Here is a 144,179-nt window from a genome sequence, read left to right on the forward strand (position 1 = left end):
CCACCATCTTGCTTGGTTAGTTGCAAAGAAAGCAATAAGGCAAAAGCCAACAAGACCTACTCAAAAGAAAGGGGGAAAAAGGAATTGGCAAAGGAAAGCAAGTCCAAGTCTTCCACTATCTTGCTTGCCAGTTGCCAAGAAAGGGATAAGGTAAAAGCCGACAAGACCCACTCAAAAGAAAAGTGGTTTAAAGATTCTAGCGATTGAAGGCAAGTCAAAGTCTTCCACTATTTTGCTTGGTTAGTTGCATTGGGAAACTAGAGATTATTATTTACCGTGAAAATATTGTATAAATTTAATTTATAAATGATGCGACGAAGAAAATCAATCACAATATAATATTTGTGCTAAAATTTGTATTTTACGATAATGCTTTGTATGGGGTTTGCACGGTTTCTCTTAAGTGTTTTAATAAAATCTAGATGTCCGACAATGCTACGTAAATACGCTATACATCAAACTCTTCAATTTGCCTATTGACTCCAAATAACTCATGCTGATCTAATAGCATACATGGTAATGTTATTGTTCTATAATTATACTCGTTTTCCTTTAAATTGACAAGAGTGAGCCCAAACAGATCACGGTCCATAAATGTAAATACATGAATATGGGATACATATAATTCTAAGCTAGTCCATCATCAAAATGTGAGTTGAAATTGATATGTGAAAGCTATCTGTAACTTAGCATAGCCAACATTAGCTACTTGATGAAGTTTGTCAAATTTTCATCTTTACTTGAATTCATAAAATCCATTTTCTTCTCCCCCTGCTTGCTCTGCTTATGTTGTTCATAAGTTTTTTTTTAGATTTAAATTAAATCCATCAGTTTTGTGGCTCCAGATTCAATTTAGCACATATATTTAATTTACGGAATAATTCCTCCATATTACGAGAGTGCTATTAAAAGGAGTAACATGTAAAACTAGTAAGATTTTGCCTTCTGTTGAGGATGAAACCTGTCATTTTCTGGCTTAACAAATTATGGATCCTTAGACTGATCTGGAAAAATCTGATTTAGCCGGTTTTTATTGGATAGAAACCATATGAATTAAAGGCAACTCGGTGCTCTTTAAGTGTACTCTAGAGCAATATTAAGATAAATGAAATAACATTGGATCTTTGACTCTTCCCTCTTTCGTTGTTGACTGAGATGGGACATCAACGACCCAAAATGGTAAAGAGCAAAAAGGAATAAATTCATTCACACCCATCATCTTAGTACTACCAAATTTAAGACTTCGAAACGAGGTTAAGAATCTTGGGTTCTACTGCGCAATGAACAAAAGCAAAGGATCAACGCATGAAGAGAATAATGAAGATTATATACCTTCACCAACTTGTTTACCTTCACCAGCCAAAAGATTGAAGGGTCGACAGCAAAATGCAAGAAAGAAATCCAGAAGAAAACCACACGAGACCATCTATAATTTACAGGCATATACTATCCAGGAAACAATATGTGTGCCATTACAGGAAGGGCTGAAAGATTGTCTTCAATGCGAAATAACTGTAGTCATATGTCATCTTTTTAACATCTAAAAACAACAATTTCATTTGGCAAAATTTGCCAACCCTGTCATGAAGAGCATGGTATCTGAAAAGCACGTCACTCTCAAATGTACTTTTCATGCACATGGCAAGATATCACATGTTGCTGTGCATCGCGACACTGAAAAATTGACTTGATCTCAACATGAAATTAGCAATTTTGGCAAGATGAACTCAATTGATAAATTGTCAAAAGGTTAAGGATTTAATTGGTAAAATTGAAAAATTTAACACTAAATTGGTAAATTGTCAAAAGGTTTAGGGTATTTTGGACAATTTTTCCGAGAAAGATAAGGTAGAAGAAGCTCCTTAAATTGGAGAGTTGCAAGCTGACAAGGACATTTAAGGGATCACATTACCTTCATCCACTAATCATATGTTAAAGACAGCCAAATGACATTAGAATCAGCGACAATTGTCTTATTAGGCAGTACTAACATTTCGGCCTTCTCATTGTTCACATGAAGGGCACGGAGAATAATAACGAAACAAGAGAAAGCAGTGTACAATGATATACTCTTTAGTCAGGCATCAGATGTGTCTAGCAAAACCATTTAAGGCTCCGTTGCCTCCAAAATCAGATCACCAAGTTTTGTATCTTCAAGCTAACTTTGAATGGTAGTTGCAGATCACTTCTTTTAGGAACACTATTGGTGAAATATAACATGTGAGCATCCAAAGGATCAAGCATTTCCTTGTGCTGATATATCTAGCAATCTGGTCATCCAATTTGGGCAAACTAGGCAATGTTGGAAAGCTCTTGCAATGCACAACCCAATTATGGCAATCAATCATAATCTTAGCAGGGGTTAACTTTTGATCAAAATCAAAGTCGAAACTCAGTGAAAAAAAAAAGTATCTTCAAGGTCAACAATCTTTAATGAAATAATACAATTGATTCACGTCCAATTTGTGTTTGGATTGAGGGAAGGGAAAGAAAATGGGGGGTAGTAATAATCTAGGGACTTTTCTTTAGAGGCGGAGCAACAAGGGATGAACTTGATTTTCTAATCCCCGAAATAGTCAAATGATTCTTGTCCGTCTAAGTTATATTGAAAAACTTCATTAAATGCAGGAGTATTCTTCAGACCAGTTGAAAAGTGCATGACATAGGGTTTCCTTCCATTAAACCAAGTATTGCAGTTTTTACTGAAAACGCAGAAATGGTAAAATTGCATACATAGGGTTTCCTTTCGATAAACCACGCAATGCAGTTTTTTTCATGAAAACACAGAAATGGTAGGAGTGACTTACCTTTGTTCTTTTGGTCATAGACTTACCTTGTTTAAACGCTAAATAATCCAAACAGGCCAATTAAATTTTTCCTTAGCTCCTGCACTTTCAGAATTAAGGGAAAATTAAATTACCTTATGGCATCTTATTCTATAAAATTGGATCAAGCGTTGAATGGATTTCCAAGTTGATTGTTATTTTGAACATTCATCGAAATTGTTTAGATGGGTGAATTATTTCTAACATATAGCATATTGGCATGTTAAATTATGATATATAGATACTGGATTAGCACTCATTGTATTGATATATGATATATGTTTACCGATGATTCTGATTTGGGGTTTAATCACAGTCGATGTGATTTATTAGGCTTTAACCACAGCCGATATAGTATTTGGGCCTTGTCACATGACGAAGCATGGTTAAGATTGGGTATTAAGGCATGCCAGGGACGACAACACTTGGGTATTGTTGGTCTGCGCCTAGTTTTAAAAAAAAAATCAATAAAAAATAATTTTTTCTTCAAATATTAGAAATAATGAGAGATTAATTGAGGGAAATTAATAAAAACACACATTCTGTTAAACCCAATTATGACACATTTTCAAATAATTTGAAAAAAAATTACACTTAGTGGTGCTCTAATTAATGGCTCCACTCAAATGTCCCTCACAATGATTCAAATAATATAGTGTCATTGTTGTTCTCGCGTCCATGTTGATTATATTCCTCCAGAGTTTTTTTTTTTTTGGTAGAATATATTTCTCCAGAGTTTTTTTGGTAAAGGTAAGATATATATTAAGAAAAGCCAAATGTACAAAAGAACTCGTCACCAGTAACTTGCACTCCAAATGTAGTACCAAAAGAAGTGGAAGGGTGACGAGATGCAAAAGCCGCAGAGGCGGCACAACAACAACAACAACAACAAGGCCAAACTAAGCACAGCTAGCTCCACCAGCTATCAAGCAAAGACAAAAAACAAAGAGGAGGCCATCGTCTGATCTAGGACCTAAGGGTCCCCATTGAAAATAATCGGGTCTAGACTCCAACTTCTCTGCAGCCTTTCGTTTCGAAATTGTCTTCGACGTTCTGAAGGTGATAGCCTTGTCGCGAACCACTTTAAAGATGTGGTTTTTAATGGCCGGAATAGAGAGAGGCTGGTCTCTAAAGATGATGGCATTCCTATTTTTCCAAATGATATGACACAACGCGCCAAATGAAAAACGGGCTATGCACTTATAGAAATCTTTCCCCATCAAATAGGTAGTTGCCCACCTGAAATTCTCCCCCAACCCTCGTTGCGCCGGGGGTAAATTGCATCCGGACGCCCAAAAGAAGGCAACGCTAGCCGTGACACGGCGGTCAAAAAACAAGTGGTCAAGAGAGTCGGGCACATTCTTGCAAAATGCACAGGTAGCATTTCCAATAATACCATAGGCCAAAAGGAGGTCTGGGTTGGAAGCCTACGTCGGCCATGAGCCAAAGATTAAGTTGATATCGAGGCACTATGGCGTTGTCCCATACAAAGGAGTACCAGTGGACCCGCGTCCTCTTCTTCCTGATGAAGTTCCACGCCGATGCCATAGTGAATTGGCCCGAAGAGCTTCCTCGCCAACAGCAACGATCCGGGTCATTCGTCAGGGTCGGAAGAGGTTGCCCCCACGATTGAAGCACCAATCTAAGAGCTTGGCCAGCATCTGAGAAGAGGTCAGCAACACAAGCTTGTCTAGAGAGCCCTGAACTATAGATAAGAGAGTCTCGAAAAGAACGAGTTCAAGGGCCCTCTAGGATGCCGGTTGTCAAACCCCGAGAGGTTGTTTGGCCATCACCAATTTTCCCACGAAGGCCATCCTGAAATTCCTTCTTAGGGTCAACAAGCTCTTCCGGCCCGGGAGCCGGAAGTTGGCTTCCTAGCAACCCAAAAATTCTTGTTTTTAAGAACGTGGAATGGACCCATCTACACCAAAGCGCTTCCTTGTCGGAGAACAAGATCCAAATATGCTTTAGCATGGAGGCTTTATTGCAATCTTGGAGCCTCCTAACACCTAGCCCTCCTTCATCCTTTGGAAGGCAAACGTCATCCCAGGCTACCTTCGTACCACCCCTACCTAGGTCCGGACCTTTCCATAGGAATTGTCTAAATATTTTCTCTATATGTTCTATCACAGCTGAAGGTAAGACAAAGACACTAGCCCAGTAGGCTTGTATAGCATGAAGAACTAACCTGATAAGCTGAAGCCGACCAGCAATAGAGAGGAAATGGTGAGTCCAAGACTGAACCCTTGCAATGATGCGATTGACCAGGGTACAACAGTCTGCTTTATTGATTCTCGAAGTGATAATGGGAACCCCCAAGTACCGAACTGGCAGGCTTCCTTCTCGAAAGCCCAACTCCAATAGAATATTATTCCTTAGGGAAGGATTGCCACCCGCCAAGAAGATTTCACTCTTGCACGAGTTAGGACGAAGGCCACTCCGAGGAGGAAAATATGTTTAGAGCTTCCTTAAGGAGAGTTACCGAAGGAAGGTGCGCCTCACAAAAAGGAAGACATCATCGCAAAGAAGAGATGTGAAAGACCCACTTGCCTTGCACCTCCAAAAGAATTTGAAATCGGGCCTCGAGGATTGCTTAAGAATGATCCCCGAGAGCACTTCCATGACCATAGTGAAAAGGTAAGGAGAGATGGGATCCCCTTGGCGAAGACCTCGACCGCTTGCAAAAAACCCGTGGAGCTCTCCATTCAAGGCAATTGAGAATTTCGAAGTGCGAACACACGTCATAATTAGGCTAGTGACAGAGTGAGGAAAGCCAAAGGCCAGCATGACATTCTCAAGGAAGCTCCAATCCACCGTATCATATGCTTTCCTGAAGTCCACCTTTATCGCACATTTAGGTAGATAAGGTGAAGGTGAAAGCTAGAGAATAGCTCTGGGCCGTAATATATTGTCCCTAATTCGTCTACCTTTTATAAAAGCGATCGAAAAGGGCCTATCATGTTCTTCAAAGCTAGGGCCACCCGATTAGCTAGCACCTTTGTAATACACTTGTAGATAGTGTTACAACAGGCGATAGGCCTATAATCCTCCACAGAAGTGGCGTTGAGCACTTTCGGAACCATTACCAAGATGGTATTGTTAACCTCCCTCAAGAGTTTTCCGGAATTGAAGAAGTCTAACACTGCAGTCGTTACTAAGGGACCTACCGTGTCCCGAGTTTTCTTTGAAAAACTCCATTGTGAAACCATCGGCCCGGGAGCTTTTTCTTGGGCAAAGAGAAGATAGTGTTCCGGATCTCTATCTCTCATGAATCGGTTGAGCAAGAAGAGCAGCTGATCAATCGAAAGTGGATGTTGGATAACCTCTCTCAAGTCCTCTAACGAAGGTCTAATAATCTCCCCTTGTGGCATCAAGAGGTCCTCAAAGAACTCTACAAACCTTCGTTGCACCAGGCGTGGCTCCGTCAGTATGTTCCCCGAAGAGTCGAGGACGGATAGGACTGTTCCTTAACTTGTCTTTTGTTAACATATTGATGGAAGAATTTGGTATTTCGGTCTCCCTCCTTGAGCCATCTAACCCTGGACTTTTGTCTAAAGAAGGACTCTTCCGAGGAGCGCAGCTCCGCAAAGATACATCTTTGGCTTTTCTCCACCTCGGCAAGGTCGGCGAAAAGGGATTTAGTTGTAATTCGCTTGGGTGGCCTCCATCATCTTCCGCGCATCAAGAGTTCTAGCAGATATATTAGAGAAGGAATCTCTGTTGAGTTGCTTAAGCCGACATTTGAGAGCCTTGAGTTTAGAGACAAGCTTGTACATAGGGACACCATTCCCCGGCGCATTCCACACTTGTGAGACAATTTCCTTGAACTCCGGGTGCTTCATCCAGAAGTCGAAGAACTTGAAGGGCTTCCTTGTATGAGTCGGATTAAGAATCTTCACCACCATAGGCGAGTGGTCCGAGATTCCGGAGCAAGGAAGGAGGCTTCGAGTAAGATAGATCCAAGCTCCACTTTGCATTCACTAGAACCCTGTCAATCTTTCTTGCTTTCCTAGTATGCCCTGAAGACGTAGTCCAAGTGTATCTAAACCCAACGAACCTCAAGTCTTCCAGCTCGGCTTGCTCCAAGCTTGTCCAAACTCATTGAAACAAGGGAGCCAATCTTGGAGCCACCGACCCGGTCCGATGGATCCTTAATAGCATTGAAGTCCCCCAAGACAAGCCAAGGAGTGTCTCGGAGATGGGTGCTTTTCATGATGATGTCTTCCCACGGCGGTCTCCTCGGCGAAAAGGAGTGATCTCCATAAACAAAGAAACACAGCAAGCCACCCCGAGTCTAGGCTCTCAAGGTTCCCATGAATTGCCCGCTTGAAAGAGAGAAGGTTTCAAATTTGACTCTCATGGGGTCCCATCCGACCCAAATTCTACCCCCGGGGAAGAAGTCATAGTTTGCGGTCAACACCAACCTCTCAATAGAGCTTTGGAAATGGAGTTAAAGCGATCTGTGGCACCTTAGTTTCCACCAAACCAACACAAGCACAAGTGGTTCGAAGTAATAAAATTACGAATCTCCGCTTGTCTAGTCGAATCAACCATACCTCTAATATTCCAAGCAACCTATATACATATGTACAAAAGAGGAAACGAGGAAGGGTTACCTCCTTTTCGGAGGCTTGCGACGGCTGCGGGTGGGAGCCGCTCGAGCGGCTGGAGGAGGTGGGTCGGGGAGGAAGCACGAGCGGCTTGTCACGGGTGTTCTCCTCCATGTTTTTCGTTGGAGGAGCCTTCGGCGATAGATGCGGGAGGGCCTTCGGCGATTGACAAGGCGAGAGAAGATCTTCATCGAGCTAAGGTGGTTGACGAGACTCATTCAATTCCGCTCCACTCCCTAAGCTTTTGCCTCACGGATGGCTAATGGGATCTTCCTCCATTGTCGAGGTGTGGTCATCCACACCGATTAGTGCTTGAAACCCACTCGAGCCCTCCGGGTGGAGGTTGATGGCAAGCTTTTAAGAGCTGCTTCGACCGCTTGAGAGGTGGTTCCTCTTCTCGAGCTTTTTGGATGGTCCAAATATGTCTCCTTGGGGGGGGAGATTTGTTCTTCTTTCCCTTGACTTGTTTCCATCCAAAATCAGCCTCATTCAGGTCTACCACCAGCATTGGTGAAGTCTCGAGAGGGCGGGCCTCCCCGGTGGGGGGGGGAATGGTCGAACTTGCTTCGGCCTTGCACCGCCTTCCGCCCATTCAAAGAGGTTGCACAATTGTGCCCAAATGAGCCACACTTCAAGCATTCTGCTGGCTTCCACTCATACTCAATGGCAATCGACCGAACAACTCCGTTTAGTCTTACCCTGGTCAAGTAGAACCTTGGCTTGTTTACTTGAATCTCCACACAAACTCTTGCAAAAGAGATCCTTTGAGATTGCTCCATGCGTTGATCAACAAATAACGGCTTGCCAATGGTGCTCGCGATGGCACTAATTGCGGGGCTGTCCATAGGTCAAGAGGAAGGTTTTCAAGCGAATCCACACTTGGCACCGTGGTTTGCTTCTCCCTCTTCAACTCTAGGAGCGGCTTCCATTGTTGCAAAACAAGTGCAACCCTTGCAAGCGTTATATGACCTTCTTCCAAAATCTTCCTTCGAACTCGGGGTCGGGGATGCGGAAGAAAAAGAAACCCTGGTCATCGGCAAAAACCTCAACAAGCTTCGGTCCCCAACATAGCTTGAGCGAGTTCTCTGTGAGCTGGAACGGCAAACTCTTTCCTACATAATATCCAACCAGACACTCATGCCATTTGGGATCCACCGCATCTAACACTTCTTCAGGAAGATCCACCACCGGGACATCATCCTCAAACGAGGGAGGAACAAAGGTAAGGTCATACCCTTTCGCATTTTTGCAAGTTTCGCAACATTCGCCCACGTCAGGACAGCCGGGCGTCTAGTTTCTTCGCTTGTTTTGCGAGGCTTGAGGCCGTTTGGAAGCCGACCTCGCTCTACTTCGTCCTCTCGGCGCCTATCCGCCTATAGCTTTGGGACCACGGTTTGAGGTCTCGCTAGTGCGGGAGCCTTGCCCGTGTGCATGGAGGCCGGGCCTCCTTGTCTCGATTGAGGAGGCTAGACGTCCTCTCCAATTCATCCCTCAATTGTGCCGTATTACTCGGCTCACCACCCCTGACCATTGGAGCAGCCATAACACTACCCAACCAGCTAAACCCGAGTCCTCTACACATCAGCCATCTAGAGAGTAAGAGACTAACCGTTCGGACGCCTCGCACCTCTCGGGTTGGCTGGACGCAGCAAGGACGGGGCAGGGAGGAGGACCAACAGACCGCTCAGGAGCAAGGCGGGCTCCAGCAACCGTTCAAGAGCGGGCGCGGCACAGCAAGGTCCGAACAGGGGAGCTCCAGCACCCGTTCAAGAATAGGCCGCAAAGCACAGCGTCGAGCACCAGCAGCAGTTCGGTGCAGGGCACGGCACAGCAGAGGAGCACCAGCAACCGTTCAATGAGCCGAGGGAGGCTTACCTAACGTTGTTGGGACGCCTGCGAAGCACAGACCCGAGCCGCACCAGCACCGCACCTCCAAGGGCCGAGCGGCGCAGCGAAGGCGATTTCGAAGCTCGGATCTCGCGCGCGGGGATGGAGAGAGTCTAATCCGTTCGGTGAGGAGCGAGGCCTTCCCGAGGAGCTGAACCCCAATTTTCACGCCAATCGGAGGTCCGGATCGGCCGGATTGAGCAGCTGACGCCGGCGAGCTACAGTTCAAAACCCCAGAGGAAGAGAGGCGATGAACAGTACCCGTGCGAGCATTTTGGCTTTTTTTTTTCCTTTATTTCTCCAGAGTTAATTCTTGTAAAAACTAATTAACCCCTACAGTAACCATTTCTAGATTTTACGCAAACAAGTTGGATCTATTTAACTTCCAAAAGTGGGCTTGTAGCGAACATAGATTTTGAAGGTATGTACGCCGGTGGAATGAGTGAGTCACAAGTCATAATAGAAACAATCGGAGAAGTGGTAGTTCACCTCTTCCGCCATTTCAGGTCCTCGAGGTCATTTTTGCCAATTCTATCGATATGCTTGGAGTAGTCTATTCCCAAGAACTACCCCAGCTCATTGGTAAACAATGAAGACGAAGACTTAGCGGGCAGTGGGGTGTTTTTCCCACTTATAAAACAAAGACAATATAGATTTGTGGGCACTACTCAAAGAGGCCGCGTTGTTTGTCCGTGGCATAGAACTTGTCGTATAATATTAACCGAAATATGCCACGTACATATTTGAGAGCCATCACATTGTTATCACCAATTTGTGTTCCACTTAGAACTCCTAACTAAGTCCCAAATGTTTGTAATATGAAACAAAAAGAGTTCCAAGCTCCTCCAACTTGAACTTTGGATCCAAGATAGTGGCTACCGAACAAAAGTGGGATGTTTTCGTAATATTTAGGGAATTTCACCTTTATGGCCAATTCAATTGACATTAGGTATAGAATTGGAAGGACTCGATTGCTTGACTGCTAATTTAAATCTTCGGATTTCAATTTTCAATAAATTCTTAGTTTTTCATGTGGTTTGCAAGTTCATACTCGCATTCCAAGGTCCAAGAGGAGTATCAATGGAACTAATCCACCTTGGTGTAAAACAATAGCTTGAATTATCATGTCAGAAAATCAGAATGTGATTATTTCAAGCATGATTTCGGCTATTAGTCAAATCTGACGCATAAAAAACTAGTCAAAGATTTCTAAACGACGACTAAATCCCCTAAGAAAATCACTAAATCTGGGCAGAATAAGAAAGCTTCTAGAGGAAGTAAGCGTTACACCTATACACTAGCACAAGAACATAGGCAACTAAATGGAAGATGAAAATCCCAAAACTAATCAGGTGAATCTGCAGATCTGTACAAAGCTGCGACAGACCATTTTGATTTAACAAATTCCTTCATACTCTTCGCAACTCAAAGCCGCCTAAGAGTTGGCAAGGATCAGTTTAATGATCAACGACGACCAAATCTAACAGGAAAATGGACCTAATCTCATCTAATTGATTGTGATTTTTTTTTGGTATCGGTCATTTTTCTTACTAAAAGTAATCTCCTAGTAACATATCATCTCATAACTTTTTGAAGACAACATAATTTCGTTTCTATAGCCGTAGGCTCCGTAGGTCCCATAGTTTGTAATATTCTATTAAAAATTGTAATCTACCTTATAGTCAATTTATTTTCTTATTATTAATAAATTATCTAATGGATCCTAACTTTCATTCGATGTAAGGGCGTGTTTGGTAACGATTACTGTTCCGGGAGCGATTCGACTAGAAATGATTATTTTGATTGTTCCCAGGAAGCGATTCGAAAAAAAACGTGTTTGGTAAGCTGTTCAAAATTTTTTTATTACGGAATAGAATTGCGTTTGGTATCGTATTAATTGATTCTGTTCCAAATTAATTTCTTTTGATTTTTAAATAAATTTTAAATAATTTCTTTACTTTTTCTTTTTTTTCTTTTTTCCTTTTTTTTTTTTTTTTTTCTTTTTTTCCCCTTTTTCCTATTCTTCTTCTTCTTCATTTGGCCGGTCGCGGACCGCGACCGGCCAGACGAGGGCCGGTGGACGCTCACCGAAGCGTCGCCGGCCCTCGGCGAGGCTCGCCGGCCACGGCGGGGCTCGCCCGGCCCGCCGGTGGCAGGTCGGCCTCGCCGTCTTTGGCCGGGCGAGGCCGGCCGGGCCTCGCCGGTGGGTGGGCTTGCCTCCGGCGAGCTCGCCGGACCTCGCCCGGCCTGGCGAGCCTCCGCGACCTCGCCGACCGGCGACCGGCGGCGGACCGGCGACCGGCGGCGGCGGCGGATGGCGGCCGGCGATGGCGAGCAAAGAACGAGATGTTGAAAGAGAAGAACAAGGTTTTACCGTTTTGATTCTTTTCGATTCTCGGACGTAGAATCAAATTTTTTTATTCTCAAATCTTGTCCAAAATCGTTCCGGGAACAAAAAGTTTACCAAACGCGATTCTCGTCCCAAACCGATTCTCTGGGAACAAAAAATCAGAATTTGGCTTTGTTTGGCAAGTTGCCAAACAGGCCCTAAATAATCATCCTCACTAATAGTAATTTATCTCTAAAATATCGTTTTGTAATTTTTCTTATGGAGGATGTAATTTTTGTTTGGAGGGCATAAATCTTTGGCAACTGTGCCTTGTAATATTTCATAAAAATAGTAATTTATTCAGTTAATGGTAAATTTCTTTTTTGTATGTTTAATGAAATATCTGAATTTAGTAACTTTCTTTTACATTTTGTAATGTTTTGAGACTTATACGTTGGTCATTTTTCTTACTCATCTTAATTTTTTTTAATCAAATGAAAGTTTGATCACCTTTGTATTCGTAACTTATCTTTAACGTCTGCGAATTCAAATTATGACCAAAAGTCAGTTTTGCAAAACAGATTTAAAGGACCAATTTTTCCCCTTCTTATCTAGCTGTCCACGTTGAATGCGGGACTGGTCTAATAAAAGGAGAGCTTCGACTTATGGAATTTCCATTGTGATCATGACGTTTCGGCCACAACATAATAGTAATTTTCTTTTTCGCCAAACAGTAAAGTTGTGTTGGAAACTTATTTTTCCAAATTATTTGAAGTTTGTTCTTTCGAAATATATATAAAGGTAAAATGTAAAAATGTAAATTAAGATAAGTATTACTTTATCAATTTTTCCTTTTGCTGATACACAGCAACAGATAAAAAAAAATTGAGAAAACTTCTCGTGGTCTTATGTATGCAAAGAAGCCTTTTCCCATATTCCTATCTGCCAAGTTCAAGAATGATTCCCAAGCCCAATAAAAGATTAACGTAAAAAAGAGCCATAGCTCTATTGAGTTTTGAGGGGGGCAAAAAATAGAATTTCGATAAACTTCAGGCGCGAAAACGGAATCGGCTCCAATCTCTCCCATTCTCCAGCAGTCCCGCCATAGCTGGCAAGGTTTTTCGAACGAGAGCACTTCGGGCGCGCGCGCTCTCGAGAAGGTTGAAATTCCATTCCTGACTCGTGCATCATCGATCGATCGATCGAATCGCTCCGAAGAGGTTGAGATTCCATGGAGGATCGGGGCTTGGAGGAGGTGGAGGAAGCTCGGTTGCTGAGCTTGGCTCTCGAGTTCGGCTTCGACGAGGAGTCCGCCAGCAAGTGCTTGGACCATCTCGTTTCCCTCTGCGGTACCTCGAATCATCATTACCTCGTCGCCCATTTTTTATGCTGATTAGCGTTTGCAGAGGTTGCGTTGGTCCTTCTCGTAGTCTGCTTTAGGTTTGAATAGATCGGAGTGGTTCAGCGAAGTAGTCTTGCTGACGAGCGAAATGTCTGGTGCTGTTCCAGTTTGATATGTTTAGGTTGCTTTTCTCGGTTATTCGCCGAATTTCATGGTATCTGGTGATTAGGGAATGGCGTAATTGATTGTGTTGCGGGGATGATTGGTGAATTGATCAATTGTGCATTCCTAAATGAGAAGATTTATTGCAGTTAGGTCGTCATTTTGACAATGGCCATGGAATAGTCTACCTTTTGGATTCAAATGGACCGGAGCTGGTTAGTCCTGTCCTTAGTTCTCTGTGGGTTTTGCGGTGTAGTCTTCTTGACTAGCGAAATGTCTGATTTATTTCTGAACCAACCGCAAGTTACATATTGTGTAGATTGTATTTATTTGATCTCTTCTTTTTGTCAAGGAACTTGCAAAATCATCTCTCTTCTTTTGGTTTTCTTAAGGTGACGCAGGTCGAGAGTTTATCACTGTGGAGCACTGTGGCGATGATTTTCTAGCAGAACTTGCTGAAACTATGCAAGACATTGAGGATTGGGATGATTTGGAAGCTGCAGAATCAGAAGCTTGTGGAGTTTTGACTGATTTGTTTGGCCAAGATACCCCAATGACGGTAAATGCAATGTTGTGACGATGTTAATATTATATAGGATTCTCCACAACCTAAAAAAAAATAAAATCAAACATAAAAAAATAAAGTCAAACATTTCTTGAGGTGGATTCCTCTGCTGAAAGTGAAGACGAAGATGATATATTATATTTGGCAGTACCCTGAGCAATTCGTCCACTCAACTTCTGGCCAGACGATCTCTAGAATCCATTGTATGCTTCTGAAAACTGTGAAGTTGTCTCACTCATTTCTGCCCCCACCAGTTTGAAGGGATTAAGAAAAAGAAAGAAAAGCATGGTGGCTTGGCATGTTTTTTCCCATGCGCAAAACTAATTTGGTTGATAGTTGTTAAGTTTGTGGCTTAAGTTTTTGATTCATGGACCTGGATTTGATTAGTCCTTCTCAGAAAACTATTGGGAAACACTTTCCACATGTCTCATTCATTTTTGACTGACTCTTGCAATTGAGGTTTTGGTTAGTGAGAAATTGATTTATTTCTTATTGTAATTCTCTCCGGGTCACTGTTAAACTACTCCTCCGGTTGATGTAGATGAAATTGCCCATCCCCTTAAATTAGCGTGTTACTGTTCTTTGCTCTTAAAATTATGTGTTTCTTTGATCATTTCCAGTTTGCTTGCAATTCTGCTCAGCAAAAAACCTTACGTAGTGTACCTGTATAAAAGCACTTAGTAAATTGCTTATGAGGGCTCTCATCCGATCAAATGCATGCTAGACACTCCTAACTTGCCAGTTACTTCCACAGTCTGTAAGATCTAAAATGACATATATCAATACTGTTTGGTCAATAAAAACGGTTCATTCTTGTTTTGGATATGTAACAATAGCTATATTTCTCAAATAATTTGAGAGTGTGGTACATCAGTGTTGAACTTAGCATCCAACGTCTTTGATAAGTGTGTTTTGCAAAATGGATGCTTGGGATTTCTTGGTGCACAATTTTCATTTTCCATCACCACGTGTCAGAAACTATTTATGGTGCTGAAGAGGCTTATTTGTGTTGAAGCACTGTAAGAGCACTGTCACTTATGGTTCGATATCATCAGCTTCAAATAAAAGATATCTCTCTCAGATTTCGACATGCAAACAAGGAACTCTGAGTTATGAGGAATTGCAAGCCTTGGATGACGTAGAATTGGCAATGTTGTAATATTTGGAAACAAGGCATTTCGACCAATGTAGCATCAGGCTTGCAAAGCTTCTGTAGCCAAGCAAGATTGCTTCATTCTCATGCCCACTGGAGGTGGTAAAAGTTTATGTTACCAGGTCAGCGAAAGTTAACATTATTTCATTTGTGTATTGATCGAATGTAGAAGTATGCATGGAGACAATGTTTAGAGCACAAGCCCTGTGCACTTTGGTGAATGGTTCTGCCAATTATATACTAGATGGGTAGACCTATTTATCGAAATTTAAGCTATAAAATGATCTTGCAATCTGCTTTGTTAGAACTGTTGAGAAGTTTGTGCTGAAAGACAGGATATTCCTGTTCTTCCTTCACCCATCTCTGTCCATTCCGTAATTTCTAGAACTTGAGGTTTGTGCTATGCTTCTAGGACCTTCTAATTACTTACTGGAAAATTTATCTTGTTTTTGCATGTAAGTGTTGTCATTAGTCATATTTCAGGTCCGATTCATAACGGTTATTAAGTCAAAGAGGAATAAGTTTTCAAAATACTTGCACCAAATACAGATTGTAGATGTCTATATATCCTATGTAGGTATGTGCTATGTCATCATCTCAACTAAAGGTAATCATTTCCATAATTGGTTTGAAATGGATGTCCTTTCATATAAGATGGATCTTGGAAGCATGCAAAATATCTGGTCCACTGAATCATGAAGGAAGATATTAACCTGAATTTATTAAGTTGAATTATCTTGAAATGTTTTCTGTTCAGTCTTGAAGTAGTTTATATATGTTTCTAGCTGAAGTAATTATAAGACAAATAGTGATGACTAGTGCCTTCTGATCAGCTGAAGGTGAACAAAAGAGTTATTCCCCCATCCCTTTTCATTTGCTCTTCTGGTGTTTTTACCCTTCATTTCAGCTGCCAACAACTCTTAAACCAGGTGTCACAGTTGTTATATCTCCCTTGCTATCTCTCATCCAGGATCAAATAATTACTCGAACCCTCAAGTACGGAATACCATCAACTTTCTTGAACTCTCAGCAAACCTCTGCCCAGGCAGCAGCTGTCCTCCAAGAACTAAGGCAAGGTTTAACTCTCTCTCTCTCTCTCTCTCTCTCTCTCTCTGAAGTATTCTCTCTCCGTTCCTACTGAAGTATATCCTACCATACAATCTTAGCCTTCCAAGAGAGGTACATTTTTATGTAGTTATTGAAAAGATGCATGCCTAAGATGTTTCCCTTAAAAAAATTTTAGCATCTTAGCCTTCCGAGAGAGGTATATCATACTATACAATCTTTGTCCTGCCATAAGATGTTGGGCTATGCTCCATATGTTGCAACAAGATTTCCATTGGACTTCCAAAACTTTTTTTTTTCTTTTTGGCTGAGTGTTGGGATTGTCAAGTCATTAATCTTCACTGCTTTACCTGCCTTTTCAGGAAAGATAAACCATCGCACAAGCTGTTGTATGTAACTCCTGAAATGATTGTGGGAAACTCATCATTTCTCAAGATATTGAAAGGCTTGCATAGAAAAGGACTACTTCTGATACCTTGTAACTTTTTCTGAAAGTTTCTTTTGAACTTTTTGATATGCGGCCATCACGCATTGCCGGCACAACTCACTGGTTTTGTTGTTGATGAGGCACATGGTGTGAGGTATGCTCTTTGGCATCCTTGTATTTGAAGCAAAGATCAAGCTAGAGTTACATTAAAAGGAATAAGTATTTATGATGTTCCCACTGCAAAAGTACTGTCCTTGTTTGAGATAGAAAAAAGCAAGTTAACTTTTATATATGCCGACTCAAACTCTTTTTTTTTTCTTTAGCATTTTTACATCTTCTGTGTTTCTGGCCTAATTACATTGTCGATGTCACGCTGAACCTTCTGAAACCCCTAAAACCCAGACCTTCTGTGGAGTTCTAGTATAACAGAATGCAATATTGAAATAACTAATTATGGAAATGGTCTAGTTCCTACTTTTGTGAAAAATCAGCGGCACATCATTTATCATAGTAAGCACAATGCAGACAACTAAATTTAGCTCCACGGAAATTACTTTCGGAAGTAATTGAAAGTGTCCATGTTTGGCACAATAGTCAGGTCTTTTATGTTGGTTCTTGTGTCCCTACTTATTCTCTTAACTTTTATACCATGTATTAACAACTTGAGATATAAGGCAAAAGTTTACGCATGTGATCATTGATTGTGTTTCTTATAAGGTCTTTATTGGACTTGCTCTGCCAGTGCGATTTTGTGAAAGGAACACCATTGCTGTTTTGAGCTTTTCTCAAAAATTTGAATGATTGTAAACGAGTAAAGTTTATCGATCACTACTTTCTTGATTGTCATTATTGCAGTCAATGGGGACATGATTTTCGTCCGGATTATAGGGGACTAGGATGTCTCAAGAAAAAATTTCCATAAGTCCCAGTGATGGCCTTAACTGCAACTGCCACTCAGCCAGTTTGTGAGGTACGAAACTTGCACATTATCCTCCAAATTATGTTGAAGAAATCATTTGGGTCTCATTGAAATGTACATCCATTGCAGGATATCCTAAAAGCTCTCAGGATCCCCCATAATCTTGTTCTCTAGACAAGCTTTGACAGACCAAACCTAAAATATGAGGTGATATTTAAGACCATGGAACCACTGAAGCAACTTGAAGAGCTGCTAAAGAAACATTTTGCTAATTTGTGTGGCATAGTGGATCGCCTCTCAAAGAGTGAATGCGTTGATATTGCTAAATACTTGAATGATAAGTGCGGTATAAAGACGGTGTACCATCATGCTGGATTAGCGGCCCATCAAAGAGTAGCTGTTTGAAAGAAATGGCATACTGGAGAAATCCGGGTTGTATGTGCAACCATTGCTTTTGGAATGAGAATAGACAAACCTGATGTTGTAAGTTAAAATGGACTCTAAGCCTTTGCCTATTTTTAGTTTTAGAGTCAAGCTGACATGCTGGCAAATACTCAACTAATTTACATTTTTTTTTTTTTTTTTTTTAAGTTTTAGTTTCACCGATTGGTTTATTAGTGTGCTTGGAAGTAAACTTTGCTGGTTCCATGGTCCAGTGGCCTGGTAAATTGTCATTCTTGGCTATTGATTGCAACTAGCGAATTATGTGTTTTTTTATCAAGTCAGATTCTTTCTTCCATGCATGGCCCTTCGTTGTGCTGAAATTAAGTTCAACTAGGATAAAGTTCTTTTCTTTACTGTAAAAGTGGCAAATGAATCTGATCTAATTTGTCTTCCTGTTATAATTTTTTTTATCAAATTTTAACTTTGATGGGTCAGTAAGTATATATTATTATTATTATTATTATATTATTATTATTATTATTATTATTATTATTATTATTATTATTTTTATTATTTTATGGCATGTGGTCAGCGTTTTGTCACCCACAACGCAATGTCCAAGTCAATCGAAAGCTATTACCAAGAATCAGGGAGGGCAGCAAGAGATAATCTACCAGCAGTGTCCATTGCTCTATATGCCAAAAAGGATTTCAGCCAGGTTGTGTGCATGTTAAGGTGTGGTCAAGGATGTAAAACCAAAATCTTTAAAAGTGCAATGGCTCAAGCTAGGAAAATGCAGCAATATTGTGAATTCAAGGTAATCCAATTTGTGTTCTCAACTTCAATTTGATGATCTCACCTAAGTGATGCTTCTTTTTTGCGTTTACACTCTCCACTTTGTTCTATTGATTGCTGTTAGTGTTCGTCTGGCATTACCCCGTCTGGATGCTGGATCATTAGATGGGTCTGTTGGCAACATATTCACATAATAATGGACCCTTTGGGCTAAACTCATATTCGGCACACCTAAATGGAGCAAAGTCTATTTGATAAACGGGTGTTTCCTCTCTAATTTGTGAATGTTTATGATGAGTGTCAGCGGCAAACCTTATGTGTGCTTGGCGAGTCTTTGAATCAGAAAGACTATAAATATGGTCCTAAAACTTGTGACAATTGTCTCAAAGCCTCTTCATAAAGGTAAACCTTTCAGGTGTCAACTCTCTTGAGGGCGAAAGGAGGTACCGACATATGCATGATCTTGAGCCGCACAGTTCTTCTAGTTCCATCATCCGCAATTATTGAAAGACCACATGGTAATGGAGGGGCAAAGGTCCTTAACTATGGACACAGAATTCTTCAGTTGTGATGGTCTTGTCATCTCATGTTTGTCTTTTCCTTTCATATGTTAGACATGTTTCTTGTCTAGAACTAATTATTTTCGTGAGGGGAACAAAATGCGGGTCGACATATAAACCAGAGAGGCATATGGGAACACATCCTCCAGTCTTGATTGATTGCAGAAGAAAAAGTTTCTTATTTCAGTTCAGCAAAAATTAACAATGAAATCAAATCATACAAGCGCATGTTGTCTTTCTTTCCCGTTTTCAATTAGTGATGAATGCGTATCATGACTGCATCTAAAGTTAGTTTACTTGCAGATTCAATTTTTCAAGTAGTATATCTTAAGATACAATTGATTGGTTCAAAACCTTTATTAGGGTATGATCATCAGTTAATCCAACTATTGAACACTGCCAGCTTTCTGGCCAGCAAGCATTGCATCGGTGGACTGGATTATTCAAGTCATTAGTGGACTAGGATCTTAGATCCCCATTATGCAATAGTTTTTCAGAGAGCACATGGCAATGCATCTATAATTCAATACCAAGGGATTTAACATGGTTTTATTATTCTTGGGTCCGGGACAACGTTAGATTCATTTTGACTTGGACGTGTCAACTGCCCAATAATGCTCTCACGGGGCACTTATCAGTTGTTTCTTTGTTGTATTTGCATAACAACTCACGGTGATGATTGCATATATATGTGTGTGTGCGTGTGTGCGCGAATTGCAGCCAACGCTTTGCACTCAGAAGAGTAGTTGGAATCCGCACGGTTTTGATGACGGCACAGCATCGCACAAGGCGAGGGAAATTGACAGTATTGGCCCAGAAGAAGATAATTCATTTATTGCCTTTGGAAGTGAGAACAAAATTGTTCCTCTGAACGTTAGTGCGTCATGAGTCATTTGAAAAGGGTTGTTTTCGAAATATATTGGACTGGGGGATTCTCTTCGGCCTAGGAAAAGAAGAAAATTTGGGCTATACCCATTGTCCTCTGAAGACCACAGAGGAGAGCCCGTACTGTAGTAAATCTTCACGTGAGGGCAAATAAACTTTGGAAGCTTGTAAGAGAGTAGTAACTGCAGCTCAGATTGCATGGGATTTTAGAGGAAGAACAGCTGTTACATGGATCGATATAGATAAATGAGCAATAAACAAATAATCCTATAGATTTCTGATATCAATTGACTGAAATCTCCTATATTATAGAAGTGGCAACTAGTTAATTATCATCAAGCTTAGTGACTCTATGATCACGTAAGTATCAAAATTACAAGTTTGAGTGGTGTGGTAACTGAAAGTGATTGATTTGTGCCCTTCAGTCCTACTAAATAATGAATTATTGGCATACCGTTTAGTTGTGGTGATGGATTTGCTATTATTGAAACTTATATTATAGGCGATACTTGATGATAATGACTTAAATCAAACATTCTGTAATGAATGGGAAAATTGTATGGTTACAATCAGAGATAAACGATACGAATTGACTATCTCTACCCTTTAATATTTATTAAAGGATTGGAAGGTGATTGTCCTTGTTTAGGAATTTGAGATGGTCCTCTTATCATTTTAAAGAGGACCCTAGTGGCTATAACACAAGCTAGTTTTTTGGTTGACTCTGAGCCATGGACTATGCCACATGTTTCTATGTGATACATGCACATGGTTGTACATCATAAGAGAGATCAAATTGGATAAAGTGATTTAAGTCCCCCAAAATAAAAGGAAAAAGACAAGTTAATGGTGACTTTGATGCACAAGAAACACTTGTTCGAATCAGACTGTCTGTCATGGGGTATTCTTCATTTGTACATTTTCTTGGCTTATACTCTATCTATTTAAGTATTCTTTATCCCAAATCTTATAGGGATTGTACTCAAATAGTCATATTGTTGACCATATATCATCATTGCATGTATGGAAATTTTAAAGAACCTTCAAAATTGGAACCTCTAAAAAGTTGTATTATTGACTATCGAGGAAGGTTTGTACGGTGACTCCATTTCAAAATTGGGACCGCAACAAAGTCATTTGGAATGTGCATGCAAATTTCAGAAAAAAGGGACATGGTCTTAGCAGATATGCTACCTAACGATCCTAAGTCGATTTCGATTAAATGCACGTTGTCTTGTTCTCACATTTGACTACCAAGACCGAAATTGGCTTTGTTTTTGGTCAACGGAGGGGGTCTACGTTTCATGCATGTCAAGTGGCAGTGTTTGTATGACCAAAAACAAAAAAAAATGGCAGTATTTGACCCTCAACCCAAGACTATTCTGTAGCATCGTGTAAGAGGTAAAATAGGTAAAAAAAGGAAATACATGAATTATGCTTGATGCCTTTGAGTACTGTAATTCATTTTTTTGGAGACGCACACTAAAACCAAACGATTTGTCTTTTCCGTTTCTTTCCCAGCAAGAGAAAAGATCGTTTAAGAGAAATTGATGTTAATAATCCATAAACTTTTATTCAACGTGTGATAATCATTTATTCAATATGATCCTTAAATTATTCTTTAAACTTGTCAAAAGAATCATAGACTTATTTCTTAATCCATATTTGATGTGATGAGCTATTATATAAATTGGCTATATTCCAAAAAATTGGTCATAAATGGTTTTAGGGTGGTAAAAACTAAAATAATATGTGTAAATGGATTCACCGCTTACTTAAACTCAATTTACCTCTATGACTCTCTTTTTCCTCTCTTGCCCTCATCCAATCTTGTGCTCACTTTACGTTCTCATCTTAATTTAAACATGAATTTTCCTAAATTAGGTCAAACATGAAAGTTTTCTAGTCATATGGTTAGATTTTGTATTAATTGGCTTGATTACAAGTCACTAAATTTGTATTGCGTTGAAATGTGTCAAAAATGAGTTAAATTAATCAATTTGAGTCGAACTATTTTCGACTTTACCCATCCATTTAACGAGTTTACTTTCTTTGATTAAATAAGGAAGAGAGTCATCACATTTCCTAATTTATTACCAAATGTGCAATCTAGTCACTTAATTTATTTTTGTCACTCTATCGAATTGAAATGTATCTTCTTGAAAAAAATTTCACGACAAGGTACATAAGTTATATGACTCATTTTTTTTTTTTAAAGTTGGAATACCATTTTGTGTAACTCGTTCTATAAAACATTATTAGTTACAACATGATATGCCAACAATTTTTTTAGCCCAAAAGAACATACTCTCTCCTAAATTGCAACCTACCAAGTATGCAAAGTAACAATAATAACGAAAAATTAATCCCATTTGATCTAGGAAGCAAGAATCCCCTTACCCTTTCTGACAGGACAACAAAAAGACACCAACCCGCAAAAAGGAAATAGTAACTCTTTCTCCAATTTCAACTGGCTTAACTCACAAGACTGACACGTGGCGGTCGGACACGGCACCCTGACTCTCTGAAAAAAACAAATAGAGAAAATAAATAAATAAATAAAAATAAAAATCCTTTTTTAATAGCAAAGATCGATGTCTCTTCCTCCTCAGATTTTAATGCTCAAAAACCAGTCAGTCTCTCTCTCTCTCCTGTAATTGGGGTCAAGTCCGCCGGGCAATCCCGGCGTTTGCCCGTTCCCCGGGCATCTCGCCGGCAATGCCGGCTCAGATCTACTGTCGTGAGCTTGATGCGTGACTCCGTGTGCTCTTTCTAATCCTCACACCAACATTCGGCGGACGGTAAGGGTCAATCTTGGGTTCGCGCGAAAAATTTATGATCTTTTGGTGTGGCGCTACTGTTCTGCTTATGTGTGAATCTCCAGTTTAGTTTAGAGTCTGGACTTAGCAGGGCGAGGTAGTGAGGTCGTGTTCTACAAGCAAAGGGGGCTTCAGGAGTTTGGGAAATGCTGGGTGAATGAATCGTGTTTCATTTGAGTTATGTGGGAATGCTTGGTGTTGGTTCGGATAATGCACCGAAAGTGGTTGTTGGGTCGATTCTTGGCAAACGTGGAATTAGAATTTATCCGAGCAGTGAGTCCTGAAATGCTTGCGGATAGGGATGGAGGGTTATTGAAATTTGGATATATAAACTGGGTCTCCATTGTTCATGCGTTCCCGCGTAGTTTTGTTTGAGAAATAGTTGAATGCACTTGTCGAAGTTGAAAATTTACTCTGGATGTGGTTGTTCTGGGTCTTCCTATCTCCTCTTTATGTATGTAATTTTGTATCTGTTCTTTTTAGATACCTGTAATTGAGAGATGGAGGTGGAGAAAAGACGGTCATAGGGAGGCTTCCTACAGTTTTTCGGCTGAAATAGCAAGTCCAGGAAGAAGCTGTTCTCAAACAGTCCTGGTATACCGGGTCCTGGTACGACCCACATTATTTTTTTTTATCAATTTTGTTAGTCACGGCCGCGCTTTGCTAGCATATGAAAGTTTTCTGGTGGAGATGGCTCATATAATGCTATTAGCATGCTTTGTTTCTTATTATAGATGGAGTTAAGCAAGGAACAGATGATGCAGATATTTTGGCGAAGTCAAGGTTTCAGATGGTGGGAGGTTTTTTGATACTACTGTTGTCCAAATCATTTTTAGTCGTGTATGAGTTCCATCTATTTGACTTGCATAATTTGTTGCCTTGTTGTAGAATGTTATTGATGATTAGCATTTGCAGAGGTTATGTAGGTATTTCTTGTCCACTCCACTGCGACGATGATGGCCTTGGAATAGTGTGCACTGGGTTTGAATAGACTGGAGTGGGTTTAGTGAAGTAGTAGTCCTACTGATGAGCAAAATGTCCGCCACCGGTGCAGCTTGATGTGCTTAGGTTACTTTGGATGGTGGTTTCTCTTGATTATTGGCCCAATATGTGTGATATCTGGTCAACAGGGAATGACATAATTGCTTGTGCGTGCGAATAATAAGTGAAATTGATTGATTGTGCATATTTCTAATTGAGGAGATTCATTGCGTTTAGTCTCCATCCTGATGATGGCTATGAATATGGAATCGTCTAGTTTGGATTTTACAAACCCATATCGCAATTTTGATTCCATTGCTTGTAATGCTTAACCAAAAACAGAATTAATTAACAATTAGATAAGATTCCATTTTCGTGTCACCATAGATTTTCAACTCCCATTTTCATTCAATTTAGATCACCATGCTTCTAAATAGGCATCTAATTTTCAAAGAAATTTCAAGGGTGCTCTTAGATGGTCTGCATTGATTGAACTAACTTAGATTTAATCGATCGAAAAACCCATCGCGTTATTTTCGGGCGATCTCCCTAACATTGCTAGGCCTCGTTAACGTCTTATTCTCATGGCCATCATGTTAGGACGGTAACCTTTTGTTGGCTTATGGAGTCTTGATTTATTCTTCCAGACATAGGACCTTTCATTTCGTTACCTGCGTGGCTACCTCAGCGATATGCTCTCCTAGAAAGATGAAATTGACATGTAACTTATTTTGTTTGGGTAACGTGGACCATTACATTGGCGATTTGGGCAAGTCGAGGTCAACACACGTAGAGTCACATTGACCAAATTGGTTAGATAGTAAGATGAGAAATTGCCGGTCGGGATCTTTTGGACTCGTGGCCTGGCTTCACGACCGTGCGTGGCTACTTCTGCAGCCACGACGTTTGCATTTTCAACTTGCAGGAAAACGGTATGACAGAAACTTGGCCTTCAAAGAATAGCTCGAGGAATCATTCTACCTCGCATTTATCAAATTTCAATCACGCACCGTACCCTCACGTACTCAGCGGCAGCCTCAACACGGACTCCACAGGCTCTCCGCACAAGTCACAAATGACTTAACCTGCAATATTATAAAACAAAACTTTCACCGATGCACAGCCCGTGTGTATTAACCTGAAAACATGGGCACCAGATGCAAAATGTCCTGATGATTGAATTTAGTTAATGAAGCTGATTAAAATTGTCTGATCCACTCATCTCTCCTCTTTTCAGTAAGCTCTTTTCCTAGTAAATTTGATGCTGATTGCAAAACCAGATGAATACTTAGTATTTGGTAGGATTGATGTTTCGATCTATTTTGGGGTGATTATGTTGGTAACGACTTTGTTTTAGCCAAATGTTGTTTACGCCTTGTTTCTGGGGTTCTTAACCCCACTAGTTTCTTCAATTCGTCTATTTTGATTCCTCTTCGTTGTATGATTCATCATATAGCAACATATACTTCCGAAGCTAGATATTCTAAAAACACCTTGCATCGGTGTTAAACAAACTGAAAGGCTTTTCATAGTTCCAGTTTGATTTGAGGACAGTTTTCATATATCTAGTATCGTCCCGTCAAGCTCGGATCTACAAAAATGAGGAAAATTGAGAAGCTTGAAACAAATCCTCTTAATCCTATCAAAACTTTTTTGACACAATAATTTCCTTTTTGTCATTGTAATTTTTGTAGGTCCCATAATTGTAATATTCTATTAAAAATAGTAATCTACCTAAGTTTATAGTAAATTTCTCCTAATGGATCTTAACTTTCCTTTAGGCATATGTAATCATCCTTACTAATAGTAATTTATTTGTAGAATATCCTTTAGTAATTTTTCTTAGGAGGATGTAATTTTTGTTGGGCGTAGATTCTTTGGAACCTATGATTCTTCATATACCATAAAAACAGTATTTATTCACTTACGGTAAATTTCTTCTTCTCTGTTTTTTTTTTTAAAACTTTAGTGAAATATTCAATTTGATAGTAACTTCCTTTTCACTTTGTAAGTTTTGAGACCTATATGTTGGTAAACTTCCTTACTCATCATGACTTTTTTTTAATGAAATATAAATTTGATTATTTTGTGTTTGTCACTTTCATATAACGTCCGCAAAGTTATGACTTAACAGATTTGATGGACTGACTTCCCCCCTTCTTATCCAGTGGTCCACATTGAATACGGGGCCAATTTTGTAAAAGAGAGTTTTGACTTGTGGAATTTTGGTCACGATCAAGAAGTTTTGAGCGCGACAAAGTAGTATTTTTTCTTTTGCCAAACGGTACAGTAGCGTTGAAACCCTTTTTTTACCAAATTATTGGAAGTTCGTTCTACTGAAATACTTGTCATAAATCTATAATTTAAGTACGATGCCGCAAGTCCTGTGTATGCAAAGAAGCCTTTCCCCATACTCCTATCTAACAAGTTCAAGAATGATTCAAGCCCAAGAAAAAAATAAAGCGAAAAGGGGAAGGGCCCCCACCAAACAGATCCAACTTCCAAGGGCATCGAATGAAGCCAGAAAAACTTATGAGAGGGGCAAAAATAGAAACTTCGACAAACTTCAAGGCACGAAAACGGAATTGTGCAACATCGATCGATCGAATCGACTCGAGCAAGTTGAGATTCCATGGAGGTATCGGGGCTCGGAGGAGGTGGAGAAAGCTCGGTTTGCTGAGCTTGGCTCTCGAGTTCGGCTTCGACAAGTAGTCCGCCAGCGAGTGCTTGGGACCGTCTCGTTTCCCTCTATGGTAACTCCAATCGTTACTTTGTTGCCCATCTTTATTTATGCTGATCAGCGTTTGCAGAGGTTGTGTAGGTATTTCTCGTCCACCATGATGATGACTGCTGTGGAATAATTTACTCTAGGTTTGGATAGATCGGAGCAGGTTTTGTGAACTAGTCTTACCGACTAGCAAAATGTCCGGCACTTTTCCAGTTTGATGTGTTCAGGTTGCTTTGGGCGGTGGTTTTTCTTGCTTACTGGCCAAATTGCGCGATATCTAGTCATTAGGGAATGACGTGGTTGCTCGTGTTGCATGGATAGTTTTGCAAATTGATTGATTTTGTGCATTGCTAATAAAGAGATTCATTGCAGTTAGTTGCTATTCTAATGATGGCCATAGAATAGTCTACTTTGGATTGGAATGGACCGGAGCTGGTTAAATTTAGTTCAATTGAGCGTTAATCTCATCCCTATTTATTTGTGGGTCTGGTAGAGTGGTCCTATTGACTAGTGAACTCATTTCAGATTACTTATGGTGTCTTGCATTAATATTAATTTCATGTCTCACTGAACTTAGTGCAAATTATATATTGTAGATTGTATTTATTTGCTCTCTTTTTTGCCATGGAACTTGCAATATCATCTCTTTCTCCTTTTGGTTTTCTTAAGGGAACAAAAGTTTGAGAGTTTATCAATGTGCAGGCTTACGGTGTTGACTCCCTAGTAGAACTTGCTAAAACCATGCAAGAACTCTAAGGACTGGGATGAATTGCAAGCTGCAGAATCAGAAGCTCATGGAGTTTTGAATGGTATGTTTGGCCAAGTTTGTGGAGTTTTGGCAGTGAATGCAGTGTTATACATGATGTCAATGTTATAGAAGATTCTCCACAACTTGAGAAAGGCCGAACTTTTCTTGAGGTGGATTCTTCTACTGATAGTGAAGACCAAGACAATATATTTGTCCACATACTATATTCCTAACCAAAGCAGTGCCCCGAGCAATACATGCACTCAACTCTAGGCTAGACGATCTTCAGAATCCATGGAATGTTTCTCCCATGGACATAGACATTATTGCCAAACCACTTAAGTCAGTGTGTCTCTTATAATTTATTCTCTCCTTGATCATTTCCAATTTTTTGTGATTCTACACACAACAAAGGACCTACACAATGTACATGTATAAAAGCATTTAGTAAATTGCTTATGGGGCATCTCATCCAATCAAATGTCCAATAGACACTCTAAGTTTTGTCAATTATTTCCACAATCTTCAAGATCCAAAATGACATATTGGAATTCTTTGGTCAATGAAGAAGTTGATTTCTGTTTTGGATGATGTACAAAATACATATTTTTCTCAAATACTTGGAGAGTATAGCAACTTATCGAAGTGTGGAACTTAGCAATCCAGCATCATTGAAAGGAATGTTTTGCGTAAATGAAGGCTTGTGATTTCCTTGTGTTTATTTTCCATTTTCCATGACAATTTAGTCAAAACCATGACAATCCATGTCAGAAACTATTATGGTGTTGATGAGGCTTATTTCTGTTGAAGGATTGTAAATAGCACTGTCACTCAAGGTTCATCAGTTTCAAATAAAAGACATTGCTCTTGAATTTCAACTTCCAAACAAGGAACTCTGAGTTATGAGGAAATGCAGGCCTTGGATGACATAGAATTGGCACATGTTATCATATTTGGAAACAAGGAATTTCAACCACTGCAGCATCAGCCTTGTAAAGCTTCTGTGGCCAAGTAAGATTGCCCTATTCTCATGCCCAGTGGAGGTGGCAAAAGTTTATGTTACAAGGTTAGTGAATGTTAACATTGTCTCAGCTGTGTGAGGATTGTATATAGAAGAAAGTGGAGATAGTGCTTAAAGTACAAGCCTTGTGCACTTCGCTCAATGGTTTCACCAACTAAATGTAAAAGGGTAACATGATCTTCTCATCTGCTTTGTTTAGCACTGCTGAGAAGGTTGTGAACTTACGTAAGAAAATGTTTTTAAAATGAAAATCAAGCGATAGGAAGTGATTCAGGTACACAACCATGGGTTCCAATGTATGGCATTAGACAAAATTAGAAAAGAAGGAAATATAGTACATTCTCATTTTGCCTTCGCACATCTCTCTCTGATCTGCAATTTCTAGAATTTAAAGTTTGTACTATGCTTCTAGGACCTTCTAATCACTTATTGGAAAATTCATCTTGTTTATGTATGTGAGTGTTGTTGTCAATCATAGTTTTGGTCCAATTCAAATGGGTTACTAAGTCGAAGAGCATCAGAGTAATATCACAATATGACATTTTCTATTGGAAAGCACAAGATAGACTACTTGTAAAAAAGTTACTAAAGTTTGCCACCCCTGCGAAAAATGACTTTCAATCAATGACCTCTCTCAAAAACGTCTCTTCTCTCCAGCGCCTTGCTCATGGAAGCAGCACACTCCATCCAGCATCTCCTACAGAACAGCCATGGGGATCATTGAAAGCCTTTAGCTCGCATTGACAAGGCCCTTGATACCTTTCTTTGATTCATTGAAAGTCTTTAGCTCGCATATCCAACCGTACTTCTGTTTTTTTATTTGCTTCATCTCTGCTGAACATTTCCATTTTCCTTCGTTAGTGAAAACACTTGAGTTCCAAGTTCTGATCTTTTACCAAACGTTGAAGAATTTGAAAGACAACGGTCCTGTGGTGTCCCATGACTGGATCAAGAACAGTGAGAAGAAAGAACAATTACATACGTTGCATCACCATGAAAGCGATTGGCATTCAAGAGCAAGGCCAAGAAGCGACAGGCTATTATTGTGCAGCCAGTTCGTCTGACTTTCAAGAGTTTAGTTTGGCATTTTCTAAGTAGTGCTGGTCAAACGCAGGTATATCGGAAAAGCATTTGGGAAACGAATGGCTTCAAATAACAGAAGTGATGAAGTTGAAGAAGCAGTCAGAAAATTGTAAACAGGCTCATCATCTTTGACTGCGCAAAGTCATGAGAAAATTATCAGTTAGCCAACTCATCTTCTGTACTTGAGTACTTCAAAAACTCAATGAGCATCATCTATATCGCCATGGCCAGTTCTGAAACTGATGTCCAAGTGCAATCCCCATTTGCAAATTATTATCGAATCAAGTTCTGCATATAAAAGTATGGTATGTTGGTACATTGGTAGCATGAAAAGGAATTTTATTTTATAGACAATCAATACAAAGCTACAGCGACATGGCTATTACACTGTAAGCAAATTGAAAATCTAAAATTTGTAGCGATGCCATTAATTGTTCAAGAAGGATTGTGCATCTCTTCCTTAGAAGAAAAATGTGAAGTTTACAGCTTGAAGTGTCTCAGAGGGGAAGTTCCATCAAGGCCATGTTCCTTGAAGTAGGCAAGATAGTCCTTCACTGTGGTCTCTCTGTAGATCTGAGGATTGTCCTCAGACAACAGTTCCTAATCGGCCCGAAAAGCTTCGACGACGGTTGGAAGCTTGTGCTGAAAAAAAGCAGGCCACCGAGATCCTCGCCCCACCGGGTTTGCTAACACTCTGTGCTCCACGCTTTTGAATTTGTCGTTCGTTATGAGCTGAAAGGAAGAAAATAAGAGGGACAGACATCATTAGCAGCCACCCCGTTACCAAAATGCTCGCCAAGAGCAAGAAATCCCTTGGCAAAGAGTATCTCCCAGGATCCCCGAGATATCGCCCATGCTGTTCACATAAATTTCAGGTGTTTTGATAATTGATCCAGTACTTTGTATTCGGCGATATCAGACCGTGTGCTAGCAATGCTTTGTCAATGCCCTTCGAAATTAACTTCCAGCGCTATTTTCCCTAAAGACAATTGACATGGTGATGTCGTTTTCATTGATCCGAGGAGTTGCTTGCAAGTAGTTAAATGTTACGTCTAATATTGCTAGATATAAAAATATGGTCGAATCAAATAAAACGGCAAGGGAAACTTGCCTGTAGGAGGTCACCAACATTGACCACCAGAGCTCCAGGGACCGGAGGGACATCGACCCAGCAGTTGTCATGAAGGATCTGGAGGCCTCCGATGTGGTCCTGCAGGAGCACCGTGAGGAAGTCGTTGTCGGAGTGCTTGCTCGTCCCCATCGTCAGCTCGGGCCTTGGGCACGCCGGGTAGTAGTGGCATATGACCACGAGGCCCTCCGCGCAGTCCATCTCTCGGAGGCGGTCCAATCTCAACCCAAGAGACTCGGACAAGAGCTCAAACAGCAACCCACCTAAGATCATCACTTGCTTGGAGTAGTCTATTAGTATGTCCCTACAATTTTAGTCATGAAAGTCAATTAGATTAGATCCACTTATAAAATTATAAAATAATTGTATTGGAAGGCATAAAATTTATTAAACACTTATTACAAAAGTGCAAAATACTATTAAGTCATAAAAGTTATCAAATTTGTTTAATTAAGTCATTTTGTTAATTTAGTACTTTCATGATAAATTTTAGAATTTGATATATTTGCACTTTTGTAATAAGTTTTGTAACTTGAATAGATTTTTTTGAAAATTTTAGAATTAAATTGCATTTTCGTGACAGATGTTAGGATTTTTAGTATCTTATTATATTGAATTTGAGATTTTTAGGTATTTCAGGAAATAAAATTAGTTTATAGAAAATATAAAATATAAAAACGAAAGTCATCCCACAGGTAGAAAGGCGACTTTGTGACTTTATGTCTCTCTGAAAAACGACATATTTTGTAACGTCGCAGATGAAAATGGCATCGGCGACTCCGGGACGAACGGCCACATACCTGCAAACCTCCGGCAGCTCCTCCGGCGACGGCGGGCTCGGCTCCATGTAGCAGAAGAAGGTGTCCCTCCAGTTCGCTACCGCCGCCGTGTAGAGGTCGAAATTGCTGTTGTACACCACCTTCCTCGTGACGTCCCGCGTGTAGAACGCCTTCTTCGCCTCGTCGTCTTGCTCGTAGAACCGCCTCACCCCTTCCTTCATCTCCTCCATCGCGGCCGCCGGGACCCCGTGGTTCACCACCTGGAAGAATCCCAGCGTCTCCGACGCCCGCCGCATCCCCTCGATCGCCTCCTTCCTCTTGGCCGGGTCGCGGTCGATCCCGCCGAGGTCGATGACCGGGACGGTGAGATTCTTGGAGCCGCCGCTGGATCCGGAGCTATCTTCGGATGTCTCGTCTGGTCGGATGAAGATTCTGGGGACTTCGGTGATCCCGGCGTCGACGAGGCCTTTGACGCCGGCTTTCGAGTCGTCGAACGCTTTCAGCTCGCTCGCTCTGTTGTAGCTCTGCTCGCCGAAGTCGGAGGCCAAATTGATGGTAGGCATTGTTTCTCTCTCTCTCTCTCTCTGTGCTGCAATTCAATTTCAATGTGAATGTGAATTTGTTGGATATGAGCTTGAATTATGAATTGAATGTTGGGGAGACATTGCAATGCATGATATGAGCAGCTCTTCTTTTATAGCTGAGAGATGGAGATAAGAGAAGAGTGAAATCACATTGGGAGGATCCATTTGACTTCAGAATAATGAGGTCCACAAAAATGGAAGGAGAAAGTCATAGCTCACGAGCTACCACTTGCTTAGAAAAATGACAATGCTGTTTAATAATGGCTGATTCTTTGTGGGACCGGGTAGCTAGTACACAAGTTTTGCAATTTATGGATAAGATATCTGTTAGGACAGAGTTGACCATTCATGGATAACAGGACAATTAATTGTCGTCTAAGCATACATAGATTTTTGCCTTGCGGTTGATTCTGGTCGTCGTTGAGCAAGTTGAAGGCTGGCAAGAATTCCACTTTTTATCCTTGCCGTCAATATACAAAGTGGAAGTTGAATCTGAAACCAAACATAAATGTTCCCAAAAGTGCAGATTTTTCTCGTGGTAGATTAGTGTTTTAACTGACATACGAGTATTCAACACGGGTTTATCTAAAGATAGCATCTTTCTTTCCATTTGAGAGGGGTATGTGTTAATCTACCTCTCCCCCTATTTTGTGTTCTTTTTCAGGTTCAGCTTTTGTTTGAAAAGGATCTTTGTTTTTGAGAGTTGCATAGGTGCTGTCAAATGAAACAATATAAGCATTAGTGACTCAGCAGTGAAGGAAGGCAATCCTGTTCTTTGGTAGTTTTACATAGATGAACATATGGATGGACTTTTATTTTCAAATACAAACATGAAGAAGACCACATAAAAAAGTTGCCTATCCACTAATAGAGCTAATGAAGAAAAATCCCACCTAATACCATGAATATCCTCTGCCTGTTATCTTCTCATCTTCCTGTTTACAGAGTCTACAGCTTGAAATCAGGAAGGGCAGAAGTTCCATATATGACCTTGGAAATGTAATGGGCAGTGTAGTTTGGAAGTGTAGTCTCCTTGTAGATTGGTGGGTTGTCTGCTGATGTTAATTCCTTGATGGGTCTATACAGCCTCGAAGATGGCTGGGGAGTGTGGCCAAAAAAGCATGCCACTGACACTCTCGGGCCTCTCTTGTTTGCCACAACTCGGTGCTTGACACTTTTGAACCGGTTGTTCGTTATGAGCTGCGAATGCAACAATTAGTGAACTGTTCTCAGTCAATTAGTTCTCAGGTCAGGAATGAATGGATGTAGTTTCTAGATACTGCAATCATTGCAATCTTCATGTTGATGAATATGCAAAACTGCAGAATTTCTAGGACCCACATAGAACGCTCCTGTGAAAAGTGCTCTGCACACATCCCTCTCATTTAGATAATTTTGAACCTGTCAATGTGAGGCTAGTATGATACAACTAAGTTAGAATAAAGTTTGGATTAGTCAAGTTCAGATTATGAAGACATTATGTTATTGCTACAGGGAAGATGCCATGGTAAATTCCTGGGCTCTTTAACTGGCTTAGAATATGAGAAAGTACAGAAGAAGGACGAGAAGAGGATTGCAGTGTGTCGACCAATCAAAACAAGGTTTCAGAGAAGCTCAGTGATGAACAATGATATCTGGCCAAATCTACTTACTTGCAATAGATCTCCGATGTTGATCACTAGTGCTCCAGGAATTTGAGGAACGTTGTTCCAATGGTTCTCATGAAGCACTTGAAGTCCTCCAATTTGATCTTGGAGGAGAATTGTAAAATATGGGTTTTGACCCAGTCAAAGAAAAAAAAAGGTAGATGCTACAGCAAAGAGAGAGGAATCGAGAGTCTTCGGGAGAGAAGGAAAAGAGAAGACAGAGAGAGAGAGAGAGGAAGAAAAATAAAGAAAACAAAAAGAAAAGGGAAGAGATAAAAAGGAAGAAAGCCCACGTTCGGGCACCAGAAAGAAAAGAAAGAAAAGAAGAAGAATAATAAGGAGAAGAGAAAAGGGAAGAAAGGAAAAGGGTTTTGGCACGTGCACGCCACGGATGCTTCGCCTAGCCGACTCTACTCCTTAACGCAGCACCCGGTAAGAGATTAGGCCCCTCGTTCATCCAATTGAAGTTATTTATGAGTTTGGGGCTCAAATTCGGAATTATTGGAAAATCAAGTGGCGAAGTCCGATTTTGGAGTCGTTGAGCCGTGTATTTTTGTGGGAATGATAGTTTAGGGTGTTGTGAAGCTGTGGGATTTTACGGATCGTAATTTGAGCTTGTGGTTTGTCCGAAACAAAATTTCAAAGTTTCCTGCGCGCAGTGAACATTACGCGTCCAGCAGCTTTGGGCCCGTATTTTGTCATTTTTCGGCTTGATTTTGGGACGGTGAAGCTAAGATTCTTGTAGTATGTGTCAAGGGCTCTCTATTGACTATAAATTCGTTTGTATCGGGGTTCGGAGGAGGAAGTTAAGGCGTGATCAAGTTTTGCGTTTAAACTCCGCGTTGCGAATCACTTAAACAATCGTTTTGGTTATGCGATTTGTTAGCGCGTAGAAATCCTTTTGTTAGAGTTAAGGCATAAATTAGTCATTTCGTAGTCAAGATAAGAGTTTTATTAGATTTTAACATCATTCATCGATTATTTGATAGGGCCTTGAGTTCGACGATACGAGTATCGTTCGTCGTTTGATTGTAGGTGACAAGGTGAGTGGTACTATATCTTCTTTGGTTTTGAAAAAATTCATGTCTTGAAGTATATATGTATATGCATTGAATTGAGAAGAGCATTTTTATACATAAAAGCCAGATCGAGCAATTGCTACTTTTTGGTTGATTTTGAATGTTTGAAAAGCGTGTTATACAAAGTAAGTGAAGAAATATATATATGAAATTGCTTTGTGATTGATTTATGGAAAGGTTTATAATGATTTGAGAAATTTATATGAAATGGATGATGGGTTATGCTGCAAATGTTATTTGTTTGGTTTAAGATATTGATTTCTGAATTGGATTTCTAGTATTGGATGATGGTTATTTATGCTCAATATGACTGAATCCAGTGAGGGGTTTTTGGGGTATACATACCAGGTTTAGGATATCCTTCTGGGCCCAACCATCGGCTTTGTAGGTGGAGACCTTGCCAAGGGGAAAAGCTTGGTCGCCTTGTCACAAGACGTTGTGTCGTGATCATAGTGGAATATTGAGCAATAGATTAATCAATGGATGAACTATTGATATGCAATATTTGATAGAGATTCTATATGTGATATTTGATGGAGAGATTATTCAATGGACTTGACCATTGATACTTGACTTTTAATGGTAATTTAAATGAGTTTTCCATATTAGTATAAAACTTTGATGATATCAAATAACTCTTATATGATTTAATATGTATTTTATATATTGAGTTGGCATTATAAAGTTTGGTATTGCTTTATATACATGCATAGTGGTTGTTCGATCTGCTTAGAAGATATGTACTACTCACTGAGCTGTTGTTGCTCATTCCACTCCTCCTTTAATCTTTTCAGATTCGTCAGTTAACAGCGAATAAAGCGAGTGCGCCGTCGGTGGAAAACTTTTTGGGGAGTTTTATTTTTGGGTATGGTCAAAGGAAATGGTGTACATATTCCTTGCTAGTGGTTGGATTGTCTGAGTTATAATTGTATATTTCTTTTTGGTGGATTATAGAAACTCTGATATTGCAACAAATCTGTGGTCTATCTGATATGTATATATGGTTTGATATATATATGTAAGTTGATATCAGGTTATTGATTGTGTTTGAGGCTGTGTCCTTCGTGTGGAAGGACGGCCGTGTCATCCCCATTCTTTGTGATTTTGGGGTGTGACAAGAATTGTGAGGAAGTCATTGTTTGAATGCTTTTTCACACCCAGGGTCAACTCAGGTTGGGGGCATTGTGGATAGTAGTGGCACATGATCAAGTGTCCTTTTCCACTCTGCATCTCCTTCAAGTGATTTAAGCTCAAACCGACAAGAGCCCAGTCTCATCACTTGCTTTGAGTACTCCATCAGCATTTCTCTGCCAGAGAATTTTGATGCATCAGAAAACTGATGCTGTAAAAGTATGGTCGGACAGATTCCCAGAGAACTCCAGGAAGTGTAATGGTGTGTATCAATTCAGGAGCAAAAGTTTGGTATTGCTAGCGCTAGAATGCAAATAAAGTCAACCACCAAGGAACATGCTATTTTCTGCCCAAAAAGAATGAAACAACCACCTCCGAGGTTCCCGCCAGTGAAAATGATCAATCATTGAGGATCATCTTACTGATCCATCTCATTGATTGGGACTTGACGCAAGCTTATATGCTATGACATGTGCAGTGGAACTCGGGTGGGAAATGTCATGCACATTCAGCGGTAGCAATTGGTCTAGCCAACTGAACGAAGGACCGGACACTTTCATTTCCTCAGTGTTCAACCCCTATTCCCACGGTTTTAATGGAAAGGTATGCAAATAACTCAAGTATCATCTACTTGCTAGTTTAGCCCTCGATTAAAGCAGTTGCCTTGCAAAGTATTGTGCAGTGAAGAGCAGTTGCCTTGCACCTGTATGAACTACTGCAATTTTTTCGCAAACTATCTTTGCTAATTTACTTTGCGAATTTGTTCATGAATTTTCCCTTTTCTGAAAGGTGAAAAACGCAAGCGAAGCCATTGGCTCACGTGCAAGCTTCGGGCAACTCCTCAGGCTGGGGAGGCTCTGGTCCCATTGTGCAAAATATACTGTCCCTCCAATCGGCAGCCACCGAATTATAAAGGGCCATGTTGCTTTTGTATATGACCTTCTTTGTTAAGTCAATGGTGTAGAATCCTTTCTTGGCCTCAAGACTCCTGCTCGAAGAACCTGCGCGACCCCTCCATCACCTCCTCCAAGAGGGTCTCAGGGACCCCATGGTTGATCACCTGGAAGAAACCCCATTTTTCCAGTGCTTGCCCGGTATTCCGCACCGTCTCATTGTGACAGGCGGGGCCCGCATTTGCGCATCCTACATTAATCACTGGGATGTCATGCGATTTTCACCGCAGGCCATGCTGTCAGGTGGCCGGACAAATATTTGGGGGACTTGGGTGATCCCGGCATCCACAAGGCCTTTGACTCCGGCCTTAGTCTCATTGAATGCTCTCAATTCGCTCACTCGGTCATGTTCGGTGTCTGCGGTGATCACCATTGTGTGCTCTGTCACGAGGCCTTACCTTATTTGAGCAAGTTGGGTCTTGATGAAGTTCACTTTACGTGGTTATATAATGGTGATATTTGATATCCACCATTTTTTGATTTAGAGAAGAAGCTAAACACAAGGGACATGAAGGTTGTCAAGAGTTGAGTTTTCTTTTAAATGAAATTTGGCCCAAGAAGATGTCAAACGCTAGGAGTCGGCAACTTAAGAATTCCTTGCTTCTTGACTAAGAAAGTGTTTGTCGTCACGTCCATAATAGCACATGTTAACGGTATCTTCAAGAAGATTAGGGAGGGAAAACGTTTTCCAATTGGGATTATTACATGGTTGGATAGATAGACTTTGATAGTTGCTTGTCCAAATCTTGTGCATTCTCCTCTTTATATATATATAAAACATGATTAATTGACCTGGGGGCTATGTAAAGAGCTCACAAATGTTTACTTAACTATTGAAACATTATTTTTAATAAAATGTAGAAATGAGGAGAAATAAGAAGAGATAAACTAATTACTTAAATATATCAATTGAAAATGATAAGTAATTAATTAATTTCCTAACAAGAGGAAATCCAATATTATTTCATTCATTCCTTACTTGAGAACAAGTAAGTTCTTTTTTCACATTTATGCATAAACATGATTGATGCAAACAATACGGAAGAGCTTGTAAATTTTTACTAAACTATTGAAACATTATATTTAATAAAATGAGCTATCGTGAAAAATAAAAGGAGATTAATTGATTATTAAACATATGAACTATAAGCCATAAGTAATTAATCGATTTCCTAGCAAATAAAATTTATTTTCATTCATTCCTTCTTTTTTCAAATATATGAGAGAACGTGATTGATGCAAACAATATCGGAAAGGCTTATGAATTAATGACTAATTATATGGTGACTGGTCACTATTTAAAACTCTAAACAAAGCCAAACATCGAAATAAAAAATTGCAAAAGATCAGGTAACACGTATGCTATTTTCCCCACATAAGTTACCCTTGACAAAAGAATTAGGGAAAATTCCAAAATGGGACTCGAAGTGCCATCTTTTTCTCAAATAAGGGTCCGAAGTGAACATTGTTTCAAATAGGGACCCGAAGTGCCATCACTTTCTCAAATAAGGACCTAAAGTGGATGTTATTTCAAATGAGGACTTAAAGTGGTTATGTTTGTTTTAAATAAGGACCTGACTTTTCGGCGATCAAGGGTATTTTTGTCTTTCCATTTTCCGTCTTTTTTTCTTTCCTTTTTTTTTTTTTTTTTTGTTCTTCTTCTTCCTCTTCGCCGGTGGCGGTGACCACTTGGTGATGCCCACAGAGGGCTAGGCGAGGCCGCCCACACCGATCCTTACTAGTAGCTAGCGAGGGCCAACCTCGTCGATGGCCCCTAGGTGAGGGTCGCCACACCCAAGCGACGCCATCCCTCACTTGTGGCTAGCATGGATGGCCCTCACCGCGAAGGCGACCCTCACCCGGCCCCTTTGTGGGCATCGCCGATGGCTAGCAGCCATCAACAATGAGGAAGAAGAAGAACCAGAAAAAACAAAAAAACAAAAAAAAAAAAAAAAAAAAAAGGGGGAATGCCAAATGATGAAAATACCATTGATTTGGTCAAAAAATTAGCTAGTCAGCAACCGGTGAGGTGGGGTCCATATTTTGAAACAACCAAAGCCACTTTAGGTTATTATTTGAAACAAAGTCACTTTGGGCTCTTATTTAAGAAAATAAGGGCACTTTCGGTCATTTTTGAAATTTTCCCAAAAAAAAAAAATAAAGAGGAAAGAAAAAGGCGGAAAATCACAAAAGACAAAAATACCCTTGATCACTTTGAAAAGTCAAGTCCTTATTCAAACAAACATAACCACTTTAGGTTCTCATTTGAAACAACATCCACTTCGAGTCCCTTATTTGAGAAAGTGATGGCATTTCGAATCCCTATTCAAACAATGTTCACCGGACCCTTATTTGAGAAAAGATGGTACTTCAGGTCCCATTTTGGAATTTTCCCAAAGAATTAGAAGCAAAATAATGTAATTAGTATCTAAATTTTGATACTCTTTGTCAGCGGCCCTATATTAGATATTATGACATAAAAACATATACAAAAATCCAATTAATGTACGACCGCAAAAAAAAAAAAAAAAATAATAATAATAATAATCACAATGTTGCAATACTATATATGTAGTGTACAAAAATGTCTCAAATTATAAGAATATGTACACTTTGGAAACTACTTAGAGATTCATTACTTAAAAATGAGCATTGTAATATTTTCACCTTTGTTGATGTCATAAATATAAAAGCTTCATTAAAATTAAATAATTTTACAAAATACCAACTAAATTACACCAAATATACTTCAACTGGTTCTAAAATATTGAGACTCAAAAAAAAAAATGGTACAATATAATATAGATAACGCCCCCAAAATTTGATAAAGACCTCGGCTTCTCTTTACCTATGGGTTGGGCTGGACTGACCCAAATAATCTTTTGTTTCCACCACCCTTCACCTCATCGCCATTTTCACGCCACCATCCATAACCCTACTCTCAAAGCCAACTCGGGCCCTCTCATTTGTCTCAGCAAGCTAATCCACAAAGTCGCCCATTCTTCGAAAGCAACAATTTAAGAAGAAAAAGTGCTAGGAATTGAAGACTAAATCGGATCTGGTCCGGGTTGAGTCTCGAGTCGGGTCGGGTATGTTTAAGGGCCTATGTTTAAGCCTCATTCGTCAGCAATTAAAGGGAAACGTCGTGGCCCGGGCATTAGCTTCGTCTCGTTGTCAGTTCTTTGAATGAGAGTAAGAGACGCTCGGGCGAAAAGAATTGTAATGTGTTTTCTTCCCATGGTTCTTTATTTTCTCCAATGGTTCATTGGCTCGTTTTACTTCATTTATCGTTAGGAAGAGGTTTCTTTTTTATCCTCTGTAATTGAGAGAGGCAGTATACCATTGTTGTAGCTAAAGATTACTCCAAGAAAGGACCTTTAAGGTCTTTAGTTAACGTAATATTTTTTAGGTTGACAAGAGGAAACCTAAATTTGCCGGGATTAATGTTTTTTTGGCGGACTCATTGAGCAATTGGTGGCCTTTTCTTAAGCTCTAAAACAGGGAAAAGAACCAAAAATGTTCTAAATCTATTGCATTAATACAAATTCAGTCATAAATTTTTCAATTTAACCAATTTAGTCCTAAACATTTTAACATTAGTACCAATTCAACCCATCCTGTCAATTTAGGCCGAAGTCACTGATGTCGATGCTGACCTCCTACTTGGCATGGTTGGCGCTAGATTTAGGACTAAATTGGTCTAATTAAAAGGTTTATGACTAAATTGGTACTAATGTAATAAGCTTATGACTTTTTTGATATTGTTCCTCTCTAAAGTTTGGATCAATAGTAAATATATTGGTCATTTTTGCTTCAGGAGTTTATTATAAGAGGTGTAGTTTGTACGTGGACTATAAAGAAATTTCAATTTATGCGGGGTGCTTGATAGGGTCATTAACTTCTCTGTTTACTTGTGATGGGCTTGAGGGTTAGAAGATCCTATAGTCAAGGTTAAAGAACTGCCAAAAAATGAGATGAGAGGCTGACATTGAACTTTGGATATGAGGTTGATCTGCACGTATCAAAATCATGTTGTCATCTTCTTCCCACCTAATTTTGGAAGTACTTTATATTCTTCAGTTGGCAGAGCATCAGAGTAATATTGCAATATGACATTTTCTATTGGAAAGAACAAGATAGATTACTTGTGAAAAAGTTATTAAAGGTCGCCACCCCTGCAAAAAATGATTTTCAATAAATGACCTCTCTCAAAAATTCAATGAGTTCTGAAGTAAACGCTGTGTTTTGCTCCTTCTATAAACATCTAACATTCTTTTCTTTAAATCAGCAATAATACTACTGGAGGAATGGAATCTTTCAATCTCTTCTTCTCCTTGCTTTTGCTAGCATGCATTCTTATCCATGCCCGGAGTTCATTTGAAACTTAAGGAATGATTGGAATCTTAAGAAGGACCTTAACTAGCTAGGATCTTTATATGGTCCCAATCCTAAGCTAAGAAAAATCATCAGATTGATGCGATCCTATTGATCCCATTGACCCAACTTTGACATACTTTGACCTTCAAATATGTATATTTGATATTCAAGTGACAAAAATACTAATATTTCTTGTACATGTGGTAAATAAACTATAAATTCACGCCATTTTGAAGTTTTAATGTCGTGCGACATTCATAATTAACAAACTTCCTAGGACTATCCAAGATATTTGTATCGTTGGTGTGATTTCTGGGATCTTACGGTCCACCATTTGATGTTACAATCCAATGCTTTAGACGCCTTCATTGATAATAAGTTGGATCTCGCTCCTAACAACCTTGTTCTTGACTGCAGAAAACTCAGCCAAGAAAGTACCAACAGTTAATGATTGTTCCTAACATCCTTGTGCCTAACAACCCTAGGGCAGACTGACAAAAGTGCCTAGGACCAGAATCAAAGCCGTTCAGCTTGTTACTGATTGTCAAAATGCTATTCCAAACAGCCTTCTTGTTCTAGGGAAAGAAAGCCACTCTTTGAGGTACTTCCTTTACTAGATTGCCTCCATGGAAAATTAGCCTTCTCACTCATATTTGTCTCGGAAATGACAGATCGAAACAATTGAAAATACCTATCAATAGACAAAGACCAAATGATGCTTATCTTCAGTGTGATCCACACTCTCAATATTGTAAAGAAAAATGAAGGAATACCACATTGTTCCCATTCCCAATCTTGGATTAGCTATCCTTTTTTAACAACTTCTACTCTAGGAGTGCTCCTGCTCACTTCCATCATCCACATTATGCAAGAATTTGTGTTTTCTTAGATAGTTAAACTTGTAGAATGTGGTTTAGCTTTAGTAGTTAAATAGTTCTGGGCTTATCCCATTTATTGAGCTGAAATTCTGTAGGCCTAGTCATGTTGCTGATGGAAGAGGTAATTATCTAGATTCTCGATGGATTCTTCATCCTTAGTTATGCTTTTCGAAAAATACTTCTATAGCATGAAATTGTGATTGCAACATCAATGGATGAAGGATGAGTTTCATTTTATTGAGGTTGTTTCACATCAATTATGGAAAAGGCTGGTGGTTGGTTTATAAATGTGAGAGAAAATCTCCCTGCTTTGAGCTAGTATATGAGGTGAGAGAGGCTCAAGACCAACCAACACTGGTATCAGAATCCAATTGCCAATAAATCTAGACTCAACAATCTCATGGGAGAGTTACGGGTTGTCCCTACTCCAATTCAAGATCTAATGTGTGAGGGGGAGATTGTTAAGACTGTTTCACATCAATTTATGTGCTCTAAATACATCTTTTGTCAGGTACAGCATAAAGGTCTTCTATGGCAACATTTCTGCAAACAGCTTCCCTTGTTTTCTTGTAAGTTGAGCTTTATTGCATTAATGCATGTGTCCAGAATCGACAATCAAATAAATAAATAAATAAATTGTGAACAAGTAAATAAGCTTGTGATTTTAAGCTAAGTCCATTCCGTGATATGATACCGTCTTCAATGGATGATTACTTTCAAAAAGCCATGTCCACTCAATTAATGGAGCAAAAAGTTGATATATTAAAGAATATACAGCCACCATCTTTTTTTAATCTAAGGCGTCGGCCTTTCCCTAAAACTAAATAATCATGTTACATGAATCAGATGCTCTTCGATCAACCCTTGATGAATAGGCCTAAATATTATAAGATGAAAATGCGTCATTAAGTTATGAGGTTAACTCCCTTTAGTTCCTTTTTTTAGTCATATGATGCTATTATTATTGGCATCAGAAATGTTGCCCAGAAATGTCATTTGGGGGCCTCCTTTCCTTTTGGTTCTATGCACTTTATATGAGGAATCCAATGTACCCTGAAATGCTCCATGCAATCATCTCAAGGATGGAACGCGCATGCTGTTTATGGTGAAAACGATAGGCAATCGAGACCACCATAAACCGGATTAGGATTTAATGGGCAAGACTCATTCAATTTCACGTTTGGTTCATGTTTAAATTAACCTTTCAGAAACATGCTACGTGCAATGTAAGATCATTAAATACCAAACAAAACTCTTTGAACAAGTTAAGATGCAAGTCCAAACAAGGATGATTGAACCAAACATGAGTTGGTCACCATTCATCTTGTGCTTGGAAGAGTTCGTCATAAAGGTTTAGATGTGCAAAATTCTTAAGCTATGACTTATAAACAGTGCATGTGAGATAGAGAATTCCATTAGGACTAAAATTTGTGCACTTCTGGATTGAGCAAAATGAGTTGTAGTTTTTTGTTAAACGCTGCATATGAACTATGTGCATGTCTTCAATGGGTTTTGCAATCAAGAACGCACCCTACTTTTGTGTCATGGAAAGGTGGAACAATAAGATAAGCATTGTATAACATTTTCTCACTTTTTATCTATAAGAAGATGAATTTTGTCTAAGATTTTATACATTTAGTGAGTTGAATATGACTCATTTCCTATGCCTAATGGAAAATTGAGAGCTGTTTGAGTGAGAAATTCTGTTGTTTTTTTTTATTAAACTATGCAAAACATATTCACCACCATCTCTTTTTATTGGTGAATTTTAATGTCAGTGAAAGCAGTTAGTAAAAGTAGACATTGCATTTTCAAAACGTATGTGCCTTTTTGAAAAATAGCATCTTAAAGAAACAGAAAAGCTTCTTCAAATGGAGACATACCATGTTTCCAACTTAATGCAAACTCTTCACATAGCGGTGATTCTATCCTTAAGTCAAACCTAGCCATGGTCTCTTAAATAGTGTATCGGAGCACTGGCTAATTTAAATTTTTTCACCAATGTTGATGTCCATCATTCAAATTTGCAACTTCTTATTGACGAGCTTACTTGTTTCATGAAGTTGTAGCCTTTCTTGAGTGGTCATCTCGCTATTAATTTGGAGTACAATCCATGAAAATTGTTTGGTCAAATCTGGTATAACACTAGCTTTTGAAAGAATATTATTGGGAGCGTTTTGACTGGCTAAATATTCCTTTTTCTCTGGGACATGCTTTGTTCTTAAGAGAAATTAGCAATTCTTGATATTGGTTGAGACACTTGGATACATTGCATGGACTGGTTTCAGAATGGAATCCACGTTGGGAGTAGCGGAAAGTACGAGGACTCTTCCCAGATTTTCCTTAATAAGAACGGAACTTAAATTCTTGAAAGGTAAAACAACTGAGGCTTATGGCTACTTCCATTAAATTGGTCTGCTGATGTGCTCTCATTATGACTTGCAGGATATTCTAAGTTTATATTAGCATCTCGCTGCTGGATGTTGGAAACTGCGTTTGAAGACGTCGGTTGCTGATCTTCGTGGGTCTAAATACACTTATTTGTCTACCAGGCAGCATCAAACGTCGAAGTTTTAGATCATTTTCACTTGCACAGAAATTTCAGCAGGTGGCTTCCCCTTCTACGAGATCCACGAGCCAGGTCACAAGCCTGCTGTTTTTGGGTCTATCCTCTTTTTTCTCTTTAGCCCCTTTTTTGTGGACCCCACCTGTCTTTGACACCACCAAACGTTTGCACGCGCTTGTCCTATCCTCTTTTACTTTTTAGTCGATTCCATTTCCACCTGCTAGAACTCAATCACAAGAGAAAATGAACAAAAATGTGCTCTCCATCCCCGTTTTCCGATATGATGATCACGCGATGCTACATCAGCATTACATATCTGCAAAAAAAAAAAAAAATCGTCAAATTTGCAGAGAAAATCATAATCAACATTACAAGAAAAAAAAATAGTGTAATGGTCCTCAGCGATTCTATATTATGGGGGGAAATCAAATTACCACAGTGGGATTGGAATTGACCCAATAAAAAGATAAAGCAAGTGCAATCATTTAGTGACATGAAAGAAAGATGCGTGGGGTCCTTGTAAATGTTGGGTGGCATGAAAGACCTCCACGGCATAGCAGTCTCAAAGTCATCGGGAGTTCACTTCAATCAACCTCCAGCAGTAAGCCTATTCATGCACAATGATGGTTTTGAAGAAAAGAAATGGGAACACTCACTCCTGCTTGGGCTAAGTGGCCTTGTTATGTTGAACTTCTCTTTCCATTCCATGGAAATTAAAACAGCAATATTTCGTTCCTTGTGCATATATTGATGAAAAAATATTCATGTTCTTTGACATGTTAAGCTACTGCTATTTCTTCTTTTTTGTTTATGTTTTTTCCCTTTGAAAAGAGTGAGTACTTAACGGGCATAAGTAATTGATTTTTTTTTTTAAAATGAAGGGGAACACTCTCGTTTGCATTGTTTAGAATACAAAGATCAAACCGACAAGTAGCCTATAATCACATCTCCAATTTGTAATATTTCTATATCGATGACAGCTTCCACGGTTAATCTAATTATGTTGCATTTTTACGTAGTTCGAAATTTACAATATTTTTGTTACTGTTATCGTCGTCCTACCACTTCCTAAATTTCATTTTATTGGTGAATTATTATAGCGGTAAAGGCCAACAAAACTTTTTCAAAAAATATTTGCCTTTATGAAATATGGCATGCTTCTAAGACATGACATTTCTATATTGATGCAAATTTGTCACGTAATGATGATTCTATCGTCAAATTGAACCTTTTCATGGTCTCTTAGATAGTGTGTTTGAACATTGGCTAACTTAATTTTTACCGACATTGATGTCCATCATTTAAACTTGCAACTTCTTGTTGATGAGCTTGCTCATTTCATGAAGTTGTTGCCTTTCTTGAGTGGTCATCACGCTATTAATTTGTAGTGTAATCCATGACAATTGTTTGGTCAAAATCTGTTATAACACTAGCTTTTTAGAGAATATTGCTAGAGTGTTAAGCATTCCTCTTTTACTGTGGCATGCTTTGTTCTTAACAAATATTAGGAATTCTTCATATTGGCTGAGATGCTTTGATACATCATATGAAATGGTTTCAGAATGGAATTCATGGTGGGAGCAACAGAAAGTACAAAGACTCTTACTATGTCCCAGCACAAGCAACATGCTAAATAAATTCTTGAAATGGAAACAATAAAGGTTCATGGCTACTCCATTAAACTGGTCGGCTGACATGCTCTCATTTTGACTTGCAGGATATTCTAAGTTTATATGAGCATCTCGCTGCTGGATGTTGGAAACTGCGTTTGAAGACATCGATTGCTGATCTCGATGGGTCTAAACCCACTTTATGTGTCTACTAGGCAGCATCAGATGTTGAAGTTTCAGATCATTTTCACTTGCACAGGGGCTGCAGCAGGTGGCTTCCCCTTTCTACGTGATCCACGGGCCAGGGCGTAAGCCTGCTGCTTTTGTGCCTGTCCTCTTTTTCTCTGTAGTTCCTTTTTTGTGGACCCCACACGTCTTAGACACCACCAAACATTTGCACACGCTTGTCCTATCCTCTTTTTCTTTAGTCGATTCCATTTGCACTTGCCAAAATTCGATCACAAGAGAAAATGAACAAAAAGTGTGTTCTCCATCCCTGTTTCCTGATATGTCAGTCACGCAGTGCTACATCAACATTACATATCTGCAAAAAAAAAAAAAAAAAAACATTAGTCAAATTAGCGGAGGAAATCATAATCAACATTACAAGAAAAAAAAACCAGTGTAATGGTCCTCAGCGATTCCATATCATGGGAGGAAATCAAATTATTGTAAGTGTGATTGGAATTGACCCGGTGAGAAGATAAAGCAGGTGCAATTGTTTAGTGATATGAAAGAAAGACGCGTGGGTCCTTGCAAATATTGGCTAGCATGAAAGACCTCCACAACACGGCAATCTCAAAGTTGGGGGGCGTTCACTTCAATCAACCTCCACAGCAGTAAGCCTATTCATGCACAACGATGGTTTTGAAGAAAAGAAATGGGAACACTCACTCCTGCTTGGGCTAGGTGGCCATGTTTCGTTGAACTTCTCTTTGTATTCCATGGAAATTAAAGCAGCAACATTTCGTTCCTTATGCATATATTGAAGAAAAAATATTCTTGCTCTTGACGTATTAAGCTACTCTTATTTCTTCTTCTTTTTGTTTCTACTTTTTTTCCTTTGAAAAGAGTGAGTACTTAACAGGGCATAAGTAATTGATTTTTTTTTTCCTAAATGAAGGGGAGCAACCCTGTTTGCATCAACCTATTTGGAATACAAAGATGGAGATCTCCAGTAATTTGACTTTTTTTACATCTGGAATATTTATGTATCAATGACAGCTTACGCGGTTAACCTAACCATGTTTTATTGTTATGTAATTTCAAATTTACAATAAAACTTCTTACTATCGTCGCCATCGTTATTATTTCCTAAATGATTATGGCAATAAATGTAGACATAGCATTTTCAAAAAATGTGTGCCTTTCTGAAATATGGCATCTCAAAGATAGAGAATAGCTTCTAAGAGACATGTTTCCACTTAATGCAAACTCGTTACATAATGGTAATTCAATCCTCAAATCGAACCTTGTCATGGTCTCTTAATAGTGTGTTTGAACACTAGTTAACTTAAATTTGTTCACCAATCTTGATGTCCATCATTTAAACTTGCAACTTCTTGTTTCATGAAGTTGTAGCCTTGAGTGGTCATCACACTATTAATTTACAATGCAATTCATGACAATTGTTTGGTCAAAATCTGATGTAACGCTAGCTTTTGAAAGAATATTGCCAGAAATGTTAAGTACTCCTCTTTTATTGCAGCATGCTTTGTTCTTAACAGATATTAGGAATTCTTTATATTAGTTAAGATGCTTGGATACGTCATATGAAATGGTTTCAGAATGGAATCCATGTTGGGAGCAACATAAAGTACAAAGACTCTTAGGCCTTGTTTGGTAAAAAGTGTTTCTGTTCCCCGGAACAGATTTGGAACAAAAATAAGAAGTAGAAAAAAGTTACTTCTTGTTCCCGAAAACAATTTCGAGAAACAATGTTTCTCTCTCTTTTTTTTTTTTTTTTTCTTTTCTTCTCTTTCTTTTCTTTTTTCTTTTGGCCGGTCAGCAGCCTTGGCCATGGCTGGTGCCGGTGACTGGCCAAACGAGGGCTGGCAACCTTGCTGGAGGGTCGCCGGCCGGAGACGCCACACCATGGCAAGGCTCGTCGCCCAAGCCTCGCCGTGGTCGGGCTAGGCACAGCAAGGCTCGACCTCGCTTGGGTTGGGCGAGCTCGGCCCGCCAGATTTTGGCGAGCTCGAGCTCGCCCGGCCTGTGCGAGGCCGAGCCTCGCCGTGGCTGTTGAGGCTTGGCCTTACCGATGGTCGCGAGGCTCCAACAAGCTCTCCAAACCTCGCCCACCAGTGTCGCTGGCCACAGAGAGGAAGAAGGAGAGAAAAGAAAGAAGAAAAAAATTAAAAATATTAAAAAATATTAAAAAAACTAAAAGAAATAAAAAAAAAATTATATAATTTTACCAAACGCATTTCTTTCCCGGGAGTATAAATTTTGTGTAGTTACTAAGCGCATTATTATACTCAAAAATTATTCTCAGGAACAAAAACAAAAAAAAACTATTTATGTTCAAAATTATTCCCTAGAACGGAAACGTTATCAAAAGCGTCATTCGTGTCCAAGCACAAGTAACATGTTAAATAAAATCTTGAAAGGTAAAATAGCTGAGGCTCATGACACTCCCCTTAAACTGGTCGAGTATCTCATCAGAGTTTGAACATCTGTATTCCCTTCCAATTTTGCCTTCAAGTTTCCTTGGTGCCCTCGGCAAGAGTATATCTTCGTCTGCGTTTGTCACTTCATTTTCTTGGAGTCGGAAGCATTATATTAGAGCATGACAGTGGTATGTGGATCTCAGTGGTTGGCCTTTACCTTTCCTATTTGAGTTACAGATCAAAGTTTCCACAAAAATCGACCAGCTCGTCATCAAGTAATTTCTTTGCCCTGTCCTTCTTTTTAAGTTGACAGAAGTAGAGCAGGTGTAAAATCTTTCGGGTGCAGTGAAATTGAACTTCAGCTTTTCTATCAAGTTACAGTCGGTATGGACAATTCTTGCTTTTCCTTCGTATTTTGCCACAGCGATGAAGCGTTTCATATGCATTCATGGAAACCCCATTAATGTGTACATTTTCATGGTTATTAGGTAAACTTGTAACAGCAAAACCGAAACTCAATGTTTGGAAAAATACTTTGCCAAAAATGAATGTTTGTATAATTTACATCAACAAAACGAATGAAAAGTATATTCTTCTTTGATGAAAATATTAGGCATAAAATGTTAATAATAAAAATATTTTTAATAAAATCAATAATTTAGAAAACACTTTCGTGAAAAATGATTACTTATATTGTTTACGAAAATAACTTTATGGATAGAAGGTTATTGATTATGAAAATATTTTTTATTGATTAATTATTCTAAGCGATGTAAATAATTATCTGTCAACAAATCATTTATTATTTAGACATAGATAAATAATTAATGTGAAAATAATTATCGATCAAATTTGTCACATCATATTCGAAATTTACGCATTTTGGGATTGATGCGACCGCAATTTTTGGATCTATCCTCTTATTTCTCATGTAGTCTCTTTTTTGGTCCCCACGCGTCTTTTCCTTTCACACTACCAAACGTTTGGGTTGCGATCAAGGCCGATGCGATTGCAATTTTTGGGTCTATCATCTTTTCTCTTTAGGTGGACCCCCACGTGTTTTTCTTGCACCCCACCAAACATTTGCACCTGTGTTATCTTCTTATTGGGTCGATTCCATTCCCACAAGGGATCAAGAAAACATTTCCATTCCCAACTTGGCAGATTCGGTCTCAAGAGAAAAAGAACAAAAGGTGTGTTGGCACACCCTCTGCTCCCCGCCCTTCCCCCTCTCCCCCAACCCCGTGCCCCCTCCTCTCCCTCCCCCTCCTTCTTCCTCTCCCTTATTGTTTTTCAATCTTGTTCCATTATCGCGGTGTGGAGCTGCATTAACATTGTTTGTCAAACATAAGAGAAAACGTCAGTCATATTAAGAGAGGAAATCATAATCAACATTACAATGAAAACCAAGAGTAATAATAGTCTACAGCGGTTCCATTTACACAAAAGTCGAAATCTTGACTCTCATTCGTTGTTATGTTGATGAGAGGAAATCAAAATTGTGGCAAGTGCAAGTAGAATTGACCCAATAAGAAGATAACACTGGTGCAAAAATTAGGTTATATGAAAGAAGAGATGTGTGGGTTCTTGCAAATGTTGGGTGTCGACTCTCCACGACACGACAATATCAAAATTGTTGGGAGTTCACTTCAGTCGACCTCCACATCATAAACTTATTCATGCACATTGGTGATTTTGGAGAAAAAAATGGGAACACTCACACCTGCTTGGGCTGAGTGGCCATGTTACATTGAACTTAAAGTTACATTACATGGAGATTAAAGCAGCAACATTTTGTTCTTTTGTGCATATATTGATTACAAAATATTTATGTTAAGCTACTACTTCTAACAAGTAGCTTATGATCGAATCTCCAGTACTTTGACTTGTTTACAATTGGAATATTTCGGTATTGATTACACAACTTACATGATTAACCTAATCATGTTACATGGTTTTATTGTTTGAAATTTACAATTAACATGACAACAACGATAGGAGTCCTTGTGCCATTTACATAGTTCTCAATTTTTTATTTTTTGTTCATTTTAGAATTAAAACTTGCTTTAAAAAACATTTGAGAGATTACGTTTGCTCCATCAATTTCTTAGGGACAAAAACCATAACTGCCTTCTTTAATTCCCTATAGACATAATAACAGATTGCATGAGAATATGTCTAAATGATCATGAATTCCCATGTGCAAAAGTGAAACGTAATTTATTATTTATCCTTTTTAAATAATATAAGTGATCGAAAAATTTAGAATTAACATGTGATATCATTCATTAAATTATCTCTTTTATTTTATTGTCACAAACGTGAATGATACTAGAATTAATCATTTCAATAAGTCTCTCAACTCTAAATTTTACGTGTACTCTTACATATAAAGGCAATTATGAAGTTATTTTTTATTGATCAAAATAAGGATCCTCAAATAATATCGTGTAAAATTTACTTCCAAAAGGTATTTTTATGAATTGATATCTATAGAGAGTGCTACATATTTTGAACTCTTTTTTTTTAAAAGACTAAAGAGGTGCAATATCAATTTTTTTGGAGAAACAAAAAGATTGAGAATGTTTTAGTTGTTAAATATCAGTATTCTCTTCGGCCGAAAAAATATTAGTATTCTCTTACTTCTCTTATTCTTTGGATAAGAATTTTCATTTCTACACAAGAAAGATATTGCAAGTTTTCATTATTTGAGGGCATTTGGGTTTTCGTTCGGAAACTGCTCTTAATACGTGACCAAAGGCTTTTTCAGTACTTTTTCGCGTTCAAACGAAAACGAAAACGAAAACGAAAACGAAAACAAGGAAGCAAGAAAATTTTCTCCAAACAATACAGAATATTGTGGACCCCACACGTCTTTCACACACCACGCAACGTTTGCACGCGCTTGTCTTCTTATACGTAAATTCCATTCCCCCTGGTTGACTGAAATTTATAATGAGGTAGAACACGAGGCACCGCCAAACCATTGTTAACCAGCAAAAGCATAAACTCTTCAACCTCCTCTTTCTAGCAAAAAAAAAAAAAAGAAAGAACTCTGCAACCTCCTCTCAAGCACTCCTTAACCCCTGCTTCTGCCTTTTGGAAATGGCAGAAGCAGTGCTCTTCACCCTTACCAACGACATACTGAAACTCGCCGGTTCCAACATCTTTTCGAAGATCCAACTTGCACGAGGTGCGAGGGATGATCTCACCCGTCTCAAGTACACCGTCAAGACCATCCAAACTATGCTTTTGGATGCCGAGAAGAAACAATGGGACAGCGAGCAGGTCAAGCTCTGGCTCGTGAGGCTGAAGGACGTGTTGTACGACGCACAGGACTTGCTGGACGATGTCGCAACCGAAGATCTGAGGCGGAAGGTCACTCCCGGAAACAAGATGTCAAAAGCGGTATGCTTTTTTTTCTCCAAATCAAATCAGCTAGCACAGCCCTACAAAGTGGCTAAAAGGATTCAGGAAATTAGGAAGAAACTGAATTGGATTGCAAAAGATAGGGAGTTCCGTTTAGAGGAGCATCGGAGTGAGGCAACTGTTGCTATTGTGAGGAGGAGGACAACTGACTCTTTTGTGCGGAAGGAAGAAATAATTGGTAGACAATTTGATGAGGAGGAGATCAGCAAATCTTTGCTTGATTCCTCCTCCAAAGAGAGTGTTTCGGTTGTTTCCATAGTCGGTATGGGAGGACTTGGAAAAACCACACTTGCTCGGCTGGCGTACAACAATGACAAAGTGACAAAATACTTCGAGCTTAAGATGTGGGCGTGTGTATCCGATGTCTTTGATCGGGATTTTCTTATTAAAGAAATACTGAAATCTGCCCGAGATAAGTATCAAGGGGATCCTGAGATGACAAGAATTCTGCAAGACATTGATAATAAGTGTAAGGACGAATTGCAGGGGCTTCTTCGTAAGGTACTAGATGGGAAGAAATACTTGCTTGTTTTGGATGACTTGTGGAATGAAGATCACGGGAAATGGTCAGAGCTCCAACGTTTGCTAATGGGTGGTTCATTGGGGAGCAAGATACTTGTAACCACGCGCAATCGGTTGGTGGTGGACTCTATAGGTATAAAATCAGGTATCCATTATCTAAATATCTTATCTGATAATGAGTCGTGGGACTTATTCAAGAAAACGGCCTTCGAAGATGAAGGCCATAAAAACCAAGAACTGGAGCAGATAGGTCAAGATATAGTTAAAAAATGCGGTGGTGTTCCCCTTGCCATAAAAACTATAGGCAACCTTTTGTATGCCAAAGAGGAAAAGGAGTGGCTCTATTTCAAAGACCATGAATTCTCAAAAATAGATACGTTGAACCCTGGAATAATGGAAGTCCTCAAAATCAGCTACGATCATCTTCAGCCAAGGCTAAAACATTGTTTTGCATATTGTGCGTTGTTTCCAAAAGATTATGTCTTCGATAAAGAAACAATGATACAGTTGTGGATGGCACAAGGTTTTATTGAGTCATTGGATGAGCATGAAGAGATACAAGAGATCAAGGATGATTATGTCTCAGACCTACTACATGGGTCATTTCTTGAAGTTGAGGAGGTCAATCCTTACACTGGTAAGGTGAAAATGTTCAAGATGCACGATCTCATGCACGATCTTGCCTTGAAAGTCGCGGGAAATGAGTGCAAGATGGTCAATCTCAACAAAGGCAGTCTCGATGAAGATACTCGACATGCTTCATTTGCTTTACAATCGTTCTCGTCGCTACAAGAAGTGACTTCTCTGCTAGAAGCAGCCAATCTACAGACATTTGTCTCTTTGGAAGAACGGTCATATGTAGAAAAGTTTTCCCCAAATGAATGTCATCGGATTTTCTCTAAGTTCAGGCATTGCCGAATGTTGAAATTGAACTATGAAAATTTTTGCATCCCTTCTTCGTTGGGAAGTCAGTTGAAGCACTTAAGATTTCTTGAAATTTGTGAGAATGACTCCATCAAGAGTTTGCCGGATTCAATCACGGATTTGCTGAACTTGCAAACCCTTATAATCTCTACATGTGTGAAACTTAAAGCATTGCCCAAAGATTTGAGGAAATTGATCAACCTTAGACACCTCGATATTAACGAATGTAGGTCACTTGGCTCACTGAGCTGCCTACACACCCTAAGTGAACTCTCTTCTCTAAGGACTTTGAGTCTCATGTTCTTGGATGCATTGGATTTTGACCCTTTTCAACAATCTAGTACTACACGGCCCTTCTTCCCATCTCTTGAGAGTTTGATCCTCGACTCTTGCAATGTGAAAGGATGGTGGAGAAGAAGGGAAGTGATGATAGCATATCAAAAGCATCAATCAAACAATTCACAGCTATTCTTCCCAAAACTACGGTTTGTGGATATAAAAGACTGTCCCAGCTTGAATTTCGTGCCACCATTCCCCCAGGTGGAATACTTGGAGATAGATAACATAACAATGTTGGAGCAACAATTCTTGGCCAATCTAAATCATCCATCAGCCCCTTTCTCTGAACTAAAGCATCTATGTCTTTATCATGGAAGTTTGGAGCCGATACTTGAGACTCTACTTCGATTGGCCAATAATCTCGAGTCCATGAGACTCTTAAGATGCAAGTTAAAGGGTCTCTTTCATGGCATGCGGCCGACTGAACGAAGAACTGGGCACTGTCATTCCCTGAGTGTTCAACACCTATTCCGGCCGATTCAACCAAAAAGTACGCAAATAACTCAAGGTCCATACACTTGCTACCTTAGGCCTTGATTTAGTGAAGAAAACGGAAAAGACTATCAGGCACCATACAGTGAAAACCATGTACTTTGCATCTACTACAATTCTTTCGCATACTATCTTCGTTGATTCACTTTGTGAACTTGTTCTTAAATTTTCCCATTTCGAAAGGTGAAAAACGCAACAGAAGCTCATTGGCTCACCTGCAAGCTTCGGGCAACTCCTCGTGCTGGGGAGGCTCCAGTCCCACGAAGCAAAAACATATATCTGAACAATCAGCGGTGACTGAATTATGTAAGTCCCATGTTGCTGTTGTATATGACCCTCTAAATGTAAAAAAATTTCTTGGCCTCCGTCTCCAGCTTGAAGAACCTGCGCTACTCGTTCATCACCTCCTCCAAGAGGCTCTCAGGGACCTCATGGTTGATCACCTGGAAGAAACCCCTTTTTTCCAATGCCTGCGCAATCTTTCGCAACGTCTTGTCGTGACTGGTGGGCTTTTGCATTCACGCATCCGAGGTCGATGAGCGGGATCTCTCCGCAATCTTCGCGGCAAGCCAATTTGTCAGGTGGCTGAACGAATATGCGTGGGACTTGGGCAATCCCGGTGCCCACGAGGCTTTTAACTCCGGCTTTCGTCCCGTCGAATACTCAATTCGTTAGCTCAGTCGTTTTCATCGTCGACGGCAGTGACCATTGTGTTCTCTGTAACAAGGGATTACGTGTATGAGCGAGTTTAAGTCTCGATGAAGTTCGCTTTTCGTGGTTATTTAGTGATGATATTGGATATTCATCATTGTGGATCTAGAGAAGAGCTAAGCACGAGAGACATAATGGCCATCGAGAACTGACTGAAAATAATACGGCGTTTTCTTTTTAGTGAAAGTTAGCCCAGGAAGACATCAAATAAACGATAGGAGTTGGTAACGAAAGAGTTTCACGTTTCTCAAGTATAACTTTATTTGTTGCCGAGTCCTTGAAAGCACGTATGAAAGGAAGGATAATGACATAATTAGTTCCTAAATTTTGGTCTAATTTATAACATAGCCCCAAAACTTGTAATTTATTCAATGTGATTCCTGAACTTTAACTCAATGTATAATATAGTCCTTAAACCTTTAATTTGTTAAATGAAATTTTTGAATTTTTTATACGTGTTTAACTTAATCCATGAATTATATAAGCAGCCCTATATTGGATATTAATAATATATTATGACATCAAGACAAATACAAAATCTTCATAAAGTCCAACCGCAAAATTAAATTAAAATAATCACAATTTTGGGATACTTCTATTTCACGTAATTTACAAAAAAAAAAAAAAAAAAAAAAAAAAAAATCTCAAATCATAAGAAAATGTACGCTAACGTATTTGAAGCTACCTAGAGATGCATCACTAACAAAATTTCATTTTATCTTTGTTTGCATTGATATCATTAATATGTAGTTTTGTTAAATTTGTATACTCTTTCAAAATTTTAACAAAATCATAAAGAAAACGGTACATAAAACCCGTACAAAGCACCAAAGTTCAACTAGTAGTATGATATGCATAACACCCTGAAAATTAATGGTGAAATATCTAATTTTGTGGCTAGTAAATTCAAATTTCGAATCACAGTCATCACCCAAGTTGCGTCTACCATCCCTGTGCGTGGATGGAACCTTAAACATTACAAGTCGATGTGTGTGATTCACAAATACCCATGAAGATTAGTCTAATAAAGGATTTCAATTCCTTGTGTTTCGATTTTCTTGAGTATATTTATTTCGGATGAAATGAATCATTTAAAAAACGTCTTCTTAAAAATCATTTTTGTATCGCTTATAAATATTTATGAGTAAAAAAACATATTTATTATCCACGAAAAATGTTTAGTCATAAATATTATTGATTGCGAAAATATTTTTAATTGAATATTTATTTCAAGCGATACGGATGATTAATTTTAGGAAATTATTTTTAAAAAATTAGTTATTTTTCGCCAAAATAAAAAATCGGGACTAATATCACAAAATGCGACGAAGAACTTGGCGCTCTTTCTATCACACAGCCTCTGCCTCTGGGTTGGGGTGGACCGACCCAAAATTAGTTTTTTTTTTTTTTTTTAAGAATTATTTGAAGACGGCGATCCCTTCGCAGCTAATCTCGGAGAGAGGCTCCAACCTCGTCGTCATCAACCCCGGTACTCCTCCCACCCACTTACCCCTCTCTTATATTGAATAGCTCGACGCGTTGAATTCTGTAGCTTGAACGCGGCTCGTCTCTTCCTTTTGCTTTTTGTAGGTTCTGCGAACATCGGAGTGGGGCCTCGCTCAGCAGCACGCGCCTTTCATCGTTCCTCACCGCATCGCCCGATACACCAGCCAGGTCCCTAAGCGAAACGTGCAAGATCGGGTCCCACATCGTTCGCGACTTCCCTTTTCTTTTGTTCGGTTTTCCGTGTGTGTTTGGGTTTGGCATTGCGGGGTTTGCGTTGAGCTGAGCGTTTTCTAAATTCGCTGGGTTTCCTTCTGCTTCGTTGTTGTTGTTTTGGAGTTTTTAGATGTTCAGTTCTCAAGTCACCTCGGCGCAACACGTGGAGCGAGAGAAGGCGTATTATATCGCGAGTTTACTTCTGCTGTCTGTCTTTAGTTGTGACAATGTAAATTGCTTCACATTTTCTCGTTATTAACATGCCGGTTAGTGTATCTCAGATGGCTTCATTGTTGAAGATTCCATTCTTGGACGAGGAGGTCGCAAACTATGGCTCTTTCCAGCGCAAGGTCTGTAAGCTTTTTGGAAAAAGGTTGCCCTTAGTTCTTCATCGCCTGAGTTGAGCTGCTTTCTCGATCCTACTTGATCTTTACAATGATATGGAAAACTTCGAGGAGGGCTTTTGTGTGAACTTCACTGGTTTCATCGTCCAATAATCTTTTTATTCTGTCAGTTGAGTCGGCTACTCGAAGGTTTAGTATTTAAGCAATTCCCTCAACTGGTTTTTTGTTTAAAGTATTTTCGTTTCTATGAGCGTATTGTCCTCTGAGGAAGTTTTGTTTCTCTGATAATTAGTAAAGGACTTGAATTATTTTAATGTCTTTTCCTTGGTAACGTAGTATTTTCTCTCCACTTGTTCTATGTAAATATATACTGCATCGTTATCCAAGAGGAGACTCTGCAGAAGCATCCAGTGTCCATGGCCCTAGCCTGTAGTCAGTCTACTGAAATTGTTCTGTTGGCTGCATAGTGCGTTGTTTTGTTTAAGGATGTGTGGAGTTGACAAGGAGATGGGTTTTTTTCATTTTATTTCTTGCTATTCAATGATATATGGAGTTGGCTCCCAGCTAGAGCAAAGGTCTTGGGCATTTTATAAGTAATCAAGGTTGCTAAAGGGCCCGTTTGGTTCGGCTTTTGGGAACGCCATTGGAGAATGCAAATATCTTTGAGAGAAAGAGCTTTCGGAAATGTTAGACCGTTTGGTAAATTTTAGCATTGAAATGCAACTTGGCATAAACACCGTTTGGCAAACTTTGCATTTGGAATTAGCTTTTGGTATTTTTTAATTTCTTTAAAACTGAAATCAAATTCGGCATGGCCGCCACCGCTTAGGCCAACCGCCCGGCGATCACGGACGGCCAGATCTGGCCGTCGTCGGACCACGGATCCGTCGCCGGAGGTCGCGGAGGCCTGATTCGCCGTCCGCGGCTGGGATCTGCCTCAAGACCGCCAGATCACGGGCCGCCGAACGGCGGATCCGCCTCGCCCGGTCGCCCGGCTCGCGCAAGACCAGGCGACGCCGAGGCCGAGGCTCGGGCGACCTCAGCGCGTCGCTGCTCGCGCGAGACCCGAGCGACGCCGGCCGAGGTCGGGCGACCTCGGGCGCGTCGCTGCCGGCTCGCGAGACCAGCGACCGAACTGCCGGGTGCTCGAGCACCGCTCACCCGTTGCGTGGGTCGCGCGACCCAAGCGACGCGCCGAGGCCGCGACCCACGCGACGGCGGTGCGTGGCGACGGCGGTGCTTGGCGACGGCGGTGCGTGGCGACGGCGGTGCTTGGCGACGGCGGTGCGTGGCGACTGGCGGTGCGTGGCGACGGCTCCAACTGGGTTGAGCTCCGCCGGCTAAAGCTTCGATCTTGAAGAAACGAGGAAGACGATGAACAGTTATTTTTGAGGGTAAAAGAAGAAAACTAAATTATCAATGAGGGCAAAAGTGGAAGAAAAAAATTCATTAAACCCCTTCAGCATGCCGAAAATCTTTGAATGCCCAAAGCAGCCCCCACCGCTTTGGGCCAAGATTCCAGAAAGATTTTAAATGCTAAAGATTCCCAAATATACCCCCAAATGCTTTGAACCAAAGGGCTGAAATTTTTCCCAGGCTTTTGGGGCTGAAAGCCCTTGGGAATGCTGAACCAAACAGCCCCAAAATGACCTACAGAATTCGTGGAAGCATCCCTCTTTCCTCTGCAACTCCATGTCACCTGCATCTATGATTGCCGAGCTATATGAATAATCAAGTTTACATTTTTATACGATGGTGCAAAATGCAATATGATTTTTATGCTGATATAGAAATCTGCAGCATGTGCTTCTTTATATGACTTTCAACTTTCCTTTGCAGATAGCTAAAAGGATAAAGACTTGCCTAGTACTCCATTGGATAATTTGTGGCGACGAAGCTCTGAAAATATCACCCATAGAGCCGTGCTGTTTGCACCGTCCTATCCGAAGTGGTCATTTTAACATTGGGCCATGCTATTTCCACCCCGGTTTTTGCTTTTAAAACTCCTTTTTACAGTGTTTTCCTATATGGCCCCTGCTGTCCCTCTTTTGGTTTGACTGCTTCCTTTTCTTTCCTTGCTGGTCCCACCTTCTTCTTTCTTCTTCTCTTTGTTCTCTTTCTTTTCAACTCATGGTGATGTTGATCTAAAGGAACCTATGCCCGACTGCAGATACCGGCTTCACTACATTATCTTCCTTCTTTCAAAAGGATCCAATGCTCTGTAATTGATATCCTGTTAAGGTGGTGCTTACTGACTGTAATGCTTAGATATGCACCCTGCAGATGCAATTTTCTTACCAAAGAAACTTGTGTGAGTCCCTCAACCGGCTTGCCAGCGAGATCTCACGGACTTTGTCAGGAGGATCCCGAATTCTCCTTCAAAGAGTTCGCTGGCAAGCCGGAGTCTGTTGTGCTGATGAACCAGGACGAGAAGTCGTTCAACGGGAACCGAACCTCTTTTTCAGGAATTTTAAATGTGCGCATTTTGAACAGATGTTGTAAGAAACCTTAAAATGAAAGAAACAGATGATTGGATTTTCAACAAAATCTAGCCTTGGATTATGCACAGAGAATCAAGACGGTTGATTTGATCACATCTGAACTAACTTGTGAAACAGTTGAGAAATATTGTGGTCCATTTAGTACAGCCTCAAATTGACTTCAAATGGCATCTTCCTTTTTCCTATGAAATTACTAACATAAGCACGAATCATATTGTTTTCTAATGATATAAAATTTTCTGGTGAAAAAAACTTTAGCTACATAAATTATATTGGTCATTCCCTCAGATGTGAGAGAGAGAGAGAGAGAGACATTCCATAAGTACACTGCATCCCATGGCTCGTCCTGCGTTCCTGCGAGTCTTTGAGTGACCTTGCAATGGCCCGCCCTTATTCAGGGTTTGGCAAACTTAGAATATCTATCTTATCTCGTTAAAGGGGGAAGAGCAGGCGTGCTAATTTTGCTTCGATCCTGCATTCCAAGAAATGATGATACCAAGTCATGTCGATCAAGAACGCCACATTATATTCTTAAAGATGATAAATTCTATGAAATTAAAGAATGCTTCATGACTATTTCAATGGATTTGCCACACTTCCTCTTCATCATTTAAGGTATCATAGGTCGAGACATCCAATGTTTCTGCAATAAAAGTAGGAATTGGACAGTCATTTTCGTCTTATTTAATCCTAAAACATACGTCAACCATAGATTTAGATGGACAATAAGAATGCAATAGGTATCAGAGTGATAACCAAGAACAAGCTCTATGAAAGGTAAGCACTTTCCACATGATGCGACAAATGCAGAATAGTCTCGAAAGATATCTTTAGCGAACTTGATTATGTCTTCAGCTGATTCCGCCTATGGCTTTGCCAAGATTTGCTAGGATCGAGACTTGTTTAAGGTAGTCGACCGGATCAACCTCAATCCAAGGCTGCGATGGCTCAGCGGCAGCCTCCATTTCCAATCACTCGGAGGTGCCGGCAATGAGGAGATATGGAAGAGAGAGAGAGAGAGAGTGGCGTGCGCTATGGCCTTCGCTGCCTCTGGCTCCGCTCTCGCCATTCTCAATCAACTCACTCCCGGCTTCAAGAGTCGAGACCTTTTCCGACTCTTTGATGCTCGTCGTGACCTTTTCCAACTTGACAGGGTACACTGTTAACCCCTCGAATAATTGGGCAGAGCGTCGCCGGCATCATCCTCGTCATGTCGCTGGCATCATCCTCTCAACTGACCACCGTGGCCAGATGTTGTTCATTGAAATTTCCCAGCTGCAGCCGCATCCACCGCGTCAGACCTCACATCTCCATGTCTCGCTTTTCGTCTTCAAACTCATCCGAGTAATTACAGCAGCGTGGGCTTAGAGGTTGTGCGGACGAGGACAGAGGCGCACACCTGAGGGGCGGGCAGAGAATTGTGCTATACCGCGAGCTTCCTGTAATTCCAAGCGGAGTAGTACTCAGGATTGATGACAAGGAGCTTCGATATCGTGTCGAGAGCCTCCTTCGTGTATCTGAGAGCAACATCACATCACAATCAGTTCGAAAAAACCTGATCAAAAGAAATCGTTTCACGCTTGTATGACGCTTCTGATCTTGCAGAGGAGGACAGGACAGAAGCGAAATGGGCTTGAGCGGCTGATGCTGCTGTATCCTCCCGCTTCGGAGCTGTGTCCGAATCTGGCCATGCATTTTTTTCTTTTTTTCTTTTTTTCCGTCGGAGAGGGAGAGAGGAAGTGTGAGCTTGGAACCAAAGAGAGGCTTAAGGATTAAGGGAGCTGCTGAACTTGAAACTGAGCCTTCTGATCAGACAAAATTGAGAGAGAAACGTGGGACCCATGATTTTGGTATTTCTGTCATTCTGACCGTCAAGGGTGTGGATGAAGCCGAAGGAGGGGTGGATTTAGCGCCGCACCTTGAAATTATTCCATGAATATGTACTTTGGGCTTTTCACGAAGAAAAAAGTTCACGCTATTCTTTTTCTCTTTTGCAAGTTATGCTATTTCATCCGGTGGATTAACTGAGCATGAAGTAAGATGGAGATGCAGTTGGCACCACCGGACCATTGTTTCACCACAAAAGCATCAGCTCTGCAACCTCCTCTCAAACACTTCTCAGCCCCCGCTTTTGCTTTTGGAAATGGCGGAAGCGGTTCTCTTCAGCCTTTTGCCACCGACATACTGAAAAGCCTCGAGAGTTCTTACTCGAGAGTTCTTTTTTCACATTTATGCATAAACATGATTGATGCAAGCAATTCGGAAGAGCTTATAAATTTTCACCAAACCATCGAAATATTATATTTAATAAAATCAGGTATGGGGAAAAATAAAAGATGATTCATTGATTATTAAACATATGAATTAAAAGCCATAAGTAATTACTCAATTTCCTAGCAATCAAAATTTGTTTTCATCCATTCCTTACTCGAGAGTTCTTTTATAAAATATATGCAGGAACGTGATTGATGCACGCAATAACCGGAAGGCCTCATGAAGTAGTAACTAATTATATGGTGACTATGTGAACACTAAATAAAGCAAAAATGGAAATCCTAAATTGCGAAAGATCAGGTAACATGCAACCTATTTTCCCCATATAAGTTACCCTTGAGAAAAGAATTATGAGCAAAATAATGTAATTAGTATTTAAATTACAATTCTCTCGTTAGCAGCCCTATATTAGATATTATGACATAAAAACATATAAAAAAAGCTAATTAATGTCTGACAGCAGAAAGAAAGGAAAAATTAAAATAATCGCAATGTTGCAATAGTATATAAGTAGTTTAAAAAAAACGTCTCAAATTATAAGAATATGTAGCCTAATATACTGGAAACTACTTAGAGATTTGTTACTTAAAAATGTGCGTTGTAATATTTTCGCCTTTGTCGATATCATAAATATAAAAGCTTCGTTAAACTTATATGATTTTCCAAAATGCCAACTTAGTCACAACAAAATCTACTTCAACTAGTTTTATAATATTCAGACCCAAAATAAAACTAGTATAATGGAATATACATAACGGCCCAAAATTGAATCGAGACCTTGGCTTCTCTCTGCCTCTGGGTTGGGCTGGACTGACCCAAATAGTCTTTTGTTTCCACCACCCTTCACCCCGTTGCCATTTTCACGCCGCCGTCCATAACCCTGCTCTCAAACCCGACTCGAGCTCTCTTACTTTCTTGGCGAACCAATTCACAAAGTTGCCCATTCTTTGAAAGCAACAATTTCAGAAGAAAAATTGCTAAGAATTGAAGTTTGGATCAGGTTGAGTCTAGCCTAGGTTGGGTTGGGCATGTGTCGTTAAAATTGCAACATAATAAATTAGTATATAAATTAAATGGGTAAATTTGATTCAAACCATTTTTAACCCAACCCACTCGTGGTCTATGTTTAAGCCTCATTCACCAGCAATTAAAGAGAAAAAGTCATCGCTGGGGGCATCAGCTTCTATCTCAGTTGTTAGTTCTCTAAATGAGAGTGAGAGATGCTCAAACGAGAAGAATTGTAGTTTGGTTTCTTCCCATGCTTCTTTATTTTCTCCTGTGGTTCATTGGCTCATTTTACTTCCTTTGTCGTTAGGAATAATATTCTTTTTTATACTCTATAATTGAGAAAGGTAGTATACAATTGCTGTAGCTAAAGATTACTCCAAGAAAGGACCTTTAATGCCTTCAGTTAATGTAAAATTCTTTAGGTTGACAAGAGGACACCTAAATTTGTCGCGATTAATTTTTTTTCGGCGAACCTTTTGCATCTCGTTGAGCAATTAGTGGCCTTTTCTTAAGCTCTAAAACTGGAAAAAATACCAAATAAGTCTTAAATCTATTGTATTTGTGCAATTCAGTTATAAACTTTTTTAATTTGATCAATTTATTCATAAACATTTTCACATTTATACCAATTCAACCCATCTTGCCAATTTAAGCCAAAGTCATTAATGTGGACACTAACCTCCTCCTTGGCATGGCTAACATTAGGCTTAGGACTAAATTGGTTTAATTGAAATGTTTATAACTAAATTAATATCAACAAATATTTTATGACTTTTTGGTACTTTTCCCCTCTGAAGCATGGATTAGTCGTAAATACATTGGTCCTTTTTGCTGGAGTTTATTATACAATGCGCAGTTTATGTGTGATTTGTAAAGAGATTTTCTTTCACGTTGGGATGCTTGGTAGGGTCATCAACTTGTCTGTTTACTTGTGATGGGCTTGAGTTTTAGAAGATCCTATAGTCAAAATTAAAGAACCGCCAAAGAATGAGATGAGAGGCCGAAATAGAACTCTAGATATAAGGTCGATCTGCATGTATCAAAATCATGCTGTCAACTTCTTCCCTCCTTGTTTTGGAAGTACTCTATGATTCATTAGTAGGAATGTGTGAGCTAACAGACCCATCGGCTTGCATGGTTGCAAGGACTTCTCCTCTGCAAGATTCTAAGAGGAGGCCAAGTTGATACAGGTTGTCCTGCATTACTCAATGCTCAAGAAATTGATGATACAGCAACATATTCAGTTGAAACAGGGGCATGCCCTAACCGAGGCTAAACTAGTCCAACAAGGACCCCATGTTGTCATTGAGCACACTCTTAATAAGTATTGACGATCAAAGGCCTAACGACATCAGTCATTTGTCTGACCATGTAATCAGCAAACTCATCTTGAGTCTCTTCAATTGTTCGCATCATAGTAGAGAGCATGATAAGCGTGAGGTCTGCTTGTCTTCTCTCTTCGACGCGTTGCCTCGAGACGTCAGCTCCTTCCTCTTGAACTTGGTTCACGACCTCGCTTTGAGGAAGCTGGGCTGATGATAACTTGGCTCGCATGCTATTCTCAGCCATGAGTATTTGTTTGTCAGTTGCTCTATTCAAGTTAATTCAACTTCGGGTCCATAACATAGCACTCTCTCAACCCAACATAATGTGTCCCACCTAGCATGCAAAAAGATGTTTCACATGTTTTGGTTCCTATGAATAATCCTTCACCAGATGCTGCGTTTTGGTTTTATTATGGGAGACTCGGGTTCTACGTTGAGCTTGGATAGAGAATGTCAAATGCAAAGGGGAATTTTATTCTCAACTTGTATATACAACCCTAATAACTAATACCCAAATGACTCAAAGACTAACAACTCTTGAACACAAATCACGTTGGAATTCAATTAATGACGTAACCTGGGCACGAATTACCAAATAGCCTATGCTTTGGACCCAAATAGCCTATGCTTTGGACCCAAATTATGCTGAAATTTAATCTACGATGCAACTTGTTTTAGGCATAAACTTGAAATCTAATCAACATCAATACTCTTCGATAGAAAACACGTCGGAATTTAATCAACGCTAAATTTTGTGGAACAATATCGAAATTTAATCAACGATACTGAACCAAATAGAGAGACTCGTTGGAATCTAATCTACGATGGGAATTTTGAAAACTATAGTTATAATGCGATAAATAAAAGATAAACTAAAGACAATTGTTGTATTTTGTGCAGGGACTTCTCAATGGAGAGACTGTGGTATGTATAGGGAGCTGATATTCCGCGATCGATTGTCCTTTCTTGGGCACTACACTTCACAATCTTCATGTGTTCCATTTCTTTTGGATATCTTTATCCTTTAGCAATCGCTTATTGACCTATCGACGATACTCGTGCAGCTTGCTTATCAAGCAAATAACCGTTCCCTATATTTATGCACATTTCTCGGAAAAGTTATTCTCGCTCGAGTTCAAATGCTAGTCTCACTTAATCTTCAGCTCTAGTGGACTATTCTCGTAGCCCGACACGTGGCCATTAACTATCTGGCCGTCAACTCTAGGTTTGACCTTTGGAATTCTGTCGAGACTCGGCTTAAGTAGCCACCGATCTTATGAATCAAAACGGGACGTTTAATTTAAAATTTTCTCGTGATGAACACGTATTTATAAGGATAAATTTGGGTTTGAACGTGGGGGAAATTTTTCTCTGTAACGTTTCTTCCAAAAGTTTTCATGGAGAGCCGTGTGTCTGTATGTTGATTGCAGAAGCAAATCTCAAAAAGATTTCATCATTTTATATGTCCAGTTGCCCTCTCCATAGTTCCATATCGCAATTACATATCGCTTGAGACTTATGACGTCTCGCTAGCACAAATGAATGTCGACTTCGAAGAATCAAACCGTACAAGATCTTGCGGACACTAGGCATATCTACTGGGGTTGATGAGACCGCAACTTTTTGGGTCTCTCTTGCCCGAAACAAACACCCGTGAGTAGCTAGAGGATACCTATAGAGCGCGAGACAAGTCTCTCCAGAGAACTCGTGTTGTCGTGAATGGAGGCACCGTAAAGTCGACCACCGAAAGCAGAACAACGGACGAGGTAATCATGAGCAATTACAATAATGGCAGGGGAAATTTTTTTTCTGTAGCGTTTATTCTAAAAGTTTTCATGGACAGCTGTGTGTCTGTACGTTGATTGCAGAAGCAAATCTCAAAAAGATTTCAGCATTTTATGTCCGGTTGCCCTCTCCATAGTTCCGTATCGCAATTATATATCGCTTGAGACTTCAAATAACGTCTCGGTAGCACAAATGGGATGTCTCCTTTGAAGAATCAAACCGTACAAGATCTTTGAGGACACTGGGAATATCTACTGGGGTTTGATGCGACCGCAACTTTTTGGGTCTTTCTTGCCCGAAACAAACACCCGTGAGTGGCTGGAGGATACCTATAGAGCGCGAGACGACTCTCTCCGGAGAACTCGTGTCGTCGTGTGAATGGAGGCACCGTATAGTCGACCACCGAAAGCAGAACAACGGGATTCGATTAATCCGGCGAGCAATTACAATAGTGGCAGGGGAAATTTTTTTCCGTAGCGTTTCTCCCAAAAATTTTCATGGACAGCTGTGTGCCTGTACGTTGATTGCAGAAGCAAATCTCAAAAAGATTTCAGCATCTTTTGTCCCAGTCGCTCTCTCCATAACTCCGTATCGCAATTATATATAAAACTCGAGCCTTGAGATAACATCTCGGTAGTACAAATCAATGCGCTCTTTGAAGAATCAAACCGTACAAGATCTTGTGGACACTGGGCATATCTACTGGGGTTGATGCGACCGCAACTTTTGAGTCTTTCTCCCTTTTGTTCTGCACCCCCACTGGTCTTTCACACCGCCATTTCCACATGCTTTATCTTGTGACTTGTCAATTCCATTCCTCTAGTCTCAAGCTCAAAAAGAATCAACAACTCAACAACTCGAAAGGGTAGAAACGATGATAATGTAGGTCAGATGGTATTACATCAAATTAGACTAATTTGCATAGCTCGATGAATGGCACGTCAATCGTATTTCAGTAACGGAGGTTCCTAGCGAGAGTCAACCCATTCCGGTTACGTTGAAAATGATTTCAACCGGAGAATCAGATGTTTACGCAAAATGCCCGCTTCCATCTCCTCCTCTCAAATAACCGCTCAAAGTGGCTACACCTAGTGGTGATCAGTTCCAAAGTGAACCGATTGGTGCTCCCCAAAATCAGTGGTGGCGGTGAGGGTGTCGTAGCTGAGAACGCGATCAAAAGCAAAATGGTTCTCCGTTTTGCATGCTCCAGGATACTGCATTAGTAGCTTTGCTAAGAGAAGTGAGAAATCGAGAAGGCCATGAAAGAACTTGTGCGGTGGAATAATCCTACGAGCCAAGTTTGTACTTGCACGGCTTGTTATGTAAGATTCAGGCCTTGCACAGCTAAGACTTGAGAACGTTACCTCTGTGTAAATGTTGAATCATTCTGTGTAAATGTTCAGTACAAATGAAAGGATATATGGAACACGAGAAAAGTTTTCACTTAATAAAATAAATGCTATTAGTAGCTTATAACGGATTGCCATTTTCTATATTGAACAAGTTTAACTTTAGATAATTGTAGCACTTCATAATTTATATATAGCCCACGAAGGATAAATATACAAAGAAAAAGATATTTGGCTGCTGGCTTTCGAGTCCAAGTCTCCAAGGCCATGACGTCGCATTCTTACCACCCAAAAAATATATATACCATTCTAATCTGAGTAGGTGGTTCTACATCTAAAACCGTAAATCGGATCCGTTCATGCAATTCCCAATCTGGTCTAGTTCTTGCTCACTGCTAGGTACAACCGGTGAACCAAATGTTTACGGAAGTATATGCTTAGATAAAAGTTGTTGATTGAGAGGATTCGAGTTCCATTCTTCCTATTGCTGACTTTAGCGGTCATTCAAAAGCCACCATTGCTGTGATCTTATTTTCTGTTTTCCACTTTTTTTCCTTTGCCGGAATCCTCTAATCATACTTTTTTTTTTTTTTTTATGACCCAGGAACCGGCGGGCAAACTTTGAAGCCCACGGAGGAACCCACCACTCCCGTAAAGTCGGTAAGTCCACCTGCGACGTGTTGGGAATTCAAACTTCTCCCATTTGTGAGGGAGGGAAAGTCCGAAACCAGCGACGCCACTCAGTGCGGTGGTCTAACCATACCTTTTTTGTCTTACTACGAGCTCACAAAATTACATGCATGTATAAAAAGAAAAAGATAACAGATTGAGATTGTCTCTAAAAATAAAAGGGTTAGTTATTTTTTCATGAATGAAATGAGTGAAGGTAATTATTCTTTGAGAGGAGCGAATAAATGCTTGAATTGTTGATATTAATTGTTAATTTTTTTATATAATTTTATGCAAATAGATGCTTGAATTTCGTCTAAGACTCTGTATATTTAGTGAGTTGAATATAACCGCATCCGTTCTTGCATGATGGAGAATTGAGAGCTATTTGTGTGAGAAGAACTGTTAATTTCCTGATCTAAATATCCAAAATATATTTTTATGACCTTTTTTTCTCAGCAAATGATTATGGTGGCAAAAAATAGGTATTGTATTTTCACAAAGTATGTGCTTTTGAAAAATGATATCTTAAAAATACAGAAAAGCTTCTTCGAATAGTGGCATGCCATGCGTCCATGTCTTTTATATGGCGGTCACGTGTGCTACATCAGCGTTACATGTATGGAAAAAAAAAAAGAAGAGAGGAAACATCGGCCAAATTAGAGGAAGTAATCATAATCAAAATTACATGAAAAAACCAGAGTAACGGTCCCCAGGGATTCCGAATGCACGAAAGTCGAAACCTTAAGCCTCATTTGTTACTATGTTTATGGGAGGAAGTCAAATTATGGCTAATGGGAATGGAATGAATGACCTCGACGGCAGACCAAAAGTGGTTAGGAGTTCACTTCAATCAACCTCCACAGCAGAAGGCTATTAATGCACATGACAGAAGAACACGGAGAAGCAGAAGACATCTGACTACCTATAATAGCGTAGGGTACAACAGACACAATTTTGAAGAAAATAAATGAGAACAGTCACCCCATTTCTCCTTTTTTTTGTTATCTTTTGTTTTTCTTTTGAAAGAGTAAGTATTTAACACGGCATAGGTATTTGATTTTTTTGTATAAATGAAGAGGGAGCAACTCGCGTTTGCGTCGTCCGTTTTGAAATACAAGGATCAGACTAGTGAGTAGTGAGTAGCTTACGATCAAATCTCCAATACTTTAACTCGTTTACATGTAGGATGTTTTCGTGTCAATTATATAGCTTTTGCAGTTACTCTAATCACTTTACTTGATTTTGTAGTTTGAAACTTACAATTAACAACACAGTAATAATAGGAGTTCTTGTGCTAGTTATGTATTTGAGTTCTCAAACTTTTATTTCATTCATTTAAGAATTGAAAATTGCATTAAAAAGCATGTGAGAGATTCGGTTTGCTCCATCAATTTCTAATGGACAGAAAGCACATCCAGTTTATTTAATTCCCTTTAGACATGTTAACACATTACGTGAGAATGTGTGTCTATATGATTATGAATTCCCATGTGTAAAAGAGAAACATAATTTAATGATTATCCTTTTCTAAACAAGAATCAATTGTCACATTAATAACTTAAAGTGAGTTCGGAATCAATAATCAAATTAATGTTATGAAACGGTTTTAGACTTAACGGTTATATTAAAGTTTTATAACCGTTACAAAGTCAATGTCTAAAATAATTTTTTTGTAATTATTATAAATTAATATTTGGAATAATACTATGTAACGGTTACAGAATTAATGCCCAAGTTAACGCTCCAAAACAGTTGCAAAATTTACGTCCAAATTTAAAGTCTCAAGTGAACTAAGATGTTAAAGTTGGATTTATGCTTTGAAATGAATTGAGTTAATGAGCCGAAAGAGGTGAGTAAGAGAGGATCAAAAAGTTGGTTGAGTGATGATAGTGATCAATTAAGTAGTCACACATAGGAGTGTGCATGGTCCAGGCGGGCAGTTCCCAACCTAAAACCGGGAACTGCTCGCTAAAAATCGATTTCAAAAAATTGAAATTGGGATCCACTCATTTATTGCATGGATCCACCTGGGAACCGGATCACCGGTTCGGTCCGGTTCCCGAGTGGATCTATGGAATCGATCGACGCAAAACAATTTTGGCTTTCAACATAGAACGACTAGTTTAATTAGAATTTCAGAGGCACCCACACTGTGAAGGAGAGCAGAGGCTCGTCGAGGCAAAGACTTCCGCTGTGCGGGGCAGCAATTTGGTGAGGTGGAAAAACGGCGGTGAGGTGCTAGATGGACGTCGGTGAGGAGACCGGCGGAGGTCTGGCGTCAGCAGCAAGGCGAACTAGCAACGGACGAGGGAAACCGGAGTCGCAGGGGCTGCAGGGATTGCGCGGAGGGGCGGCAGAGCAACGACGAAGGCGTAGCCACCGGTTCGGGATTTGCTAGCATCGGTCGTCAGGATTGTACTAAAGGCGTCGGATTCTGGCGAAGGGGGCTTGGAGCAGAAGCAACGGTGGTGGGCAAGCGGGTGAGGGTGCTTGCAGCTGCTGGCACGGTGGTCAGCGCGGAGGCGAGCTGTGGCGTCGTGGGTCATTGTTGGGCGGAGCAGAGGCTGTGGCGGGTGGTGGGCTGGCGCAAGGGCGGAACGGCGGTGGAGGAGCAGCGGCGGCGGTGTCGACGCTCGGGGAGGAACCGAGGAAGAGACATAGAAGAGAGACAGAGTCACAGAACCGAAGAAGTCAAAGACAAAGAAGTCATGCTCGGTTAGGGTTTATTTTGTTTTAGTAATTTTTTTAAATATTAAAAATTAATCGGTTCGGTTCGAGTGGGTGGGCGGGCGGATTCGCCCATGGAACCGGGAACCAGGACTAATATCCACCGGTTCCCATAAATGGAACCCGAAACCAGACGGTTCCTTCAAGAACCCGTCGGTTCCAAACAGATCTCGGTTCGGTTTTGCACACCCTTAGTCACACATAAGAGCAATACTAGCACAATTATCGTGGTGAGCTCTCTCAAATTTCTCTCTACCATTTGATGCGAGTTGTTGATGTGTTTGAACTAGAGGCCCGATATTATTGGGGCTTGAACTCAAAAACATGAGAACCAAAGTACGTCAAGACTAGCGCCATAGGAAATTAGACATTTGTAGTCAGGATGTGAAGAACGTCTAAACCAGCGCTACAGAGACATTAGAAATTTGCATTCTTGATCTAAACATATCAAAAGAACATTAGAACTAACATTACGAGAAGACCAAATGTTCATAGTTGGAGTCCGAAGAACATTAAAATAAATGCTACGAGGACATCAAGCGTTTTTTTTATCAAAATTCGAAGAACGGTAGAATCAAACTTTTTTAGCACAATAAAGAATAATATGATTAGCCTTTTTTCACTTCTGTTTGCTTATTATTAAAATACATGAACAATATTAAGGAGATACGAGTACGAATGTTTTTATGTCCGTCATGAATCGGGAGGCACCTAAAGTTGACTAAAAGCAGAACAACGGGCAAGGTTATCCGGAAAAGTAATTACAGAAATAGCAGGGGAAATTTTCTCTCTCGTAGCGTTCTTCCAAAAGTTTTCATGGACAGCTGTGTTTCTGTACGTTGATTGCAGAAGCAAATCTCATAAAGATAGCAGCAGTTTTTGTCCAGTAGCTCTCTCCATGGTTCCGTATTTCAATTATATATCAAGCGAGACTTGGAAAATATCTTGGTAGCACAAATCAATTTCGCCTTCGAAGAATCAAACCTTACAGGATTCTTATGGTATCGTGAACACTGGGGCATATTTACTGCTGTCGATGCGACCGCAATTTTTGGGTCTTCCCTCCTTTTTTCGGGGACCCCCCTCGGGTGTCTTTCAAGCCACCTAACATTTCCACATGCTTTGTCTTCTGACTTGTCAATTCCACTCCTCTAGTGGCAGCTCAAAAAGAATCAACAACTCCATAGGTAGAGACGCTTAGGGCGTGCATGGAAACGTTTCTTAGAAACGTTTCCGGCACACTTCTGTACGGAAAGTGTGCCCGGGAACAAAAAAGGAACAGAAACGCGTTTGGTTGCGTTTTTGTTCCTTTTTTATTTTTTTGTTTCTGGAACGAAATAAGAACAGAAATAAGAAACAAAAAAAAGTTGTTTCTTTTGAAAAGAAACACTTCTTCGACGGAACAAAAGAACAAAAACCAAAGAAACAAAAGAACAAAATCGGAACAAAGGCGACGAACTCTTCTCCTTCGTGCGTGCTCGTCGCTCCTCTCGTCGGCTGAAGCTTCGTTCTTCCTTTTCCGGCGTCTCTCCCATCTCTCCGGCGGCTCCCACTCGGCTGACTCTCCGGCGACTCCTCACTCCGGCGACTCCAGGTACGTTTCCGGTCGGCGTTGCTCCCCGTTCGGCCCTCCTCCTCCGGTCAGTGTCGCTTCCCGTTCGGCCCTCCTCCTCCGGTCAGCGTCGCTCCCCCTTCGGCGCTCCTTCTCCGGTCGGCACTGCTCCCCCTTCGGCGCGGCGAGCCGTCCCTCGAGCGAGCGTTGCTCGCCCAGATCTGCCGCGCCGAAGGGGAGCAACGCTCGCTCGAGCTGCAGCTCGATCTGCAGCTCGTCGAGCTCGCCCTTCGCTCGCTCGAGCTCCAGCTGGTGCGAGCTCGCTCGAGCTCGAGCTCCAGCTGCTGCCTCGAGCTGCTGCGAGCTCGAGCTGCAGCTCGATCTACTGCGAGCTCGCTCGAGCTCGAGCTGCAGCTCGATCTGCTGCGAGCTCCAGCTGCTGCGAGCTCGCTCGAGCTCGAGCTCCAGCTGGTGCGAGCTCGCTCGAGCTCGAGCTCCAGCTGCTGCCTCGAGCTGCTACGAGCTCGCTCGAGCGAGCTCGAGCTCGATCTGCTGCGAGCTCGCTCGAGCTCGAGCTGCTGCGAGCTCGCTGCAGCTCGAGCGAGCAGCAGCAGCTCGAGCGAGCTGTAGCTCGAGCTGCTGCAGCTGCTGGAGTCGAGCTGCAGCTGCTGGAGTCGAGCTGCAGCAGCTCGAGCTGCAGCTGCTGCTCCAGCAGCTCCTCCAGCAGCTGCAGCTGCTGCAGCTGCAGCTGGAGCTGCTGCAGCTCAGCTGCTCGAGCAGCAGCTGCTGCAGCTGCTCACTCGTGCAGCTGCAGCTCGCTCGAGCTGCTCGTGCAGCTGCAGCAGCAGCTCGCTCGAGCTGCTCGTGCAGCTGCAGCAGCAGCTCGCTCGAGCTGCTCGTGCAGCTGCTGCAGCAGCTCGAGCTGCTCGTGCAGCTGCTGCAGCAGCTCGAGCTGCTCGTGCAGCTGCAGCAGCAGCTCGCTCGAGCTGCTCGTGCAGCTGCAGCAGCAGCTCGAGCTACTCCATTCTCAATCTCATGTTGAATGAGTCTAACTGTCGTTCCTCCTGCGTCATCGTTTTGATGCTCTCCGATGCGGTCGCTTTCGCCTGCTCATTTTCCCGACTCGAGCTTGAGCCCATCTGAAAATTCTAACTTTCTCGCCCTGCCGTTTTCAGGGTGCCCTGCCGGAAGCGGGGCGGCATCAGGTTCACGATCAACGGCTTCCGATACTTCAACCTGGTGCTGATCTCCAACGTGGCGGGCGCGGGGGACATCGTGAGGGTGAGCGTCAAGGGCTCGCGCACGGGATGGATGAGCATGAGCCGCAACTGGGGCCAGAACTGGCAGTCCAACGCCGTCCTCGTCGGCCAGTTCCTATCGTTCTGGGTCACCGGCAGAGACCGCCGCACCTCCACCTCCTGGAACATCGTCCCCGCTGGCTGGCAGTTTGGCCAGACCTTCACCGGCAAGAACTTCAGGGTTTGACTCTGGCGTTGACCGGGGGCTCATTTTATCAAGATTTTTATTTAAGGGAGACAACATTAGGGTTCGAGACTGATGGTTTTCTGATTATTGTAAGGCGAGTGAGGTATAGAAATGTAGCTGAAGCGGCCGCACGAACGCATTGTAGCCCGCAGCTTATGATAGTGATATAGGGTGTGATATATTTATACTTTTGATATGGGTGTGTACGTCTCGATGACCCTATTATAAATTACAATCATATGATTTGAGAAAGTTTGTGTTTTGGTGGTCTACGTTTGGTATTTGGAATGGTGTTATCTTGCTTAAGATTGAAGGTTGGACTAGCTTAAAAAATGTATTTTAGTTGACTGAAAAGTGAAGAATGTCCATCATGTGTTTGCAAAGTGCACCGTGTCTATGCGAGATAATTACTAAAAAAACAAAATCCTAAATTCATAATGCATATGTCAAAGTAATCCTAAACTTTATTAATTTAGTCAATTTAACTATAAATTTTTTTTATGATTTATCGATATAGTCATTTCAGTTAATTTTGGTTGAAAATCAAAGGCGTGGACAAAATAAAATTAATGAGCATTTCATAAGAATGACAATTCAATATCAATTTTAAATTTATTAAAAAAATAATAAATAAAAAAAACAGAAATTTTTTGTCGTTCCAAACGTGTTTATTCTTTTTCTATTCTAAAAAACAGAAATTATTTGCAGTTATCAAAACGTGTTTACATTCTTTTTTATTCCAAGCAGTTTTTTACACTTACCAAACGCGTTCTTTTGTTGTTAAACTTAGAAACAAACACTTTTTTTTTGTTAAAAGTAAAAAAAAGAAAGCAGAATTGTTTCCATGCGCAGCCTTAACGTCAAGCATTCGAATGAGACGATGATAATTTAGCTCATATTGTATTACATGAAATTAGACTAATTTCTATTGTTCGATATTTGGCACGTCAATCTCTTCTTTTTTTTTTTTTTTTTTTAATGATGGAGGTTCCTAGCTAAAGTCAACCTATTCCGATTACATTAAAAATAACTACAACAGAAGAACCAGACTTTTATACAAAATGCTCGCTCCTATCTCCCTCTCTCAAATAACTGCTCCGACTACCTACGATTGATTACAGGGTGGGCCGGTTCCCACATTGGAACCGGGAACCACCCACAATGGACCGGTTCACTGAACTCAGAACCAGTTGTGTTTTGATGAAAGTGATGTTGAGAAGATGATGGGCTTTCATTTTCAGCATTCGCAAGAGGTTTTTCCTAAAATCAGCAGTGGCGGTGACAGCGTCAAAGCCGAGACCACGACTGAAAGCGAAGTGGTTTTCCGTTTGCATGCTCTAGGATACTGCTGCTTGGTAAGAGAAGTGAGAGAAATTGACAAGGCCATGAAAGAACTCGTGCAGTGGGGTAGTCCTACTGACCAAAATTGCGAACTTGCACAACTTGTTTTGTAAGATTCAGGCCTCACAGCTGAGACTTGAGAACGTTACCTCTGTGTAAATGTTGAATCATTACCTAACAAATTTCGTTCCCATCATGCGAGTACAATGCAAGAATATAAGGAACATGAGAAAAGTATTGAATTAACAACATAAATGCCGTTTGTAGCTTAAAACGGATTGCCATTATCTATATCGAATGAGTTTAATTTTAAATAGTTGTAACGCTTCATAATTTTATATATACCATGAAGGAAAAATATTTAAAATACAAAAAGATGGCTGCTGGGATTCGAGCCCAAGTCTCCACGGCTGAATAACTAAACTACAGCCGCCCCTATATATATCAATCCAGTATTGATGGGTGATTCACACTTGTAATCACAAACTAGACCAATTCAGGCGGTTCCAATCCCATCCGGTTCTTTTGCTCACCTCGGGTACAAAGTAGTTAGGAGCCCACTTCAATCAGCCTCCGCAGCAGAAGGCTATTAATGCACATGACAGAAGAAGACGGAGAAGCAGAGGACATCTGACTATCTATAATAGCGTAGGGTACAGCAGAATGATTTTGAAGAAAATAAATGAGAACAGTCACCCCCTTTTTCGCCTTTTGTTTTTCTTTTGAAAGAGTAAGTACTCAACACGGCATAGGCATTTGAATTTTTTTTTCCTAAATGAAGGGGGAGCAACTCGCGTTTGCGTCGTCCGTTTTGAAATATAAGGATCGGACTAGTAAGTAGTAAGTAGCTTACGATCAAATCTCCAACACTTCAATGAATATTTTCCAGTCAATTATTTAATTTGTGCAGTTAATCTAATCACGTTACTAATCACGTTACTTGATTTTGTAGCTTGAAACTTACAGTTAGCAAGATAGCGATGATAGGAGTTCTTGTGCTACTCATGAATTTGAGTTCTCAAACTTTTATTTCATTCGTCTAAGAATTGAAAATTGCATTAAAAAGTAATATGAATTATCATTTTCTACCAATATGAATTATGGAAACATTTAGAATTAACATGTGATATCGTCATTAAATTATCTTTTTGGTTTTATTGTTATCAAACACTGATGATCCCGAAATTGTTATTTCGAGGAGTCTCCCAACTCTAAATTTTACACGCATCCTTACATATGAAGGCGATTATAGAGTTATTTTCTCTTTGATCAAAATAAGGATCTCAAATATCTTGACATATGTATATAAAACAAGTTAGAATTTACTTTGAAAAAGCATTTGTATGAATTGATATTTGTAGAGAGTGCTAGATATTTTGAAAAATTAAAAGAAAAAAGACTAAGATAGGTGGAATATCAATTTTTTTAGAGAATCTTATTGAGAATGTTTAAGTTGTTATTTTTAGTATTCTCTTATTTCTTTTATTCTTTGGATAAGAATTTTCTTTTTTACACAAGAAAGCTATGGCGGGTTTCATTTCTAAACAAAAATTAATTGTAGTATTAATGATTTAAAGTGAGTTCATAATCAATAAATAAATTGATGTTCTAAAACGGTTTCAAATTTAATAATTATATTAAAGTTTTGTAACAGTTACAAAGTCAATGTTCAAAATAAAGTTTTATAATGATTATATATTAATACCTGAAAAAATACTATTTTTTTTGTTAACCAAGGAACCACTGAAGATTCCCTTTGACTTACGCTAATCGAGGTCACACCGCCCTTCGATGTTTGATGATACCGTCGGATGTTGTCGCAAACTACTGTTTAAACGTAAAATTTCGAGGTGCTAATCTAGTAATCCACTCCTAAAACCCTACTTAAGTCGTAAAATAGAACGAGAGGTTCGAACTCTCGATCTCGGCAACCAAGTTGAGCATTTATCCCATCTGCTATGCCTATGGGTGGATGAAATAAATACTTAATATCCGCAGCAGAAGGCTATTAATGCACATGACAGAAGAAGACGGAGAAGCAGAGGACATCTGGCTATCTATAATAGCGTAGGGTACAGCAGCATGATGTTGAAGAAAATAAATGAGAACAGTCACCCCTATCTATCAATTCAGTATTGATGGGTGGTTCACACTTGTAATACATACTAGACCAATTCAGGCAGTTCCAATCTCATCCGGTTCTTTTGCTCACATCGAGTACAAAGAGGTTAGGAGTCCACTTCAATCAGCCTCCGTAGCAGAAGGCTATTAAAGCACATGACAGAAGAAGACGGAGAAACGGAGGACATCTGACCGTCTATAATAGCGTAGGGCACAGCAGGCATGATTTTGAAGAAAATAAATGAGAACGGTCACCCCTATTTCTCCTTTTGTTTTTATCTTTTGTTTTTCTTTTAAAAGAGTAAGTACTCAACACGGCATAGGCATGTGAATATTTTTTTTCCTAAATGAAGGGGGAGCAACTCGCGTTTGCGTCGTCCGTTTTGAAATATAAGGATTGGACTAGTAAGTAGTAAGTAGCTTACGATCAAATCTCCAACACTTTAATGAATATTTTTGTGTCAATTATATAATTTGTGCAGTTAATCTAATCACGTTACATGATTTTGTAGCTTGAAACTTACAATTAGCAAGATAGTGATGATAGGAGTTCTTGTGCTACTCATGTATTTGAGTTCTCAAACTTTTATTTCATTCATCTAAAAATTGAAAATTGCATTAACAAGCATGTGAGAGATTCAGTTTGCCCCATCAATTTCTAATGGACAGAAACCACATCCGGCTTATTTCATTCCCTTTAGACATGCCAACTGATTGCGTGAGTATGTACGTTTAGATGATCATGAATTCCCATGTGTAAAAGAGAAACGTAATTTAACAATTATCGTTTTCTACTCATATGAGTTATGGAAACATTTAGAATTAACATGTGATATCATCATTAAATTATCTTTTTGGTTTTATTGTCATCCAACACGGATGATCCTGAAATTATTATTTCAAGAAGTCTCCCAACTCTAAATTTTACACGCATTCTTACATATGAAGGCAATTATAGAGTTATTTTCTCGTTCATCAAAATAAGGATTTCAAATATCTTGATGTATGTATATAAAGCAGTTTAGAATTTACTTTGAAAAGGCATTTGTATGAATTGATATTTGTAGAGAGTGCTAGATATTTTGAAAAATTAAAAGAAAAAAAGACTAAGATAGGTGGAATATCAATCTTTTTAGAGAATCTTATTGAGAATATTTAAATTGTTAAATCTTAGTATTCTCTTATTTCTTTTATTCTTTGGATAAAATATTCAAAATAGAAAAAGAAATTTGGTTGCTGGGAGTCGAGCCCAAGTCTCCACGGCCGAATCACTAAACTACAGCCCCTCAAAACGAAAAATATATATACCAATCCAATATGGATGGGTGGTTCTACACTTATAACCATAAACCGGACTAATTCAGGTGGTTTTCAATCCCATCCGGTTCTTTTGCTCAACTCTAGGTGCAAGCGGAGAATCGAATGTTTACGGAAGTTTATTTAGACAAAAGTTGTTGCTTGAGAGGATTCGGGTTGCGTTCTTCCTACCGCTGATTTTATTGGTCATTCAAAAGCCACCATTGCTGTAATCTTATTTTCTGTTTTTCACTTTTTTTCTTTTGCCAGAATCCCGTAATCTCACTTTTTTTTTTTTTTTTGTCTCCTTACGTGCTCGCGAAATTAAATGCATATATAAAAAGGATTAGATAATAGATTGAGATTTACTCTAAAAATAAAAGGGTTAGTTATTTTTTCCATGAATGAAATGAGTGAAGGTAATTATTCTTTGAAAGGAGCAAATAGATGCTTGAATTGTTGATATTAATTGTCATTTTTCTTTTAATTTTATGCAGATAGATGCTTGAATTTTGTCTAAGACTCTGTATTGAGTTGGATATGACTAGTATCCTTTCCTGCCTGACGGAGAGTTGAGAGATGTTTGTGTGAGAAGCTCTGTTGGTTTCTTGATAAAAGAATGCAAAACATATCGATGGCTGTCTTTTTCTTCGTGAATGATTATAGGGTAAGAGGCAGGCATAGCATTTTCTCAAAATATGTGCCTTTTTTAAAATGACATCTTAAAGACACAAAACAATTCCTGACATAGAGGCATGTTCTGTTTCCATGTTTTCTAATATGGTGGTCATGTAATGCAACATCAACGTTACATGTCTGAGAAAAAAAAATGAAGAAGGAAACATTAGTCAAATTAGCGGAGGAAATCATAATCAAAATTACATGAAAAAACTAGAGTAACGATCCTCAGTGATTTCGGATGCACGAAAGTCGAAACCTTAAGCCTCATTTTTTGCTATGTTCATGGGAGGATTATGGCTAGTGGGAGTGGAATGAAAGACCTCGACGGCAGTACGAAAGTGGTTGGGAGTTCACTTCAATCAACGTCTACAGCAGAAGCCTATCAATGCACATGACAGAAGAAGACAGAGAAGCTGAGGACATCTGACTTTCTATAATAGAGTAGGGCACAACAGACACGACATTGAAGAATTTATTTGGGAACAGTCTTTGTTGCGAAAAAAAAAACGACGGTATAATAAAATAGACATTTGATAAAAAAAAAATTGAATATCGTGATTCACACCTATAGGAAGAGTAGTAACAAATCTTATTATAAATCAAACGTGGAGGTTATAACCACACCGAGTCACTTAAATCCTCTTAATGTTTCTTATAACTCAATTATACCCAAATAACTTATACGGTATTTTTCTCTCACAATTTCTTGCGAAAGAATTAAACAAATCTTAAACTCATAAGATTTAATTAGCTGAACACTAATACTTCACACAGTCTGCTGCCAAGCACCCAGCAACTATGGACGTCACGCACAAATTGCGCCCGGGGTACTCACTGAAAAACAGTGCTTCAAGATTGCTTGCATCAACAATAGCATCAACAATGGCACAAGAAAGCTCCCTCGACCAGTACATATATACTTATAAAACCTGCAGAGGCCGACTACAGCATTGAATAGGAAATCCATGTACGCTCGGTCCAAGTTGAACTTTCCTTCTTTATTATTATTTCTTGAACCGATTTACTTCACTTCCATATTTGGTAGGCCAATATCTTTCCATATCAGATTTGATATCAAGATAGGAAATCCTTATCCAACATGGAATATTTGGACCTCCACGCATAACAAATAATTTTGAGTTGAGTTTTGTTTATTGGGCTCAAACTCGAAATTTTAAGAGTGACTCATTTTTTTATCTTCTTTTTTTTCTAAATGAAGGGATGGTAATACACGTCTATGTCATCCGTTTTGTAATACAAGGATCGGGCTAATAAGTAGTTACGATGAAATCTCCAATACTTTGACTCATTTACATCTAATCATGTTACGTGGTTTTGTAGCTTGAAACCTACAATTAACAAGATAGTAGCACTAGGAGTCCTTGTGCTATTTACATATTCAAGTTCTCAAACTTTCATTTTATTCACTTAAGAATTAAAAAATTACATTAAAAAGCATTCGAGAAATTCGATTTGCTCCATCAATTTCTAATGGACAGAAACCATAGTTAGCTTCTTTAGTTCCCTATAGACGCAACAACATATTGTGTGAGAATATGTCTACATGATCATGAATTCTCATGTGTAGAAGACAAATGTAATTTAGTAATTATCCCTTTTTACTAATATGATTGATTGAAGGGAAAAAGCCACCAAAAACCCCGAACTTCACCAAAAGTGACACATTTATCCCAAACTTTTTTTGTGACGTGAAAAACCCCAAACTTTCCAAACCGCGACACATTTATCCAAAACTTTTTTGTGACACAAAAAATCATGAACTTTCGTTATATGACACATTTACCCCAAAATTAGAGGGCATTTTGGTCTTTTCATTTTTAAAAATTTTTTTAATTTTTTTTTCTCTTCCCTTTGCCGGCGTCCGGCGAGGGCTTCCTCGCCGGCGTCGGGCGAGGGCTGCCTCGCCGGCGTTGGGCGAGGGTCACCCTCGCCGGCCTCGGCTAGGGGCGGCCCGCCGGCGTCGGGCGAGGGCGGCCCGCCACGTCGGGCTAAGGTGTCCCCCCTCGCCGGATCCGGCGAGGACCGTCCTCGCTTGACGCCGGCGAGGTCGCGGACGCCGGCTTCCTCCGCCGGCCATGGCGGAGCCGGCGGAGGGAAGAAGAAGAAAAAGAAAAAAAAAGAAAAGGAAAAAACAGAATAAAAAGACAAAAATGCCCTTGATGGGGTAAATATGTCACGGTTTGGAAAGTTTGGAGTTTTTCACGTCACAAAAAAAAAGTTTGGTAAATGTGTCACTTTGGGCAAAATTCAGGGTTTTTCATGGCTTTTTCCCAAGATTGAAACATTTAGAATTAACATTTGATATCATCCACTAAATTATTTCTTTGGTCTTATTGTCACAAAACATGGATGATCTTGGAATTAATCATTTTAATAAGTCTCCCTTATCAAAGTTTAAAACGTATTTTTACATATGAAGGTGATTATGGAGTTTTTTTCTCATTGGTTGAAATAATGATACTCATATATCTTGATATATGAATATAAAATCATTCAAACTTTTCTTTGAAAAAGGTATTTGTATGAATTGATATTTGCGGAGAGTGCTACATATTTAAAAAAAATCTTTTTAATAGAAAAAGACTAGGAGGTGTAATATAAATTATTAGAGAAATAAAAATATTTTAATTGTTAATTTTTTTTATTTTCTCTCTTTGGATAAGGATTTTCATTTCTACACAAGAAATCTATTGCAGGTTTTCATTATTTGAGTGGATTTGGATTTTCGTTCGGAAACTGCTCTCAATACGAGACCAAAGGCATTTTTATTTTCATGTTCAAATGAAAACGAAAAAAAAAAAACGATAAAATTTTCTCTAAACAATGCAGGGGCGACCTTTTTTTTTTTACCCATAGACTTTTGGTTTTTCCTCTCTCTTTCTTCAGTCCCTTCCTTGTGGACCCCACACGTCTTTCACACGCCACCCAACATTTGCACGCGCTTGTCTTCGTATTGCTCAATTCCGTTCCCACTGGTCGACTGAATTTTATAATGAGATGCCGTTGGCCTTCCTATATATGTTCGTGCATGAAGTAGATCACGAGGCACCACCAAACCATTGTTACCCAACGAAAGCATCAACTCTGCAACCTCCTCTCAAGCACTCCTTAACCCCTGCTTTTGCCTTTCGGAAATGGCTGAAGCAGTGCTCTTCACCCTCACCAAGGACATACTGAAACTCGCTGCTTCCAACATCTTTTTGAATATCCAACTTGTACGAGATGTGAGCGATGAGCTCCACAGTCTCAAGTACACCGTCAAGACCATCCAAACTATGCTTTTGGATGCCGAGAAGAAACAATGGGACAGCAAGCAGGTCAAGCTCTGGCTCGTGAGGCTGAAGGACGTGTTGTACGACACACAGGACTTGCTGGACGATGTCGCAACCGAAGACCTGAGGCGGAAGGTCACTCCTGGCAACAAGATGTGGAATGCGGTACGCGTTTTCTTCTCTCAATCGAATCAGCTTGCACAGCGCCACAAAGTGGCTAAAAAGATTCAGGAACTTCAGAAGACATTGGATCAAATTGCAAAGGATCAGAGGTTCCATTTAGAGCCGCGTCCGAGTGAGGAAACAATGGCCATCGGGAGAGGAAAGAAAACTAAAATTTTCGCACCCGACAGTGAAATAATTGGTAGGGAAGAGGACAAGAAAAAGATCAAACGACTTTTGTTTGATTCCTCCTCTAGCCAGAGTGTGTCATTTGTTGCCATAGTTGGTAAAGGAGGTCTTGGAAAAACCGCACTCGCACGACTAGTGTACAACGATGGGGAGGTAAAAGAACATTTTGAGCATAAGATGTGGGTGTATGTATCTGATGTCTTTGATGAGAATTTGATTATCAAACAAATTCTTGAATCGGCGAAATGTCAAAATCTTGAGAATAAGTCTATAGACCAGTTGCAAAGTCTTCTTCGTGAGACTTTAAGTAGGAAGAAATACTTGCTTGTTTTGGATGACTTGTGGAATACAGATCGGGAAAAATGGGTGATGCTTGAATATTGGCTAGAGGGTGGTTTGCAGGGAAGCAAGATACTTATAACCACTCGTAATCACGGAGTTGCAAAGATCACGAATGTGAAGTCAGATATCCATGTTCTCTGTGGCTTATCTGATGATAAGTCGTGGGACTTATTTAGGAAAATGGCTTTTAGAGATGGGGTAGAAACGTCAGACCCAAAACTGGAGGAGATGGGTCGAGATATAATTAAAAAATGCACCGGGGTTCCCCTTGCCATTAGAAGTATAGGAGGCCTTTTGTACGGCAAAAACGAAAATGAATGGCTCCGTTATAAGATGCATGAACTTCCAGAAATACCAGAAATTGATGTGGATGGAAGAATTATGCAAGTCCTCAAGTTAAGTTACGATCATCTCCCATCATGCTTGAAAAATTGTTTTGCATATTGCTCATTGTTTCCGAAAAATTATGTTTATGAGAAAGATACAATGATCCATCTTTGGATGGCACAAGGCTTTATTGAGTCATGCGACGAGAAAAACCTTGAAAAGGACGCTGAAAATTACTTGTTGGAACTACTATGCGGGTCATTCTTCGATGCTGAAGAACCATTGACATATGTCCATCGTGATAAGGTTGAAAAATTCAAGATGCATGATCTCATGCATGATCTTGCCCAAAAAGTTGCTGGAGGTGAATGCAAGATTGTTAATTTAGGAGGAGATAATGATAGAGAGCTTCGACATGCGTCATTTATTTCAAGAACTTTCTCTGAAGAGAGAGTGCCGTCCCTACTCAGAACATCCAAAGTGCGGACATTTCTCTCTTTAAGTGGTAAATTCTCTGGTGGCAACGATTTCTCTAGTTGTAGACAATGTCGAGCATTGTATTTGGACGATATATATGTTCCTTTCCCTCCTTCCTCCTTAGGAAAGTTGAAGAAGTTAAGATTTCTTCGTATTTATAATAATGACTTCATCGAAAGTTTGCCAGATTCAATCACTGATTTGGTGAACTTGCAAACCCTTCAACTCGGAGTGTTGCCAACTTCAAACATTTCCCGGAGATTTGAGGAAATTGGTCAAACTTAGACACCTCATAATTGAACGGTGTTTCTCACTAAGCCACCTACCACCCTTGAGTTCACTCCCTTCCCTAAGGACGTTGAGTCTCAAGTACTTAGCTGCGTTAAAGTTCGTTCAACAGACAAGTGACCTAGAGCCATCTAATTCCACACTCCCCTTCTTTCAATCTCTTGAGAGTCTGGACCTCATCTTCTGCAAAAAGCTGAGAAGATGGTGGGGAAGAAGGCCAGAAATGGAGCATCAGTCAGACAACTCACAGTCATCCTTCCCAATACTTCGGTTCGTGGTTCATTCCCCAGGTGGAAAACTTGTCGATAAATGGCACAAAAATGTTGGAACAACAATTAATGGCGAATCCAAATTACCCATCAGAAGGAACAAGCGGAAGCCAATTTCATTACTTTCCCTAAACTAAAATATCTATATCTTTGGAATATGGATTCAGAGCCCTTCATGCTTAACACTCTACTCCGATTGGCCAGTAACCTTGAGTCTATGAATGTCCTCAATTCGGACCTAAGGAGTCTCTCTTGTGAGATGCAGCACCTTTCCTTGATCAAGGAACTCAACATTTGGCACTGTCAAGGACTCGATTTATCATGCCTAGAAGATAAGCTTGGCATCCAATGGCAATGCCTTACGAATCTTCGTGCTCTTGCCATTGAATTTTGTAACGATTTGGTGGCATTACCAGAGGGAATTCAACATGTGACAACTCTACAATCTTTCCATATTTTAGAGTGTTCGAACTTAAAAGACTTGCCGAAATGGATTGGAAATTTCTCTTTACTTGAAGAGCTTATATTACATAATTGTCTAAGATTAAAGCATATACCATATGAGATACACAACATCAAACGTTTGAAGAAATTGAGAATTCGTAAGTGTCCCATATTGGATCGAAGGTGCCTAGCTGATGTGCACATCCCAATCATTGATTGGGAGGATCGTGAATCGTACGTGCCCAGCCCACCCATTGCTTCGGAGGATGACTCGTCCGATTCGGATTAGCATTAGAGGTACAAGAAAAGACTTATATCGCCTATCAACAGTGTTTCTTTTTCAACTATTTTACCTTCTTTATTATTTAACTAATTTCTCTCCTCTTCACTGTATATTCGCAGGTCGCAGTGCAAATATTTATCAAAAAGACAGATAGCATCTCTCCACCCACACTCCAGCTCGCCACCATCTTCCGTCGTCATGTCGCGCGTGTAGAACAAACGCCACCCTTTGCCTCCTCGTATTGCTCGTACAACCTCCTCACTCCCCCACCCCTCCTTCATCTCCTCCATCACTGCCGCCTGAAGAACCCCAGCATCCCCGACGCGCGTCGCATCCTGTCGATCGCCTCCTTCCTCTTTGGCCGGGTCTGCCGAGGTCGATGATCGGGAAGCTGAGATTCTCGGATCCGCCGCTCGATTCAGAGCTGCCTGCCTTCGGATGTCTCCTGCGGTCAGATGACGAAATTCTAGGGATTTCGGTGATCGCGGCGTCGACGAGGCCTTTGACGCCGGCTCTCGAGTCGTCGCCCGCTCTGTCGTAGCTCTCTGCTCGCCGGAGTCGGAGGCCAAATCGATGGTAGGCTTTGTTCCTCTCTCTCTCTCTCTCTCTCTCTCTACTGCAATTCAATTTTCAGTGTGAATGTGTAATAAGTTTGGATTATGAATCGAATGTTGTGGAGACATTTGGATTATGAATTGAGAGTTATGGAGACAGTACAATGTCAATGCATGATATGAGCATCTTCTTTATAGCTGATTGATCGATTGAGAGGAGAAGTGCAGAGAACAACGACATCCATTGCGAGGTTCCGCTTGACTTTAGAATTATGAGGTTCATAAAAAATGGAAGGATAGCTTATGAGCTACCCCGAACTGAGAAAATGACAATGCTGTTTAATGATGGCTGATTCTTTGGGCCAGTACACAGTTTTGCAATTTATGAAAACAAAATCTGTTAGGACAGAGTTGAACAATGATAGATGACTGGACGATTCGATGTTGTCTTAGCCCTTGACTTCTTCGCAATTACAGAAATCTATATGTAGAGGAATCTTTGGTTTGTAGCCGTCTCTTTGTCATCACTTTATGTGAGTTTCCGGCCTTCTCAGGTAAACATAACTATTATCTACGAGCTGGGTCCATATGATATAGTAAGCATATAGAAATCTCAAGGTTCATCTGAGTGAAACAGACAACAGGTTGGTGAATCTTGGACAACCTTGATCGATGCCGAGGCTTGCTATAGTTTTATAAATCATTTAAAATTGGACCCTTTTGAAACTAAGGTACTGATCTCTGTGAGCAGCTAATTTAACAATTATATGCCTCTGGACATGAGAAGTTGAACTGCAAAAAGATGTGGTTCTGACGTTACTGATTAGAGGAAAAACCCTTCTTGCTTTCTTTCTGGATTCCATGCGTTGAAAAGTTGTGTTAGGATGGGGACTTGCCTTTGCATTGTTTCATAAGGTGGGGCCATCCTCTCAAGCGATACTCAAGATATTGTGATGCTTTAGAAAACTGAACTAGAGCTACTGTAAAAGTATGGTGGAGGCCTAAGGCTTCTGATAAGTGGTCAAACAGAGAAGAGTCCAGTCTCATCACATGCTTTGAGTACTCCAGCATTTCTCTGCTAGAGATGTTGCGATGCATTAGAAACCTGAACTAGAGCTGCCGTAGAAGTATGGTTGGACGGATTCCTAGAGAGTACAACAAAGGGTGTTGATATTTTATATCAACTCAGGTGCAAAAGTTTGCTACTGCTACCGCTAGAACGTGAATAAAGTCAACCGTCAAGGAACATCCTTTTTTTCCACCTGAAAAGAACGGAATGACCACCTCCGAGGTTCCCATCAGTGAAAATGATCACTCATTAAGGATTGTCTTACTGATTCGTATCATTGATTGAGACTAGATGCAAGATTATATGCTATGACAGGTAGCCCTTGACTTGTTGAAGAAAATAGAAAAGGCCATCAAGTATTATGTAGTGAAAACCATTTACTCTACAATTGTATTATCAATTCACTTCGTTAATTTTCTCGAGTTTTCCCTTTTCGAAAGGTGAAAAACATGCAACGGAAAGTCGTGAAGGAAAACATGCTGTTCCTTTAATCAGCAGCGACTGATTTATGAAGTCCCTCTGGCCAAAAAAAAGAAAATTATGAAGTTCCATGTTGCTGTTTTTTATGACCCTCTTTGTAAATATTGTTTTCTTAGCATCTGTCTCCTACTCGAAAAACTTGCGCAATCCGTTGATCGCCTCCTCCAAGAGGCTCTAGGGACTTGATGGTTGCGCAATATTTTGCAACTAGGTCGTTGTGGTGGGGTGGGGCTCATAAATGTTTGCTCAACCATCACGTCATGTGTCCGACAATTGCATATAATAGACTTCAACGATCATGCCACGTGTTTGAATCCCGTGCATTCTCATTTTTATATGAACGAGCATGATTGATTAAACTATAGGATATGTAAAAAAAAAAAAACTATAGGATATGTAACTAGTTCCTAAATGGTTGCTTAACTATGGAAACATTGTATTTAATATATTGCATCTTTTTGGTGGAAACAAAATGATATAAGCAGGGGTTTGCACTGGAAGAAGTTGGAAGTTTTGAAAACGAAAAAGGATGAAGGTGGGCTAGGATTCAAAGATTTAATAAATTTTAACAAAGCAATGCTGGGAAAATAAGTCTGGAGGTTATCTCAGTCTCCCTTAGCCTTATGAAGTTTACTTTCCAAATGGAGATATGTGGAAGGCAGGTAAAGGGCAGCGTCCATTATGGGGTTTGGCAAAGCATTATGGTGGGGGGAGAAACTATTGAAAAGGAGGTACAATGGAGGGTGGGTGATGGCAAGAAAATCAAAATACGAGAGGATAGATGGCTGGAATCCAGTGTGATAGGTGGCCCGGCAAATCAAAACGACCCCATAACTATCACTGAACTTATAAATGATGAAAACAGGGGATGGAAAGAAACAGAGGTGCTGAACCTATTTGAAGACAGAATAGCAAATGAAATTTTATCTATTCCTCTAAATCCCAACGAGAAGGAAGATACCCTAATGTGGAAGGGTAACAGGGCTAGAAAATATACAGTTAAAAGCGGATACAACAAAGTCTGTGCACAAACTAAAGAAGCATAACAAAACAGAGCATCAATATCATTTCAACCTCCTCGAACATTGTGGACAAAGCTTTGGCATTTATCTATACCCCCTAAGATGCGCATCTTTATATGGAGTATCTGCCATAATGCAATTCCAACAAGAGAGAATCTCTACAAACGAAAGGTGTTACCTGACCCAATATGTTCGCTCTGCAACACAATCCAAAGACTACTGAGCACCTATCCCTACTCTGCAAATGGACAAAGAACATATGGACAGATCCACGGCTCAATCTTACTTGTAATCCTAACTTCATAACTCGGTTTGATAAATGGCTGTTGGAGAGTTTCGCAGGTGACAGAGACCTACCCGAAAAGGAGTTGGTGGCGACGGTACTATGGTTCGTCTGGAAAGCCCAAAACAACTCGATTTTCAGAGCTAAACAATTGAATCCGAACACCATAGTGGACCAGACACAAGCACATCTCCAAAATTTTAGTAGATGACAGAACAAAAAAGAGGCAGAGAAACCCCCAAACCCGCACTCACCACGAAGATGGATACCATTGGAGGGAGGGCTGCTGAAACTGAATGTCGACGGCTCTTGGGTCCATGGAGAACGGGTAGGATCAGTCGCCAGAATCTTGCAGGATCAAGCTAGCCAACTCATCGATGGCTTTGCGCGTCAGGTTCGAGCTTCCTCCCCTCTTCAAATCGAAACCCTAGCGATTTTGCACGGGTTGAAGTTTCTGCAGTTCAGAGAGGGACTACACGTGAGAGAGGTAGAAGTCGATAAAGTACAACAGGGCAAAGTAGTTTGTGAAACGGACTGTTTAACTGCAGAACAAAACATCATGGGCCGGGCTAAACCTCCTTGGACTGTGAAGCCCATTGTTGAACAATGCAGAAACCTTCTCTCCAATTCGAATTGATGACGTTGGCCTATTGCTCGCGGGAAGCGAATAATGCAGCAGATCTGATTGTGAAGATGCATAGAACTAGTTCACTACCTCAACACTGGAGCTCCTTCCCTCCTCCAGCTCTTTTGGAAATTTTATGTATGGAATCTTACCTATCGACTTCTTGTAACTCTCGCACTTTATGAATGAAAGAAGCTATCATTTTTGACCAAAAATAGTAATAATGAAGCATGATGGAATAAAAAAAACAAAAAAAAACAGATTAATTAGTTATTTACATATATCTATCGAAAATCATAAGTAATAAATTAGTTTCTTAACAAGAGAAAATCCAAATTTATTTCATTCTTTTCTTGCTCAAGAGTTGTTTTTTTTCACTTATGTTGATGCACGCAACATCGGAAGAGCTCGCGAATCATTACTTAATAATATGGCCACTATTTGAAATTAAAAGCAATGCAAAAACTGAAAATCCAAAATTAAGAAAGTTCATGCAACGTGCATTCTTATTCTTCCACACACAAAGGTTCCCCTTGAGAAAAATACTAAAACTAAAATAATCCAATTGGCATTTCAATTAGTGTACTCTCGTGAGCATCCTTATATTGGATATTATGACATCAAAACAACCGTAAAAATTAAACCAAAATACAAATTTCCATTTTATTTTCGTCCGTGTCGATGTCATAAATATATAGTTTTGTTAAACTTGTATACTTTCTTTTCAAAATTCCATCTAAATCATAGAGCAAAACTATAAATAAACCCAGACAAAAGCACAAGAGTTCGACTACGCGCAGTGCTTAAGCCTCGTTCGTTCGCGATTCAAGAAGAACCGTCGCAGTCGCCGGGGCATCGTCGGCTTCCGTTTCAGTTAGCCAGTCAGTCCTCTTTTGCTTTGAGAGAGCGCGAGAGACGCTCGGACGAGAAGCTCCTCGACCTTGCTTCCCTTTGCCATGGTGATATCTCCTCTCTCTCCCCATGACTACTGGAGTCGTCGAGCTTCTTCACTGAATCTCTCGCAATTCCCTATGTTTCTTATTGCAACACAGGTCCCACGATGTTGATGACTTCCTCTTTTTGTTTGGTTTCTCGGGCGTGTTTGGGTTTGGCATTGCGGGGGTTGATGGTTTGCGTTGAGCCGAGCGTTCTCTGTATTCGTTGGGTTTGACTATGTTCCTTATCTCTATCAGGTGGTTCTACCTTACACTTCCCATGTGGGATATTAATTGCAGCTATTCACCAATGTTATTGCAGATCAGATTATCCATGTCTACATTCAATTTGTATGGTTCACTCTGTAATCACTCACTCTCTCAGGGAGCTCTCTTCTGGATGCTCTTACTTAAATCTTCTCCTGATCTAAATTTGCCTCACAAATGATTTTTTTTTTTTATCTTGTTTATTGACATTGTGAATTACTTGGCCTCAAATTTCCTCAATCCTCCCACATGGATTCTTCAATGACTTTCCAAAACTTCTCAAGCGGTACCAACTTCTCCTCAGGAAGCTGGCATTGACAAACCTTCAAACTATATCTGCAAGAATCATGAATGTGAGAATTTGGATGATGTGGATGATAATTAAGATATTACTGTCATCTTTTTACGCCTACTCTTTGATTGAGATGGTATGCTGTTGTTTCCTTTGGCTGGTTGTATGATGTTAGAGCTGTGTATATGTTAGCTGATGCTGAATTTGAAGATAAACAGTTCTCAAGACCTTGCACAGGAATTCCTGCTTCTTGCACGGAATTTATGGAGCTATTCCTGTTTATTGTCAGTTTCTCACTTTATCGAGCAAATTTTTGCGATTTTATATATTAGGACAACTATGACAATTGTGATTGGCAAAATATAGATCAAGCATAATTGGGCAGATCTTAGGACAAACTATATTTGGGGGATGGTGACAGCAAATCCATCATAAGTATGGTTCCTGGCAGATTTGAGGTCCCGTCTCTTTACATGATCTTGTATCTTCCTAGCTCCTCATGTTCTTAGTTGGGTTAAACTGTTGTCGATAGTCTTATTATTAAAAATTTTCAGTTGACACTTGACGATCCTGTTGCTGGTCTGCTTGACAATCTTCCTCCTTTACATCTATATGTTCTGGGTGGAATTTTGACATAGGCGTGGACTTTGATGACTTCTATGGCTGGTCTGTTTATTCCACTTCTCTCCAAGGGAATTGACTTTGACTTTGCTTAAAAAAATAAAAAATTGCTTATGCTATCATTTTTGGGGAAAAGTGATTCACCGACTTAGTGTGGGAGAAGCAAGCTGGTACCCAGTATCATTCATTTTTCATGTGAATTTTAGTTTGTTGGAGTAATACAAATAAGAATTATTGAATGAAGTCTGTTTAGTTTTGTTGCCTTCTCCCCCTTTTGGATTCAGATTCCAGATCCATGTTGACCCAAAAGTTCTGTCAGGAGGCTGCAACTATAGTGTGCGAGCTGATCATCACAACTGGTAACCAATGATGCTATTAAACTTATTTTTTTCACTCCACACTTGATTTTTTTTTTCTTTTTGTTTTGGTATGAGGACCTTGGTTCCTTTTTCCCCATTTTATTATTGAGGTGAATGTCATAGCACTCACTCTCATCAGCCTAGTGGCGGTTCCCCCATCGGGTTGAAGTATATGATTCTATTTTGTCATTCCCCAAACAATCTTCCTCCTGTTAAATGGCTCGGATTACTTTGGTCTTCCCAACTTACAGATTTTTGTTGGTCTATTTCCTGTTATTGAATGTTGCAGAGTCTCTGCAAGGCATACTTTGATCTTCTGTCAGGGATATTCTGAACTAAGGGTACGGCATAACAATCTAATATAATCACTAGCTACCAAGTTCTCTTATTGAAACTCCAATTATTGTGCACATAACAAGATTTTATGGATACTCTCTTGTTCTTCTATTGAGAAAAGGAATCAATTCACTAGTTCCTGTACTTTGTTTTCTAAATTAGAAATTTGTTATAATTGTTAGTCTCCAATTGGCATTTTGAGTACACTACAAACAATGGAGATTGTGTTTTTTCTTTCAATAAATCTTACCCGGAAACCTTGAAAAAATATTAATTTTGTACATTTGTGTATGTAAGTGCTATTTCCATTCTTGTTGTTATTATCCGTTTTTAACAGTGTATATCTTCCACTAGTGTACAAAATCTTAGTTGTTCGTTATGTCTCTCTAACTCCATGTTCTACTTTTTATCTTAGAAGTCAGGAAAGAGGATCTTTGTCCTCCAACTATGGGAAGAGGGAAGGATCTCGACTTCGTTTAACTTTGTGCAGCTTGGATATTTTTAAAGTAAATGATGAGGAAGGTTTTTTTGTATAGATCTATTTCCTCTTCACCTTTTTCTTTGAGATGATAATTTTCTAGGGCTTATTGCTTTAGGTTGGAGGGTTTGCTGAATTTGAGAAGTGATGATCGATCCATTGCCTTTTCTGCAAGGCTAAGTTGATGAATTGTGGAGACCAGGCTTTGTTATAAATTGGATAAGCTCCCATTTTTTGGATTGATGGTTCCATTTATAAGGGATTTCTAACGGTTTTCAATTTATTGCAAGAATTAATAATAGAAATGAGACTCACTGTTATCTACCTACAAATTGTTATATCAGACATAACTCATTAAAGAAACAAGAAAACATGAAAACCTTTGCGCTCTTCTCAATTTTTTTCCCCTTTCTACTCAGTTTTACATACAAATTTGTTTTTCATGTTCCCTCTATTTTTCGGTGTACTGTAAAGAGAATGGTTTGATTATCCTCAAGAACAATGTTTGAAAATCTCAATTGGTCTTATTTTATCTTCCCCAACTATTTTTAACAACAATATTAAGAATAACCCTTATGAATTCCCAATATGACATTGTTGCTGCTACCACCCGATTGGCACCATCGCTCCCATCACAACCACCATTGATGCCTCTATCTTCACCAATTGTGTTGCCACCATTACCACATCACCTTCCTTCTCTCTTTTAGTTTTTTTTATTAGTTTTTTATATCTATGAAGATCTAGTTGTCATAATTGGGAATGTAACGTGTTTTTTGTTGTTACCATGCGTAGTAAAAGAACTTTTCTTTCTAATTTCACCACTATACATATAAGATTTTTTAAAGCGAGAATTTTCCAGAAAACCTTATTCTTTTTCAAGTTGTCAGGCGAATTTATGGATTAATTATCAGAAAATTGAAACAAATTTGAACATCAATAGCTTTTTAACATTATAAGCTTTTATCTATATTGTCCATATCGCCGCAAAGCTCTGTCTTCTATGTACAGATAATGAGATGATTGAACGAAATAAAAAAAACTCTCTTAAAAGATTTGTCGGAATAAAATCGCTACCACACTCCCTTATGCAGAATTTAATAGATGAAAATTAATTAAAAAAATTGCATGAAATAAAAGGTCAAAATGAGAGTCGGCACAGAGAGGGCAAGCGGAGCATCGGGCAATTGCGATGAAGAGATTTAAAGAAGGCCAACAACAAAAAGAATCATACTTCAAGGTCATTTAAACCGCCTTGAACTCATATTTCGATATGACTTGGATAGGCATAATAGAGGCAAAGGGACTAGCCACAACTCAATATCCAATACAATATGTAGATATTCTATGGAGACATGAAAAAGATACATGAAAGCCCACTGTCAATCCGAAATATTCAATTAGGATTTCAATTTGGGGAAGAGAGGACACGGCATCTTTTGATGGTGTGGACTTATTCACTTAAAGTATTTGTCACGTAGGAAAGAAATTATTAAAATAAGTCACATCGGTAATTTCTGTTAACCAAAGTAGGAGGAGCTAACAGAGTAATTTGATCACATCAATTTTACAATTTTAAGATTAAATTGCATTTTTTTTAATGTTTTAGGACTCAATTATATATTTATGACAAGTTTTAAAAGTGTCAATACATTTATCTGAAATATTAAGCAGTCGTATAGCACAATCATAATGGACATTCATGTAATCGATGGAGTTTAGAATGTTGCGGATTTCAACAATGGCCTGGACCGGGGAAAGTCTTGCATAGTTCGTTCAACATCTAACAAAAACTCATTTATGTGCCGGGTTGACAGGTGAGGAACAATGACATCAGAGTGACTTGTTTTTCTACTTTGAAGTACTGGAGGAAGCTTCCCAGTCCGTTCTTGAGCAATTTTTTTTTTTTTTTTTGGGTGTTGATAGGTGTAGTAGCCTGGAAGGTATCAGTTGCCAATGCCAAAAACAAGGTCGAGCCTCACTAGGTGTAGTAGATATAGGAGTGGAATCCAATTGAGTTGATGTCCACAATGCTTGACTTTTGGGGTCGACTCGATTCAGTGATTATACATAGCTGGAGACTGGGTATTACTCTATTGAAAAAAGTATTACACGGATGAGACATTTGTAATCAAACCATATGCACAATAAAAGACGTAATTTAACAAAGAAACGAGCTAAGCTAGCAAATAATTATAGGATGCTTTGTATTCACTCGTGCTCTTTGTTGGTCTACTGGAAAATATTTTATATATGAATAAAATTAGACCTCACGAAAAAGCAAAAAAAATTCAAGTTGTGCTTAATATATGGAAGAAAATATAAAAGATATTAAACGAAACAGATCCCACTTTTTCTTTCTAAAATGCGCTTACCATCCACAAAAACTTCTTGAAATGCATGCCAATGCCATGTGATGAATTCGTCGGTTCTTTCTTTTAATTCGCAGGAGGGAGTGGTAAAAGTATGGTGGGACTATATTAGTAGAGGATGGACCCTCTTCATTAAAATTGAGTCCTTCCTTAAATTAAAAACTTTTAAGTAAGTTTTGCTAACATTTTCAATTGACTTCTCTAAAAAAAAGTGGGTCCAAATTATGCGATACCACCAACTCAAACACTATTTATTTACCTTGGAAAGTGTTAGAATCTTCAATTTAAAGGTCTAAGCTTAGAGGTGGAGGAAGGTTATATGTGTGTAAAGAGTATATAAACCCCATAAATAACTGATGTGAAATACTATGACCATCCTCTCCTAATCACAAATTGAATTAAAAACGGCAAGTGGAACTTAACAAATGGGTGGTCACACATACAGAATAAATTGAGACTAAGCTTAGCTCTGATATCATGTTGAAATGTTCAACCCAAAATCTTCAAGCTAATAGATTGAGAGAGATATTTTAATCAAGCAGTGGCCATTCACCTCTGCAAAGTGAGTAGTTATATGCATGTTTGCTAGACCATATCGATTTGACAGCATGTTAATAATTACATATAACAACCTTATGTCTATGCATGGCACAAAAGAAAAACGAAAAAAAGAACATTTGGCTTATGTTTTCGACTAAAAAAAAAAAACTTATGAATTATGGGTTATGCTTGTGCTCTTGTTAGTTTTTTGGCTATTAAAGACGTCGCGGACAACAACTTTACTTCGTATTTCAGCATGGGTATGGACCTTCGAGTGATGAAAAAAGAAAAGCGAAAGAGATAAGTTTCTTAAACACATTGATTCATGTCGACTTGTTACGACACAAGTATTAGATCTTCTGAGTTTCATAGATTGAAAAGATAGGACGATCAAGATTTAAGTCGGAATTAGAATTACACCAAGTTAAGCGTTGCTTGGGTAAGAGTGACAAGGAGAACGGCAAAAGTTGATCCAGTGGTGCTAGGAATATGCGATGATTGCTAAAGGGTAAATTGGAGTTTTTTTGTACTTCAAAATAATTAAGGGCGCTTTCAAAATGATTTACTTATTAAGAGCACTTTGTGACGTGTAAGCATTTCTTTCTTCTTCTTCTTCTTCTTTTTTTCAAAATTTTAATATTTTAAATAAATTACAGAGAATTTGAAAATTCACCATTTTCATGATAAAATTGTTTTTAGCAGACATTAGCTTTTATGCATGATAAAAAAAAAAGGTTCATAATTAACATAATAATTTTTACTCATTTAAATTTAAAATATATTATAATATCAAATACCAATAAATTTATGTTATAATAACATAATAAGTAAAACTGTTACTGATTATTTAATATTATACTATATAAAGAATATATAAAATTTTCAAAAAGTCTCTTTAGAAAGAGACAACTAATTTCACATGAAAAAAGTAACGTTAATATTAGTAGACGTATAATTCTTTACGAACTTTCCTTATATAATCTTTTGGAGTTATGACTCTATTTCGAACTCAAAATAGTCTTATTTTAAAAGAAAAAAAGACGACCGTTGCTCTCGTCTCCTTCCTCTAACCCGATCGTCCTTCCTCCGCCCCTCGTTCCAGTCTCTCCGGCGTTCCTGGCTGTGCTCGCATTCCTCTCTCTCTCTCTCTTTCTTTCTCTCTCGCGTGACGGGCCTCTGCGAAATCCTCTTTAGAGAAGGTCAGTCTGTCCTTTTGTTCTAGTTGTCGATTGATTGTTGATGGGCATGATGATTGCTTTCTCGGTCTGATTTGTGAAGCATCTGGTTGCAGAAACTTGTTTTCGTGACGGTTTCGCTTGGTCTCCCTTCGGGACGATCCCAATGGTTGATTTGGATTATTTGGTTTGACCTCGTCTTTTTGATAATCTATTATCTCGGCTTGTTCAAATTTTTTTTGTTGTTCGGTGAATTGGTGGTGGCCTTTTTCCTCTTCGTTCGCGGGATGTCCTTGTTGGAAGTGTTTGGTTTAGCTCCTCCCCTGATTTTTATCACCTGCTTCTGTACTTTTTTATATGAAGAATTCGTAGTGGATTCTTTTCCCTTAGAGCGAACTGCTTGTCTGAGGATGTTGACTAAGGACGATGAATGGGGACATTGATCAGTTTGTTTCATAGAACAAAGCGTTTGGGCTTTTGGGAGGACTGAGGATCCCTTTTGCTGTCTGTTGTTGGTAGAGATGATGAACTAGTGGTCTTTGATCTCATCTTAGACCGGCGATGGACTGAAATTTGGTAGAGATGATGAACTAGTAGTCTGGGCATTCACTGGTGTTGATTGAAATTTGTTCTTAAGTTTTTTTTAACTTTGGGTGATGATCATGGTCTAGTTCCAATTCTTTAGCAGGTTGCGATTTTGCCAGGCTTGAGAAGTGGTGATCTGTTGCATTATCTTTATGATGTCGAGTTGATGATCTCTGACAATCATCAGATAAAGCTACCGCTTTTCGAGACAGTTACAGTGTTTGAATGGAGGTTGTTCTTCAGTCCTGTTATTTTCTGATTAATGTGAAAACCAATTCTCATTCCTTCGGAGGTCAGAGTTTGGTTGATGTATGAACTGTCATGGTTCTTTCTATGCAACGTGTATGCTCACTTTGGATCATTGCTGTTGAAAATATAACACGGGTGTACTTCCTAGAAATAGTCCCTCCCTTGTGTCCGCATACTTTATTCTCGTGCTGCATCTTTGATTGTGCATGCAATTCCTCTCTTGTTTGCTCTTTGCTTGACATCCTCTGCCGAGTACTCTTCAGAGGAGACACCATTCCTGAACCACATTCTTGATCCTTTTTCTTTGCCTTCTGTTAGTCATATTTTGTATGTTTTTCAGTTGAGTTAAATTGAATTAGCAGAACATATTCCTGCAGGGGATAAAACTTGGTTTGAGGTTTTTACATATTTGGTGAGCATGGAGTTCAGTCTGCTTCTTTTTGTAAGCTGTCTAATTGCTGCAACTGGGAAAAACCTTCCCATTTACCCTTTTTAATTCTTATCAAATTTTGATCAGATGATTAACGTCTACATTTTTTTTTATATGTTATTTTATCGACGATGAACATCACACTTGCTCGAGTGGAAAAGTCAAGCAGGAGGTTTCTACCTTTCCTTCTGATTTCATATGATATTTCAATACTTGCATGGTGATATTAATTTGTATTGATAACCTATTTTACCCATCAAGCATAGCTGTTATATCTATTTATAAATAAGATCACCATTTGCAACATGATTCTTTTGTTGTAGATGATTTGTCTGCCAGATAATTTAACTTATGGTTCTAATAAATCTTTTTTCTCATCAGCTATACAAGGGGGGTTTGCGTTCATTTTTCTTCTAATTGGAATGCATGGATTTTGTAGTATCTGGGTGGTCTGTTGCGAGAACAGAATTGGTTTATGTCCTGATTGAATTTGTATGAATGCTTTGAGGTTCATCAACATTATCTGGTTCAAGTTTCCCTCTGGTTATTTTAATTAATAATATTGCTTGCACGAAATGTATGGACTTATTCAGCTGTCAACAGGTGCTTGCTCTAGTTTGGAGTAATCTCTTCAGCTAAGTGTGTCGCGTGAAGATGGTTAGGATTCAGTGATAAAAAAATTCAAGTTTGTCGAGTGAGTGAAAACAGGAGGCAGTCATGTTTAGTTAAGTTGCTGAATTGTCTTCTTTGTGGATAGGAGCCATCAGCTGAAATTTGGATCCTTCTAATTTGGATTATCTATAGCTGCTTGAGAACCCAGATAGATCTGGTTCTATCTTTAAAGGAGATGCATGGAATGCGTAGTTCTCCTCGTGTAGGTTGGACTCTTCTTGCTGCAAATAATGTTGCGTTCTTGTCTTTGTCTGCAAAATTCACTGGATAAACTACAATTGAATTGTGTGTCCAAAGCTATGGGTGCTTTTGAATTGTGCTTCCAACTGTAGTTGTTGCTTTCTTGGTCATTAGGTGGCACACAATGTTGGGAGTTTGACTTTATGGACTAGAGACCATGTTCCTTATCTCTATCAGATGGTTAACCTTACACTTATGATGTGGGATATTGATTGCAGTTATTCACTAATTATGGCAGATCAGATTATCCATGTCTACATTCAATTTGTTTGGATCACTCTGTAATCACTCTCCCAGGGAGCTCTCTCTTCTGGATGCTCTTATTTTTATGTTCCCCTAATCTAAATTAGCCTCACAAATGATTTTTCATATCTTGTTCATTGACATTGTGAATTACTTGGCCGCAAGTTTCCTCAATCCCTGCACATGGATTCTCCAATTACTCTCCAAAACTTGTCAAACAGTACCAATTTCTTCTCAGGAAGCTGGCATTGATAAACCTACAAACTACATCTGCAAGAATCGCGAATGTGGGAATTTGGATGATATGGATGATGGTTAAGATGTTTTTATCACCTTTTTTGTACCTACTCTTTGATTGAGATGGTATGCTGTTGTTTCTTTTGGCAGGTCGTATGATGTTCGAGCTATGAGTAAGTTAGCTGCTGTTGAATTTGAGGATAAACAGTTCTCAAGACCTGGCATAGGAATTCATGCTTCCTGCACAGGATTTGTGGAGCTGCTCCAATTTGTTGTCAATTTCTTACTTTGTCGAGCAAATTTTTGAGATATTGTTAATAGGACAACTACAACAATTGTGATTGGCCGAATATAGATCAAGCATAATTGGGCAGATCTTAGGACAAGCTATAACGGGGGGACGGTGACAGCAAATCCATCATAAGTATGGTTCCTGGCAGAGTTGAGGTCCCATCTCTTTACATGATCTCGCATCTTCCTAGCTCCTCATGTTCTTAGTTGGGTTAAAGTGTTGGCGATAGTCTTATTATTAAAAAGATTTCAATTGACTCTCGACAATCCTGTTGCTTGTACATGTATAGGCACGGACTTTGATGAATTCTATGGCTGGTCTGTTTATTCCTCTTCAAAAAGGAAATTTTGGTTACACTATCTTTTTTGGGAGAAAGTGATTCACCAACTTAGTGTGGGAGAAGCAAGTTGGTACCTTGTATCATTCATTTTTCATATTAATTTTAGTTTGTTGGAGTAATACAAGTAAATTATTGAATGAAGTCTGTTTAGTTTTGTTGCCTTCTCCCGCTTTTGGATTCCGATTCCAGATCTATGTTGAGCCAGAATTTCCCTCAGGAGGCTGCAACTATAGTTGTGCGAGCTGATCATCACAACTGGTATCCAACGATGCAATTAAACATTTTCAGGCACTCCGCACTTGATTTCTTTTTTCTGTTTTGGTATGAGGACCTTGGCTACTTTTTTCCCCTTTTTATTATTGAGGTGTTGGATTCAGATTGTGTATCTATATTGAGCCAAAAGTTCTGTCAGGAGGCTGCAACTAAAATTGTGCGAGCTGATCATCACAAATGGCAACCGGTCATGCAATTAAGCCTTTTTTCACTCCACACTTGATTTCTTTTTTCTGTTTCAGTATGAGGACCTTGGTTGTTTTTTTCCCCATTTTATTATTCAGGTGAATGTCATAGCACTCTCTCTTGTCAGCGTAGTGGCAACTTCCCCATCGGTTGCAGATGGATATCATTCTATTTCTCATTACCCTAACAATCTTCCTCCTGTTAAATGGCTTACATTACTTTGGTCTTCCCAACTTACAGATTTTGTTGGTCTAGTTCCTGTTATTGAATGGTGCAGAGTCTCTGTGAGGCGTACTTTGGTCTTCTGTCAGGCATATTCTGAGCTTACAGTACTGCATCTAAATAATCCAATATAATCACTAGTTACCAAGTTCTAAAAAGATTTTATGGATGCTCCCTCATTCTTTAACTGAGAAAAGGAACTGGGAGTTTCTCTCTATATGATCATCTCTTTCTTCGGATGACAAAGTGGGAGAAGAGGGTTGTCTTGCCAATTCTGACGCTGTTTATTTGAAGACACTGGGACTTTCTATTTGCGCGTCCCTGTCTTGCTGATGTTCAATCTCTAGCGTGGTGCATTGATATGTGTGCTCTCAGCTCCTTCTTCATGATTGCTGACAAATATCGAGCATTGTTGATAATGGAATGCCACAGATTTTGCTCTTTCTTATATATGGTTGTGTAACTGGGCTTAACTGCAAGAAGGTATTGTCAATCCAACATTACTGAACTGTTCACAAACTTTCTGCATATCCATGTTGCTAAGATTTGGACAGGTTAGTGAGGTCATGTTTCAATCTCAAGTTCACTTGACTTGGCAGGGGTGAGATTTAGATTGACACATCCTCTGTACTAGCTTATGTGCTGTGATTCTTATTTTGGATTATACTTCCAGTGTCACATTTGTTTTCATATTTAAAAAGGAGTTTCTACGGCAAAAGAAATTTTTTTGCAGATTATGCAACTATAGTGCCAACCCTAGGAAAAAATGGAAAATTGCAGCGAGGAAGGATATTCTCAACAATGGGGTGGCCATTGAATTTATTAGAGCGCTACTGCTGATAGGTTGGCTAGAGAGAATCCAAATTTAAAGAACAATATCTGTTGCGGAGCACATCCTATCTGTGGTTTAAAATTGTCTGCTCTTTTCGAACACTTCTGCTTTCTTTTGTCGTAGTTAAGTCACCAAAACATCTAGAAGATAAGAGTTATCAGGCTTTCATTGTGGTGTGGCCAGATAAGAGAAGAACCGGATCCTTTTGTTGCTGCTCAAGTAGTGATGGATGCCTTGAGATTGCGGGAAACATGTGTTGCCATGGGAGCAATAGACTTGTTTTTGGCATCTAGGCGGCAGCCATGTTGTAATTCTTGCTTCATAATGATTATGTGATCTTTTTTTGATCTGTGGGTGCAGTTCATACTGGCCAAAAAACTTAACCGTGCTTTGTTTATATACAAGTGGATGGTTTAGGTTAGATGAAATGACAAAACAGAAAAATAAACAAGTCCTTTTGTAGTTTTTCGAACCAAATTAAGTGATGATTGATTGCCTTTTCTGAAAGGGTGAGTCCAGATGGTGAATGCTTCCAATTGATTCTAGTCCCTTCAATTTTCATCAAAGAGGATGTTATTCAGTTCTCTTTCTTTTGTAGGTAAGAATTAACTACAATGTGGAGTGTTCTTCAATCCGCGATGGCTTTTTCTAGCTGGATATTAGAGTAATGATTTGCTTGGACAAGATCTTGATTCTTTGGCATTTTTATGTGAGTTCAGTTGGTTTTGGAAGGTCAACAACTATAGACTTTCTTCAGTTGTAGGAATTGTTTAGGAGTCTGGAAAGCATGAGGTCCACATTAGTTCTCGCTTGCTTCTCTTCATTCTTATCTCAATGTGAACTGCAATCACTGATTGGATCGCTTGCAAATCATGTCGATAGTTTGTGTAGGTTTTATCCATCATGGTTTCTTACAATAGATAATTGGGAAATCTTAGTTTGGTTGGCACTTCTGACTTTTGATTTATTTCTTCTGTTAACTGATTTTGGATGGCTCTTTTGAATGTTGTAAGATATAGCTGTTCTGTGCTTTGGCAGATTAGAGCCTTTCTCTGTGGGAATGGATGAAGAAGTTTTCATTGGCTTGGTACTATGACTGGTATGCTTTCTATTAATGATATTTTGTTTGTCTTACCTTCTTTTTCTTTCATGAAACTATTGTGAACGTTATTTTTTCACTGAATTTTTTCTTTTGATCTTCTTAGGTGCACATTTACTCAGAAATACATTTCTTGCATATGTATTAACTTGGTGTAAGTCTATTTGAATTTAGTGTGGTGAATTTGGCTTAATTGAAGAACTTTTGTCTGGTTATTTATTGTACTTAAATTAGATGATATTTGATGTTGCTAGTAGAAATGGTTTTAAGTAGTGTTGTTATTTCTCTTGCTGTGAATTTCGATTGGCCATTATATCAATTAGATGTCAAAAATGCTTTTCTTTATGGTGATTTGTCTGAAGAAGTATATATGGAGCAACCTCCTGGGTATGTTGCTCGGGGGAGAATCGTAGTAAAGTATGTCGGCTACATAAGGCAATTTATGGGTTGAAACAGTCTCAAGAGCATGGTTTGAAAAATTCAGTTCGGTGATTTCCAGATGTGGTTTCCACCAATATTATTCTGATCATTCTATTTTTGTTCGCAAGAAGGAATCGAGGTAGTCATTCTTGTGGTATATGTGGATGATATAATTGTCTCGGTAGTGATGTGGTGGCATTTTGAGATTAAGTCCTTTCTTCAGCAGCAATTTCAGATTAAGGACTTGGGAACTCTTAGATATTTTCTGGGGAATTGAAGTTTTACGAAGTAAAAAAGGTATTAATTTGTCTCAGCGAAAGTATGTTCTTGATCTTTTGTCTGAGATAGGTACACTAGCTTCCAAGCCAGTTGATACTCCTATGGATCCAAATCAAAAGTTTGGAGTTGATGATGGAAAAGAAATTGAAGACAAGCATCAATATCGGCGTCTAGTTGGGAAACTAATTTATCTTACTGTTACACGTCCCGATATTTCTTTTGCTGTTGGCGTGGTGAGTCGGTTTATGGAGTCACCTAAGAAAGTTCATTGGGATGCTGTATGTCGCATTCTTCGATATCTTAAAAGCTCTCCTGGTAAGGGACTCATTTATAAATCTAATGGTTCTTCTACTTTGGTTGGTTATTCTGATGCTGATTGGGCTGGGTCAACATATGATCGACGGTCTACAACTGGGTATTGCACTTTTATTGGTGGTAATTTGGTTACTTGGAGAAGTAAGAAACAAACTACCATTGCCAGGTCTAGTGCAGAGGCTGAATATCGTGCTATGGCACATACGTAGCTGAATTGTTGTGGTTGAAATCTCTTCTTCAGGAGCTTGGATTTTCTATTAATCAACCTATTGACATGATGTGTGATAATCAAGCAGCCATTTATATTGCTGGGAATCCTGTTTTTCAAGAGCGAACTAAGCATATAGAAGTTGACTGTCACTTTGTTCGTGATGCTGTGAAGCAGAAGTTGGTTGCTACTCCTTACGTTGCCTCTAGAGATCAATTTGCTGATATGTTTACCAAAGCATTATTTCGTCCTGCTTTTGTTGCTGGTTGTTCCAAGCTAGGCATGGGTGACCTATATGCTCCAGCTTGAGGGGGAGTGTTAAGTTACTTTAATTAAGTTTCCTTTATTATCAGAGTTTTATTTCCTTTTTACTTACATAAGGATATTATTGTTATATACAATTTATATTCAATATAAATACAATGGGTGTAGGGTTTCTGTGATTACAGAAAACTACAGCCCTCTCTTTCTTTCTTTTACGTTCTCTTTCTCCTCCTTCTCTCTTCCTTCTTTCTCTCTTTCTACTTGCTGCGGGTTCTCTAATCAGTTTTGTGACAATTAAGATGGTAATCTTGGATGCTGAGGTAGTATGCTGGTGTGACCTACTGCCATTTTTTCCTCTATATTATTTGGAGCTGTGCAGATAGGTTTTTTCCCACTTTTTTTTTTTCTTTTACATTCTGTTTTTCGCATTTACCTGAGTACTTTGCCAAATCTTTTACTAAATGCTGTAATATGTAGTGTTTTTCAATTGTAGTTGATGTTGTTTGTTCAATGATCTCTTTCATCTTCTAAGGATGATAAGTACAATAAAACTGGTCATTATGCATTGAATATTGTGTTTAGGCTTCTTGGAGGGGAGTGATGATCCATTTTTGCAGTCCTGCTTGGTTCGGTTGCTGAGTGGTCTTCAGGATGGGCTGTGGACTGAAATTGTGAAGATTTCTAGGCATTTTCTAGCTTTGATTGAAATCCGTCTCAGTTTATTATATCTAGCTTCAAGTTCTAATCCTTCTACAGGAGTCAGATTAAGCCAGATTAGAAATGTGGCGATCTACTGCTTTTTTCCGTGGGGCTAACTTGATGATCGTTTGAAATTGGATAAGCAGCCACTTCTTGGTTTCTAGGCAGTCTTTGGTTTGAATGAAGTTTGTTCTGAGATTCTGTTTTTTTTTTTCAGTGAAGGTGAGATGATCAGGGCTATTTTTCCTCCACTGGTAAGAGTTTTTGGTCGATGCAAATCTGTTCAGATTCGATGTGGAATGTCTTCAATCTGGGATGGTTCTTTCTAGCCTATAATCTTTATTTCTTTTTCAGGCTCTTCTTCCTTTGAGCACTTCTATTGGTTTTTGTTTGGGTTTAATCATTAACTCTCTTCCATTGTAAGGATTTTTTACAAAGCAGGAAACTTTGAGGTCCACTAAGTTCTGGCTAGTTTCTCTTCTTTCTTATATGCATGCGCAATAATCACTAATTCGATTGCTGTGTCTAAATCATGGAGATAGTTTATTATGTGCATGCACAGTATCTTTCTTATGTGGGATTTATTCTTCTTGCTTTTTTTCATTGTTTCAGCTCCACACAATACCTAGTTTTCTTAGGCTTTCAGTTTATATGATTGCCGTGTTTTCTTTTGGTACAGAATCTTTGGTGAAATGTTATTATTAATCAGATGATTTATGTACCATAGGTCATTGTTGAGGAATGGTCTCGATCGGATTTTAGAAGTTTCTGGCTTGCTGCAGAGAATTTCTTCATTTTCGCGTTGCCTCTTTGAAATTCTGCCAGGGTCATGCACATCATTTGTGTTCAAGCTCCTTCTATTTACTTGTTTCACTAGCTGTTCTGGATTTATAATACAGAAGATTGGTATTAGTTACTTTTATCTTGGAGCAATCTCTTCTGATTGGACAAGCTCTTCATTCTTTGGCAAATCTGTCATATGGTATGTTAACGTGACTTATCATCCCATTTTCTCTAATCTTATTTAGCATTGTGGTAATAGGATAGGCATTTGCCCCCATATGCATATATGAGTTGTTCTAATATTTGTGTTGTCTGCTTATAATATGACCGAGAATTTCATTACATCATAATTGAATGGCTATCGAGTGTGTCAAGAAACATTCATTATTCAAGAAATGCTCAATCGTGTCGTCTGCTTATGATATGACTTAGATCTGCATTACATCATGACATTGAGGTGACAAAATAAAAAATTCGTTATTCAAGAATTGTTCATTCTCCATTATCATACCTTCTCAATTCGTGTGTATGTTTTTTTTTTCCCCTTTTACATTATGTGGTCGTTCTCCATGTGCATGTATTTGGTTCATCCCTAATTACTTTGGTAATGCTTTTATGGTAGGAGGGTGTCTAAGGACTAGCTTCACTATGCTTTGAGGGTTTGAACTTCGATGTAAGATCTCTTGTTGTCAAATGACGGCCACCTATTTGAAATACATGCAACTTGAGAGTACTTTAGTCTTCTTATTTGAAATAAGACAAGTGGATTTGCTTAGCCTAAATTTTTCATAGCTGTATGCATTCTTTTTTTTTTTTTTTGGTTGTGAGGAACATTGTTTGGGACATTTTTACAAATGAGATGATTTTGTAGGTGAAATAGGTTGTTTTGAGTTTGTAGTGCCAACTTGATTTTAGGTTCTCTTTGATCATTGGGACTAGGATGACTTCTCTGCAAGGACCTTGATATTTACTTTGTTGCAGACTGTTGGCATCTCATTCTGAAAAAAGATGTACTGGTAGGGGATGATGCAGCATAGCCATTGAAACGTAACTTCCATTGGCATTGCTTGCTCTCTGACCAGCTGCTGATATTCTCAATTTCTTATCCATCACAAAACCGTGTTGTTTCATTTAAGTTGTGGTCAGTAAATGGCTGGTCAGGCTGGGAGGATCAGGCACTGGGTGCTTAGTTGGCATATTTGTCATATTTTGTAGTTCTTTAAGATGGGTGAATTTGAAGTGGCAGATGACCATCCTGCAGGGAATATGCTTTGGTTGAGGTTTTAACATATCTGGTAAGCATGAAGTTTAGTCTACTTCCTCTTTGCATTTCTTATGATATCTGTATATATGGATGGTGACCTTCTACTGCATACGTATAGTTTAATTTATTCGTCAAGCATAGTTATTGAAGCTCTGAAGGGCTTTGAGTTAGTAGATCTCCATTTACTATACAGTTCTAGATGTATCTCTTTCTCATCAGCTCTACAAGAGTTGTTTGGAGTCATCTTCCTTGTAATTGAGATATTAAACAGTTGCTTTATGATCAATTTCTTTTTCTTTGATATTTGCTTTGAAGGCACAAATAAACATCTGGCTGGTTCTATTTTCTGAAAATTGTTGGTGAACGTTCTGCTTGTAGTCAAAAGGTTTATCAACCTCATTAAGGTTTAAGTCTGCCTCTAATCATATCAATCAGTTTGGTGGCTTCCAGGCTGTATGGATTTATTCAGTCTTTTGATGGGGGCTTGATAAAGTTTCAAGCGATCACATTAAGAATGTTATGTGAGGATGCTAATGTTTCAAGCTATGGACGAATTCAAGTTCTCCAGTTGGTGAATGCTGGAGTTTATCATTAAATGCATTTATGTTCAGGTGAGCTACTTATTGGTTGATCTTCTTTGTGGATTTGGGTGACAAGCAATGTCGGAATCTTTCTATATGGATTGTCTATGGCTGCTTAAACTCCACAAATATCTGGTTTATGATACCTCCATTTTTAATGATTAGAGGAGATGCGACGAATCCTTATCTAGATCTGGTTTATGCTTCTGTTGTAGGTCGGAGTCTTCTTGTCGCAAATCATGATGAACATTTAATAAAACTAAGTCATCCTATTGACATTCAACTATTATAAACTGAAAGGATGATGTATTATTATTGAGAAAAAAACGAGAAACTGAAAAAATCTTTACTAGATTATATGTACTCTGTCAAAATAGATGTTACATATATCCTATGTCATCATCCTTTATAAAGAATTATACAATAACAGTTTACACAAGAATGAGAGTTCCACTAGGTGTTTGATATACTGGCCATCTCTAGGTCTTTTTCTGCCATAGAAATCAAGTCTATGAGAAGGAAATCTTCATATAGATCTCCTTCTTTTTTACCAGATTAAATTGAATTGTTTTATTGACCTTTGAATTTCTGCCTTGATAGTGAAGAGGAATGTTGCTTCCATAAATATATTTCCCTTTCCCTTTCACTTTTCTTTTGTATTGGTAGTTTCTGATTATATATTTGTTAAGTGTGGCTGGCTGAATGTTGTAACCATCCGTACATGTAATGGGTATTTTTTCCATTTACCAAGTCTTTTGATTCGATCTACATGCTTTGTTTATGCTATGGAACTTTCCCAAGGTTTTACCTTGCCTCCAAGATTCTGCCATGGTTATGGGCATCATTAGTTTATCGTCTATTCATTCATCGTTGATCTTTCGGTTAATTTGTTAATGTGCTGATTCTGGATTTGATTATTCAGTGAATTGGCAGTGGCTTCTTCCTCTTGAAGCATTCATTTGTCTGAGGATAATTAATACAATGAAACTTGGTTAGTTGGCTACATAGAATAGGGCACTTGGACTTTTTTTGGAGGACTGATGATCTATTTTGCAGTCTTTTGATCATCATCAGGATGAACAATGTAATGAAATTTTGACAGCCTTGAGTGCACTTACACGTTCTTCAGTTTATTATCTTTATGGAGTGTATAGATGATTATTATCCAGTTGTAATTCTTTTAACGGGTTGAAAGTTCATCTGGATTTGACAGCTGATGATCACATGTCTTTTAATGGGGCTGAGTTGATGATTTTTTGAATGTAAGTTAGGTCCTGCTTATTGGATTTTAGGCGATTATTGGGTTGAATGAAATTTGTCCTCCACTTTTCTAGTTAAGGTAAAACGATCAGTTCCTAGTTTCTCTTTTCCTTCTCAAGTCACAGTTTGGTTGAGGCAACACTGTGCCTCGTGAAGTTGCAGCATAAGCATCAATTCATAGGACAAGCTCTTCTTGCAGAGTTCTTTCTTGTCCGCAAAGGTCCACACAAGGTATGGCTTGTTCCTCTTCATTCTCATGTGAGTGCTGCAATTTCAAATTGGATTCTAGTAAATCATAGAGATAGTGTATGTACGGTGTATGTGTCATGCTTCTTTCCCTAGCCTAGAATTGGCTCCAGCCAGTACCTAGTTTGCTCCTCTTTTGTTTTACACGTCTTCAGTGTCTTCTTTTGGTATAGCGCATCAGGTGCTTTCATGCTTTTTCAGCAGGATTAGGTCCCTGGGTTGGTTGGACACTGTTAATGGCTATATATGTCTATTTGTTGGTTTTCTTTGGTTATTGATACTAAGAAGACTTGTTGCTGATAAAATTGAACTACTTCAGTGCATGCTAGTAGCATCTTATTTGAAATGTCAAACTTCAGATATTTATCATGATTTGGATCCTAACATCTTCTTATTTTGTTCTATCTGTCAAGCTTGATGAGCCAATTACTTTCTTGGTCTAATTTTAGAAGCATCTAGCTTATTGCAAAAGCTTAATTTCTTTCGTTTAGCATTGCCTCTTTAGGACTGCCACAGTCATGGTCATCTTTACAGTCTACACTCCTTTTATTATTCTGTTTATGGATTTGTTATTCAATGGATTGGAAGTAGCTTCTTTTCCGTTGGACCCCATCTCTACTCGTCCGAGGAAGTTTGTGTAAGGCGTCTGAGCTTCGTTTGGGACTGACGACTTCTTTCGATTAGGGGTGTCGGGTGATGAAACTGAAACGACGATAACCTCCTGCATGGATACTTCTGCTCTGATTGAAATTCATTGTTAATTAAGGCTTCATTTGTTTCACTAAAAATATTTTTCTAGGAAAGCTTTTTCCACGATTTTTCATTGCCGGAAAATACCCTTCTAAAACTAAGAAAATGATTTATCGGGCTTCTTTGTGCATCCTCTGTTTCCTCCTCCATCTCGTGATGGAGAGAGATGGCGAGCTCATCTCTTCCCTGCAAATTCAAAGCCCTCTGCCTCAGCGCCTCTTCTTCTCCTTCTTCTTCTCACAGTCGCATCGCTTTCAATTCCCTCGGATTCTCTGCTAGCCTCTTGCACGACGTTTTCTCCGGAGAAAGCCTCGACGGCAACCTTCCGATTCCACAGGCTGGCTTTATTCTCAAGTCTGACTTTCGTGCTGGGTCTTCGTTTTCAAGTCGTTTGTTGGTGAGCAATGGCGAGAAGAACCCGCCCTATTTCTCTGTCACGGGTGAGGCCACTCCGAGGAAGAGGTCGGACTCCGCTGCCAAGAGGGCTCGCTAGGCCGAAAAGAGGCGCATTTACAACAAAGGTCATAAATCTGAGATTAGGACGCGTATGAAGAAGGCGTTTGTTTCGGTTAATTTGATTATTGTGCGAAGCATTCTATAATACGCGCTACCGGACCACCGTCCTTCGGTGAAGTCGTCCGAATGATTTTTGCTGTATATGCTGGGGGTGGTGGTTCTGCTACATCGGATTTTGTTGATTAGGTTGTGGCTATTAAATTTGTCAAAATGAGTCTTAAACTCATATACGACCCAGTTTAAAACGTAAATGAGTCTTATATGAGTCACTCAATTTTGAAAAGACCATCTTAAAAGGGTTGAGTTTAGAACCCAATTTCAACTCATTAACTCAACCCATTAGGCTCACTCACACTTTCTCTTCATCTTATAAAAATATTTAAAAAAATCGAAATTACTTATTTTTCTTTTCTTTCTTTTTTTTTTTTTTTATTTTCTTTTCCTTCTTCCATTTCCTTCGCCGCAAACAGCAACGGCTGGCTAGGTGAGCTTGAGCTCATCGATCGGGCAAGGCCGAGACCTTGGTGAGGTCAATCTTCGCCAATCCAGTGAGAATCGACCTCATTGACGATTGGCAAGGCTTAGACCTTGCCGATTTATCAAGACTCAAGCTCGGCCTCAACAGATAGGTGGAGCCTCATCTGAGGCTAGCAAGGTTTGGCTTGCTAGCCATCGCAGTGGCCGGTAATCGGTGAAGGAACAGAAAAAAGAAAAGAAAGAAAAGAAAAGGAGAGGCCATCTTAATAAATGCAAAAAGGAAGTTGCATGGAGCTCATCTTAATAAATGCAAGGTGGTCTTTGTGAATTTGAGAGGAGACGCCAACGTACAAGATGTCTCTTTCCCATGTGAGCATCATGAAGTGCAATAATGATCATTCTATGGTCATTGCCACCGAATGATGAAGACTCACTTCTACATTATAAAAGAGAGCAAGAGACGTGGGACAAGAATTGCGCTGAGGTGGCCGAGAGAGCGCCAAGTTCCTTTGGTGGCTAAGAGTGTGCCAAATCCTCGGTGGCTAGAGAGAAGAGAGTGCGCCAAGTTCTTTGGTGGTTGAGAGGGTTGAGTATTGTCATAATTATATCTGAGTAATTTAGCTAGACAAATTCTTGTGAGTAGAATTTGTTTAATTCCTTGAGTGAGGTTTCATTAAGAATTGTGAGGGGCTAAATACTGTGAACTTGAGAAGAGAGGCCAATGTACAATATGTCTCCTTCCATGTGAGCATCATGAAGTGCAATAATGATTACTCTATGGCCATTGCCACCGAATGATGAAGACTCACTTCTACATTATAAAAGAGAGCAAGAGACATGGGAGAAGAATTGCATCGAGGTGGCCGAGAGAGTGCCAAGTTCCTTTGGTGGCTAAGAGTGCGCCAAGTCCTTGGTGGCTAGAGAGAAGACAGTACGCCAAGTTCTTTGGTGGTTGAGAGGGTTGAGTATTGTTGTAATTACACCCGAGTAATTTAGCTAGACAAATTCTTGTGAGTAGAATTTGTTTAATTCCTTGAGTGAGGTTTCATTAAGAATTGTGAGGGGCTAAATACTGTGAACTTGAGAAGAGAGGCCAACGTACAATATGTCTCTTTCCCATGTGAGCATCATGAAGTGCAATAATGATTATTCTATGGTCATTGCCATCGAATGATGAAGACTCACTTCTACATTATAAAAGAGAGCAAGAGACATGGGACAAGAATTGCGCCGAGGTGGCCGAGAGAGCGCTAAGTTCCTTTGGTGGCTAAGAGTGCGCCAAGTCCTTGGTGGCTAGAGAGAAGAGTGCACGCCAAGTTCTTTGGTGGTTGAGAGGGTTGAGTATTGTTGTAATTACACCTGAGTAATTTAGCTAGACAAATTCTTGTGAGTAGAATTTGTTTAATTCCTTGAGTGAGGTTTCACTAAACATTGTGAGGGGCTAAATACTCTGAACTTGAGAAGAGAGGCCAATGTACAATATGTCTCTTTCCCATGTGAGCATCATGAAGTGCAATAATGATTATTCTATGGTCATTGCCACTAAATGATGAAGACTCACTTCTACACTATAAAAGAGAGCAAGAGATGTGGGACCAGAATTGCGCCGAGGTGGCCGAGAGAGCACCAAGTTCCTTTGGTGGCTAAGAGTGCGCCAAGTCCTTGGTGGCTAGAGAGAAGAGAGTGTGCCAAGTTCTTTGGTGGTTGAGAGGGTTGAGGATTGTTGTAATTACACCTGAGTAATTTAGCTAGACAAATTCTTGTGAGTAGAATTTGTTTAATTCCTTAAGTGAGGTTTCATTAAGAATTGTCAAGGGCTGGGAAACATTGAGAGAATGTTTGAGTGCTCAAGTGATTGTAATCTCCATTGTCTCACTTGTTTTTATAGTGGAATTCCATACCGCTCTTCCTATTAACGTAAGTTCCGATATTCGAACAGTATCACGTAAATTTGATGGTCAATTTCCTTTCCCTCATTCCAGCTAATTTTATCCTATTTGTTTGTCTATATTCACAACAATTGATATCAAAGCTAGTGTTGGATAACTTGAAGCGAATTGATAACGTTGGAAGAAGAAAAGGTGAGAATCACCAATTTGACGGGAACGATTTTGCTTTATAGAAGATGCAGATTGAAGATTATCTGTACTAGAGAAATTTGCACTTACCATTATCTGGGGAAAAACCATACTCGATGAAGGATGCCGAGTGAGAATTGCTAGATAGACAAGTGATGGGTGTTACTCAGTTGACGTTGGCTCGTAACATCATGCTTAATATCATGAAGGAGAAAACCACTAAGAAACTAATGAAAGCCTTGTCAAATATGTACAAGAAGCTGTCAATGATCCAAAATGGGCAAAGATACATTAATGGATGAGCATATCAACGAATTCAATGAAGTCGTTAACCAATTGAGTTTGGTTGAAATCAACTTTGACGATGAGATATGTGGGATGATTTGGTTGAAATCAACTTTGAAGATGAGATATGTGCGCTGATTCTATTATCCTCATTACCTGATAACTAGAATACTACTGTTACTGCTGTTAATAATTCCTTTTAGTCAAGGAGCTTGACATTTGATGAGGTTCATGATTTGATTTTGAGTGAAGACATTCTTAGGAAAAAATTTAGTGAACCTATACCTATTGCCTTAGTAGGTGAAAGTAGAGGAACAACTAATACATGTGTTAATAAGAGTAGTATAAATACAAATAGACGTAGTTAGTTTAGGATTATAGGAGTTGTCTATTGGACTTGTGGCAGGAGTGGGCATGGTAGAAGAGACTCTGTTATGCTGAAAAATGAAAAGGGTAAGGGAATTAGAGTTGAGTCTACAGATGATGTTGCAATTATAGTTGAGAATAATTATGATAATGTAGATTGTGTCTTGTCTGTCATTGATGATTCATCATTTGATGGATGGATAATGGATTTTGGTTGTTCATTTCACGCTACACCAAATTGGAACTAGTTTATCACTTATCAGTGCACGGAAAATGGTAAAGTCCAGTTAGCAAACAATACTAAGTGTGATGTTGTGGGTGTTGGTGATGTTAACAACAAAATGTATGACGGTATTGTGAGGACATTGATTGGAGTAAGGCACATCCTAGAGTTGAAAAAAAACTTAATTTCCTTAGGTGCCTTAAGTTCAGCTGACTACGGGTATTTTTTAGAAGGTGGAATGTAAAGGTTGTTCGAGGTGCCCTAGTGATATTAAGATGAATCAAGCACGGAGACATGTATGAACTTCCAAGTGAGACAGTGACAGGTTTCAGTTCGAAGACGTCAAATACATATGTTCAAGAGTCTATTGACTACTTGATAAAGACCTGGATGTTTGTACTGATGCACAAGTTTGATGCCATTGTCGGGAACATACAATTGAAAACTTTGATTGAGACGAAGACTGGTAAGTCGATCAAGCATATGTGGACTAATAATAGCATGGAAGTTTGCTCAGAGCTAGTAAATAAATTCTGCATGAAGGAAGGCATAATGAAACACCGCGCTAGTACCAGTAAACCATAACAATTTGCAGAATTGATTAGCAGATCATTACTAAAGACTGATGATAAAATGATCTCTAGTGCTGGTGTTGGTAAGAGAATCTTGGCTGACATGCTTAGTACGGTAAGCTACTAGGTAAATAGATCTCCATCAACTGCTAATGACTGGTGGACTCCCGAAGAAGTGTGGTCAGGTAATGTTGCTAGTTGTTCTATTCTTAGAATGTTTAGTTGCATGTGTTATTTTCGAGTGAATGATGGTTAGCCCGATGGGAGGGCAAGACAAATTCCATGGCTATGCACAAAGCGGGGCGGTCAGTTGTGGTGCCTTGATATAAAATCACATGTTGATAGCAGAGAAGTTACCTTTGACAAGTCTCTAATACTTTTGGCAAAGAGTGTTTGTGGCAATGTTGATATGGATGTGGATGGTGTTTAGCTCAAGGTGGAGTTACAACCGGAAACCCTTTAGGTAGTAGGTACTAGTAGAATAATCGACACAGATGATACTTGTAGCGAGATGGAGTTAGTAAAGCCAACAATTGTTGTAGCTACTAAATTTGACAATGTGCGTGTTTGACCTTCTATCAAATATGGAAGCAATGATAGTTTTGTTTTATTTGTGGTACATGAGGTTATGTTGGAAATCCTTATGGAGTAGCTAATTATGCAAGTGGAGTTGGCATCTTGATGAGGTCCACGGTTATGGCAAAGTTTAAGTGAGGCTCATACTTGGAAGCACTTTGTGGCGGTTGAGCCCATTGGGGCTATGGGAGAGTAGTGGCAAGTTTTTCATTGAAGCAATTGTGACTTGACTTAAACGTCGAGCCAAGGTGGAGATTGTTTAAAATATGTCTCGAGTTTGAGCCTATTGAACAATACTCAGTGTAAAAAAATAAGACTGACCGACCTTGTGATTTTGTATGACTTCTTCTTTGATCCGGCTACGCATGATTGCATTTATGTTTAGCCCCAATTGTGAGAAGAAGAAAATTGCGTATAGATTTCATTTTGCATTTATCTCTCTGCATGTGTAGAAAGCAGTAAAGAAAATTTGCGTGTTGTATTGACTCTCTTTCCTTGGTTTTATGTAGAGCTGTGATCGAAGTCAATGAAGAGACTTGCCCAAGCACCAAATATGGGAATTCCTCTATCTACATATGAAATAAAGGAGTCCCCGTGAAGAAGCATGTGGAAGCCTCAGTTGAAAGAGCAATTAAAAAGGAAGTTGCTTGGAGCCCATCTTAATAAATGCAAGGTGGACTTTTTGAACCTAAGAAGATAGGCCAATACACAAGATGTCTCTTTCCCATGTGAGCATCATGAAGTGTAATAATGATTATTCAATGGTCATTGCCACTAAATGATGAAGACTTACTTTTGCATTACAAAAGAGAGTGACAGACGTGGGACAAAAATTGTGCCGAGGTGGCCAAGAGAGCGTCAAGTCCCTTTGGTGGCCAAGAGTGTGCCAAGTTCTTTGGTGGCTGAGAGGGTTGAGTATTGTTGTAATTACACCTGAGTGATTTAGCCAAATAAATTCTTGTGAGTAGAATTTGTTTAATTCCTTGAGAAAAGTTTTACTAGAAATTGTGAGAGCCTAAACACTGTGAGTTATTAGGTGTAACTGGGGGTTGAGAAATACTAAGAGTGTTTGAGTGCTCAAGTGATTGTAATTTCCATCATGTCACTTGTTTCTATAACGGAATTCTATGCTACTCTCCCCATGAATGTATGTTCCGATATTCGAACTTAACCATGTAAATATGGTATTCGATTTCCTTTCCTCCCTTCCGACTAATTTTATCCAATTTGCTTGTCTATATTCACAATAGATCTCCTCATGCTAGATAACACAGCCTCATCTTCTCTCGGCCACTCCAAGATAAACCCCATCGCTTCTTGAGATGAAGAAGAAGAAGTAGGTGTAACGATATTCTTGGAAGAACAAGTTTACAAAGAATATAGGACTTCCAAGCGCTGACAGATAACCTCGGATTCAATATTAGGATTTGGATTTAGTTTTCTACTTAAATACACATCAAGTGTGAAAACTGGAACATTGTAGATCAAATTGTTGTTTTAGCCCAGTTCTTTAGTTTAACAGTACTAGCGCAAATCTATCTATGAAGAAAATCAGTGCTTGGTTTATAAACTATGTAGACCAGCGCTACATCAATCATTAATTATGTGGGTGCGAGAATGTGAGATTCATATGATAGATAGCCTTGACATTGGATCTCCATGCTATGAATATTTGGGTATATTGAGCATAGTCTCTAAAGCATTTACACCAAGTGGCTCGATCGCATGACATAGTCAAATGATGAAGTCTCTTTGCATATCAAAGCTAAGACATAATATGAATAATGAAAAGTAATAAACTAACCAGCAAACTCATATAATGCTCGGGTTTAATTTCTGCTAAGACATAATATGAATAATGAAAAGTAATAAACTAGCCAGCAAACTTGTAGGACGCTCAGGTTTAACTTCTGCTAATGTAGGCATTCCCTTTCCAATTTGTAGCACCAGATTTTTGCCACTGCCAAACTCACAGCTTGAACTGCTGCAGAGCTGAAGTCCCATCGCCTTTCGCATTCGCGCTGAAGTGGGAAACGTACTCCATGATGGTGGTTTCTCTGTACTTCGGTGGATCGCCCTCGGAAATCAACTCCTTAATGGGTCCGTACAGTTTTGGCGATGGCGGCGTTGCCGTGTAAAAGAAGCATGCCACAGACACTCTCGGCCCCATGTTGTTCGCCACAACTCTGTGCTCGGAGCTCTTGAATATGTCATTTGAGATAAGCTGAAAAAAATGGTATGGTTTGTGATTAGAAGTGCACACTCAACTGCTGGATAAAGAGTTGAGGCATAAAGTGCTGTTTGTTGATTCATTCGTGTACCTAACAGGGTCTCTAGTGATAAAACGTAGGGAGAGAGAGTACGTTAGGTGAGACTTGCCTGAAGCAGATCACCGATGTTAACTATCAGTGCTCCCGGCACGGGGCTCACATCGATCCACTGATTCTGATAAAGAACTTGGAGGCCTCCGACATGGTCTTGCAGGAGCACGGTGAGGAAGTCGCTGTCTGTGTGCCTGCTGGTCCCCATAGTGAGCTCTGGTTGTGGGCATTTGGGGTAGTACTGGTTCAGAAGGACGAGTCCCTTGGCGCACTCCATGTCCTTCAGATGGTTCGGCTTCAACCCCAGCGCCTCCGACAGTAGTTCGAACAAGGTGGTTCCCAAATTCATCACTCGCTTCGAGAATTCCAGCATTATGTCACTAGGGTGTTCAAAAATTTAGTGGGTCAATTCGTCACAAATTCCTAGTCCTTTAGAAGCAGACACGCCAACAAGTTATTATAAGAGATTGCGGTTTTATATTCTGTGGAATAGCTTACCCGCATACCGCTGGCAAGTCCTCTGCCTCGAGAGCATTAGGTGCCATAACACAGAACAGGGTGTCCCTCCAATTAGCCGCCTCTGTTTTATACAGATTGAAATTGCTGTGGTAGGCGACGCTTGTTGTGAAATCTCGCGAATAGAACCGCCTCTTCTCTTCAGCATCTTGCTCATGGAAACGGTGCACTCCATCCAGCATCTCCTCCAGAACAGTCGTGGGGATCCCGTGATTCACCACCTGAAAGAAGCCCCATGTTTTGGATGCACTTCGAACTTCATTTACAACCTCCTTGCGCCGAGATGGATCTTTCGCAATATCTGCGAGGTCAACTATAGGAACATGGAAGTGGCCGTTGCTCGATGCCAGTGCACTTTGCAGGTTCTCCGGGTGATCTACAAAAATGCGAGGAACTTCTGTAATCCCAGCATCAACAAGGCCCTTGACACCCGCCTTTGATTCATCAAAATCCTTTTTATCTCGCGCATCCGATCATACTTCTGTGTTTTTTCATGCGCTTCATCTCTGCTGAATACTTCCATTTTTCTTCCTTAGTGAAAACACTTTCCAAGTCCGATCTTACATTAAATATGGGAGAAATTGAAAGACAAAGGTCCTGTGGTATTTAATGACTGGATTCAAAAACAGTTGAGAAGAAAGAAGAGAACAATTGTGTACGTTGCATCACAATGAAAGCGATTGGAATTCAAGAACAAGGCCAAGAAGCAAAAAGCAATTATTGTGTAGCAAGTTCATCAAACTTTCAAGATTTGGGTTTGGCCTTTCCTATGTATTGCCCGGTTAAACGCAGGCTTATTGGAAAAGCATTTTGGTAACGGATGGCTTAAAATAACAGAAGTTATGAACTTGAAGTAGCAATCAGACAATTGAAAGGGGGTCATCATCTTGGACCACATAAGTTATGAGGAACCTTAGCCAGCTCATCTTCTATACTTGAGTACATCAAAAACTTAATGAGCATCATCTATATTAATGTCCGACCGGCCACAGCCAGTTCTGAAACTGATGTCCAAGTGTAATCCCCATTTGCAAATTGATATCAAATTGATTTCTGCAGATTAAATCAATTTGCTTTGTTCAAATAAGAAGTCTATAGTAACATAGGCTCTCAATATGGTCCTTCGACACAATGGTAGCATGAAAAAAAAAATCCTGTTCCATACACAATCAATACAAATGGCTACTGAGCAAATTGAAATTCTAAAACTTGAACTGACGACACTAATTGCTCAAGAAGGATTCTGCATCTCTTCTTTTCAGAAAATATAGAGTTCACAGCTTGAAGTGTTTGAGAGGGGGAGTTTCATCAAGGCCATGTTCATTGAAGTGGGCAAGATAGTCCCTCACTGTGGTCTCTTTGTAGATTGGAGGACTGTCCTCGAACGACAGTTCCCTAATAGGCCCAAAAAGCTTCAATGACGACTGGAAGCTCGTGCTGAAAAAGCACACCACCAAGATTCTCGCGCTTGCTAATACTCCGTCCTTGATGTCTTTGAACCTTTCATTCGTTATAAGCTGAATGGAAGAAATAAGAGGGACAGACATCATCAGCATCCACCGCATTATCGAACTGCTAGCGAAGAGCAAGAAATCCCCAGGCAAAGAGTATCCACCCAAGAGTATAGGCAGCACACATAACCCAGCGAACCATTAGGAGAAAGCTAAGTATCTCCTCATATCCCCAAGACGGTGCCTTTGTTTTTCGCATAAATTTTGGCTGAATCAATACTTGACCAGTACTTCGTATTCGACAATAATAGGGTATGTACTTGTGATACTTTTGTCAATACCCTTCGAAAAGAATTTCAGGTGCAATTTTCCCCGAGGACAACGGAGGTGGCGGCGGCGATTGTCATGAAGGACTTGGAGGCCTCGAATGTGGTAGTAGTGGCATTTAACCACAAGGCCCTCTAAGCAGTCCATCCCTGGAGGTTGTCTAGCCTCAGCCCGAGAGACTCCGACAAGAGCTCCAACAGCAACACGCCTAAGCTCCTCACTCTCTTGGAGTAGTCCATGAGTATGTCCCTACAAATTTCAGAGTCCGAGCCCATCAAAATATCTAATTGTATCTACTTTCACTCAAAAGTTTAAATTAACGAGTTATGGTCCACCAAATATTAACTGATTTACATCACACTAATTACTCAATGTGGGATTTCTATAACAAAACCAAAAAGTTGGCTTTGTCTGTGTGAAAAACAACATATTTTAACTTCGCAGTCTAAAAGGCATTGTTGCCTCCAGGACCGGGACCGCATTAATGGAGTTAAATCTTTCTTTCTTGCTCTCTCTTACAACGAAGAATACAAGACTGACAAGCAGGAATACAATGAAGATGTTGCTTGGAGTTGTAGAGGAAGACGCAGCTAAGAAAAGACTTGGACAAGTTATCTTGTAAAGAAAGATGATGCTGGGAATTTCAGGATCCTCGCATTGTTGGAACACGAAGAAACAACAATGGGAGGATCCTGAAAAATGGGAGCCCGAGAGGATTTCTCAATGAGCAAGTCATGGTATTGTGCAGCAATTGGAAGACTGGGACAGGGATTCAAATGGCGAGTTAAAGATGACGAGCAAGGAATGTTGATAAGAGGAATCTGATGACTCGTTAGCTATATCGAATACAAGCAATAATAAAGCCAAGACGGCGACTGCTCCAAGCTTGAAGTGACTGAGAAACGACGTGGAATGAGGAAGCAAGTTAATACAAAGATATGCTGAAACTTCAATTGAAAGTGGCCTTGTATCATCCCCTAAACTATACTTAAAAGAGGGAGAAAAGCATACCCCAATGTTACGTAATCGAAACTGAATAGAAACTCACCAAAGTGGCGATTTAGGCTAGCCAAATGCCCCATGAGAACGCTCTAAAAAAGGGTTGTTCTACCGTGTCGTGCCCCTGCACATGGCAATCCATCGTGCCCGAGCTGTAGGCTAACATAAAACATTAGTGATCTAACCATCAAAATTGTTAATGACATTCAACTGCTAATATCGTAGATAAAGCATTACACTCTTAGGTAAGATAGGAAACCCCGCCACAGGTGTGAAAAATACGTGAAGCACTAAAACACCGATTTCAAAAGAGTAGTCTTCCTCATGATAGTTTATTTGAAATATAATCCAACTAATTATCCACGACCATCAAAACAAAGCTCGCAAATGAGCACTTCCAATTCACCCCCCAAAAAAAAAAAAAAAAAAAAAAAACTAACTTCTCCACCACTAATCACTATAGCCATCATGCTGCCAAACAAGATGACAAACATGATGTTTATGCTATTATCATATTCATGTCGATCCATTCGAAGAACACGGGGACTAGTTGAAGTAATGAGCCGCCCAACATTGGGAGGCTCATTACTTCAATTCAATTGATAGTGCAACTCCATGTAATAAAAAGTTTTTGATCATGCCATCAGCAAGTCTTACTCACCCCCCTTCCCTTCTTCTTCATTCATGATCTTAAACATCATAGATCAGTCGAACAAGATAATCCTCTACAGAGTTTCACTTTGGATCAGTAAACTCGGTGACTCAGGCAACTCACAGATTGGAGGGATCAACAAGAACAAGTACGGTAAACCTAACCATGATTCCATTTCTTATTTTTACTTCGAAAGCAGAAAGCCTCTTCTAAATGCACAATAGTTACATAAGCACGAGCTTGCCAGGCACTACAAACATATACTCCATTCAATTTAACCACATCTGGATGCTTTGCCAGGGAGCTAATGCGCTGAAAAGCTACACAGATCAAATGTATCCGACTGTCATTCAAGAGAGAACATCCTTGAATTGTCGTATACAATATATTTCATAGCTTGAAATGTTCCAGTGCAGATACACCATTAAGTCCTTTTGCATAGTAGTGAGTGACGAGGTCCTTCACCGTAGTTTCCCGATAAATTGGGGGATTTTCTTCTGATAGCAGCTCCTCGATAGGGCCATACAACCTTGAAGAATTCTCTGGAGGGAGATGCTGCCTCATGAAACACGCCACTGAAATCCTTGGCCCGATTTTCTGGGCTAGAACTCTGTGACTCACGCTAATGAACTTATCATTCGAGATCAGCTGCAAGATGGAGGAGGACATGGCAAAGTGAAGACCAAATACTCTGGAATATGGATCACACATAAATATAGCATACGTAATCAAACTTGTTGAAAAGGGCATCTTGTCCTATCCTCTTTTTCTTTAGTCGATTCCATTTCCACTTGCCAGAATTCGATCACAAGAGAAAATGAACAAAAAGTGTGTTCTCCATCCCTGTTTCCTGATATGTCAGTCACGCAGTGCTACATCAACATTACATATCTGTAAAAAAAAAAAAAAAACATTAGTCAAATTAGCGGAGGAAATCATAATCAACATTACAAGAAAAAAACCAGTGTAATGGTCCTCAGCGATTCCATATCATGGGAGGAAATCAAATTATCGTAAGTGTGATTGGAATTGACCCGGTGAGAAGATAAAGCAGGTGCAATTGTTTAGTGATATGAAAGAAAGACGCGTGGGTCCTTGCAAATATTGGCTAGTATGAAAGACCTCCACAGCACGGCAATCTCAAAGTTGGGGGGCGTTCACTTCAATCAACCTCCACAGCAGTAAGCCTATTCATGCATAATGATGGTTTTGAAGGAAAGAAATGGGAATACTCACTCTTGCTTTGGGCAAAGTGGCCATGTTACGTTGAACTTCTCTTTGCACTCCATGGAAATTAAAGCAGCAACATTTCGTTCCTTGTGCATATATTGATAAATAAATAAATATATATATATATATTCATGTTTTTGACGTGTTAAGCTACTACTATTTCTTCTTCTTTTTTGTTTCTTTTTTTCTTTGAAAAGAGTGAGTACTTAACAGGGCATAAGTAATTGATTTTTTTTTCCTAAATGAAGGGGAGCAACCCTGTTTGCATCAACCTACTTGGAAAACAAAGATGGAGATCTCCAGTACTTTTGACTTTTTTTACATCTAGAATATTTCTGTATCAATGATAGCTTATGCGGTTAACCTAACCATGTTGCATTGTTATGTAATTTGAAATTTACAATAAAACTTGTTACTGTCGTCGCCGTCATTATCATTTCCTAAATGATTATGGCAGTAAAGGTAGACATAGCGTTTTCAAAAAATGTGTGCCTTTCTGAAATATGGCATCTCAAAGATAGAGAATAGCTTCTAAGAGACATGTTTCCACTTAATGCAAACTCGTTACATAATGGTAATTCAATCCTCAAATCGAACCTTGTCATGGTCTCTTAATAGTGTGTTTGAACACTAGTTAACTTAAATTTGTTCACCAATCTTGATGTCCATCATTTAAACTTGCAACTTCTTGTTTCATGAAGTTGTAGCCTTGAGTGGTCATCACACTATTAATTTACAGTGCAATTCATGACAATTGTTTGGTCAAAATCTGATGTAACGCTAGCTTTTGAAAGAATATTGCCAGGAATGTTAAGTACTCCTCTTTTATTGCAGCATGCTTTGTTCTTAACAGATATTAGGAATTCTTTATATTAGTTAAGATGCTTGGTTACGTCATATGAAATGGTTTCAGAATGGAATCCATGTTTGGAGCAACATAAAGTACAAAGACTCTTAGGCCTTGTTTGGTAAAAAGTGTTTGTTCTAAGATTTGGAACAAAAATAAGAAGTATAAAAAAGTTACTTCTTGTTAAAAACAATTTCAAGAAACAATGTTTCTCTCTCTCTTTTTTTCTTTTTCTTCTCTTTCTTTTCTTTTTTTCTTTTGGCCGGTCACTGCCTTGGCCATGGCTGGTGCCGGTGACTGGCCAGACGAGGGCCGGCAACCTTGCTGGAGGGTCGCCGGCCCCTGGAGACGCCACACCATGGCGAGGCTCGTTGGCCCAAGCCTCGCCGTGGCTGGGCTAGGCACAGCAAGGCTCGACCTCGCTTGGGCTGGGCGAGCTCGGCCTCGCCCATTTTGGCGAGCTCGAGCTCGCCCAGCCTAGGCGAGGCCGAGCCTCACCGATGGCCTGCTGAGGCTTGGCCTTACCGATGGTCAGGCGAGGCTCCAACAAGCTCTCCAAACCTCGCCCACTAGGTCGTTGGCCATAGAGAGGAAGAAGGAGAGAAAAGAAGGAAGAAAAAAAGAAAAATATAATAAAAATATTTAAAAAAACTAAAAGAAATAACAAAATTATATAATTTTACCAAACGCATTTCTTTCCGGGAGTATAAATTTTGTGTAGTTACTAAGCGCATTATTATACTCGAAATTATTCCTGGAATGAAAAAAAAAAAAAAACTATTTCTGTTCAAAAATTATTCCCTAGAACGGAAACGTTATCAAAAGCGTCATTACTGTGTCCAAGCACAAGTAACATGTTAAATAAAATCTTGAAAGGTAAAATAGCTGAGGCTCATGACACTCTCATTAAACTGGTCAGGTATCTTATCAGAGTTTGAACATCTGTATTCCCCTTCCAATTTTGCCTTCAAGTTTCCTTGGCGCCCTTGGCAAGAGTATATCTTCGTCTAAGTTTGTCACTTCATTTGCTTGGTGTCAGAAAGCAAAATGTTAGAGCATAACAGTGGTATGTGGATCTTAGTGGTTGGCCTTTACCTTTCTTATTTGAGTTACAAATCAAAGTTTCCACAAAAATCGACCAGCTCGTCATCAATTAATTTCTTCGCCCTGTCTTTCTTTTTAAGTTGACAAGTAGAGCAGGTGTAAAATCTTTCGGGTGCAGTGAAATTGAACTTCAGCTTTTCTATCAAGTTACAGTCGGTATGGACAATTCTTGCTTTTCCTTCGTATTTTGCCACAGCGATGAAGCGTTTCATATGCATTCATGGAAACCCCATTAATGTGTACATTTTCATGGTTATTAGGTAAACTTGTAATAGCAAAACCTGAAACTCAATGTTTGGAAAAATACTTTGCCAAAAATGAATGTTTGTATAATTTACATCAACAAAACAAATGAAAAGTATATTCTTCTTTGATGAAAATATTAGGCATAAAATGTTAATAATAAAAATATTTTTAATAAAATCAATAATTTAGAAAACACTTTCGTGAAAAATGATTACTTATATTGTTTACGAAAATAACTTTATGGATAGAAGGTTATTGATTATGAAAATATTCTTTATTGATTAATTATTCTAAGCGATGTAAATAATTATTTGTCAATAAATTATTTATTATTTAGACATAGATAAATAATTAATGTGAAAATAATTATCGATCAAATTTGTCACGTCATATTCGAAATTTACGCAGTTTTGGGATTGATGCGACCGTAATTTTTGGATCTATCCTCTTTTTTCCTCATTTAGTTTTTTTGGTCCCCACGGGTCTTTTCCTTTCACACTACCAAACGTTTGGGTTGCGATCAAGGCCGATGCGACTGCAATTTTTGGGTCTATCATCTTTTTCTCTTTAGGTGGACCCCCACGTGTTTTTCTTGCACCCCACCAAACATTTGCACCTGTGTTATCTTCTTATTGGGTCGATTCCATTCCCACAAGGGATCAAGAAAACATTTCCATTCCCAACTTGGCAGATTCGGTCTCAAGAGAAAAAGAACAAAAGGTGTGTTGGCACACCCTCTGCTCCCCGCCCTTCCCCCCTCCCCCCAACCCCGTGCCCCCTCCTCTCCCTCCCCCTCCTTCTTCCTCTCCCTTATTGTTTTTCAATCTTGTTCCATTATGGCGGTGTGGTGCTGCATTAACATTGTTTGTCAAACATAAGAGAAAACGTCAGTCATATTAAGAGAGGAAATCATAATCAACATTACAATGAAAAACCAAGAGTAATAATAGTCCACAGTGGTTCCATTTACACAAAAGTCGAAATCTTGACTCTCATTCGTTGTTATGTTGATAGGAGGAAATCAAAATTGTGGCAAGTGCAAGTAGAATTGACCCAATAAGAAGATAACACCGGTGCAAAAATTAGGTTATATAAAAGAAGAGACGCGTGGGTTCTTGCAAATGTTGGGTGTCAACCTCCACGGCATGGCAATCTCAAAGTTGTTAGGATTTCACTTCAGTCAACCTCCACATCAGTAAGCTTATTCATGCACATTCGTGGTTTTGGAGAAAAAAATGGGAACCTCACACATGCTTGGGCTGAGTGGCCATGTTACATTGAACTTAAAGTTACATTCCATGGAAATTAAAGCAGCAACATTTCGTTCTTTATGCATATATTGATTACAAAATATTTATGTTAAGCTACTACTTCTAACAAGTAGCTTATGATCGAATCTCCAATACTTTGACTCGTTTACATTTGGAATATTTCCGTATTGATTACACAACTTGCGTGATTAACCTAATCATGTTGCATGGTTTTGTTGTTTGAAATTTACAATTAACAGGACAATAACGATAGGAGTCCTTGTGCCATTTACATAGTTCTCAATTTTTTATTTTTTGTTCATTTTAGAATTAAACTTGCTTTAAAAAACATTTGAGAGATTACGTTTGCTCCATCAATTTCTTAGGACGTAAACCATAACCGCCTTCTTTAATTCCCCATAGACATAATAACAGATTGCATGAGAATATGTCTAAATGATCATGAATTCCCATGTGCAAAAGAGAAACGTAATTTATTAATTATCCTTTTTTTACTAATATAAGTGATCGAAAAATTTAGAATTAACATGTGATATCATTCATTAAATTATCTCTTTTATTTTGTTGTCACAAACGTGAATGATACTAGAATTAATCATTTCGATAAGTCTCCCAACTCTAAATTTTACGTGTACTCTTACATATAAAGGCAATTATGAAGTTATTTTCTTATTGATCAAAATAAGGATCCTCAAATAATATCGTGTAAAATTTACTTCCAAAAGGTATTTTTATGAATTGATATCTATAGAGAGTGCTACATATTTTGAACTCTCTTTTTTAAAAGACTAAGAGAGGTGCAATATCAATTTTTTGGAGAAACAAAAAGATTGAGAATGTTTTAGTTGTTAAATATCAGTATTCTCTTCGGCCGAAAAAAATATTAGTATTCTCTTACTTCTCTTATTCTTTGGATAAGAATTTTCATTTCTACACAAGAAAGATATTGCAAGTTTTCATTATTTGAGGGCATTTGGGTTTTCGTTCGGAAACTGCTCTTAATACGTGACCAAAGGCTTTTTCAGTACTTTTTCGCGTTCAAACGAAAACGAAAACGAAAAACAAAGAAGCAAGAAAATTTTCTCCAAACAATACAGAATATTGTGGACCCCACACGTCTTTCGCACACCACGCAACATTTGCACGCGCTCGTCTTCTTATTCGTAAATTCCATTCCCCCTGGTTGACTGAAATTTATAATGAGGTAGAACACGAGGCACCGCCAAACCATTGTTAACCAACAAAAGCATCAACTCTGCAACCTCCTCTTTCTAGAAAAAAAAGAAAAAGAAAGAACTCTGCAACCTCCTCTCAAGCACTCCTTAACCCCTGCTTTTGCCTTTTGGAAATGGCGGAAGCAGTGCTCTTCACTCTCACCAACGACATACTGAAACTCGCCGGTTCCAACATCTTTTCGAAGATCCAACTTGCACGAGGTGCGAGCGATGATCTCAAGGGTCTCAAGTACACCGTCAAGACCATCCAAACTATGCTTTTGGATGCCGAGAAGAAACAATGGGACAGCGAGCAGGTCAAGCTCTGGCTCATGAGGCTGAAGGACGTGTTATACGACGCACAGGACTTGCTGGACGATGTCGCAACCGAAGATCTCAGGAGGAAGGTCACTCTCGGAAACAAGATGTCAAAAGCGGTACGCTTTTTCTTCTCCAAATCAAATCAGCTAGCACAGCCCTACAAAGTGGCTAAGAGGATTCAGGAAATTAGGAAGAAACTGGATTGGATTGCAAAAGATAGGGAGTTCCGTTTAGAGGAGCATCGGAGTGAGGCAACTGTTGCTATTGTGAGGAGGAGGACGACTGACTCTTTTGTGCGGAAGGAAGAAATAATTGGTAGACAATCTGATGAGAGGGAGATCATCAAATCTTTGCTTGATTCCTCGTCCGAAGAGAGTGTTTCGGTTGTTTCCATAGTCGGTATGGGAGGACTTGGAAAAACCACACTTGCTCGGCTGGCGTACAACGATGACAAAGTGCGAAACTACTTTGAGCTTAAGATGTGGGGGTGTGTATCCGATGTCTTTGATCGGGATTTTCTTATTAAAGAAATACTAAAATCTGCCCGAGAAGACATTGATAAGAAGCGTGAGGGCGCATTGCCAGAACTTCTTCGTAAGGTACTAGACGGGAAGAAATATTTGCTTGTTTTGGATGACTTGTGGAATGAAGATCGCGGGAAATGGTTGGAGCTTCAAAGTTTGCTAATAGATGGTTCATTGGGGAGCAAGATACTCGTAACCACACGCAATCAGTCGGTGGTGGAGGCAATAGGTACAAAATCGGGTATCTATTATCTAAAGGTCTTACCTGAAGATAAGTCATGGGACTTATTCAAGAAAACAGCTTTCGAAGATGAGGAAGAATCATTAAACCCAAAACTGGAGCAGATAGGTCGAGATATAGTTAAAAAATGCGGTGGTGTTCCCCTCGCCATCAAAACTATAGGCAACCTTTTGTATGCCAAAAAGGAAAAGGAGTGGCTCTATTTCAAAGAGCATGAATTCTCGAAAATAGATATGTTGAACCTTGAAATAATGGAAGTCCTCAAAATCAGTTACGATCATCTTCAGCCAGGGCTAAAACATTGTTTTGCATATTGTGCATTGTTTTCAAAAGATTTTGTCTTCAATAAACAAGACATGATACAGCTGTGGATGGCACAAGGTTTTATTGAGTCATTTGGGTCATTGGATGAGAACGAGAAGCTAGAAGAGATCGACGATGGTTATGTCTTAGACCTATTGTGTGGGTCCTTTCTTGAAGTTGAGAATGCCAATCCTAACACAGATGAGGTGGAAATGTTCAAGATGCACGATCTCATGCATGATCTTGCCTTGAAAGTCGCGGGAAATGAGTGCAAGATGGTTAGTCTCAACAAAGGCAGTCTTGATGAAGACACTCGACATGCTTCATTTGTTTTGCAATTGTTCTCGTCGCTGCAAGGAGTGACTTCTTTGTTAGAAGCAATCAATCTACGGACACTCTCTTTGGAAGGACGGCCATCTGTACAAAAGTTGTCCCCAAATGAATGTCATCAGATTTTCTCCAACTTCAGGCATTGCCGAGTGTTGACATTGAAGTATGTAAATCTTGGCATCCCTTCTTCGTTGGGAAGTCAATTGAAACACTTAAGATTTCTTAAAATTTTTGAGAATGACTCCATCAAGAGTTTGCCGGATTCAATCACGGATTTGCTGAACTTGCAGACCCTTGAACTCTCTAGTTGTAAAAACCTTAAAACATTTCCTAGAGATTTGAGGAAATTGGTCAACCTTAGATACCTCTTTATAAAATCGTGTCGGTCACTGAGCCACCTACCTCCCCTAAGTGAACTCTTTTCCTTAAGAACTTTGAGTCTCATCTCCTTGGATGCATTGGAGTTTGACCCTCTTCAACTGCAATTTAGTACTACACGGCCCTCCTTTCCATCTCTTGAGAGTTTGACCCTCTACGACTGCATGAAGTTGAAAGGATGGCAAGTGAATCAAACGCATCAATCAAACAATTTACGGCCATTCTTCCCAAAACTACGGTTTGTGAATATAGGAAGGTGTCCCCGCTGGAGTTACCTGCCACCATCCTGCCCGGTGGAATACTTGGAGACAGATAACTTGATAATGTGGAACCAGCGGTGGATACCACATTCATCCCTTTCTTCATACCTCACTGATCCCTATTTCTCATGATATTGATCCGATTCACTATCATCAAGGTGAACTAAAGCATTTATATCTTCTTGATGGGAATCTGAAGCCGATACTTGAGACTCTACTTCAATCGGCCAATAATCTCGAGTCCACGAGACTCTCTAATTGCAACCTAAAGGATCTCTTTCGTGGCATGCAGCACCTTTCCTCGCTCCAGAAACTCAACATTTTGAGGTGTGATGGACTCGATTTATTGTGCCAAGAAGATGAGCAAGGCACCCAATGGTAATTCCTCACAAAACTTTGTGTTCTTAAAATCTTATGTTTTGATGATTTGGTGGCATTGCCTAAGTGGATTCAACATGCCACGACTTTGCAATCTCTTGATATTTCTTTCGGTCACAATCTAAGAAGTTTGCCAGAATGGATTAAAAATTTCTCTTTGCTAGAAGAGCTTATACTATATAATTGTCCAAAATTAAGGGATTTGACGCTCAAAGAGAGGTGCCTAGCGGATGGACACATTCCGGTCAGTGTTCGGGAGGGGATGAATCGGAACGATTAGCACAGTAGAGGTACGAGAAAAGACTTAACATCACCTATCAATAGTGTTCCTTTTTCAACTATTTTACCTTCTTCATTATTTAACTAATTTCTCTCCTCTTCACTGTATATTTGCAGCGCAAATATTTATCTAAAATAAGAAAGTGTCCCTCGCACTCCAGTTCGCCACCATCTTCCTCGTTATATCGCGCGTGTAGAACAAACGCCATCCTTTGCCTCCTCGCCTTGCTCGTACAACCCCCTCACTCCCCCTCCCCTCCTTCATCTCCTCCGTCACCGCCGCCGGAAGAACCCCCGCATCCTGTCGATGGCCTCCTTCCTCTTTGGCCGGGTCCGCCGAGGTCGATGATCGGGAAGCTGAGATTCTCGGATCCGCCGCTCGATTCGGAGCTGCCTGCCTTCGGATGACGAAATTTTAGGGATTTCGGTGATCGCGGCGTCGACGAGGCCTTTGACGTAGCTTTCTGCTCGCCGGAGTCGGAGGCCAAATCGATGGTAGGCATTGTTCCTCTCTCTCTCTCTCTCTCTCCTCTCTCTCTCTCTCTCTTTCTCTCTCTTCTGCAATTCAATTTTCACTGTGAATGTGTAATAAGTTTGGATTATGAATCGAATGTTATGGAGACATTTGGATTATGATTTGAGTGTTATGGAAACAGTACAATGTTAATGCATGATATGAGCATCTTCTTTATAGCTGATTGATTGATTGAGAGAAGAGAAGTGAAGACTAAAGAGAACAATGACATCCATTGCGAGTTTCCGTTAGACTTTAGAATTATGAGGTTCACAAAAAATGGAAGGAAAAAGTCATAGCTTATGAGCTACCCCTAGCTGAGAAAATGACAATGCTGTTTGATAATGGTTGATTCTTTGGGGGATTGGGCAGCTAGTACACAAAGGTTTGCAATTTATGAAAACAAAATCTGTTAGGACAGAATTGAACAATGATAGACGACCGGACAATTCAATGTTGTCTTAGCCCTTGACTGCTTCGCAATTACAGAAATCTATATGTAGAGGAATCTTTGGTTTGTAGCCCTCTCTTTGTCATCACTTTAAGAGAGTTTTTGGACTTCTTAGGTAAACATGAGTATTATCTATGAGCTGGGTCCATATGATCTAGTAAGCATATAGAAATCTCAATATTCATCTTAGTGAAACAGACAACAACATGGTGAATCTTGGACAACCTTGATTGATGCTGAGGCTTGCAATAGTTTTGTAAATCATTTAAAATTGGACCCTTTTGAAACTAAGGTACTGAGCTCTGTGAGCAGCTAATTTAACAATCATGTGCCTTTGGACATGAGAAGCTGAACTGTGAAAAGATGCGGTTCTGCTGATTAGAGGAAAAACCTTTCTTGCTTTCTTTCTGGAGTCCATGCGTTGAAAAGTCTTGTTAGGATGGGGACTTGCAAATCATAGGATGGGGCCATCCTCTTGAGCATTACTCAAGATGCTGCGATGCATTAGAAAACTGAACTAGAGCTGCTGTAAAAGAATGTTGGACCCTAGGGATTCTGGTAAGTGCTCAAACAGACGAGAGCCCAGTCTCATCACATTCTTTGAGTACTTTAGCATTTCTCTGCCAGAGACGTTGCAATGTATTAGAAAACTGAACTAGAGTTGCTGTAAAAGTATGGGTGGACGGATTCCTAGAGAATACAACAAAGGGTGTTGATATTTTGTATCAACTCAGGTGCAAAAGTTTGCTACTGCTACCACTAGAACGTGAGTAAAGTCAACTATCAAGGAACATCCTTTTTTTCACCTAAAAAGAACGGGACCACCTCCGGGGTTCCCATCAGTGAAAATGATCAGTCATTGAGGATCATCTTACTGATTCATATCATTGATTAAGACTAGATGCAAGATTATATGCTATGACAGGTGGTGGAATTTAGGTGAGAAACTTTGTACAGATTTAGTGGTAGCAATTGCCTTCGCTGGCTAAATGATGTAATCGGGCAATTTCATTTCATGAGTGTGCATCTATTCTGGCCGATTCAATGGAAAAGTAAGCGAATAACTCAAGTTTCGTACGTTTGCTAGCTTAGCCCTTGATTTGTTGAAGAAAATAGAAAGCGCTATCAAGTACCATACAGTGAAAACCATTTACTCTGCAATTTTTTGCGAACTGTCTTTTATCAATTCACTTTGTGAACTTTCTCGAGTTTTCCCTTTTCAAAAGGTGAAAAACACAAAACAGAAAGTCATGAAACAAAATATGATGTTCCTTCAATCAGCAGCGACTGAATTATGAAGTCCCTTTGGCCAAAAGAAAAAATAAAAATTATGAAGTCCCATGTTGCTGTTTTATGTGTCCCTCTTTGTAATTTTTTTTTTTGTGCATCCATCTCCTCCCTGAAGAACTTGTGTGATCTGTTGATCGCCTTCTCCAAGAGGCTCTCAGGGGCCCATGGTTGCGCAATATTTTGCAACTCCGTCACAGGTGGGGCTCATAAATGTTTGCCTTACCATTACGTCACGTGTTTGACAAATAGGATAGACTTCGACGATCACGTCGCGTGTCTGAATTCTGCGCATTTTCGTTTTTATATGAACAAACATGATTAATTAAACTATAGGACAGGTAAAGAGCTCGTAAATGTTTGCATGACTATCGAAACATTGTATTTAATATAATGAAGCATGATGAAATATAAAAAAGAGATCAATTAGTTATTTAAATATATCCATTGAAAACCATAAGTAATAAATTAGTTTCGAAAATCCAAATTTATTTCATTCTTTTCTTACCGGAGATTTGTCTTTTTTTTAACTTATGTCCAAAAACGTGGTTGATGCACACAATATTGAAAGAGCTCACGAAAAAATAATTAATAATATGGCAACTATTTGAAATTAAAAACAATGCAAAAACTGGAAATCCAAAAGTAGGAAAGATCGTGCAACATGAATTCCTATTCTTCCATACACAGAGGTTTCCCTTGAGAAAAGCACTAAAAAAAATAATCCAATTAGCATGTCAATTAGCGTACTCTCGTGAACGGCCCTATATTGAATATTATGACATCAAAACAATCGCAAAAATTAAACTGAAATGCAAATTTTCATTTTATTTTCGTCTGTGTCGACGTCATAAATATAAAGTTGTGAACTTGTATACTTTTTGTCAAAATTCCAACTAAATTATAAAGCAAAACTATATATAAACCCGGGCAAACGCACGAGAGTCCAACTCCGTGGAGTGTTTAAGCCTCGTTCGTTCGCGATTCGAGGACCGTCGCACTCGCAGGGGCATCATCGTCTTCCGTCTCAGTTAGCCAGTCAATTCTCTTTCGCTTTACGAGAGCGCGAGAGACGCTCGGACAAGAAGCTCCTCGACCTCGCTTCCCTTCGCCATGATGATCATCTCCTCTCTCTTTCTCTCTCTCCATGACTACTCGAGTCGTCGAGCTTCTTTATTGCAAGGGATTATTTGAAGACGGCGATCCCTTCGCAGCTCATGTCGGAGAGAGGCTCCAATCTCGTCGTCATCAACCCTGGTTCTCCTCCCACCTGCTCGACCTTTATAGGTTCTGCGAACATCGGAGTGGTTCTCGCTCAGCAGGATGCGCCTTTCGTCGTCTCTTATTGCATCGCCCGCTACACCAGCCAGCTCCCCAAGCGAAACATGCAAGATCAGGTCCCACGATGTTGATGACTTCCTCTTTTTGTTTGGTTTTTCGGGTGTGTTTGGGTTTGGCTTTGCGGGGGTTGATAATTTGTGTTGAGCCGAGCGTTCTCTGTATTCGTTGGGTTTCCTTCTGACTTCGTTGTTGTTGTTGTTTTGGGGTTTTCAGATGCTCAATTCTCAAGTTACGATGGCGCAACACATGGCGCGAGAGAAGGCTCATGATATTGTGAATTGACTTCTGCTGTTTGTCCTTAGTTTTGACAGTGTAAATCGCCTTTGAAATTTTTAAATTTTCTCAGTATTAACATATGGGTTAGTGTATCTCAGATAGCATCGTTGTTGAAGATTCCGTCCTTGGATGAGGAGGTCACGAACAGAAGCTCTTTCCAGCGCAAAGTTTGCAAGCTTTTTTGAAAAAATTGTTGGACCTAGTTCTTCATCGCCCGAGTTAAGCTGCTTTCTCGCTTCCACCTAATCTTTAAAATGATATGGCAGACTTAGAGGAGGCCTTTTTTCTGTGAACTTCAATGGTTTCATCGTCCAATTATCTTATTATTCTGTCATTTGAGTCGGCTACCCGAAGTTTCGGTATTTTAAGGCTGAGTGTTTTCTTGTTATTCATATGGTATTCAAGATAATGAATTGTTTTCATTTTTATGGGCATATTTTCCTCTGAGGAAGTTTTGTTTCTTTGATGGTTAGTAAGGACTTGAAAGATTTTGATGACTTTTTCTTGATAATTTACATATTTCTCCTCTTGTTCTATGTAAGTCTGTGCCGCATTGTTATCCAATAGGAGACTGCAGGGTCACTGCACCCTTGGACGTAGTATACGCTAGAATTCAGGTACTGTCGGCTCAGTTCCTGCACCCAAAAAACACAATCAACAAATAATCTCCACCCGGGGCCGCACAAAAAAGAATAGAAGTCTACCCAAAGAGCTTGTATGTCTATGTGAGGACGTATGTATGAATGGCCTTTGCTGCCTTCTATGTGTATTATTTTGCAGTCTTCAGCTTCTAATGCATCAAGATGTTTGTTATTGGAGTTCGTCTATGATTGTGTCAGGCAACCCATTTCCTTGTCAATTAGTATCACAATGAAAGAAAAATTGATAACAGTTTGTTCTGCCTGAATTTCTCTCACGACGAAATATCTCTCATTGAAAGTCGTTTTTCAGCTTTTAATTAAAGGAGACAGGTTCTATGCCAACTTCAGACAGAAAATATCACAGGCAAATGAAGGAATCAACAACTTCAATTCAAACAGGATTATACAAACATAAACCATGTCGGTATTTAATTGACAAGAAGGTCTAGGCAGTAAAGCTGTGTAATCGTCTCTCAGTTTAGTCTCCACTTCCCATCTCCCTCTCTCCGTCTGTCTCTCTCTCTCTTAGGCCCCGTTTGGTAACCATCCAAACATGGCCAAATTCTAATTCTTTGTTCCCGAATCAGTTTTGGCCTAAAATCGCGTTTGGTAAAATTTTTGTTTTCGGGGAACAGATTGGGAATAGAATCAAGAACAAAAAAGTTGATTCTTGTTAGGAATGAATTTGAAAATCAAAATCAAGAAATTTTCTTCTTCCTTCGGCCAATCTCGCGACCACCGTCCACCGCGCCCGCCACCGTCCGCCGTCCGCCACCGCCGTCCACCGCCGCCGCCGGCCACCGCCCGGTCCGGCGAGCTCACGGAGACTCGCCGATCGTGGCGAGGTCCGGCGAGCTCGCTGCAGGCAAGCCCGCCCACCGGCGAGCTCGCCGGTGGTCGCGGGCCTCGCCGGGCCGGGTAGGGCCGAGCAAGCCTTGCGACGCCCAGCCCCACCGGTGGCCAGGCGAGGCTCGCTTGGCCACCGGTAAGGCTCGCCAGCCCCGCCGGTGGCACGGCGGGCCTCACCCAACCCCGACGAGGCCGGCTCCGGCCACCGGCGGGGGCTAGGCGAGCCTCGCCCGAGGCGGCGAGGCTCTGGCCGACGAGGGCCGGCTCACCGAGGGCCGGCGACGCTCCGGTGAGGTCGCCGGCCGAAGAAGAAGATGAGAAAAAAAAAAAGAAAAAAAGGAAAATGAAAAGAAAAAAAATGAAAAAATGAAAAAAGAAAAGAAAAAAAAAAGGAAAAAAGTAAAAAAATTATTTAAAAATTAAAAGAAATTGATTTGGAATAGAATTAATGAACACGGTACCAAACACATTCTATTCCAAAATCAGAAATTTTGGATAGTTACCAAGCTTGCTTAAAATGCTTAGAATCGTTCCCAGGAACATAATAAAAAAGAATCGGTTCGATCGAATCTACTCCGGGAATGTAATCGTTACCAAACGCGCCCTTAATGTCTCTTGCTGTGAAATTGGGAATCGAATGGACGATGCACTGACTGAGAGTGACTGTCTTAGCGCTAAAATGATTCCTTCCTTTTATTTACCGAGAATGCAACCCCTTTTTGTTTTCACGGGTGCAGAGCTGGCCAAAAGAAGGGTAAAAGAAAAACAGAGAAGTCTTCTTACAGTGTGATTGGTGAAAGCGAAAAAGAAGAACTCGGTCTTCGGTTTCGGTCGGACAATTTTCGCATCTATGTCTGTAATCTATGGGCCTTCCAAGGTTTAGAAACCCAAATGCATCTGGGCCACGGCATCACTAGTCCAAGGTCTCGCTTGGCGAAATTCACAAAAGGAAACGGAGAAAGTTACTGCCAAATGCTAGTGCAGAAATCCCAGTATTCCGTGGAAATTCTAGTTCCCGATGGTGATTCAGACTCTTTTGGCTAAATGGAAATAGGAAAAATCTTGATGACGGCTATCCTAACTCTATTTGATCATGCAAGCTAGGACTAAAGTTTCTGATTTTTATGTTACCATGGATAGCAAACTGAAGTAGGCTTTTTTACGGAACTTGGAGAGTCCGATGGAACCCCCCACTGGATGGATAGTTCGAGCTGAACACAGATGGTTTGGTTCTAGAAGTCGAAGGCATGGCAGTGGCCGCCATTTGCCTTGTGAACTCAACGAAGGTCAAAGCGGTGCAAGGCGAGAGTGGCACTTGAGAGCAACATTAGAATTCTCAAAATCAAATCTGAGTGCTGATAACCGTAGCCATGCAACTTTCGGTTGAACTTTCTGTGCCGACTCCTATTAGTTTTCAATGTAGGGGATGGTCACAATGGTTGACACCAAAAATAAGGAATGCAGAGGCTTGATGAAGTTCCCATTAAAATTACGGACTTCTTATATAGCCAATTCTAAAGGAGTGTGATCTGCTCATAATGTGGTGGTGGTTAGGGGCTGAGACAGTGGCTTCTCCATTGCTGTAATATTTCTTTTTGGTTCTATCTGAAAAAAATGATGGCCGAATCTGAAGTGGCTAGAGTATTTTGCTCCAAATTAGTTCGTTTTCAGCGAATGTTTGATGTTGCATGCGAAAGTGTGAGCGAAGTAGCACGGTTAAAAATGTGGTGACTGGCGTACCGTCTCTTCTAGGGTCAGCTCGTCTCTTTCATAAGATAGACTAATGTCCACAACTGAACAGTTGCTCTTCTGGTGGAAAGCATAAAATAGACTAATTGTAAAAAAAGTTACTGAGGTTTGCCACCACTGCGAAACATGGTTCTCAGTAAATGACCTCTTTCGAAAAGTCAATGAGGTTTGAAGTAAACGCTGTGTTTTGCTTCTCCTTCTATGAGCTTCCAACACTTCCCTCTTTAAATCAGCAATAATACCGTGGGAGGAATGGAATGCTTCAATCTCTTCTTCTCCTCACTTTTGCTAACACGCATTCTTATCCAAATCCCAAAGTTCATCTGAACGTAAGATATGATTGGAATCTTAAGGAGGACCTTAATAAGCTAGGATCTTTACATGTTCCCGATCCTAAGCTAAGAAAAATCATAGGATTGATGCCATCGTGCTGATCCCATTGGTCCAACTTTGACATACTTTGACCTATAAATATGTATATCCAATATTCAGGTAATAGAAAGTACTGATTTTTCTTGTACATGAAGTATATGAACTATAAAATTGAACATCTTCGGAAAGCTGTCAAAGATAGAGCCTCTACATTCTCAAGAGTTCCGGATATTCCGTGTAACCGAAGGCTCCAAATGTGCTGGGGAATCCATCCTGCAATCTTTGAATAATTCTGTTGTTGATTTCTGGCCCTATACGCTATTGCTATGCCCCTCTTTCGGTTGCCTTTGCTGCCTCAAATGCTTTTGGGTACACCCCGTTTTTCCTGATGTCTCTAGAGAGGGTCTCCATCCTGGCCTCTCCCTTGCGCTATGAGATACTGCTGTTGTTGAAGATGCGTCCTGCTCTCCCTTCGCAAGGCTATTCTGTTGTTTCGGTTGCTGCCGGGTTATTCCCCTCCCCCTGCTCCTCGTCTTGGCAGGCTGTGATTCCCTGGCTCTTGGCTTTTGCCTGTTCCTTTCTTTTGGCCATCGTGTTTGGCCTTCTGCTGCATTTGGTTTTTTTGCTGTGCAGCCCCCCCGCCTCCCGTCCACTCAGTCTGACGCCCGTGTCAAATTGAGTGCATGTTTGGAGTCGGTTGTTTGTTGTGCCTTTGTGTAGCTCTTTGTTTCAAAAGTTATAATATTCTTACTTCTTACCAAAAAAAAACTATAAAATTGCACTGTTTTGAAGTTTTAATGTCGCACAATGTTCATAATTAACAAATGTCATAGGACTATCCAAGATTTCTGTGTTGTTGGTGTAATTTTTTAGGATCTTATGATCCACCATATGATGTTACAATCCGTTCCCTTAGAAACCTTTATCAATCATGAGTAGGATCATGCTCTCCCCAACCTTGTTCTTAACTGCAGAAAACTCAACCGAGAAACCACCAACATTATATGGTTGTATCATGTGAGGTCTGGCTGTCGTTATGCGGTACCACACTACAGATAGAGAGCTTTTGACCAATATACTGTTTTTTATCTTGAGATAACTTAATTCAGCATGCAACTTTTTATTATTTGTCCAGTATATCTATTTTATTGTTTAATTGGACTCGAAACTATTTCATGAACATCCAATGATTATGATATTCAATGGGTAATAGGGCTTCAGGATATATTTAGATGCTTCATATGGACCCAGAGGTATCATCAAACATGGCCTCAAGTTGACACTAACATGTTGGCCAAGCCTATAGATATGTTGATGCTAAGCGAACTGAAAGAATCCTACTGTTACATCCAAGTGAGTTGTCTATGAATCCCTCTGATTTGGCAATTAAGATTCGGTGTAAATCAGAATTCTTATAATCGTGAGCACTGAAAACTTTTGCCCATGCTCCGCTTTTAATGGTAGAAACCCATGTGGGAATGGGGCTTTATTCAGTTGATGAACCATATAAACCTATCACAGTATATACAAAAACATGTGTGGAATGCTCTCTTTCAGACAAGTCGTGTCTTAGCATTCGTCTGCAAACTAAGTTTCATGCTCTGAGGAGGGGGAGGTTGATGCTGTAGCATTTGTTCACTCATACGAGGACGGGATGGCAGCTGCATCTCATAGGACGAGGCTTACTGCTCTCAATGTATGTTTCCCAAACTGAATTCCCATCTCTATATCACTTTGCTTCCTGGATGCATAGCTTTCTAGAGATGTACTGATGGTTCTTTTCTATTTAGGTACCTCCTATGGGTTTCTTTTATCCAATGCTTTTCACGGAAGATGTATATCCTCCACCACCTCCTTCTTGGTGAGAGAAATTGTTACTTCTAAGAACTTTTCAGATCAAGTTTAATCATGACAAAAATTCTCCAAAATGGCGGTTGTTTTGCAAGGTTTAATGATTATGAGGATATGCTGGAAGTAACTCAGCATGTTGATTATCCCAGACAACCAGACATGGCGGATACCCTCTATCCTGGGTTTAACATTGGATTGCCAATGTGAAACGGCTGTATGATATTTCAAACAAAACCTAAGAAGGAAGAGAAGGTTGGCCTTGCTGAAGCAATCACTAGTAGTATTCTTTCAACTGGTAGGTCCTTCGCAATTTCTTCAATTCTGCTTGCAGGGAGTGTCATGTGTTATGTATAGTAGCTTTTTATATTATTTTGACAGCGTGTGTTGATCTCAACGGAAAACTGTTCTGCAGCATACAACTGTTAAGTCTTGTGCATACCCTGCGATGTTCTTTGAATTGCTATAAATTGACTGGGAATAATGACACGGTTTTGTGATTTAGATTGGTGGAGTGGCTTTGACTGCGGGTCTCATTCCTGCTGTAGAAGAAAGGTCAGTTTTGCTAATGCTTTAAACATTTGCAGAATTGTAGCTTTTTGAGCATTCTTGCGTGGTGACAGAATTTCATGTCCGACTCTATATAAGCAGGTGTTAAGAGCTTTGTCTATGCTGAAAGAAAAATTGATGAATTTATTACTTACAGAAATCTGCTGGAGTTATCCCTCCTTAAATTAATATATTGGCATCTTTTCTGGCAAAAGTTTAAAGAAGGAACGTTTTAATATAGACGATGAGCTCTAAACATGTATGTTTCGGGCTTGTCATGATTTCAAGATATTCGAAACTTTATGTCATCGTTTTATGTTAATTGCTTTCATATAGTTGATGGTTTGTCCTGTCTGAGCTCCCTTTTGGTTTGGGAGCTACTTTATGTATGGCTTTAATCTTTTGGGCTGTTTATGTAAGGAAATGGGTTTGCACCTAATTGGTGCCCTGTAGTTGAACATTTTATATTTATTTCGGCTGATCTCTAGAATACAACTCCTCCTTCACCTCGCTCTCCTGCTCGTGAAACCTCCTCATGCCATCGATGATTCCGCTCAGGATGCCATCTCCAATCCCGTGATTCACCACCTGGAAGAAGCCCCAATCCTCGCACGCCTGGCAAACTCTGCAGACCATCTCCTTGCGCTTGCTGGAATCTTCATGAATTCCTTCCAAGTCCACGATCGGAATGCTGAAGATTGGAGCGGTTGGGCGATCAAGGCTGGTGGTCGACGAAGATATAAGGGAGCTTGGAGACTCTGGAGCCGACGAGGTCTTTCACGCCGGTCCTTGAGGTGTCGAAGGCTTTCAATTCGCTCTCGTGATTTTATCTGGGCTCTGCTTGGTTGGGGGCTTTGTCCGAGTGGGTCGCTGCCATATTGATCGGTGAAAGCATGTAACAGTGACGTTACATGGAAGGAGCTGTAGTGCAGAGGATATTGGAGACGACCTCCTCCATTTTTTCAAAATGTGGTCGGCCCAATGGTCAAGGTCACTTACACAGTGAGTTGGAAGTTTGGCCGACCACCTTCAGCACTTCAATTTCTTCACTCCCGGCTACGTAGGAACCCACTCATGACGAGACATGACAATTAGATGATTATTTGTGAATGTAGTGGTGATAGTGGCCCACACCCCTCCCTGAGGCGAGGTCGACATCCCTTCCCTCGGCAAAACTCTATAGCTAACTCCGACAAGGAATGAACTTCGGACGATGTGGTGCAGGCTTCACGGTGTCAAACATCCATTGACAGACAGACGTTTGAAATCCAGGTCCTACCTGATAGTACAAAGTTGGTGGCGTGCACGATTTGTAGGAAAAAGTTATTCACGAAATTCGGAGGTGGGACTGGCCATCTGAGGAAGCACCAAGATAAGCATGAAGCTTTAATGTCCGAGCTCAACGAGAGCGGTCAATACTTTGACATATCGGACAAAGATTATCTTCAGACAATGTCACTGTGACAAACCTGTCGCTGGGACCTTGTTCAAACGGTTTCGGCCAGTCTGCGACGTGTTTTTTGCCATGCACGATGCCATGTATCACGTCAAGTAATCTCTTCGTGCAAGATGGAGTGCATGAATTTTGCACACATCGTATACGGAGGTGGGCCAAGCATTGGCATCAGGGGTACGACATATGGGGTCGTTGTGCATGCAAAGTGGAAGGGGACACGAGAAACTGCCGCTGCTGGCAGATGCGAAAATCAGGTGGAATTCCACTTATTTGACGTGGAAGAAGGCATGCGATCACCCTTAGATGCTGGCATTGATTTTTACCTGCTATCACATGACTACCAAGCTACAGCCATTGAAATTGTTAGGGTTCAATGCAGGGTTCAATGCACAATCATGAAGTAACGGAGTAAAAGTGAGAGGAAAAAAAATAGTGAGTAGAAGCAGGGGAAAAAAAATTGAGACACAAGCTTTTATAATGCTTTACTCTTAAATTTGAGCTACATCTAACAGAAAATTTTACTATAATTAACACATTGTACATCTTTATTATATCTCTCAATTTTAAGAAAAAAGGAATTACATATTGCAATAGCTATTCATAAGCTCAAGCCCAAACTACCAAGAAAATATGAGCCGAAACTATAAAATCCCTCCGGCTTTGCAAAAGCCCTGCCCCTTACAACCCCACCCGAGCAGCTCAAGTTCAGCGGAAGAGCTTTCTTCAATGTGTGATATACACGAGGTCGGTGGGCACTACCCACATATAATTTGTCCTATCTAGCTATATCTAGATGCTTTGCCTTGGGCAAATGCAGTGAGAAATTGCACCAATTAGATGTGTACGACTGTCATTCCATAGCGAAGACTCGAATTCTCATCTCTAACATAATTCATAGCTTGAAATGAGTGCAAATGTGCTATCGAGCCCTCTTGCATAATAATGGGTGACCAAGTCCTTCATTGTGATTTCCCGATAAATGGGGGAATTTTCTTCTGATAGCAACTCCTTAATCAGGCCATACAACCTTGATATATTCTTTGGAGGGAGATGCTTGAGGAAACATGCCACTTAACTCTATGAATAATGCTTATGAACTTGTCTATCGTTTGAGATCAGCTGCAAGATGGAGAAGGAAATAGTGAAGTGATGATGAGAAGATCAAAACCCAAACACGCTCTGAAACAACAATCTACTAATTGAGATTGGATCGCCAAAGCAAGCCCCTTTTCCGCCTCAGTGTCCATTAAAAGACTAAATTGTTAAATCAACCAAGACGGAGAAGTGCTGATGAGGCTAGAAATGCATCGGCTCATGCAAGAACATAGGAACAAGAAACTCACTGATAGAAAGCGAATCTCCTACCTACTGACCTGCATCATGTCTCCCAAGTTTATAACAAGGGCTCCAGGAATTGGGGTAACATTGACCCACCGGTTTTGGTGGCGGACCTGGAGGCTATCAACATGGTCTTAAAGAAGAATGGTGATAAAGCTACTGTCAGTATGATCACTAGACCCAAGGGTTAACTCCAGTTCCGGACACCAGGATAGTAATGGCCGATGAAGTAGAGTCCCTTCCCACAGTGGATGTTTCTCAAATAGTTCGGATTGAGGCCAAGAGCTTCGGACAGCAATTTGGATACCGTATATGCCAAATCCAGGATTTTGCCCTCATACTCGATCATCATGTCTCCGCAAGTCGATTGAGAAACCAGTATGCAATGAACATCAGGCAAATCAATCTTCACCTCATTCTCTCAAGAAGGATCCTATCAATAATGCAATGAACATCAGGCAAATCAATCTTCACCTCATTCTCTCAAGAAGGATCCTATCAATAATGATGTACTTAGGAACTAATGTTGGCAGTAGCATAAATTGGTTTCACATGTGGGGATATATATGAACTGGGTCGATATACTTTGCATAAAAACCCGGCTCAATTACTAAATTATCACATCCTAAATCATCAAGTGGAACTATTTCAACCCATTTTACGTCTAAATCCAACCATATAGTAGAAAGAGACAAAATTGCCCTTAAACATCTAAGCAAAATTGAAAATAGTGAACTCTAAATTTATTTACTCTCTTTTTTTTTTTCTATATCTATGAAGATCTAAATGTCATAATTAGAAATGTCACGTGTTTTTTGTTATTACCTTGCTTGTTTAAAGAACTTTTTTCTTTTTAATTCAACACTATACATATTACCTTTCTTGAAACAAGAAATTTCGAGAAAACCTTATTCTTTTTCAAGTTGTCAAGCGAATTTATGGATTAATTATAAGAGATCAAAACAAATTTGAACATCAACAGCTTTTTAACATTACAAAATTATATTTGTATTGTGCATATTGCCACCGAGCTATCTGACTTTTTATATCCACATAATGAGATGTTCGGATGAAATAAAGAAAACACTCTTACAAAGATTTGTCGGAATAAAATTGCTACTACACTCCCTATTGCAGAATTTAATAGATGAAAAATAATTAAAAAAAAATTTGCATGAAATAAAAGGTCAAAATGACTTTTACATGTAATTCGTTTTGGAAGAGGAGTTTACGAGAAAAATATCAAGGTGTCTACAAAAGCTTTTTACATCGTTGTTTTTACTTTAGATACTTTTTAGATACTCTTTTCACACTCCGATGGTCTATACAAAAGTATGTAAGTAAATAATATAAAAAATTATACAACATATAAAAGGCTTGATTATGTTTTTAAACTAATCGAAAAACAAATTCACCATGGAACTTACCATTTGAGGTAGAAATGATGAAAAATGGATAAGTTGCGATAAGATTAATGATGATGAGTGAGAAGCTAATCTTCATTCTCTAAGCAACAATAATTTTTTTTTAGTGGTCGAAAGCAACT

The 144,179-nt window shown here is 39.7% G+C and overlaps 4 protein-coding genes, 6 long non-coding RNA genes and 4 pseudogenes across 14 annotated transcripts; 9 read left to right on the forward strand and 5 right to left on the reverse strand.

Annotated features, from left to right (window-relative positions):
* The first annotated feature begins 12,882 nt into the window (after nt 1-12,882).
* Nucleotides 12,883-19,063, forward strand: LOC104432489 (annotated as a pseudogene).
* A 3,472-nt stretch (nt 19,064-22,535) lies between these two features.
* On the forward strand, nt 22,536-23,922 carry LOC108957513. 3 transcript variants are annotated; one of them, XR_005545658.1, is made up of 4 exons: nt 22,536-22,709; nt 23,211-23,336; nt 23,462-23,567; nt 23,643-23,922. It is a non-coding gene; the product is annotated as an uncharacterized LOC108957513 (long non-coding RNA). The 3 variants fall into 3 exon arrangements; XR_005545656.1 differs by having other exon boundaries at nt 23,462-23,922; XR_005545657.1 differs by having other exon boundaries at nt 23,211-23,321; nt 23,462-23,922.
* A 5,769-nt stretch (nt 23,923-29,691) lies between these two features.
* On the reverse strand, nt 29,692-32,008 carry LOC120286771 (annotated as a pseudogene).
* Nucleotides 32,009-32,502: 494 nt separating this feature from the next.
* LOC120286772 lies at nt 32,503-36,962 on the reverse strand (annotated as a pseudogene).
* LOC120286773 lies at nt 33,698-35,502 on the forward strand. Its single transcript, XR_005545485.1, has 2 exons — nt 33,698-33,858; nt 35,300-35,502. It is a non-coding gene; the product is annotated as an uncharacterized LOC120286773 (long non-coding RNA).
* A 14,772-nt stretch (nt 36,963-51,734) lies between the features above and the next one.
* Nucleotides 51,735-54,380, forward strand: LOC120287265 (putative disease resistance protein RGA3). Its single transcript, XM_039300010.1, has one exon. It carries the CDS (start codon nt 51,735-51,737, stop codon nt 54,378-54,380), a length of 2,646 nt encoding a protein of 881 aa, XP_039155944.1.
* A 15,478-nt stretch (nt 54,381-69,858) lies between these two features.
* Nucleotides 69,859-74,039, forward strand: LOC104431232. Its single transcript, XM_039300011.1, has 4 exons — nt 69,859-69,872; nt 70,266-70,738; nt 72,098-72,344; nt 73,478-74,039. Exons 1-4 carry the CDS (start codon nt 69,859-69,861, stop codon nt 73,785-73,787), a joined length of 1,044 nt encoding a protein of 347 aa, XP_039155945.1. The 3' UTR covers nt 73,788-74,039.
* An 8,342-nt stretch (nt 74,040-82,381) lies between these two features.
* Nucleotides 82,382-84,301, forward strand: LOC120287267 (putative disease resistance protein RGA3). Its single transcript, XM_039300012.1, has one exon. It carries the CDS (start codon nt 82,382-82,384, stop codon nt 84,299-84,301), a length of 1,920 nt encoding a protein of 639 aa, XP_039155946.1.
* Nucleotides 84,302-90,381: 6,080 nt separating this feature from the next.
* On the forward strand, nt 90,382-92,879 carry LOC120286535. 3 transcript variants are annotated; one of them, XR_005545181.1, is made up of 3 exons: nt 90,382-91,285; nt 91,382-91,493; nt 91,733-92,879. It is a non-coding gene; the product is annotated as an uncharacterized LOC120286535 (long non-coding RNA). The 3 variants fall into 3 exon arrangements; XR_005545180.1 differs by having other exon boundaries at nt 90,382-91,111; nt 91,194-91,285; nt 91,382-92,879; XR_005545179.1 differs by having other exon boundaries at nt 91,382-92,879.
* A 3,731-nt stretch (nt 92,880-96,610) lies between these two features.
* Nucleotides 96,611-100,070, forward strand: LOC120286538. The gene is made up of 3 exons (XR_005545184.1): nt 96,611-96,732; nt 97,920-98,144; nt 99,515-100,070. It is a non-coding gene; the product is annotated as an uncharacterized LOC120286538 (long non-coding RNA).
* Nucleotides 100,071-116,496: 16,426 nt separating this feature from the next.
* Nucleotides 116,497-118,130, reverse strand: LOC104417247 (1-aminocyclopropane-1-carboxylate oxidase homolog 1). Its single transcript, XM_010028557.3, is given in 4 exon segments — nt 116,497-116,994; nt 117,150-117,471; nt 117,590-118,056; nt 118,059-118,130. Coding segments are annotated over 4 exon segments (1,116 nt in total). The 3' UTR covers nt 116,497-116,739.
* Nucleotides 118,131-118,710: 580 nt separating this feature from the next.
* On the reverse strand, nt 118,711-120,784 carry LOC120286536. The gene is made up of 2 exons (XR_005545182.1): nt 120,434-120,784; nt 118,711-119,634 (listed from the first exon to the last, which is right to left on the reverse strand). It is a non-coding gene; the product is annotated as an uncharacterized LOC120286536 (long non-coding RNA).
* Nucleotides 120,785-121,185: 401 nt separating this feature from the next.
* LOC120287268 lies at nt 121,186-142,985 on the reverse strand (annotated as a pseudogene).
* On the forward strand, nt 132,780-134,365 carry LOC120286537. The gene is made up of 2 exons (XR_005545183.1): nt 132,780-133,611; nt 133,769-134,365. It is a non-coding gene; the product is annotated as an uncharacterized LOC120286537 (long non-coding RNA).
* Nucleotides 142,986-144,179: the final 1,194 nt, after the last annotated feature.

The sequence above is a fragment of the Eucalyptus grandis genome, chromosome 8 (assembly GCF_016545825.1).
Source record: "Eucalyptus grandis isolate ANBG69807.140 chromosome 8, ASM1654582v1, whole genome shotgun sequence".
Taxonomy (NCBI): domain Eukaryota; kingdom Viridiplantae; phylum Streptophyta; class Magnoliopsida; order Myrtales; family Myrtaceae; genus Eucalyptus; species Eucalyptus grandis.

Excerpts from the sequence above, each read along its gene's own strand:
- LOC120287265 (XM_039300010.1), top strand. The coding sequence starts at position 51,735 with ATGGCAGAAGCAGTGCTCTTCACCCTTACCAACGACATACTGAAACTC.
- LOC104431232 (XM_039300011.1), top strand. Across the intron at positions 70,739-72,097 it reads AGACAAAGAAGTCATGCTCG|AAATAAGAAACAAAAAAAAG; the intron begins GTTAGGGTTTAT and ends AAATAAGAACAG. Across the intron at positions 72,345-73,477 it reads CCTCACTCCGGCGACTCCAG|GGTGCCCTGCCGGAAGCGGG; the intron begins GTACGTTTCCGG and ends TGCCGTTTTCAG.
- LOC120287267 (XM_039300012.1), top strand. The coding sequence starts at position 82,382 with ATGGCTGAAGCAGTGCTCTTCACCCTCACCAAGGACATACTGAAACTC.